Source organism: Trichosurus vulpecula, chromosome 7 (genome assembly GCF_011100635.1).
Source record: "Trichosurus vulpecula isolate mTriVul1 chromosome 7, mTriVul1.pri, whole genome shotgun sequence".
NCBI lineage: Eukaryota > Metazoa > Chordata > Mammalia > Diprotodontia > Phalangeridae > Trichosurus > Trichosurus vulpecula.
The window spans coordinates 224,653,612-224,773,913 of NC_050579.1; the positions used below are offsets into that span (position 1 = coordinate 224,653,612).

The 120,302-nt window shown below is 37.9% G+C and overlaps 1 pseudogene; it reads right to left on the minus strand.

The window, feature by feature from the left end:
- Positions 1 to 3,189: 3,189 nt before the first annotated feature.
- On the minus strand, positions 3,190 to 58,340 carry LOC118857824 (annotated as a pseudogene).
- Positions 58,341 to 120,302: the final 61,962 nt, after the last annotated feature.

A 120,302-nucleotide genomic window follows, 5' to 3' on the forward strand; every position in this document is an offset into this window, starting at 1 on the left:
TCTGCTTTGAGAAAAACTAGGAACAACGGATGGATGTCACAGGGAAATACACATAGGTGACACGTTGCATTGCTTTTAGACACGAGACATAGCATCCACTAAAGAATAAAAAATGGGCATACCACAGAAGGTAATGGGTGCAAACAGACTGCAGCATAAAACAAATAAGGATCTTCAAAAACAGGAGTAAAGGAAGTCATAAAACAAAAGTATGACTCAAAAGGAAGTTGAGTAGCAATTTCATGTTGAGGGCATGGGATAACAGAACATGGGATAACAGAAGTGAACAAAACCCCACCATTTTGGGCAAATCCATTATGGGGAGCTAATGAAAAGGCACGTAGAAGAATTACACAGAATGATTAAGAATGGACTGGTTGCAATCTGCTTTCTTAAAGGGAACATTGAAATCTATGAAATCTCATATCTATTGAGTATTTAGGAGGAAAGAAAATCTTCCTAATCCTCAGAAATGTTCAAAAACTGTCTTAGGAAATAGTGAGTTCCTTATCACTGGAGGTCTTCCTGCAGAGGTTAGATGATTACTTAGGGATATTCTGGAGGGGAGACAGAGGTCTTTTCCACCTCTGAAATTCTGTACAGACAGAGAGTTTTATGATTTCACTAATCACACACTAGTTTTCTTTATGTCTCATTCTTGGAGCTCTTTCATTTATCCCCATTTAGCTGAACCCAAATTGGTTCTATCCAAACTCCAAATAATGGATTTGGATGTCCCAATACCATTATCAGTTGAATATTTCAGTACTTCAGTCAATGTGTGATCTCATTAATGTAAGATTGAAGCTATTAATGTCTTCTCATAATCTCATAGTTTTTATATATGTCTGCTACAAACTCTCCTACAAAGGATCTATCTGAGATGATGGATAGATTACTATGTTGTTTAAACTTGTAGTTACAAATTGAGTACTTTGTCTATCCTAAAAATCAATTTCAGCGTAGGACCAGCCCTTCTTTCCTGATCATTTTTTTCTTCGGGTGGGAGAGGTATTACCTAGAAAGGCAGTGTGCCATAATGATGACATAGGTTAATGTAGTGCATAGAGCACAGAGCTTTGAGTCAGGAATACCTGGGGGGGGGGGGGGAATTCTCCCACATTTACTAGTTGCATAATCATGGACAAATCATTTAGTCTCTCTAAAACTCAGTTTCCTCACCTGTAAAATAAAAGTGTTGGACTAGGAAGTGTTTAAGGTTCTTTCCAGCTCTGAATTTCTGAATTGCTGACATTTATTCCATTTCTTTCTTAATAGTCCTTTTGATAATAAGCTACAGCATACTTACACCCACCATTCATTTCTTCATTGCCCTTTAGGTCATCCACAATTTTTGTTCCTATGAAATTCCATGAGTCATACATAGTCATCACAAGAAGAATATTGGTGTTGAAAAGATGGGATGTTAACCTATGTCTAAAACTGAGCTCATGAGTTTCCCAAAGGAGTCCCTTCCATTCCTGACTTCCTGTTCTCTGAAATATATATTTTACTATACATAAACAAGCAATTAATCTTTATCACATTTATATGTCCTACCCATTTTTGCAGCAACAGGAAAACTATTTCATTAAACTTTTTTACACTTTGTAAATAATAGATTACAAACTAAATTTAATCAATGACAGAAGGAATTAAATTTATATTTACAACTAATTATATTTCTAATTTCTACTAAAGTTCTAGTCATTTGTGCTTCAGAGGGTGACCTTGGATTTATAAAGACTTTGTGGGATAAGAACTCAGTATTTGACAAAAACTCCTAGGAAAACTGGAAATAATATGACAGAAACGAGGCATGGACCAACATCTCACACTGTATACTAATATAAGGTCAAAAATGGGTGCATGATTTAGATATAAAGAGTGATACCATTAGCAAATTAGGAAAGCAAGGAATAGTTTCCCTATCAGGTCTATGGAGAAGGGAAGACTTTATGGCCAAACAAGAGGCAGATAACACTATGAAACACAAAATAGACAATTTGGATTACATTGAATTAAAAAGGTTTTGCAAAAGCAAAACCAGTGCAACTAAGATTAGAAGGAAAGCAGAAAACTGGACAATAATTTTTACAGCCAATGTTTCTGATAAAGGTCTCATTTCTCAAATATATAGAGAACTGAGTCAAATTTATAAGAATATAAGTCAATCCCCATTTGATAAATGGCCATGAACAGGCAGTTTTCAGATGAGTTTTCAGATAAAGCTATCTATAATCATGTGAAAAAATGCTCTAAATCACTATTAATTAGAGAAATGAGAATTAAACAGCTCTGAGGTACTAATTCACAACTATCAGATTGCCTAATATGAAAGAAAAGGAAAAAAATTAAATGGAGAAGATATGGGAAAATTGGAACATTTATGCATTGTTGGTAGAGTTGTGAGCCCATCCAGCCATTCTGGAAAGCAATTTGGAACTACCCTTTGATCCAGCAATACCACTACTAGGTCAGTATCCCAAAGAGATCATAAAAAGGGAAAAAGACCCACAGGCACTAAAATATTTATAGCAAATATTGTGGTAGCAAAGAATTTGAAATTGAGGGGATGCCTATTAATTAGGGAATGGCTTAACAAGTTGTGGCATGTGTATGTTATGGAATACTATTGTGCTATAAGAAATGATGAGCAGGTAGATTTCAGAAAAAAACTTGGAAAGATTTACATGAGCTGATGCTCAGTGAAGTGAGCAGGACAACATTGGACAGAGTAACAGCAACATCGTGTGATGATTAACATTGATAGACTTAGCTCTTCTCATCAATACAACAATCCTAGACAATTCCAAAAGACTCATACTGGAAAATGCAATTGACATCCCAAAGAAGAACTGTGAAGTCTGAATGCAGATGGAAGAATACTATTTTTAGTTTTTTGTTGTTTTTTGTTTTTTTTTTTCTCATGGTTTTTCCATTTTCTTTTTTTTTCCTAATTGCCCTGGGACCTGGTCAGGAAAAAACAATAGTTTATTATTTCAGTATTCAGTAATATCTCAGTCATCAAAAATAAAGCTCTAATACTGAAGGATGGAAGGAAGATTTCTCTACAGTACAATTGGCTAGGCTGCATCCAGAGCCCCCCAGGATGCCACAGGCAGGAAGGATGGTGGTTATTCATTCATCCAATAAATTAGGAAGCACAGAATTCAGGGGGCCAACTGCTCATTTCTGGCTGGGCATAAGGTCATAGATGGACTGGCCCTGATCCAAATGCTTCTCCATTTCAATGAGCAACTTCACACTATTCACCACCATCTGTACCAGCTCCACCTCTGAGAAGCACAGCCGATCAGCAATGGAGATGCCAAAGACACCACCCACAGCTGTTGTGTCCACACCCCCTGTCCCCATCTTCTACAGCCTCAGCTTTTTCAACACCTCACCAAACTTCTCATGCTTGCCTAGGTGGGGAAGTTTGATGTGGACACCTGCACGTAGGCCTGTGTGCAGGTTGGAAGGCCCTGTCAGGTTGTAGCCCAGGTGACGATTCCACATGAAGTCATAGTTCTTGGTGTTAAAAAGGTTTCTATTTGGGTGAGCCCCACGCAGAAATGTGTGAATACTTCCTTCATGTTACCTCTCTTCTGTATGGTGATGACCCTCAAGTGATCTTCCTCATTGATCCACACCAGAAAGATTTTGTTGTCATTGTGCAAAATGCCTCTGCCATCTGGCCAGTCTCTAGCCATGACAAATTCCAAGAGGAGTGGGGAGACAGGCTTGTCAAAGAGGAAGTGGTCATTGATCAGCTGCTGCTGTTCCTGCTCAGTCATGTTCCTCAAACCATAGTACTTCCCATTCTGGTCACCTTCCAGGCTGGCCAGAGCTTCCACAGACAGCTTCTCTATGGCACAGTGGTCGCCCCAGCTACAATGTTTGGGGAAGCAGAATCCTTGGAGACTCTGTCCAGTTTGAACACAAGAACTCAGCACATAGTTAGGATCCAGGTCATCACCACCCTGCAGATTATCAGGGTTAAGATCAGTCTTATGTTCACCTGAAGGCTTGTAGCATGTGTGTCAGTCCTCAATGATAGGATCAAACAGTTCCTTGAACACACTGTAGGCCTCTTCATCTCCAGGCACACAGCCCACAGTCATGATGAATGGGTGCCCTGGGTTATCTACACTGGTCTGTATGACATCATCCAGGATAAAGCCACTCCATGCAGCCTTATCCTGGAGTTTTTCATACAGCTCAGGCATCAGCACCTTAGCCACCTGGTTGTTGTGCAAGGAGAGGTCAGGATGTTCCTCCTCAAAGGGGAAGTGAGACTTTAGCATATTGTGGAGAAGGTGCCCTGGTGGTCACAGAAGGCGAGGAGGTTGCGAGGCAGCTGCTGTTGCTGCTGCTGCAGCTGTAATCCCAGGCCACCTTAGCCTGAGCTCAATCACGGAGGGAGGCCGATTTTTCCATTTTCTTCTGATTTTTCTTTCACAACATGACTAGTGTGGGAATACGTTTAACATTATTGTACATATATAACCTTTATCAGATTGCTTGGTTTCTTGGGAGAGGGAGAGGAGGGGAAAAGGGAGAAAATTTCAGGACTCAAAATCTTATGAATTGAAACTAAAAAAATAAAAAAAAAGACTGTGCCAGTGATATTCAAACTCTAGCTAATTCTATCAAGCTGAAAAGGCCTTCAGCATGAGTAATAATACTGTTACTTTAGTTGCTACTTTTTAAAGCTCCCTGTGGCTCAATTTGGGTCATATTTTCCTTCTTAGAAGCTACATTAACTTGCTTCAGAAACCTGCCAGTATGAAAACAGGTGCAAGAACTGAGATTTTTAAATGTGACCCTGGGTCTCCAAGGCCGTCATGGAGTTCAGTCTCTGACAGGCCCCCTAGAGCTGGAAAGGGCTCCCTGATGTACTTTGTTCAATGGACGTACTACACAAATCCCAATAGGATCATAACCAAAACATTGGGCACAGGTAGTGGAAATTTCAGCCACAGACCTTCAGACACCTAGAAGTGAATCGGGTTGTGATTTGAACTGGTGAAAGAAATGCTCACTCCAGTGAAATTCTTGATGTGTAGAAGTGAATTTTAAAATATTTTCAACATGAATATTCATAACAACTTAGCAACTCCTGTTATGCTTCATTACGTTGTAGTTATGCATTTATCCCTAAACCTATATGTACCTATATGTATTTTCCTTTTTTATGTTTCTAGCAAATATGCAACCTAATCTTTTCTTTGCTAAAAGATAACTTCATATTATGTAACCATGTCTTTAGATAGCATGTATGTGTGTATATACACACATATACACATACACACATGTAGCCAGAATGGACTTTGTTTTCTTTGAATGACTCAGCTTGCCTCGTTGAGCTTCCCTGGACGCTGGGGCTTGCTCTTCCGGGGCAGGACCAGAGCTTCCTGTGTGATGAGTCATGGCGCTGGCTGAGGGGAGGTGTGTTAACGTGGTCTACGCTGGGGGAGGGGCCAAGTCAAGAACCAATCGGCCCTGGTCGTTCAGGCGGCGCTTGATGATGTCAAAAACTCTATAAGAGGGGAGAGGACAGCTTGAAGATCCTCCTTTCCTTTTCCGGTTGGAGCCAGAGACGCCTACAGCCGAAGCTGAGCTGCCGGTAGCAGAGCTGACTAGAGGCTAGTGGGTAATCTTCTTACCGTAGAGGGGAAGCATGTATACGATTTTGCCTTATACCATCTCGCTTCTCTGTGGCCTCCTAGTTACTCTTGTGAGGCGGACTTATTGGGCCTGGAAGCTTTTGATGAAAATATCAAAATGGGGACGCTGGTTTGTGGGATTGTTACTGTGGAGTGTAAATACATGCTTTAGTTCTCCTGCCTTCTGCCTAGAGAATTCCTTATATCCTGCGGTTCCAGACCTTTTAGGCACATATGAGATTCTCTTTGAAATCATAAATTCTGCCTTCCTAATATATTTGGCGACGAGGTGGATGGGATCGCTAGATATAAGATCTCTGTTCAGAAGCAGAAGAACTTCAGAGGAAGAGATGAATATCCCAGGGTGGGAGGATCCTTTTTATTCCTCCTTAGCAAAGGAATTGGCTAAAAAAGCCGGACCCTGTGAAAACTGGGAACCAAGGCTACAGAGAGGAGATCCTAAGGATTTGGAAAGGTGTTTACAAGAGGTTGGGATTCAGTCAGGGGCATCACTATCTAGGCAAAGCTGGATAGTGTTATCAGCCTACCGGCTAGTATATGAAAGATTGAGATTAAGTGAAAGAGATGGGGGCACTCCTACCCCACAGCAAGAACGGCAATCTCAGATAGCAGGAGAACAAATTGCTGCTCAAGAACCCACTGACTCGGATGAGAACTTTTCTATTAATGTGGCTAGGAGCAACAGGAGGCCAAATAAGCCAAGAGTGCATCCCAACTCAGTCCAGACCAAGCCTGACTGCCTGCTTTGTCCTTGCCATGGTGGCAGGGGAAGCGAGTGGGGGGAAAATGAGACAGTGTTAGGGGCTGAGACAGAAAACGCGACTAGGGTTCAGGACATCCCTCGCACAGAGAATGGGAGATGGTTAAATACTCAGACAAGCGTTCGTCCCGTAGAGAGGAGGAGGACAGAAACCAGAGGTGGCAATTTAGTTACGAGGGAATTTCAGGAAGATTTCTCACCACAAGAGGTCACAGATATTTTGAGTAGATTCAGCCAAAGAGTAGGAGAACCATTAATATCTTGGATGGTAAGGCTCAGTGATCAAGGGGCCGGTGGAATATTAGTAGATAAGAGGGACTGTATGAGATTCATAAGTATCAGCCACGATCCTCTAGTTCAGCAAGCTTTTAGGGAACATCATCAGCGAGGAGATGATGCTAGCAGGACTACTCTGTTGGCATTAGCTGCTGCGGGATGCAATAAGAGATATACTAATGATTCTATGTGGCCCACTGAGCACAGACTCTGGTATTCACTTAAAGATTGTATGATGAGACTAAAGGAGGAGGTAATGAAGACTGCTATTATGACAGGAACTGCAGACAAATATTACAATGATCCCATAGGAATCCCTCATAGGAATTTAATAATTAGGACAGCTCCCCCTGCTTATAAACAACTAATTTTGAATTTGTTACTTGGGGAAGTAGGGAGCCATCTTACAGAGGTGATAAATAAGATTTTACAGTTACATGACTTAGGAGACTGGGGAAGGGACAGATCTCCTCAAGAGAGAAGGGTGAACAGCCAGCAAACTTGGCGCCAAAATGGAGTGACAAGAAAAGAAATGTTCACTGCTCTATTGAGAGCAGGGGTAGGTTTTGAAATGATAGATGGCATTCCAACCAATGAATTGTACAGGATGTACCGAGATAAAGGACTCGATAACAGGAGAGATAGGGAAATAAGAACTGCTCCTGCAAATGCTACAGATGGTGAACCTTCATACCCAAGTGAATCACATGCCAGGGAATACTAGGAAACAGGCCAGGCCCCAGCCCAAATTAAGGAAATACGTAAGCTGGATTGCAGACCTCACATTAACTTGACCATATATTGGAAAAATGGGTCAAGTACAGTAACTAGGGCATTAATAGATACTGGGGCCGAGGCCACCCTTATCTATGGGAATCCAGACAAATTCAGCCATGGAACTCCTATTACCATCACAGGACTAGGAGGGACTGAAATATCAGCCAGACAAGTTAAATTAATGATGAAAATTGGACAGTTGCCCAAGAAAGAATATAGTGTGGTTATTGTGCCTATTCCTGAATACATCATTGGAATAGACATTTTGAAGGGTATGACCTTAAATTTACCTGAAGGGAAATACCAATTTGCTGTGAGGAAAATAGGCATTAATGCAGTCTTAGTGGGGAAAATCAAGATGGATCCAATCACTTTGCCTGAACCTTCTGAAGTAATTACTTTGAGGCAATATCGTGTGCCAGGTGGGCAAGATGAAATTGCCAACACTATAAGAGAATGTGTTGAGGCAGGAGTGTTAGTCCCTACAACTACTCAATGGAACAACCCTGTCTGGCCAGTCCGAAAGTCAGATGGGACATGGAGGATGACAGTAGATTATAGACAGCTGAACAAAGTGACTCCTCCCTTGTATGCTGCTGTTCCAGACACGGTTACTTTAATAGAGAGAATACAAAAACATGAAGGGACTTGGTATGCAGTTATTGATTTGGGCAATGCCTTCTTTACGATCCCAATAGACCCCAAGCAATGGAACCAGTTTGCTTTTACTTGGCAAGGCCGACAGTATACATTTACACGCCTGCCACAAGGATATATTCATAGCCCAACTATTTGCCACAGGATTGTAGCTGAGCATTTGGATGAATTAAAGCTACCTGGTGTACAGCTTACACATTACATAGATGACATCATGATACAGGGAAAGAATATGAAAGAAGTGGAGGAGAGTTTAGCATTATTAACTGACCATATGAAAAGCAAAGGATGGGAAATCAACCCCGCAAAGGTTCAGGGGCCAGCTCAAACTGTAAAATTCTTGGGGATACAGTGGAATAGAGGACTGCGAGAAATTCTCCCACAAGCTCGACAAAAAATTCAGGATTTTCCCACCCCTACTAATAAGAAAGAGGCCCAAAAGTTCATAGGGCTATTTGGTTATTGGAGACACCACATCCCACATTTGGGACAGATTTTAAAACCCTTGTATAAAGTCACCAGAAAGAAATATGAATTCGACTGGGGCCTTGAACAAAGTAGAGCTTTTGAGGAAGCAAAGGCTGCTATACAATTAGCTCTGGACTTATGGCCTATGCAAAATGGGCCAGTGGAGTTACAAGTGACTGTACAAGATGACTATGCAAATTGGAGTCTGTGACAAAAACAACAGAGCCGAAGTGTACCTTTAGGCTTTTGGTCAAGGAAACTGCCCTCATCTGGAGTGCAGTATACACCTTTTGAGAAGCAGCTGTTAGCTGCATATTGGGCTTTAGTAGAAACTGAGCAGCTAACCCTGGGTCATGAAGTGATATTAAGGCCTGGAATTCCAATTATGACTTGGGTAATGAGTACCCCAGCTTCTCACAGAATTGGACATGCACAAGAGGTGAGCATAATCAAATGGAAGTGGTATATTCAGAATAGGTCCAGAGCAGGCAAAAGTGGAGTTTCTGCTTTACATGAATTGGTGGCGAACATTGGCACTGAGAGAAATGAAAAACCCATTGAATCTAAGCAACGGATGGTGCCATCCTTAGTGAAATGGAATAATGGGTATGATGGACTAAGTGTAGAACAGAAGAAACATGCTTGGTTTACTGACGGGACAGCAAAATATTTAGGACAGAAGAGACATTGGAAAGCAGTAGCCTATAACCCCTGTACTAGGCGAACTCTGGAAAGTTCTGGGATAGGGGGAAGTAGCCAATATGCTGAACTGATGGCAGTACATCAGGCCATCAGAATGGAGAAGGGAGGACAGTGTCATATATTTACTGATTCATGGGCGGTAGCTAATGGATTAGCTACTTGGATGCCTATATAGAGGAATCAGAATTGGGAGATTCATGGCAAACAAGTTTGGGGTAAAGAGTTATGGGAAAATATATGGGACATGTCTTTGGTTACGGATTTGTCAGTTTTTCATGTTGATGCTCATGCGACCCTGACCACACCAGAGCGTGAGTACAACGCACATGCGGATCGACTAGCAAAGATTGCCACTGAATGTATTGTCCCTACTGCAACTCCAACTGATGACTTGGCCTTAGCGAGATGGGTCCACCAGACCTCCAGCCATTTAGGGGTCCAGGCCACCCACCGATGGGCACAGGATCAAGGTATCAGTATCTCTCATGCGTTGTTAAAACAAATAACAGAGGGGTGTTGTATATGCCAATTAGAAAAAGAACGAACTCTTCCTAGGATAGTAACTGGAGAAATAGCAAGGGGAAAAGTTCCAGCCCAAATTTGGCAGATAGATTATATTGGCCCACTACCCCAGGATAAAGGATGTAAATATGTATGTACGTGTGTTGACACCTATTCAGGTGTCCTAGTGGCATGTCCTTATAAGGATGCAACTCAGAAAAAAACCTGTAAAACCCTAGATATTGTAAGTTTATACTATGGAACCCCAATGCAGATTCAAAGTGACAATGGGTCACATTTCAAGGGCAAAGAAGTGAAAAGATATTGTGTGTTGAATAATATAGAATGGATATATCATATTCCATATTACCCACAAGCATCTGGGCTGATTGAAAGAATGAATGGATTGTTGAAAGAACAGCTGAGAAAATTAAGTTCTAATAATTCATATCTACATTGGAAGGATAATTTGTCTATTGCCTTACGTAATTTGAACAATAGGCCCTTAGGGGGGAGTACACCTCTAGCCAGAATGATGACCCCAAATTTGCAGATTAGAGAACAGCAAACACGTGAGATCCAAAATATTGAATTTTGGACTGTGAGGGAAGATGTCCCCCTACCATGTCCAGAAACACCTGGTTCAGCAGGATATGATTTACATTGTATAGAGAATTTTAGGTTGAATAGGAAAGAGATAAGAAAAACCCCTACTGGAGTATGTATGAGAATCCCCAAGAATCATTTTGGATGGATATTACCTAAACCAGGATTAGCAGCTCAAGGAGTACATGTATTGGCTGGAGTGATAGATTCGAATTATCAAAAAGAAATTGTTGTGACACTCCAGAATTTGGGTGAAAAACCTGTACAATTTGGTAGGAATGATAGGATAGTTCAAGTGATTATTATCCCCTGTGAAAAAATACCCTTTGTGAAAACTGACCCTCCTCCCAGAATAACTACTAGAGGGGCAAAAGGGGCTTGCTCCATTGATAGAATAAAGTCGGGAGCTAAGGTATGGGTAAAACGGAAGCCAGATGATATTCCAAAGGCTGCAGAAGTCATAGCCCATGGGAAGAACAACACTGTAACAGTTGTCTATTCAGGGGAAGATAATTACCAAATCGTACCCCTGAACCATATATTTTACCGTGAATAGGGCTATAATATTAGATTCACGGACCCCACAGGTATGGCTGATGCTGGTAATTGACACAAGCCACTCAGAGGGAAGATGACTTTGCGTGATTAACGGATAAAAGCTTGTACATCTGGGGAAAGTCTGGGAGGACAATCCTAGTCTATCTAGGATGGGATCCTCCTGGTTTCCCTTGTACATCTGGGGAAAGGCTGGGAGGACAATCCTAGTCTATCTAGGATGGGATCCTCCTGGTTTCCCTTGTACATCTGGGGAAAGGCTGGGAGGACAATCCTGGTCTCCATCTAGGGTGGGATCTTCTTGGCTTAGTTTCCTCATTGTGTTCCGTTTAAAAAGAAACATTTCCCATCTGAGTTTGGCTCTGATATTGGATCTCTGCATAACTGAAATTTCAACTAAACTGGAGATGATTTTATTTGAAGGATAATAGCCCATACTTGCCTACTCTTTTTGTTTTCTGTTTTAGTTAACCTTGTCGCTAGTTCTGTCTCCTGCAGGTTTAAGCACCCTGCAGTTTCCGGTGACTGCCTAAGCACGTAGCATTCTTGGAATTCCTGCCAGCTCGCTAAAGAACTGAACTCTGGAATGGGACTCTTTGGGGCAGGGACACCTCTACATCCAATTTCAGCAAGAAGAAGCTATGGAAAATGAGACCTTCACCCATTACCCCAAGATTTTGAGCCCCAATTGTTTGAGGGGGGGAATGATGATAGTGTTCTGTGTACTTATTTTGTGTTATCCTTGCTATATTGTTTTATTGTTATGATATTATTGATCCTATGTAACGGATACAAAGATCTAGGGGTGGACATTTGAATTATTAATAATTATTTTGGGATGATTGATTGAAGAGATTATCTGGCTGGGATCTAGGGGTGGATCACATTTGAATCGTAAACCAATATTTGGGAATGTCACTGAATGATATGTTTTGCTTTATTGTGAATGATATGTTTTAGTTTCCTGCATAATTGGATCACAGTGTTCTAGGATATATAATTTAATTTGAATTATGATTGGATTGTGCATCCTAGAACATTGTGAGGGGTGGAGTGTAGCCAGAATGGACTTTGTTTTCTTTGAATGACTCAGTTTGCCTCGTTGAGCTTCCCTGGACGCTGGGGCTTGCTCTTCCGGGGCAGGACCAGAGCTTCCTGTGTGATGAGTCATGGCGCTGGCTGAGGGGAGGTGTGTTAACGTGGTCTACGCTGGGGGAGGGGCCAAGTCAAGAACCAATCGGCCCTGGTCGTTCAGGCGGCGCTTGATGATGTCAAAAACTCTATAAGAGGGGAGAGGACAGCTTGAAGATCCTCCTTTCCTTTTCCGGTTGGAGCCAGAGACGCCTACAGCCGAAGCTGAGCTGCCGGTAGCAGAGCTGACTAGAGGCTAGTGGGTAATCTTCTTACCGTAGAGGGGAAGCATGTATACGATTTTGCCTTATACCATCTCGCTTCTCTGTGGCCTCCTAGTTACTCTTGTGAGGCGGACTTATTGGGCCTGGAAGCTTTTGATGAAAATATCAAAATGGGGACGCTGGTTTGTGGGATTGTTACTGTGGAGTGTAAATACATGCTTTAGTTCTCCTGCCTTCTGCCTAGAGAATTCCTTATATCCTGCGGTTCCAGACCTTTTAGGCACATATGAGATTCTCTTTGAAATCATAAATTCTGCCTTCCTAATATAACACATATGGATTTATCATTAATAATTACTTTTTGTTTTCTATTGATTTAATATACCATTGTTTATTCAGTCATTCCTCATTGGATTTGGAATAATTTTCATATTTTTTGCAATTGCAAATGATCATATTGCACATCTTAGCATATATATGTATATCTACATATCTATAGATGTATCTTCAAATATATATTTATCTCTCATTATAGTGGGTATGCCCAGTTATTGTTCTGGGTTTTAATTTTCTTCAATAACAATAAGGTTGTTCTATTATTTTGATATAAAATTATTCATTGACTGCAATGATCAAGATTTTGTTTTGTTTTGTCACTAATGTCACCGTAATGAGGTTTGAAATTCTTTAACAAGGTTAGGTCCTTAGTAAGACATGAATTCCTTTATTATCCTGATTTCTCCTAACAGTTATGATCTGACCCTACTCACTCAGGGCTTTTTATCTCTTTTCTCTGCTATCAGCTCAATGCCCCATCAACTGGTTCCCACTCCTTGTTAGAGGACCAATGAGTAGCACTATAGTTCTACTATATCATTTAACATCACGCAGCTTTTATAAAAGGATATTTATTTCCAAGATAAAGCAAGAACATAGTAGAAATATTTTCCTGAACATTTTATTGGTATAATCCCACATAACATTGCTCAATGAGAAAGGAGAAGGTGGAATTTAGGCTCAAAACTTACTTCCTTTCCTATGTTGTATTGACTGTATTAATTTCATATCCAAAGATGGCATTTCTTCCAAATTCTCTGGACAGACCCTAGAAGATCACTCTGAATGATTACCATGTGCTCCTCAGAGAGTTGGTTCTGGGCTTTCTGCAATACTCAGACTAAATTCTTCAACTCCTCCATTTCTGTGGCTTTTAAACTCCCAGGATCAGAGACTATACTTCCTATACCCAAAATATAAAAGAATGTGTAAAAAGGCCAAGGAGCATCTGTTTCTCAGGGTCCATATAGCCTTACTATGTCAAAGTACCACAGACTATCCCCATACCACATAGTTTTCTCACTTGGTGATCATGAGAGAAGCAGTCACCTCACTCCCCTATATGCAAATACAGCAAAGACAGCTTTAGCTGACTCTGACCCTTTTGAAGATGCTCAAAGTTCCTGTTACAAAGTCAATGAAAAAACAGGGTCCTCCCAACTATAGAACAGAGCAAGCAGAATCCGTCACAGAATGTCCATGCATACATTTTGTTCATACATCATTATGATTCTCCTGGAAGTAACTCCCTAATAGCCCTAAAATGGGAACTCCATCCCAGCAAGCTTATGGTATCTGCACATGTGTCAGATCATCATTACAATTATTATTCTACTGATACCAAATTTATGTTCTTTGAACCACCAATTCATTCACCTGAGAGATATCTGTGATCTTGCCCTAGAAAATAAGGCAGAAAAGTTACATAAAGACAAATTCATAACTTGGATGTTGAAATGAGAGGAGACAGTTTTATCCACATGGACTAGATTCTCAGAAAGGAAATGAGTATAGACATATAGCTGTGCTCTAGGGAATTATGTATTTTGAGCCCCACTTTCAGATCTCTACACTCCATAACTCACATTATCAGTGAAAAGCAAACCAGAGTTGTCCCTCTAATTTGCATCTCTTTCTCTTGATGGAGACGTTTATATCAAATCAGTAGAAGTACAAGGAACAAAGTTCTACCATTTCCCTCCCCAAACTCTAGGAACATAACCCTCCCCCATCCATTACTTCAGTGGAAGGTAGGAGAGGTGGCTCAAAATTTTGCTCATTTCCTACATTATATTGGTTGCTCCAAGTTCACCTCCATTTTCTTTTTCAAACCAAAGTGGTACAAGAGTCAATGAACATCAAGGGAATGTCTTTGCTAGGTCCATAAATTTCTTCACTTAATTCAAGAGGTTTTATCTAAGAACTTCTGTACTGATTCAGAAACTTTCTCTTTGACTTGGGACATTTATTGTAAAACTCTTGATTTGGAAGAGAAACTCCTCAGTTTCTTCCACCACCACCCCGCAGCTCAGGTATTATGTAATTTAGTATTTTATGTTGATACTTCAATGGTTCTTTATGTGTCTTTTCGCTGATATGTGTTCTCCTTCTGACAGTCAATATTACAACTCAACCACATCTTCTTATTCTGTGTAATTCATTTTGTTGGGTTTTTTTTCATAAAACAGCTCTTAATTTTATTTATTAGTTCAATAGTTTTCCTACTTTCAATATTATTGATATCTCTGATTTTCAAAATTTCTAATTTGGTATTTAGTTGAGGATTTTTAATTTGTTTTTTTCTAGCTTTTTTTAGTTGCATACCCAATTCATTGATCTCTTTCCCTATTTTATTCATGTAAGCATGTAGAGATATAAAACTTCCCCTGAGAACTACTTTCACTAAATCCCATAAATTTTGGTATGTTGTCTCATTATGGTCATTCTCTTGCATGAAATTTCATTTGTTTTTTGATCCACTGATTCTTTAGGATTAGATTTAGTTTCCAATTAATTTTTAGTCTATCTTTCTATGGCCCTTTATTACACATAATTTTATGGCATCATAATCAGAAAATGATGAATTTAATATTTCTGCCTTTCTTCATTGGATTGTGAGGTTTTTATGCCCTAACACATAGTCAATTTTTGCGTAGGTGCCATGTACCACTGGGGAAAAAAAGTATATTCCTTTCTATCCCCATCCAATTTTCTCCAGAACTTTATCCTATCTAACTTTTCTAAAATTCCATTTACCTCTTTACCTTCTTTCTTGTTTATTTTGTGGTTAGATTCATCTAGTTCTGAGAAAGGGAGCTTGAGATCCCCCACTAGTATAGTTTTGCTACCTATTTCTTCCTGTAACTCATTTAACTTCTCTAAGAATTTGGATGCTATGCCACTTGGAGCATATATGTTTAATATTGATATTACTTCATTGTCTATGGTACCTTTTAGCAAGATATAGTTCCCTTCCTTATCTCTTTTAGTTAGGTCTATTCCTGCTTTTGCTTTATCTGAGATCAGAATTGCTGCCCTTGCTTTTTTTTTCCTTCAGCTGAAGCATACTATGTTCTACTCCAGCCTTTTACCTTCACTCTTGTGTATGTCTCTGCTTCAAGTGTGTTTCATGAAAACAACATATTGTAGGATTCTGGTTTTTAATCCACTTTTGCTGTCTGCTTCCATTTTATAGAGAGTTCATCACATTCATATTCGAAGTCATGATTACTAATTGTATTTCCCTTGGTCCTATTTTCCCCCACTTATGCTTTTCTCTCTGTATAACTCTTATTCATGACTTCTTATGCAACTTTCATAGGTGATTGTTCCAAGGTGTTTCTTCAAGTCTCCTTGACATTATGTGGGTATCCATGAAATGCATGAGTTAGTCCATCTATTATCCCTTGTTCTTTCCACATGACTCTCTACTTCTCTTTCTGCTCATTTATCTCTTGGACTATGTCTTTAGTGTCTCTTCTGCTTTACAATTCTTTAATGGAATATGCTGAAGATGGAACATGCATATTGTGGGGAGCCTTATGCTATACAGTTGGACAGATGGTCCACAGAGCTATCCATTAGTACGGATATATTGAATAGACATCGGGAACAAACAATCTGTTGGTCCAGCTTAGTGTTCTACTTAGTTGAAATGCATGTATATGGAAGAAGAATGTGTCTAGTGTGACAGGCTTCTTGATTAAAGTGTCAGGCTGATAATTCTATGGGTGTGGGTTTTATCCTTGTAATGGGACAATCTAACTTGAGGCAGCTGGGTAGTACAGGGGATTCATTTAGGGATTTAGAAGGTCTGAATTGATCTCAGTTCAAATGCTGCTTCAGCCTCTAGCTTTGTGACTTTGGACAAGTCACCCTCTCTATATGTCTGTTTCCTCATCTGTACAATGAGGGTGTTGGACTTTTTGCTTTAAGTTTATTTTCTGTGATTATAAAAACATAAGGTTGTCTGGTAGAGGAGAATTTTTTGGCAGGAGTACCTCCTCTATGGCCTGAATGTTTTCATCTTTCCCGAAAAAATGAAATTATTGATGATAATTCACATTTCTTTTAAGGCTTCATAGAGGCCAAAGAAATTTCAGAGACTAAACCATTCACTTTCAATTTCACAGATGGGTAGATTGAGGCTCATAGAGGTTGTATTTTGCTCATTATCACATAGCATTTAAATATGTGAAGCAAGATTTGAATCTAGGTCTTCATGACACCAAGTCAAGCATTCAACACATAAGACTTTTTCATCATAACAATTCTGAAGGCAGGTAGTGTTAATATTGCTGTCCCTACTTTCCTGAGAGAACTTAGGCTCAGAGAGACTGTGGATTTTGTCTATGGTCATATAATTAGTGTCATATCAGAGATCTAAAGCCCTCTTTCTAGTGTATGTTTATACTATCTCACTAAAAGAACTCACAGGCTGAACCCCCATAACTGGGATTCTCTCCACCCTTATCTCTACCTACAGACATCTCTTGCTTCTTTCAAGTCTCAGTTAAAATCCCAGCTTCTACAGGAAGCTTTTTTTGATTCTCCTTAATGCCAGTGCCTCCCCTCTGTTGATTATCTGCAGCTAATCCTGCACATTATCATGCTTGTACATAGTTGTTTATGTGCTGTCTCCCCCATTAGACTGAGAGCTCCTTAACTGTCTTTTGCCTTTCTTTGTGTCTTTATCCTTAGCGCAGTACCTGACACATATTTAAGGGTTTAGTAAATGCTCACTGACTGACTAACAATTTGTTTTATTTCTACTAAGTATAGGAACAGAATTAGAATCTTCAAAAGCTAAATCATATGGTATAAATAGATGATAACTATGGGGGGGGGGGTTAGAACTATGATATCATCAGTATAGCAGATTCCTAGTGAGAAATCCCCCCTTTACAAATGGCTGTAACTTTTTAGTGATGTACAGTCTTAGAGTGTTACTTGGGAATGGGGGCTGGGGACTGGAAGGTTAAATGCATTGCCTAAGTGTATATAGTCAGTAGTGTCAGAGACAGGATTTAAACTCAGCTCTTTCTGCCTCCAAGCCCAGCCCGCTAAGCCATGCTGTCTCTAAGAAAAGCTAATTATTGTGTTCATTTGGGCACAAAGTGATAATACTATTAACTTTCAGCCTTATGTTTTCAAGACATCTCAGGGATGAATTGTTATAGTTTTTTTCTTAAAAATCCTTTCTTAAAGCTTCACATATTTGCTACAAAAGCTTGCCAGATTTAAGATTTATATAGAGAACTTCTGGTGATCAATAGGCAACAAGATGGTACAATCGATAAAACACTTGGCCCTGGCATCAGGAAGACCTGAGTTCAATTCCAACTTCAGATACTAATAAGCTGTGTGACTTTGGGTAAGTCACTTGACCTGTGTTTACTTTGGTTTCCCTAACTGTAAAATAATAATAATGATAGCCCCTACCTCTCAGGCTTGTTGTTAAGATCAAAGGAGATTTTTGTAAAGTACTTGACCCAAAGTAAGCACAATATAAATGCTAGTTATTATTATTAATGAAACCTTCTTTCCAAAACTATATCAGCTACCCTTTTACAACTTAGAATCTTACGGAGTTTCAATAAGCATTTTAATTGAAAACTAAAAACAAAAATATGTGCTAACGTCAGAGTCACATTCTTTAATATGATACTGGGTCTTGAAGGCTCTGTCACCGGAATGCAGTACAAGCTAAAAATAATTCTTCAATACTCTCTGGCTACTTGTGACACTGCTCTCTATTTGCTCTTTTCCTGCCTATCTAATGGTGCCTTCTTGGCCCCCTTTGCTATAATAATCAGCCATATCACACCTCCAATCCACAGGTATGCCCTAGAATTCTGTCCTATTGCTTTTTATCTTCTAATTGTACCATCTTATTTGGTGTTATTATCAGCTTCTTTGGGCTTTGTTACCATGCCCATGCAAAAGATCCCAAGATTGTTATTTCCAACCCCACATCATGACTTGTACATTGGACATTCTAATCTGGATGTCCCATAGGCATCTCAAACTCAACATAACTGAGAGAGAATTCATCATCTTTTCCCTAAAATCTATCCCTCTTCCAAAAAGCTCTATTTCTATTAAGCATGCCACCATCTTTCCAATCACCTTGGTATCATTCTCTATACTTCACTCTTCCTCAACCCAAATATACAATTATTGGCCAAATCTTGTTATTTCTACCACCACACCAGCTCTTATGAGTCATCTTCCCTGTACTTGCTCACAAACAGCACTAGCCCCCATCATCCCTTGTCCAGACTACCACAACAGCTTTCTAATTTATCTCCTTGCTTAAAGTCTCTCACCATTTCACTCCATCTTCAATAGTTCTGTCAAAGTGCAGGTCAGACCATGTCACCTCTGTACTCAAACTCTATTGCCTCTAGAAGCAAATATAAACTCATCTCTTTGACAGTAAAAGGCTTTCAGAACCTTTCTATTCTTATTAAACATTTCATTCTTTTATACACTCTTTGGCATGGTTAAACTGGCCTTCATATTTTTCTTCATACAAGGCATTTAGTTTCTCACCTTTATGCTCTATCAGTGCAGATTATCTTTCAGGTTGGGGAAGTATTTCTTGGTCACATCTACCTATTTTCCTTCAATATTCAACTCAAATATCACTTCTATCAGTCATTCAGACAACAAGCATTTATTAAGGACCTGCTATATTTCAGGCACAAAAGAAAAATGTAATCTCTGACTCTGAGGATGTTAAAATCCAGTGAGGGAAGAAAATGTGTAAATATATAGGTATATGGTGCTGTTCGATAATCTAAGCAACAAACTTATGTTTGTCATCTGAAGGATAGATAGATGAGTTTGGAAGAGAGCAGTGGAAGGATGGCCACCAGCTGATGAATACTTTGCCCATAGCAAAGTGCTGTGAAGACTGAGTATTAGGGCACATCCACATAGAGAGTACTCACAGTGATACAGGGCTCCAAATAGACTTGATATTTTTACTCTGATGTCACTTCTAACTTTATGCACACTCTTGCTATATTTATAAGACCCATTGCAATATGTATACATACATATATATGGAAAGAAAGCAAGTGGGAGGACTCTGTCATCTTCAATTATGCATGCATAAAATTGGAGCAGAGAAGGGACTGAAAAATATATACGCAAAAAGACAGAAGATGTCAACCTTGATATGATATGCAGAGAAAAAAAACACATACTCTAAAAATAAATCCTACCATTTAACCCACTGTTGCTTAATTTAATTCTAGCTTCAACAGAAATGTATTTTGTCTATCAAGATATTAAATCTAGGCTGTTATCCCACCCAGCAGAGACTAAACCTTGCTCTGCAATACTGAGACAAGATACAAATTCATAATGTTCATTTAAGCCAAAAAAAAATGACTGACTGTACAATGATATATGGTTTGTTGGTGTGTATCTCATATTGCCTTGTCTACCCCCGAAAACAAATAAACAAACAAACAAAACCTAATAGACAGAACAGCTGCCCCAAGAAACTGGATGGCAATTTCTAGGAACAGGAAGCATATTACAATGGAAAGAGTTTTAAATATGGAATCAGAGGAACTGAGTTCAAATGTTGACTCTTCTTTACAGTACTGATGTGACCTTGAACAAAAGAGTTTATGACACTTTATAGCTTACAATCATAGAATCATAGACTTACAGATGGAAGGGTTCATTGTGATTCCTTTTCCAGATAACATTTTCCAGATGAGAACATTGAGGATCAGAGAAATTAAGTGATTTGCCCAATATAGTATTAATCTGATCAAAGATCTTCCCCACCCATTCAATAGGGCTCTGGTGGGCTAGGTGGGAAAATCTAATTATATCTTCATTCATAAGTAGGCCTACAGCCCCAACTTACTAGGTGCTAAGCCCATGTGGGCGTGAAGCCCACAGGGCCCCAAGGGGAATTGCTAAGACCAGAGTCATGGTATGTGCACTGAGTTCTAGTCAATCAGATGATGGCTAGGACTGTATAAAAAGAGAGCCCAGGACTGGGAGCAGCAGAACTGAGAGCGGCAGGATTCAGAAGCAGAGAATCAGCATCAAGAGAGAGTGCAGAGTGGAGAGTGCTAAACAAGAGAGAGTTGTAGAGATCAAGGAACTCTGAGTCAGCAGCGCTGCAGGAGAGAGTGCTGAGCAGAGAGTTAGAATTCATGAGTGATCTTTTATAGGAAGGCCCTAGCAGGGAAAGTTACAAGTATGGCTTGGTTCCTTGCTGCAATATTTTGTTCTAATTTCCTTGTTAATACAGTAAGGTGGGCTTAACAGTTTTGGAATGTTATTGCTACAATATCAAATTGGGGGCATTGGTCCTTGAATCTGATCATCTGAAGTCTAAATAAATGCTACACTTCCTCTGCCTACTACCTAGAGAATTCCTTATACTTCTCACTTCCAAACCACTCAGGCATGTCTATGGCCCTCTCTGAGGTCATGAATTTTGCCTTACTGCTCTACCCAGTCACATAGCTATTGAGTTTCTCAGGTAGGATTTTAACTTGGATCTGCCTAATTCTAAATCTTATATCCACTAAACCAGGGGTAGGAAAATTACAGCCCAAAGCTGGACCTAATAATGGTTTTAGCTAACAGCTGTATAGAAACAGGACAGATTTGGCTTGTAAGCCATAATTTTCCAAACTTGCATGACTTTCTAACTGATAAGCTTCCATGACTGACTCCATCCTGCCTCTCCATGAGTGGCATGGTGCAGTAGAAAAGAGCAGGTTCTAGAATGATAGAGGATGTATTCAAATCCAAGTCACTTAATCTCTCTGGGCTGCTGTTTCTTTTTCTGTAAAATGAGTAAATTGAACTAGTAGAACTATAAGATCCCCTTCAACTCTTTGAACCTATGAACTAAAGAGCTTTCACCCCTAAACATGAATCACTTTCTTACAAATTAAAAATCACCCTACCTAATGAGCCCGGGGTCCCCTTTTGTAGTTTTCTCATGGTTTATTTAAAATCCAGGGCTATTCATAAATAAAAAATGTGAGGTAGATGATTTGTCTTCATCTCACTTCTTGTTGCTTTCTCATGTCTGTCACTTATTGCCCAAAATGAGGTACCAATATTGCTCCCAGTTGTTTGGGGTTTCCCTCTCATTGTATTACCCTACTGAATAAAGTTCCATAAGGGGACATTATTTATTCCCTCTCCCACCTACTCCTATCTGCCTTTGATTTCCTTCAGATCCAAGTGGCCTAGAAAACTGCTAATATAAAATAAGCTGAGTTGTTAGTTCCTCTCAGTAAAAATAAATAATCAAAACTGATTTAAGGCATTCTTCCTGAAGATACAACCTTCTAACCTAAGGGTCTAAGTGTGATGGTGGAATTTTCATATACCATGATAGACCATCAATAAAAAAAAAATATTTTTGCAACTGGCCTTTGGGGCAGCTCTGGAATCACAGATTTCACTTTGTGTTTTGCTTGTAGTGAAAATTTTTTATTTTTGTTGTCCAAAGGGAGGGCTAAATAAATGTTATGTTGACCAAATCACTTAAATGACTTGGTTAGTTTTAATGAAATGTCATTTTCTCTCTTTGAAATACTGAAGGCTAGTATCACCTTTATGACATAAGTTCTTTTCTCAAGATTTAGAATATCCTTTTAAATTCTGAAGTTCATTTTTATAACTGTGGCCACAAACAATAGATAGTTACTATTAAAATAATAGAATTTCCTTGTCCAATGGGAATGCTCATAAGTGAGTAAGTGTTAAGTTTTGACTGTAAAACATAGCAGCTTTTGGGTTTTTGTTTTTGTTTTGTTTTGTTTTTTTGCAAAATACAGTTGAAATTTTTTCAAATATTCTTTTAATTGAAAAGTTGTAGATTTAGGTTGGAGAAGGCCTAGTTATGGTAGAGTAAAAAGTTTAGATTTTACTGTTTCATCCAACGCAAGTTTGGGGGCAGAGGACTGACAAAACCATAAGTATGTCCAGTACCATAGGAACTGCACTTGAGGTCAATATAATTTTAAAAATGCCATGAACAACCAAATCAGTTAGAAGGTACTTTAGATGATATTACCATTTTCAGTTGCCTCGGTTTCATAGATAAGCCCACAACAGAAAAAATGTATGTATGCATGTATGTATGTGTACATATGTGTATTTATGTGTATATGTATTTACATATTATATGTGTTGTATATATCTATATATGCATGTTATGTGTATATGTGTTATATATCTCTATCTGTCTAACATCTATCTCATGTTGAAAAGCCCTAATCCCGTGGAAGAGTAATATAACTGCCAATGCTTTGAGCTATCTCCTAAGAGTGTTGTTTGCTTGTCATACTTCAAAAGTAGGCAGTCAATTTCGGAAAATGGTGACACACTGGTTGCTATATTTAAGCTGTCTCAGCTGAGTCTTTTTGATAAAAGACAGATGCACCTAATATCAATTTTCTGTACTCTCTTCCTCACTTTGACCTAATCTTTAGCTTTAACTGGATTTTGAGGTTTTCTTCTGGCTAGTCCCCCAATATTTTCTTCAATAGCCTGGTCCTTTTCTAGTTACAGTCCCAGTTCTTTTTAATAGAAATGCTTGATTCTGATGGCAGAGAAAATTACATGAATGAAGTCTTGTGTACTTCTTTCCAATTAAGTAAGCTGGATGGGCCCCTCTATTAGACATGATGCAATATAGATGCTCTTTTATAGTAGAACCTATTGCAAGCTGGTTGTTGATTGAGGGCAGATGGACCAGCTTCAATGGATAATAAAATCTCCATCTTTGATTTCCTTTTGGCCTGCACAGGTATAATGGCCCACTATTACAATAAGGTGCTAAAAGAACATGAGTCTGCTCTTGTTAAGGGAAAATTTTCTATTACCTTAGTAAGTGAACAAGGAAAGCATAAAATGGTGTTGAGGAGCCAAAGCTTCACAAATGATAGTAGAAAGCAGTTTTGAAAACCAAGACAAAGTAGAAGCAATGTGATGGACAATAGAAGTATAACAACTAAAAGGGATGCCATCCTACTCAGTGGAAAGTGAGATATGAAGCTGAGCTGAAAATAAAGTGATAGCATCACCAGAGGACATTACAACTTTGGAGCATTGGACATGTGAGTTACCATGGCCATTTCTTCACAATCTGGTCACATCTGCCAGGTCTGCCCCATGTACATGCCTGGGTTCCTGACACATGACCACGCATGGGCATGTTTATTGGCCACACATATTTCCTATATGTCTGTCTTATCTGTGTGTTCCCTGATCATATATGTTCTTTGAGTCTATATCCTTTCTTACTCTTTGGATGGTAATCTGTTGGAGAATGAATTCCAATGCATATATTGGGCATGGGAGGGAGATCTTTTCATTGTGTATCCTATGCTGTATAAGTAAATGTCTTTTATTTTGAATTGATGCATTCTATGGCTACCTGGTAAATTTAAAGTCTTCAGTGGGAACCCACAAGTTATTATTTTGAATGGGTACTGACCCAAATTGTACCTTGAACCTAGAGTATGTTTTCAGGGGACCCACACATGAGGGAAATCTTAGGCACTAACTCAGAATTAGAATTTCACAGTTAGAAGTAACATCAGAGTTTATCTATGCCAAATTGTGCCCAAATAGCAATCTTTCCTAATAGGATATCCAACAAATTGTATCCAAGACTCTGTTTAACTTAGGGAATCCACTACCTCTCAAAACAGCCTATTTCAATTTGAGACTTTTTAATTATCAGGAAGTTGTCTTAGTGATAATAAGTTTAAATTCACTCTGACCCTTCTATCCATTGCTCTTGATTCCATCTTAAATGGATAAACAGAACATACCTAATCCCTTTTCCACCTAGAAGCATTAAAAAGTATTTTATTGATCTTTTGTTTATATCACCTTTATTTCCCAATATATCAGTCCCTTTCTTCCACTCAGAAAGTGTCCCTTATAATAAAGAGTAAAGTAGAAAGGAGAAAAATAAGCAATTTAGCATAACTAATCAACATAATAATTCCCAAAGTATATGCACAGTACAATATTCATAGTTACCTACATCTACAAAAAAGAGACACCAGTGAACTTTTAACATTTCTTCTTTGGGATCAAGCCTGGTCATTATAATTGCCCAGTGTTCAGTTTTGTTTGTTGGATCTTCATCCAAGGCATACCCCCTTAATGTGAGTGTCTCCCAAGGCTATAATTTGCACTCTCTTCTCTACCTATGTTATCTCATGTGTAGATCTCTTTGCATTTCTTTGAAAGTAATTCCAAGTTCTAAATATTGAACCCTGGTATCTCTCCCACACTACAATTCTATATCACCAACTTCCTTTTAAACATCTTAACCTGGATGCCCCATAGGTATCTCAAATTTTATATACATATATACAAAAAAAGAATTTGTTATTATTTCTATTTCTCCACTCACGCAGACAACTATCTTAGTTCAGGCTTTCCTTATCCCTTGCTTGGACTAATAGCTTCCTAATTTTTCTCCATGCCTCAAGACTCTTTTCCTTTTAATCTGTCTTCCACTCAATTATCAGTTACCTTCCTGAAGCACGGTTCTGTCCATCTCATCTCCCTATTAAGGTGACTGCCTATTACCTCCAAGACTAAAAATAAACTCCTCTTCTTGGAATCCAAAACTTTTCAAAACCTAGCCCTTTCATATGTTTCCAGTTATCTCACATTTTACTCCCCTTCACACATTCTAGATCAGTTACACTGATTTCCTTGTTCTTGTCTCTGTGCCTTTGTTCTTGCTGCACTTCATGTTTTCAGTGCTCTTCCTCACTTCTGTCTCTTTGTTTCCCATGATTCTTTCAAGTTTCAGTCCAAATCATACCTTCTTCAAGAGACCTTTCACAGTCAGTGCCATTTTCTCTAAGATTATTATACAACTACTCTATATATCCTTTACATACCTAGTTATTTATATGTTGTCTCTCCCACAGAAGTGAAAATTCACTGAGGGGAAAGACTGTTTTAACTTTTCTTTGTATTCCTAGAGCATAGCTCAATGACAGATCAATATTAAGCACTTAAGAAATGACTTTTATTGGTTGATTGATGTCACAGAGTTTCAAGTACTTGAAGATAGCCATCATATTTGCACTATAGCTTTTCTGAAGGTGAAATATCACTAGTTCCTTCAGAAGATTCTCAAATGGGACAAAATCCTTTAAAATCTGTCCCTCCTACCTTTCTAGTAGTATTATTCCCACCCACCCTCACTGCTAGTCATTTATTATCTGATCCAGTGACACTGACTTTCATGCTATTCCTAAAACAAAGCATTCAAATTCCTGACTGGGGATTTTCACTAGTGGTCCACAATGCCTGGAAGGATCTCCCTTCTCATCTCTGCTTCCTGGCTTCCATACATTTTACAGGAAGCCTTGACCTGTTCTCCTTACTTCTAGCACCTTCTCTTCATGGATTATTTCCAATTTATCCTTCAGATAGCTTGCTTACGTGTTTTCCCGCATTAGGCTATAAGCTCCTTGAGAGCAGAAACTGGCATTTATCTTTCATTACATCCCTATCTCTTGGTACTGTGCCAGGTACATAATAGGTGCTTAATAAATGTTTATTGTTTGACTTTGTTGGCCATTTTCAGTCATGTCTAACTCTTCATGACCCCATTTGGGGTTTCCTTGACAAAGATACTGGAGTGGTTTTGTCATTTCCTTCTCCAGCTCATTTTCAGATGAGGAAACTGAGACAAAAAGGGTTAAGTGACTTGCCCAGCTAGTAAGTGTCTGAGGCCAGATTTGAACTCAGGAAGATGAGTCTTCCTGACTCCAGGCCCAGCACTCTCTCCACTGTGCGATTGACTATATTGACATCCCCATTTATACTTACTCCTTTTGCTTCCCTATTTTCATCTTTCTTAGCCCTATTTCAATGTCTTCATTATGAGAACCCCCTCTTGCTCCATTCCCCATTCCTGGAATAAAATTCCCCCTTTTTTGAAGACCCAACTCAAACATCATCTTCCAGAAGTCTTTCCTGATCACTCCAGGTGAAATATATCTTTCCCTCCTCCATGTCTTCATAGCACTCTGCTTGGATCTTTTGATTTATCTTACTCTCTTTTATATGTGGCTCTCTGAAAAGGTGGCAGATCTAATCCCTTCTCATTTCCACATTTTAGGATCCCTAGCTTTCTCCAAAGCTCATTTTAAACCAACCTCCTACATGAAGCTTTTCCTAATATCCCCACCAGCTGGTACGAACCACTCTCTGAATCAATCTTGTATTATTTGATATATATTTTATATATACTTCATACACTCACAAGTTGTTTTCCTCAATCAAATTAAGCTCCTTGAAGGTAGAAACTGGTTTCCTTTTGGCTCTCTGTCCCTAGTGACTAGGCCTGTACCAACACATCATAGGAGCTTAATAAATAATTGTTGATGGATTATTCGGTAGTGAACTGATACTGGGGTAAAATACTGATGTGCCCAAAACACTTTAAAGCTCAGAATTTTCTACAAAAAAAAAGATATTGTGCCTTTGAAAGACTGATTGAACTTCTAGGCATCATAGATTCTGTCTGTTGTTTAGAAATTGTTTGTATAAATGCCAACAGATCTTATTCATAATGATAATGATGTGCATTTGTATAGGACTTTTAAGACTTAGAAAGCACTTTGAATAGTTTGTTTGTTGGCATGAGGGTTGTTTAATCCCTGGGATCCCCAAGGGAACAAAGCAAAAAGAATAGCCCATCAAGTCATCTTTGTGTTCCATAGTGTAAGAAAAAATTAATATTTAAACTCTCATCCGTTGTTTCAAAAATACATAAGAAAAGTACCTGAGATGAAATGAAAGATGACATGAGGCTCCTAGCAGTGTTAATGGTAGAACTGGCTGCATTGACCTTTGTGAGTATTCTGACACAGTTCTTTTCCTCAGACAGTTTTAGTCCTCACTATGATAAATGGAATGATTTGGCTGCTCAGGATCAAGTCCCAGTTCTCCTACATGCCACAGAACTGTCTGTAGAGTTGGCAATTGGAAAGGATATGCTTCTCCCACCAGGTCTCATCCCTCTCTGTAATTCCCATTTTCACAGTTATTTTAACCCTCCAACTATTCAGCTCCCTAATCTGTTTTCTGTGCTTGTCCCTCATCCATTTTCCTCTCATTGGAAATCAGTAGATGTGTACTGTGGTAGATTAGTTAACAATAATCAACAAGCATTTATTAGGTATCTACTATGAGAAAAGAATTGTGCAAGGCACTTACTACACAGAAATGATACAAATCATTTAAATGTATTTTATCAAAAAGGTTTGTAAGTCAGATGTCAAGAAAGGATTTTTTTCTTTTTATTACTTATTTATTTTTAGCATCCTTTTTAAAATTGAGTTCTATATTCTCTCCCTCCCTCCTACCCCTACCCTACGCTTTAAGAAGGCAAACAATTTGATATCAATTATGGGGGTGAAATCTTGCAAAATATATTTCCATGTTAGCCATGTTGTTTAAAAAAGCAATAAAAATTAAGTGAAAAATTATGTTTCAATTTGCACTCTGAATTAATCAGTTTTCTCTCTGGAGAAGGATAGAATTTTTCATCATAAGACCTTTGGAATTGTCTTGGATCATTGTATTGATCAGAACAGCTAAATCTTTCACAGCTGATCACCATTACAATATTGCTGTTACTGTGTATAATGATCTCTTGGTTATGCTCACCCTTTTCATTAGTTCATATAGACCTTCCCATGTTTTGTTTTTCTTTCTGAAACCGTATCCTTCATCATTTCTTATAGAACAATAGTATTCCATCTCAATCATATACCACAACTTGTTCAGACATTTCCCAATTGATGGGCATAATCTCAATTTCCAATTATTTGTCACCACAAAAAGGAGCTGCTATAAATATTTTTTATTGTAGAGATCATTTTCCTTTGTCTTTGAATCTTTTGGATTCAGACCTAGTAGAGATATTGCTAGGTCAAAGGGTATACACAGCTTTATAGGCCTTTGGATGTGATTTGAAATTGTTCTCAAGAATGGTTGGACCAGTTCACAACTCCAACAACAGTGCATCAGTATACGCATTTTTATTTATTTACTCCACCCTTTGTCATTTCTGTGATAACCTGAGAGTTGTTTTAATTTGTCTTATTCTAATTAATAGTGATATAGAATATTTTAATATCATTATAGACAGTTGTGATTTCTTCTGAAACTTTGTGTTCATATCCCTTGACCATTTATTAATTTGGGAATGGCTTTTAATTTTTAAATTTTATTCAGTTCTTATATTTTAGAAATAGGACCTTTATCAGAGAAATGTGCTATATTTTTTTATATTGCTCTATTATCTGTAATAGCTTTTGGTAAAATGTTCCTTCCTTGATTATGTCTTTTAATCAGGTCTGTTTTTGCTTTTACTTCAAATGATATCATGATTGCTATCCTTGTCTTTTTAATTTCAGTTAAAGCATAATAGATTCTGCTCCAACCTCTTATTTTAAATCTGTGTGTACGTTTCAAGGGTGTGTCTTTTAATCAATATATTTAATCAATATCCTACTATCTGCTTCTGCTTTATGGGTGAGTTCATCCCATTCATGTTCAGAGTTATGATTTCTAACTGTGTGTTTCCTCATGCTATTTTTATCTGTATCATCCTTTTTTTTTACTGTTCTTCCTCGAAAGTCCATTTTTCTTCTGACCACTACCTCCCTACACCCTCTCCTCTTTCTTTTATTCTCTTCCCTTCCTACCTCCCTGGCACTGGGTGCAGGGCCTAAAACTGTTTCACAATTTTATTGCTATATACAGATCTGGGTCACAGCTCTAGGGTAGAAAGTAATACTTGTGGTCTATGACAAAAAGCAGGGGTTTCTATATACAACTGAATTGTGTACATACATACCTATATGTATTTGTGTGTATGTGTGTGTTGTGTGTACACACACACAACACACACACATACACACACACACATATCCTTCATTGAATCAAATCTGATGAGAGTGAGATTTAAGTATTTCCCAGAACCATCCCATTTTCCCCTCCACTGGAAAATCTCTTCCTTATGTGCCTCTTTTGTGTGAGATAATTTTTCCCATTTTCCTCTGCCTTTCCTCTTCTCCCAGTGAATCCCTCTTTCTCACCTCATTATTTTTTGAGATCATCCCAACATAATTAGCACCCATGTCCTCTTTTTATGTGGACTTTTTCTAACTGCCCTAATAATGATAAAATTCTGAGGATTTCCATGTATCACACAGGAAATGTAAATTCCCACATAAAAAAGTGAATACCCTTATTGAGTCACTTATGGTTTCTATTTCATGTTTATCTGTTCATGCTTCTCTTGAGCCTTGTGTTTGAATGTCAAATTTTCTATTCATCTCTGGTCTTGTCATCTGAAATACTTTAAAGTCCATTTTGTCAAATAGCCATTTTTCCCTTTTGAAGGATTATATACCCACTTTTATTACACAGATTATTTTTGTTTCTAATCCTAGCTCCTTTACATTCCATAATGTCATATTTCAAGTTCTCTTTTCCTTTATATGGAAGCTTTTAAGTCTTGTGTGATTTTGACTGTGACTCACGAAATTTTATTGGTTTCTCACTGTTTTAACTTTTAAAGAATTTTCTTCAGTGAGATTTTGTAGCTCTTTGTCCGTTTGTCAAATTTTGCTTTTTTAAGTATTTCTTTTCTTCAGTATTTTTGTGCTTCTTTTTACCAAACTATTAATTCTCTTTTCATATTTTTTTGCGTTATTCTCAGTTATTCTCCTAATTTTCACCCATCTCTTTCTTTATCTCAGGAATTCTTCTTGGGTTTGTGTCCATTTAGCGTTTTTTTTCCTCTGAAGCTGTTTTTCTTGTTGTCTCATTTTTTTCTAGTCTATTTCTCCTATTTGAACTTTATATTAAAGTTGGGCTGTGCTGACCTAGGGGTAGGGAGGCACTGTCTCAAACATCAGGCTTTTTCATGCTGCTATTTTCAGAGCTAGTTTTAAGGGCCTGCTAGTTTTTGGTGCTTCTAAAGATGGTCTGATCTGGAGAGAGATGTAGTTACTGCTCTCCTGGTCTGCACTCTGATCTTTACCCAGGAAAATCTCCTGGTACCCTAAGTGTTAGTGCTAATCCTCTTGATTTTGGAACTGTGACCTGGTCGCCTGCTCTCCTGCAGCAGCAACACTAGCTCTCCTCTCTACCTTGGAACTGTGACTTTTACCCCTGCTTTTTGTGATAGACCACAGGTATTACTTTCTACCCTAAAACCGTGACCCAGAACTGTATATAGCAATAGAATTGTGAAACAGTTTTAGGCCCTGCACCCAGTGCCAGGAAATGGTCCCTCGTAATCTCTTTCTGACCAATTGTCTGATCCTATTACCATCTCTGGGCTAAAAGTTCAGGATGTTGCTGTTCCTGCCATTACTGTCACTGTTACACTGATTTGCAAGGGTAACAATAGCTACATGTACCCCAGGCTGGCACCCACCCCGTGTCACAGGCCTTCCTTCCATCCTTCCAAATTTTCTTAGGCTGGAAAAAATATCTCACCTGGCTTTTTGTTGTCCCTACCACCTGAAAACTGGATTTGAGGCATTATTTTAAAGTTATTTTGGGGAAAATATTAGAAGAGTTTGGCTGGGTTGCTGCCTGTAATCTGCCATTTTGGCTATGCCTCTGGGATTATTTCTTTGACGTTATATGAACGTTGGTCATTCTAGGATATACATGGATTGATTATGTCATCTTTCTCAGCAGTGTCACAGCCTGCTACTGGTCTATACTCTTACTGAAATGTGAATGGCAAATATATCTTTGTAGTATTGGCCTCAGGAGGGTTACAAAGCAAAAGCAATTCATCGCTCAAATGATAACAATGAAAAAGACAGTGTGATATAGTAGAAAGTATGCTGAATTTGAAGTCAGGAAGTTTGGTTCAAATCCCAGTATTGCCAGTTGCTATATATGTAACTTTGGCATATCTGTGGGCCTCAGTTTCTTCATCTTTAAAATGAAGGAATTGGACTAAATGGCTTTCCACCTCTTTTGATCCTGTAAGTCCCGTCCCATAGTTCCTGTGACCTACTGCCACCACTTACTTTTCAGCTCTTAACACATGGTCCCTGATTAACAAAATGTAAGTGTCTGTGTTGGACCAGACTCTGAATGTCTCTTCTTCCTCTGCCAAAGAGGACCAAGAGTTTCTACTTCAGTTTCCCATTCTTGCCTACCATCTCCCAGCTAGGGTGGAAAAAATTGCTTCCTCTTATTTATATGACAACTTTGGAACATATTACCTGGGCTTTGGTTATTCATTGAGTTTCTCTTTTGTCAACTGACTCAGGAAGCAGGAGGAATCTCCTGCATGCATAAATCCATTAACATAATTAATAAGCACTCGATCCATTTCTATTCTACCTGTTTCATGATTTTATGATGTGTTGTAGTGGAACCATCTTAAAGAATTCAGAGTCAGGTCACCTCTAATCCAAGCACAAGCATTTATTGAGATTGATGCCTCTCATGAAATGGGCTAAGTTCCAGGAGGAACCAGCAACTTCAGAGAAAGCAAGATGGATTTTTATAGGATAAAGATGCAATTACATAACAGAAATAATGAATATTAAAAAGGCAAGAGGGGTTTGTTAAGAGATAAGGTAAAATGGGAGGGGTCCCAGCCACAGTGGAATTGCACATGCAATTACCCACAATGCATACAGAAACCCCATTTTGGGGGGTATTTATGTACAATAATGATATTATAATAAGTCTCTCTATGTCACAAGTTCACCTAAAGGACAGCTTTTGCTATTACTGCACAGGTGCTTACTTATGGAAAGTCCCTTCCGTTGTTTTGGGGTTCACATCCTGCATGGGCATCCTGGTGGTGCTGCTTTCTGATTGGCTGAGTATTGTGGTCCTTAGACAAGATGGATGTGGCTGTGGTTGACTGCATGGACACATCTGCTGTTACTGTGGGAAATATGGGTGTGGGGGCAATGGATAACTGGAGGCAGTGGCTGGGATCTCATCACATGGACAGGCCTGCTGTTTCTATGAGAAATATGAGTTCATGGACACATCTGTTGCTCTAGTGAGCAGTGAGACATATATGAAGTTAGGATATTGAGCCAGGAGGAGGGGTAGTAGCTAGATAGCGGCGGTGGGCCTTCTGTTTGGTGAAGCCTATAAGAAAGCTAGAATATTGGGGCTGGGAGCAGCTTTATTAGGATCCCATCACACCTAAATAGGAATAATGGTGTCCACTGAGCAGGTAGAATGGTACATACTTTTCTTAGGGTGGGAAAAAAACAAAACAAAACATGTGGATTAAATGAACCTCAGATATATTGATTTACCAAAGAATATATGGTCACTCCTGAAAACTATGTGTAATGTGTATTCATTAGACATGTGAGCATATATTGATAGGTGTGTATGTGTGTGTATTTGTATGTGGTTTGTGTATTGTGTATGTGCAAATCCTGGTTTAAATTTTAGTCTAAAAGTTTGGTTCTATTGACACTAATTTTCATTATCGGTACATGTTTTCAGATTCCCTTTAATTTAACCATAGTCTTGTTCCTAATGTGTCAATCTGGTCATATCCTTCTCTTGCTTAAGAACCACAAAATGTTCCCTATTGCCTGGAGGAAGACACTGAAACTCTAGTCTAAAATTCCTTGAATTTTATAAGTTGGCTCTAACATACCCTTCCAGATTCATTCAAAACCAATCCTACTCTTGATTCTTGTGCTGCAGTATAATTGGAACACTCATGGCCCCTTTGCTTTCCCTACTCAGTGAATCAAGATTCAAGCTATTTCTTGTCATCAGATTGCTTTTTTTTTCTTTTCTCTTACACCATCCCATCCTTTCCTTCATGTACTCTGCAATCTAGTGACACTGATTTTTTTTTCTGGTCCTCAAATAAATCTCTAAGATTGGGGTATTTTCACTGGCTACCCCCCATGGCCTGATTGATCTTCCTCCTCATTTCCATTGATGGCCTTCCCTGGATTATTTCAGGTGTTAGCTAAAAGCCCACTTTCTTCAGAAAGGCTTTTCTGACCCTCATTTGCGCTAGCGCTTTCCCTCTGAGATTATCTCCAAATTATTCCATACATTTCTTATTTGTACAGTAGTCTTCATGTTGACTATCCTATAAGACTGTAAGATCATTGAGAATAGGGACTTTTTTGTCTTCTTTGCATTCCCATCATTTATCACAGTACTGATCATGGAGTAGGCGATTAATAATTGTTTTTTGACATGACTTTATAATCCACCCTTCAAGATCCAGCTTAAATGCCCATCAAAATTGTTGTATTCCCATGAACAGGAGTGATCTGTCATACCTCTAAAATCTCTTAGCCTTTTTACATACATCTTAATCAGTCAGTTAACAGATATTTTTATATGTTTACTCTATGCCAGGCACTGTTCTAAGCACTGGGGATACAAATAGAAGCAAAAAAGCAAGACAATCCTTGCTCTCAAGGAGCTCACATTTCAATGAGGAAAAGGCAAAACATAAAAGGGGAGCTAAAATGTAGGAGAGAAAGAGTTACCCACTTAGGGGAGGGACATGTTTACTAAGTCCAGAGAACCAGGACTGGTTGGAATGGACAGTTACCCAAAATGGAAGTTCAGAGAAGAACTCACTAATAGGAGAAGAGCCTGAAGGATCAGAGCAGCTGAGATGTGGTGGTTAAATTCAGAATATCATGGATGGCTGGTCTGGGACTGTTCGCCTAAATGGATGTTTGGGGAAGAACTCCCCAGGAGTTCTTCAAGAGAAAAGGTTCTGGAGTCAAGAGACAGCTCAGATGAACTTAATGGATTCTATTTACTTTGATCATTGGTGCATGTGTCCTCTCTAGATTGTATATTCCATATGTGTAAAGATAATGAATATCTATCTTTGTATCTTCCCTAGAGTGACAGCTATAACAATAACTATTGACTCATATACCTGCTCTCCCATCTTTATAAATTTTCATGAGGATAGCCTACGCAAAAACAGTCTATGCATGCATCCTTGATTAAGTTATGAGAAAGGAACTGCCATACTTTCACACATAATATTTCACAATAAACCACATCTTTACCATCACATTTGAAATAGCCTCAAAAGCCACTTCTTAACACGAAATTTTTCATTAGCCAATCCTCAGCTATGAGTGCTCCCCACCCAACATGCAGAAAGTATCTATTTATTTCATATATACTGATTTTGTATCTACATATATATGTATATTCTGCCTGGCCTGAAAGAATGCAAACTTATTGAGAGAAGAGATTGCTTCACATTTGTCTTCATATCTCTGGAATGTAGCACAGTGCCTGGGGCATAATAGACAGTTGATTGATTTCAAACTAAAAGATAGAGTGATTATAAGATACCATTATTGGTATTGTTTGTTTATTATATTACTTAAAAATGATTCTATAAAGTGACACCTTAGAAGTTCATGAACATAGTGATTAACATGTGTATATCAAAATCATTCAAGATTTCTTGGAAAATGTGACAACAGAGATGACTCTATTCAACTAATTATTAGCATAAAATAAGGTATAAATCATGGAGATGTATGTTTATCAAAAGCGTTTGCTGCTGCCATGGAGGGTGGATTGTGCAGAGTTCAAATTGAAGATAAATTCCCTTGAGACAGTGAAGTATTATTGATTCTCTCATTTTCAGATTACAATGTAATAATTGCATAAAGAACCAGAGTACTGCAGAGCCTCCTGGTTAAGGGTCAAAATTATTTTTGAGATAATCCTGGCTATCTACACAGGAAAAGTCAAGTGGATGAAAGAGATCTATTGACCCAAGTGATATTTAGTTGAACATATAGCTTCAACAAACACTGTAAATGGACAATGAGTTGTGCTCAGGATTGAATGAGAGGAAAAGGAAATCAGATGGAACTGATTTGGGGGACAGTTCTGTTCTTCTAGTGATCATAAGCTTTACTTTTTAAAACAAAAGATCATCATCTTAATACAAATATTCTTTTTGTGATGCTGTATGACTGGTAATCATTCTTACCACTGTCTGAAAATTGTAATTGAAGGTCACCAAAAAAATAATGGAGACTGTATGATGGACACTAACAGTCTACAATTCATCACAAATGATGACTTATGCAGGGAAAGCAGCCACAAATGTGTTATTGGGGAAATGTATGACCAGCCATCAATACTGGCCAGTCACATAGTGAGACTGAGCAATGACAAATAGGCAGTGCTTCATTGATAGCTATAAAATGTCAAGAGTACTAGAGGAAGGCACCAAATAGGTTTAGTGGACCCTCCATTGTAAGTTTACAGTAGGAAAAGGATAAAGGTCATGGCAGGATGAACAGACATAGTTAGGTTTTGATCTTCATGATTGCAGGGAAATATATTGGTAAGTTCATAGACTCAGTAAATTATCCAAGTATTTCTATCAACCAGGCTGGCAGATGCTTAACAAATAGGTGTGGAAAGAAAGAAAGAAAGAAAGAAAGAAAGAAAGAAAGAAAGAAAGAAAGAAAGAAAGAAAGAAAGAAAGAAAGAAAGAAAGAAGGAAGGAAGGAAGGAGGGAAGGAAGGAAGAAAGGGAAAGAGGGAAAGAGAGGGAGAAATGGATGAAGGAACCACACTAGTATAACTTAGTTCAATTTCATTCAAAATGCATAATGTAGCTTATATGCACATATTATAAGGAAGCAATTCTTACTAGGATCAATCTTAAATAAATATCTAGGGAAAGACTTATTTTATCTAAGTAAATAATAACCCACTTACTTTGGCCTTTCTATATTTTCTCATGTAAGTACAATGAAGACATTTCAGTTCAGCTAAAGCAGATATACATCTGCATACAGTGAAGAAAGAAACCCACCCACTCCCTGTATATCGTAAGTGGTTTGTTACACAGCTACCATTTAAAATTTCACTGGCATCAATCCCACGCTATCCCTTATGAGTAATCTTAGGTAAACGATTGCGATATTAGACCAAATCCTGTCTCCATGAAGAGGTGGGAAGGGTGACATTTTAGTGGCAGTAATGAGAGCTTAAAAGGACAAATCATTACCTATCTAGTTTTCAAAGTTCCTAAGGGATAAAATTGCAAATATCCTCAATAGTGGGCAGAAATATGACCACCTGCTCCCCACCACCTACATTCAAATAACAAATATCATTTCTCTCTATCATGTCTTCCTGAGCACAATCATGGGATCATAGATTTTAAGCCCAAAGAAACTTTTGAGTAAGTCCAACCACTGATTTAGCAAATAAAAAGATTGAGGGCAAGAAATGTAAATGACTTCCCTAGGTTTACACAGCTAATGAATGACCAAGATGGGATTTGAACTCAGGTCTTTCTGACTTTCAAGTGTGGCAGTCAGTTTGCTGCAGCATGTTCCCTCTCCTAAGGAAGAAGTATAGTATGATAAGAGCACTAGATTTAAAATCATAAGTTCTGGGTACATATCCTGGCATTGTTAATACCAACTATCAGTCAATCTACAGTTATTCAAGTGAGCACTGCCAGACACAGTGTTAGGCACTGAGCATACAAGTATAAGGGATGAAAAAATCCCTATGCATGAGTTTATATTTTAATAGGGGAAATAAGTATATATGAAATACATAGAAAGCATAAGTATAAAGTGACTAAACACACACACACACACACACACGTGTGTGTGTGTGTGTGTGTGTATTCTTAAAGTATTGAAGTAAAGAATAGTTTCAGAGTGAAGATACCAACAGTTAGGGATATCAAGAAAGGCTTCATGTAGAGGAGAGTACAAGAGATACATCTTTTTCTCCCCTTTTAATAGTACTTTATTTTTTTCCAATTACATGTAAAGATAGTTTTCAACATTCACTTTTGTAAGATTTTAAGTTCCAGTTGTTTTTCTCCTCATTCCTTCCCCTCCCACAACCCCCAAACATCCAGCAATTTGATATGGACTATACATCTACAATCATATTAAACATAATTCCACATTAGTCATGTTGTCATCAAAGAATCAGAACAAATGAGGAAAACCTTGAGAAAGAAAAAAAAAGAGAGAGCATATAGTATACTTCGGTCTGCCTTCAGATGCCATAGTTCTTTCTCTGGATGTGGATAACCCTTTCCACTATGAGTCTTTTGGAATTATTTTGGATCATTGTATTGTTGAGAAGAGCTAAGTCTATCAAAGTTGATCATCATACAATGCTTCTGTCACTGTGTACAATGTTCTTCTAGTTCTCTGTTCACTTCACTCAGCATCAGTTCATGTAAGTCTTTCCATACTTCTCTGAAATCTGCCTGCTCATCATTTCTTATGGAACAAAAGTATTCCATTACATTCATATACCACAACTTGTTCAGTCATTCCCCAATTGATGAGCATCCCCTTAATTTCCAATTCTTGGTCACCACAAAAAGAGTTGCTATAAATATTTTTGTACATGTCGGTCTTTTCCCCATTTTTATGATCTCTTTGGGATACAGACCTACTATTAGTATTGCTAAATCAAGAGTATGCAATTTAATCGCCCTTTGGTCATAGTTCCAAATTGCTCTCCAAAATGGTTGTCACAACTCCAGCAACAATGCATTAGTATTCCAATTTTCCCATATCTTCTCCAACATTTATCATTTTTCTGTTTTGTCATATTAGACAATTTGATGAGTGTGAGATGGTATCTCAGAGTTTTTTTTAATTTGCATTTCTCTAATCAATAGTGATAGAGAGCATTTTTTCATATGACTATATAGATAGCTTTGATTTCCTTGTCTGAAAACTGCCTGTGCATATCCTTTGACTATTTATCAATTAGAAAATGACTTGTATTCTTACAAATTTGACTCAATTCCCTGGTGGTGGTTAATGTTCAATGAGGCCAGAAAGAAAGGATATGAAGGTATTTACAAACTAGCAAAGTTTATATGTGAACCTAGAGGCAATAGGAAATGACTAGAATTGATTAAGTAGAAGAGTCACATAGTCAGATATATGCTTAAGAAAAATTACTTGGGTAGCTGTAAGTGGGGTGGATGAGAGTGATAAGAGACTTGAGGCAAGGACAGCAATTAGGAGGCTGTTGTAATAATCTAGGTGAAAGGTGATCAGGCCTGAGCTAAAGTGGTAGCAATGTGAGAGGAGAGATTAAATTGGATGTCAGAAATGTAAAAACAAAAACTGAAAGAATTGGTGACTAATTGCATAGATGTTATGAGAGCAATAGTGTAGTCCAGGATTATGCTGAGGTTAGAAACCTGGGAGAATAGAAAAATAATGGTGTGTTCAACATAAAGGGGGGAAATTGCAAGAAAAAAGTTTTTTGGAGAAAAGATGAGTTCAATTTTGGACATGTTGGACTTAAGATGTCTCTAATACACCACACCTATGTCTTCTAGTCCACTAGACAATTGCTGATATAGAACTGAAGCTCAGAGGGAAGGTTGAGGATATGTACATACATTTATACAGTACATGTATTTATGTGTGTATGTATATACACATATATGTACATATATGGGTGAATGTTATATATATATATGCACATATGGATATATAGATATATATTTCTATTTGTCTCCATCCTTATATCCATCCTGTGTGTATGCAGATACATAAATGCAAATACATATATGTGTGCATATGCATGTATGTGTATGTAGTTGTAAATGTATTATGCACATGTATTTATTTGTATGTGTATATATTTATGTGTCTATATTCATCATTGGCATATGGATGATAGTTAAATGCGTGAAAGATTATGAGTTTACCAAGAGATATCGTAAATTTAGAAGGAGAAGAGAATAGGGCCCTTGACAGAGCCTCGAGTTAGGGAGTACGGCACAGGTGATGAACCACAAGGGAGATTAAGCAAGAGGAGAATTTGGAGAGAATAGTGTCATGAAAATCAAAGGAAGGGAGGATGTCTAGAATAAGTGGGTGTCCAGCAAAGTCAAATGCAGCAGATAGATCAAGAAGGAAAAGAAAAAATGGATTTAGTGATTAAAAGAGTAATGGTAACTTTGGAGAGAGCAAAATGATGCAAAGTTACTTGAGGGATGAGGTTTGAAGACAAAACTGCAAACTCTCAATGAGAGACTGAAAGGAGATGAAGCTGAATGGTGAGTTTAAACTTCTTTTCAAGCACTTTGGCTGAAAAAGGGAAGAATGATATCACTTAATAATTTAAGGGAGAGGTAACATTCAAGGAAGGTTTTTAAGGATGTGAGTGAAATGTTTGTTTAAGGATAAGTATGTTTGAAGGTAGGGGAGGAATCAGTAGAAGGGGGTGGTTGAAAATTGAGAAAGGGGCTGATTAGTGATACATCTGCCATAGAAGAAGGAAGGGGATAAATAAAATATGGGATGTAGAAGGCTGACCTCTTTATCAGAGGATAAGGGAAAGGAGGACAGAATAGGAGATGTTGCTATCTTTTCTTTGAAATGAAGAGAATATGAGAAGAGGAAACTGAAAATAAATTGCTTCAATTTTCTCAGTAAAATAAAAAAGTAAGTTCCTTAGCTGAAAAGAGGGAAGGAGAAGGTGTGGAGGTTTGAAAAAGGAAGAAAAGGTTTGAAATGGTTTCTGTGGTAAGCGAGTTAGGGAATCAAAGAGAACAAAAGCATTTCCTTGCTGCAGTGAGGATCCGGTTTCAATTGAATAACATTGACTGCAATGTAGTCAATCAGCATGGTTGTGACATTTCCTCCAGCTATGTTCAGTGGCTTGAGAATAAAAGCAGAGGAAAATGATGGAATGAATGTAGGGTTGAGATATGGCCAATGAAAAGCAGAAATTGGACAAAAGACCAAATGATTTAAGAGAAGATAGTGGAGAGTTAAAATGGATAACTATTTCACTAAAATTGGAGGGGTCAAAAGCTATGTGATCTTGGGCATGTCCTTTCTCTGGGTCTCAATATCCAAACTCTTTGAGAAATGAAGGGGCTGAACTAGCTCAGTTTTAATGTCCTTTCTATATTTCAATCCTATTGCAGAGAATTGTGCTAAAAGGGAATGTCCTCCTCATGAGAATATTCTCTTCTCCTGTGAGAAGAGGAAATGATTGAACAGGAAATGAAATTAATAAGCAGAATTTATAATCCTTGAAAGCAAAAAAAAACCTGAAAAACCCAAACTATTTTGTTTTTCATATTTGTGTTCCTAGAGTCTAGTAGCATGCTTTGCAAATAGTTGGTGCTTGATAAATGTTCACTAAATTGAATTGAATTGTATTTACTAAAAAAAATTCCAAGCTACTTTTGGAGACACATTTTCCCCAAGTTCCATGATGCTTTCTATATCTTTGATTTCATAGAATTAGAATGTTGTTATCTTCAAATATACAGATACATCAAAAGCTTTTTTAAAACCTTTTTTGATGCTATAAGTCATTATTAACGGGAACACAATGCTTCTTTCAGAAGAGCTATAGTTCTGCATATAATCAATGTTGTGGCTTCATTAGCAAAAATGAGTTGACTTTACTAGATTATTTCTAAGATCTTTGCCAGCACTAGATCTGTGATGTGTAGTTATGTATCTCTATTTCCAGATCCAGAGAAAAGGGAGAACAGAATCTCTATTTAATTGAGTAGGAATGATATGTCAGAGCACTGATAAAGTAATACCAAGGTTTCTTGGAGTCCTGGGAAGAAAGAAAACACCTTTCTCCAGAAAGTGTTCATGGGGAAGAGGTATCAGACTTTATCTGACTGACTCTCAGAGGGCAGAACTAGGAACAATAGAGGGAATTGGAAGAAAAGATAATTTAAGTTTGATAAAAGAAAGTACTTGTTAATAATCAGAGGTGTACAGAAATGGGAGGAGCCATCTTTGGAGGTAGTGGGTTCTCCTTTGGTTAAGCACTGGATGTAAATGTTGTATGATTACATTTGGGGGATACTGTAGAAGGGGATACTAGAGTACATATTGAAACTATGATTAATCAATCCCAAAGAAGTTGGGGACCCCAAAGGCCATCTACACCCACCAAAAAATACCTAGACAAGAACCACATCTACCATTTATATTAGTAGGCAAACACTTATCCTTTGCTAGGCTATCTTTAGGAGAACGCAGTACCTAGGAGGTCCTACAACATAGCTTCTAGCTCAGAGGTTCTGTTATGACCATTTTTTTAAGTGGACACATATAGGAATATGCACTTTCCCTCTGATTTCATTGGTTTAGGGAACTCCTGGAGGAGAAAATCCCATTTATTAATGTAGAATGGCATATTCTCTGAAGTTACAATCTTAGAGAGTTTCCTAGAACAGTGGTGTGTATTAGGAGGGCAGAGTTTATAATCTCAAAGAGGATCATAAACATGTCTGAAACGTTCGGAACCGCCGGATATAAGAAACTCTCAAAGTAGAAGGCAGAAGAATCAAAACATTTATTTAGGCTCCACAGTAACCAACCCATGAACCAGCAACCCCATTTTGATATATTGATCAAAAGCTTCCAGGCCCAATAAGTACGCCTTGAAAGAGTAACCAGGAGGCTACAGAGAAGCATGATTGCGTAAAGCAAAATCATGTTTCCCCCTCTATGGTAATAAGATTACCCACTGGCCTGAAGTCTTTGTTCAGCTTTCTCCCGTAGGTCAGCTCTGCTACTGGCAGCTCCTGCTTCAGCTGTGGCTGTGGCTGTAACTGTAGCTGTAACTGTCGCTGTAACTGTCGCTGTAACTGTCGCTGTAACTGTCGCTGTAACTGTCTCTGGCTCCAACCGGAAAAGGAAAAGAGGATCTTCAAGCTGTCCTCTCCCCTCTTATAGAGTTTTTGACATCATCAAGCACCGCCTGAACGACCAGGGCCGATTGGTTCTTGACTTGGCCCCTCCCCCTAGCATAGCCATTAACACCTCCCCTCAGCCAGCCCCATGACTCATCACACAGGAAGTTGTCTGCTTCCTGGAATGCTCTTTGGGCTTCCTGCCCCGGAAGAGCAAGCCACAGTGTCCAGAGGCTCAATGAGGTAAGCTGAGTCATTCAAAGAAAACAAAGGCCATTCTGGCTACATGGTGTCAAACAAATAGAAATGGGGGTCACTAATCCATACAAAAAGATCCCTGTGGAGGCATATTGACTTAGGCAACCACATATTTACATAACTGATGTTTCTATGTATTTTATTTATTTTGTTAAACATACATTTTAATATGGTTCAACTGTACTCCCCAGTATTCCTGGCCACATGCCTTTCATAGGTCCTGTGTTTGACGCTGCTGCCCTAGAAGACTGAGTTTTGAACTGCCATAGGGCTAAAGTCTAGTTGGAATCTGCACCAGGTATGGCACTAATAGAGTGGAGGGGTCACCAGGATAATTAAGGCGGGGCAAACTGACCCAGAACAGAAAGAAGGAGCCAGTTTCTTTACCAATGTATATTTGGATTGGGCTCATAAGTGTCTGCTAGAATTCTTATTTGGGAAAAAATAAGCAAGTTGTTTTTCTCTCTCAGCAAACACACATATGCATACAAATATATTTGTGTGTATGTATATGTGAATATTTCTTTCTTTATATGTGAGACACACATATATGTGTATATATATATGTACTTGCATATGTGTTCATATTGTATGTGTATATTTATACATGTACATGCACATACATACACATATATACACTTTGGGTATTTTAATTCCATAATGTACAGTTTATTTTTAGAGGTATCTAAGCATCCTAAAAAACCCAATAATGATTATGTCATCCAGATTTATTTTAGGCCATTTAGTACAATAAATATTTGAGGAGATTACATCATATAGGTCTGCTATTTTTTCCTGATTCAATCTTTCCCATTTATCAGCTTGGAACCTAACTCTAGTAGACGGATTGTACCAGATTCCTTCTTTCAGTTTTATACTATACTCCCAGGTCTAACATCTAATGAGTAAAGAAAAAAAAAGAACAGAAAAGAAATATTTTTTGTATGATCAAGATCCACTGTCTGTGGACTGTATGAGTTATCTGCATTTCCCTTTATTCTATAATTATAGCTCTGAGAGGTTCTGAACCAACTTAATCATCAGAGACTTGTGTCATTTAGATTGTTAGGACCTTTCAAAATTATAACCTTTGATCAAGAGTTTCTAAAGTACTGCCACTAGAATAATAGCTAGATGCTTCCTTTTTACAAGGCTATTTGAATAATGACTGTTTTTGATATAATAATTTGGGAGCAGTTGTTAATGACTAATTGAATGGATCACTGAGAATTCCTTTTGGGCCAATTGTATTTGTATCACTTGTATCATTTAAAATAGAATCATTTCATCGGGCCCACTAAAAAGATCTTGATATGGTACATATCAATCTCTTATACTTAGGAGGGCCAAAGGCAAAGGAATACCAACCTTCTAAAATATGTCCAGCTCGCAAAGGTATCCTGTAGACTAAGTGGACTGATAGGGCTGATAACAAAGGAATATTAAGAAAAATACTTGAAGAAAATTTTAATTTCCACAATAGTGCTGAATAATGTTTTTTATACTGCCATTCCACCAAAATTTTCCAAGAAATCTGGCAGCTTAAAAATTGTCCTTTAAGTCTAGGAAACTTGTGCTCAAGTCTAGCTTCTGACATATACAAGCTATTGACTCTGATCTGTCATTTAGATTCTCAGGGTCTCCGGCATATCTCTGATGTGATGTATTGCAGATGAGTTTATAAATTGCATTGCTGGAGGAGTTCTGTGAAAACCTAAATCTAGGGGGGGAAAAAGAATTCAAATAAGCAGAACTGCAATGGCAAGCAAAATGGGATTTTTGCTGGATTGAATGTGCATTGAGTTTTAGCCAATCAGAGACTCGTATGTGTGTTGAGTTCTAGCCAATCAGATGTACATAATTTCAGCAAATCAGAGACCTGAGTTCTAGCTAATCCGATGCTGACTAGAACTAACTGTATATAAGAAGAGCCCAGAGTGTGAGAGAAGCAGACATCGAGAGGGCATTGAAAAGAAGACACTGAAAGAGCTGCCAGCGTTGAGAAGAGAAGAATGAAGAGAAGAGATGAAGAAGAATGAGCTGTGAGCATTGAGCTGATAGGAAACCTAAAAGATCTGGCAAGAGGCTGAAAAGAGCTGGAAGGAGACCTCTAGAGCAGAGAAGAGACCTCTAGAGCAGAAAGGAGACCTCTGAGAGTGCAGAAGAGACCTTTGATGGCAGACTTGCTGAAGAAGCCTCCGAACTTTGAAGCTGAGTGGAACTCTAGGGCAGAGATCTACCCAGCAGAAGGAGGCTTAGCTTGAGCCCCTTTTGAGAGCTGTTAAAGTGAACTGAGCTGTTAACACAGAGCATTTGGACTTTGGAGGTGAATTGAGATGGTGGTGTTGGTGGTGTGTGTTGCTGCCCTGTTAAGCTTCATTTTTCCAGAAACAGAAGCTGTGTGCAGGACCCCCTGGAACCTGCTCTCAGACAGGAGCTTGGAGTGGAGCAGTCCTCATGCACTTGGGCCTGGTGAAGGAGTGGAGAGCTGCCTATGTGAGAATCCAGGTAAAAGTCAGGAGTGGTCAGCCTGCAGAAGAAGAGCCATGGGGCTTGGAAGTCAACCTCAAGTTAAGATGAAAGAGGACTTTACTTGGATGCTTGGTAATGATTAAGAAGGTTGTTCTTATGGTGACCTAGGGGTGGATGATGTGGTATTTTCTGCTACCCCTTAAAGATGCATTGTGCTGGAGAAGACCCTAGCCTGGGACTTCCTGATTTGGGAATGCAATGACATATATTGTGTAGTGTGATGCTCTTGCTGTGACCTAGGGGTGGATAGTGTGGTATTTTCTGCTACCTCTTAAGGATGTGTTGTGTTAAGGAAGACCTTAGCCCAGGACCCTCTGCTGTGTATAAGTATTTTGGGGAATGCTACTGAATGCAATGATATATGCCATGCACTATATGACATATTGAGTGATATGAGATATATGAATATTGAATGATATACTCTGCTTAAGGATGTTATGTTGTGAGATATATGAATAAATAGAGTTCATTATACTGTGCAATTGGACCCCCTGAAATTGATCACAGCAGCAGTCCTTGGATGTGCTGCTTGATTGGCGTTACATCAACTTACCTGTGAAAGTCATTAGAGTAGTCTCTGAAATACAGCTAGAAAAGACATTCAAACCAAAAAAAGCTAAATTACAACTTATGCATTTGAATTGGAAATTGAAGGAAAAATTTGATTACTTCTTTGTATTACTGTTACGTTGGTAGGGGACCTTTAAATTGGCAAACCAATCTGAAAATCAATTTATAACTATGCCCCAAAGTTTATAAATTCTGGGTATACTTTGAGCCAACTATAATGCTACCTCTGGACCTTAGACTCCAAGGACTGTAAAGAAAGAGGAAAAGGATCTTTTTTCTTATTATTGTTGCTATTCAGTCATTTCAGTCATGTCCAATTCTTCCTGATCTCATTTGGAGTTTTCTTAGCAAAGACAGTGAGTGGTGTGCTTTGCCATAAATGTACAGATATATTTATAACAACTCTTTTCATAGCAGCCTAAATTGGAAATTAAGGAGTGGTATTGTCATATTGGAGAATATAAAAACAAGTTATAGTGTATGAAGGTAAATTAACATTATTGTGCCATTAAAATGATAGAATTGGCTGTTTGAGAGGAAACTGGGAAGACCTTAATGAACTGAAGCAGAAGGAAGTAAAACAATTAATTACCAGCAAAATATATACAACAAAAACTTTATAAAGAAAAACAACATTGAAAGGCTTTAGAACTCTGATCAATGTAATAATAAACCTCATGTCCAGAAGACTGATAATGAGACACGCAACTCATCTCTTGCCATACAGGTGATATGTCTCCCATTGGACTGTGAGCTCCCTAAGAATAGGCTGTCTTTTATCTTTCTTTGTATGCCTAGAGTTTAGCATGGTATTCAACGCATGGTAGACACTTAATAAATGTTTATTGATTGACTAATGGATGAAATTGAAATGCAGATAGAGTCATGTATTTTCAGGTATGGTCAATGTGGAAATTTGTTTTTTTCTACTATGCATGTTATTTTTATTTTGTTTTGTGGTTGCTCAGTTGGTGGTGCTGGGAGATGGTCATCAGAGAAACAGACCTTATATGTGAACATTTATATGTAACAATATAATAAAATATTAATTGATATTATAATATTGCATATTATAATAATATAAAAATACTAATTGATATTGTAATTGGTGCTAATAATTATATAGTTTATTATATATTGTATATATATATATATATCACATTTCCTCATAAATAAATGTATACACACATTATATACATATATTGTGTATGTATGTGTACATGTATTTAAAAATTTGGATGAATTAAATTCTTGAATTTTACCTAATGCTACCTTTACACTCATGTATATATGCATATACATATATACATACAATTAAAAATACATACTCATAAATTAAGCCTACTTGCAAATAGATTTACATATGTTTGTACCACCTATTAATACATACTTTTTGCTAGAATACATACACAAAAATAAGCCCATTTAAAAATAAATATGACTGTATGTTAAGGGGCCAATCAGTCTAGATGCTGGAGGTGGGGAAGGGAGATTAAAATTTTAAATAAGACAGGGTCACTGCTATAACGGAGTCTGCTGTTTAATTCAATAGAGTGATGTAGCAGACACATGTATAATTCAATTTGAAATGTATGGATGCATGTTTTGCATCTCCAATTTTTGGTACAGTCAGTACCTCATGCAATGTAGACTCTTGATAGGTGAGTGTTTTGTTGTTGTTGCCATAGTGTTTTGAAATAAATCTGTAATTTCATTGGCATAAGGTATTCCCAATGAAGAAAATAGTTCTAATAATGCAGATCAGCATATGTTCTCTGTAACTTATGATCATAGAGTGAGATACTTAACTTTTTTGTGTGTCATAGACCCTTTTGGTGGTCTGCTGAAACCTATGGACCCCTTCTCAGATTAATATTTTAAAATGCATTATATGTAAAATTATATATTATATATGCATCATATATATTTGTAAACATTATGTAACATATATATACATACACAAACATATGAAGGGAGAGAATTACAAAGGAAATCAATTATATGACTATAGAATTATCAAAGTGTTTTTTAAATCAAATTCACAGACTCCAGACAAAGAATGCCTATCTTAAAGTGCTGTCTATGGCACCAAGAGATTAAACAACTTGCCCAGATGTTAAAATGTGTCACAGGCAGGACTTTTAACTCATTTCTTCTTGACTTCAAGGTTGATTTTCCATCCATTACACAGCCCTGGCTCTCAATAAACGTTTATTGGTTTCAATTCAATAAACAATATGGTGCAGACACCTTTCTAGGGACTAAAGAAACTGCAAAATTTTGATTTTTAAAAGATTCCTGCCTTTATCATGGAACTTACTGTCTAAAATGAGAAAAATAAAGTGTGATACCTATCATTTTTACAGTACTTTCTTACATATAGTAACTCATTTGGCTCTTAGAATAAGCCTGTGAGCTGATGAGGGCAGGTACCCTACCTGATACCTACCAAATCATATCTTCATAATTTTAAATGACCCTAATTTTTTTTCCTCTATTGTGGCAGGACCCATTAGCCCATTTGAAGATGGGCTTGTGCATTACTCCTCTTTCAATATCCCACAAAGGAGAGAGAGAGAGAGAGAGAGAGAGAGAGAGAGAGAGAGAGAGAGATTTATAGTTTCTTCTTAGACTGGTAGAATATTTTCCTTATACTAACCTTGTAATGTGTGTAGCACAAGTATCATAGCCTTTTTACAAATAGGTTAATCAACGTTCATCAAGATTAAGAACCTTTCCCAAAATTACATAGTTGGGATTCAGACACAGGTATTCTCTCTCCACGTCCAGTCCTGTTTTCTACACCTTATTGCAAATGCTTGTACTATGTTTCAGAAACAATCTATGACCCTGCAATTTAAAGATGTTTGACCAAATTTTCTTTTTGTGTGCATTTTTTTTCTAAAGCTCCTTTGATGTCATCAGTCTAAGGTTCTTCTGGCAAGGAGCTTCTTTCTATGGAGATTGGGACCTTCTCTGAAACTTAGGGATTTGAAAAGTTGTCTGTGGAGCTGTGAATTTATGTGACTTGACAAGGGTCATATAGCCACTCTCCATCATAAGGGAGCCTCGAATCCAGGTCTTCCTGACTCTAAGAGAAGCCTTTTGTCCACTAAGCCTCTTTTCTGCTCAATAATATTTTTGTTTATATACCTTGTGAACTCTTTAAAAGTGGAGAATTCTCTTTCACATCTAGCTAGGACATTTCAATGATAGCTTTTTCTGGGTACATGAAAAGGCCTTAGCCTAAAAGGGTCAGGGTCTCCCACTGCATCCTGGGTCATCTCCAGTCATCCTGATGAATATCTGGCCACTGGACCCAGATAGGTCTGGAGGAGAAAGTGAGCCTGGTGACCTTGCACAGCCCTCCCTCACTCAAATCAAAGTCAACTGCAAGTCATGTCATCATTTCCCTGATGTCATGGTCCTCTTTGAAAACAAAGGACAAACACGTCAATCCTGAAGAAGAGTCTATCTATATATGGATACTGTGCAGAGGGACCCAGCGACTATTGCCCAACATCAATGCTTGACTGTGGCTGCATCATAAGAAGGGAGGCCCTCGGTTTGTAGACTGTGAGCTTTTGTAGCCATGCTATCTCCTAGGATTGTTGTGAGGATCAAATGAGATGTTTGCTGGCCAGATGAGTTCAATAACTCATCTGTGAACTGGCACATTACTGTTAAGTACAACCAAAGTATGACTGTGGAACATTATCTATAGTTCTCCTTGGTTTCTTCTCTGATGTGATCTTCAGTACTTTGGGGCTCTATGCATGCTAGAGAATCATAGAAATATATGCATTACTACTTCTTATGCTGCCTCTCTCCCTCTCCCGCCACATACACACTTTTCTAAACAAGGAACATAGAACATCCGACATTCTGTAGGAACTGATGTTATAGCAATGTTATTATGATGTTATGGCACTATTATGACCAGCTTGAAAATGAACAAAAAAAATGCAAAATAAAGAGATGATAATTGTTGAAAATAGTGCTCTTAAAATTAAGTAATCTTTAATACTTTTTAAATTTTTTCCCCCAACTTGCTTCCCTGAATGACAAAAAAGTAATCTCCTTCTACATTTGGGATACCCACTTGATAATGCTTCTTGCTATTCAGAAGAAATGTAGGCCTACTGAAATCCTTTTCAATGGATATGCAATATGTTGAGATAAATAAATTCATCCTTTTGTACATTAGGAGCCTTTGATTTTTAATAGCAAGACAGAGCATTGAATTCACAGGGAAATCTACAATCAAAGACAACATTAAAGCTTTTCTATAAATTCTTCTTGGAAATTATGAAATAAAGCCCTATGAATTTATAAATATCCATGTTTTAACTTTACATATTTTATTAGCTTGAGCTATCATGCAGTTGCTAGAAGGATTTTAGGAATAGGGTAAAGACTTGTTGTTTTATTTGTATAGGGAACTTTTGGTGAAGATCTCCTTTCATTTGCAGGCCAGTAAATTCTCTGCAAATTATAGTCTGAGTGAGTTGTCTAAGTCAATGGCTTCCCACACAGTAGCAGTATGCTTCAGAAGTCACACCTGAAACTAGTTGTTTCTGGGTATAAGGCCAGCCTTCTATTCATTAAACCATGACTAACTCTTTGATCTTGTGATCTAAATAAATGAGATAGAATCTTCAAAAAGAAACTAACTTACCCACTAGGGAGAGAAGAAATTGACAAATATTGTTATTCAGCCATGTGGATTTGAAAACAAAGTTTAACCATGAGGGCAACCTTATAGGTTAATTTGAGGACTGTGGTAAGCAAGTAGGAGGAACTATAGATCATAGTAAAAGAGATTTTAAATTGGAAGAGAGCTTATATGCCATCAAGTCCCACTCTTTCATGTACTATATGAGGAAAATGAGTCTCAGAAAAGTGAAATGAATTGGCCAAAGTCATATAGGCAGTGAAGTGGCAGAACCAGTGCCTGAACCTGGGTCCTCTAATTCCAAATCTATCACTTTTTCCACTGAATAATATAAAATTCTTGAGCTTATTTGCCATTAGGATAAATGAGTCAGTGGAATAATTTCCTCCTGGGTTCCTCAAAGGATAAATTACTATCATGATTCTCTTGCTACTTGGTTTGACCATTGCAAAGACATGAAGGAGTAGAGTTGAGTCGTTGTTTTCAGTCCTAAATTGCAAAGCCAAAAATATCGACCTTTTGCCTGGCTTCACTAGTGAAGGCTGCAACAAATCTCTGGGACATTTTAACTTCAACCATAGCTTTGTGTTGAGTCTTTCTGTGTTTACATAAGCAAATCCTTATGCAGGGAAGGACATATACTAAAAGAGCACAATGTTAGCCTAACCACACAAACTGATCAGTTCTACCAGTGTTTGGACTACAAAGTGCAGACTGGCCAAATGAGAAAGACTTTGCTTTACTAGACTAGAGATTAAATAATTCACAGAATCAGGAAAAAATCAGTAGCATTTTAGCCTATTCACACTAGCTGGAATTTTTCAATCTCACTCAATCACTGGCCTGAGCCTTGACTTCCTGCATATTGAGGTATGGAATAAGCCAAATTGATATAAAATATTCATGGCAAAAAGGAAAACAGTGAGGTAGAAATAAGGATTAGACCAACAATTCATGACAGCTCCCCACCCAGGGCCCTCCAAACACCTATAAAAAATGGCTGTGAACAAATTCTAGAACTGCAGAACCCACAAAATAGCAGAGGGAAGCAGGACTCCAGCCCAGGACAGCCTGGATGGTTGGTGGTAAGGTCTATCACACGCAACTGGGACTGGACCAGAGCAGAGCCCAATGTGGGCCACATGGAAGAACCAGACCGGGAGCTGGGCAGAACAGGCCCTAGCACCCTGAATCAGGGAGCTGTGGCAGTTAACAGACTTCACAACCCAAAAAAACCAAAGACAACAGAGAAGGTTAGTAGGAAAAGGTGCAAGGCCAGAGTGAAAAGAGTTCACAGTTTGGCCACCACCCCAGGAGCAGCAGAGGTGGTGCAGCTACAGAACTATAGCTGCAGTTGCTTCTGGCCCCAAGCCCACCTGGTGGGAGGAATTAAGTGGCACATCCGAGTGCAGAGCCTGCTTAAGATCTGAGTTGCACTCTGGGTTGGCAGTTCTTGGGGGAGAAGTAGCGTTGCTGTGGCAGACATTGCTGTTTAGAAATAGCTCTGAAAACAACAGCACAGCCCCTCAAGCTTGGGACAAAGTACTCTCTACTCTATAAGCAGTCATACCCTGACAAAAAGCCCAAGGGTCAAGTAGTAGTTGGCTAGGAACATGAATAGGCAGTGAAAATGCTATCAGATTCAGACTCAGACTTTGGAATCTTTCTTTAGTGACAAAGAAGAACAAAACATACAGCCAGAAGTCAACAAAGTCAAAGAGCCTACATCAAAAGCCTCCAAAAAAACCATGAACTGGTCTCAGGCCATGGAAAAGCTCAAAAAGGAATTGGAAAAGCAAATTAGAGAGGTAGAAGAAAAATTGGGAAGAGAAATGAGAGTGATGGGAGAAAACCATGAAAAACAAGTCAATGACTTGCTAAAGGAGACCCCAAAAAATAATGACAAAAATAACACCTCAAAAAAAAGACTAACTCAAATGGCAAAAGAGCTCCAAGAAGCCAATGAGGAGAAGAATGCCTTGAAAGGCAGAATTAGCCAAATGGAAAAGGAGGTCTAAAAGACCACTGAAGAAAATACTACCTTAAAAATTAGATTGGAGCAAGTGGAAGCTAGTGACTTTATGAGAAATCAAGATATTATAAAACAGAACCAAAGGAATGAAAAAAATGGAAGACAATGTGAATGTCTCATAGGAAAAACCACTGACCTGGAAAATAGATCCAGGAGAGATAATTTAAAAATTATTGGACTCCTGAAAGCCATGATCACAAAAAGAGCCTAGATATCATTTTTCAAGAAATTATCAAGGAGAACAGCCCTGATATTCTAAAGCCAGAGGGTAAAATAGAAATTGAAAGAATCCACTGATCACCTCCTCAAATAGATCTCAAAAAGAAAACTCCTAGTAATATTGTCACCAAATTCCAGAGCTCCTAAATCAAGGAGAAAATACTGCAAGCAGCCAGAAAGAAACAATTTGAGTATTGTCAAAACACAATCAGAATAACACAAGATCTAGCGGCTTCTACATTAGAGGATCAAAGGGCTTGGAATATGATATTCTAGAGGTCAATGGAGCTAGGATTAAAACCAAGAATCACTTACCCAGCAAAACTGAGTATCATGCTCCAAGACAAAATATGGATTTTCAATCAAATAGAGGACTTTCAAGCTTTCTTAGTGAAAAGACCAGGGCTGAACAGAAAATTTGATTTTCAAGCACAAGAATCAAGGGAAGCATGAAAAGGTAAACAAGAAAGAGAAATCATAAGGGACTTACTAAACTTGAACTGTTTTGTTTACATTCCTACATGGAAGGATGATATGTATAATTCATGAGACATTATATATATTAGACAGAGGGCACAGGGTGAGTTGAATATGAAGGGATGATATCTAAAAAAATAAAATCAAATTAAGGGATGAGAGAGGAATATATTGAGAGAGTAAGAAAAGGAGAGATAGAATGGGGTAAATTGTCTCCCATGAAAGTGGCAAGAAAAATCAGTTCTGTTGGGAGGGAAGAGGGGGCAGGTGAAGGGGAATGAGTGAATCTTGCTCTCAATGGATTTGACCTGAGGAGGGAATAATATACACACTCAATTGGGTATCTTACCTCACAGGAAAGAAGGAGGAATGAGATAAAAAGGGGGGATGATAAAAGGGAGGGCAGATGGGGGAGGAGGTAATCAAAAGCAAACACTTTTGAAAAGGGACAGGGTCAAGGGAGAAAACTGGATAAAGGGGGATAGGATAGGAAGAAGCAAAATATAGTTAGTCTTTGACAACATGAGTAGGTGGAAGGATTTTGCATAATGACACACATGTGGCCTATGTTGAATTGCTTGCTTTCTTAGGTGGGGTGGGTGAGGAGGGAAGAGGGTAGAGAATTTGGAACTCAAAGTTTTAAAAGCAGAGGTTCAAAAAAAAAAGTTTTTCATGCAGCTGGCAAATAAGATATACAGGCAATGGGGCATAGAAATTTATCTTGCCCTACAAGAAAGTAAGGGAAAAGGGGATGGGGGAGAGTCGGGTGACAGAAGGGAGGGCTGACTGGGGAACAGTCAGAATATCAGAATATATGCTATCTTGGAGTGGGGGAAGGGTACAAATGGGGAGAAAATTTGTAATTCAAATTCTTGTGAAAATCAATGCTGAAAACTAAAAATATTAAGTAAATAAATAATGATAAAAAATATTGCTATAAATTTCTCTGATAAAGGTGTGATATTCAGGATCATAAAGGAATTGATACAAATATATAAGAACAAGAGACATACCCCAATAGATTAGTGGTCTAAAAATATGAACAGATAAACTATCAACAATGATATGAAAAAAAAATTTCAAATTATAAAACATAAACACAAATGGTAACAACTCTGTGCTTCCAATTCACATCCATTAGATTGGCAAATATGGCAAAATATAAAATTTGAAATTGTTGGAGGTGTTATGTAAGACAGGAACACTTATAACGCAATTAGGAAATTTGACCCAGTCATACAACTACTAGATATATTTCTCAAAGAGGTCAAAATTGAAACAAAGAAGCTATACATATGAAAATATGTATATCAACTTTTTGTTGAGACAAAGTACCCGAGACAAAGTGGGTTCCAATTATTTAGTAAATGACTAAACAAATTTTGGTATACAGATATAACATAATATGGTCATATAAGAAGTGGTGAATGTGGTGAATTCCAAAAAAAAAAAAACCTAGGAAAGCTTGCAGAATGAAATGAGCCAAAGCATTAGAAGAATTTTCACAATAACTATCATAATATAAAGAAAAATATCTTTCAAGACTTCAGAACACTGATCATTATGGATATTCATCATGATTTCAGAAGATTGATGGTAATAATAGTGAGCTTTTATATGTCACTTTGAAGCTTACAAAGTGCTTTACATATGTTATTTCATTTGCTTCTTCCAACAGTCTCTTAAGTCAGGTTCTATTATTATCCCAATTTTACACGTGAAGCACTGAGGTTTAGAGATGTCAACTAACTTGTTCAGGGAAAATAGAGTTTCTGAAGCAAGATTTCATCTCTTGTCTCAATGACTCTAAGTCCAAGACTCTATCCAATGTGCGATCTTGTTGTTTATAACAACATGAGGGCCACCTCTTGACAGAGAGATTTATACATACCTACACACATATATACATACATACACACATATTTAGAGAGAGATGGATCAATAGATATAGATAAATAGATATAGTTATAGACATAGATACATAAATATACACACATATGTGTGTATGTATATATGTATTGTGTGTGCATATAGCAGTAAGGCAAAATTCATGACCTCAGAGAGGGTCATGGACATGCCTGAGTGGTTTGGAATTAAGAAGTATAAGGAATTCTCTAGGTAGAAAGATGAGGAAGTATAACATTTATTTAGACTCCAGAGGATCAGATTCAGGGACCAACGCACCCAATTTGATATTGTGGCAATACAAAACCAATAAGTCCACCTCACTGTAGTAACAAGGAAATTATAACAAAATATTATAGCATGCCATACTTGTAACTTCCCCTGCTTAAGGCCTTCCTATAAAAGATCACTCATGAATCCTAACTCTGTGCACTCTCTTGATGCTGGCTCTCTGCTCCTGAATCCTGCCACTCTCTGCTCTGCTGCTCCCAGTTCTGTTCTGCTCCCAGTCCTCCACTCTCTTTTTATGTAGTCCTAGTCATCATTTGATTGACTAGAAATCAGCTCACATACCGTTGGCTCTGGTCTTGGCAGCTCCCCTTAGGGCCCTGAGGGCTTCATGGCTAGATAGCTTAGCACATAGTAAGTAGAGGCTTGTGGCTTACTTACAAAGGAAGATATAATCAGGCCTTCCCATCTAGGCCCACTTGAGCCCTATTGAATGGGTGGGGAAGATCTTTGATCGGATCAATACTACAGTGCATGCACTTGTGTGTGTGTGTGTGTGTGTGTGGGTGTGGGTGTGTGTGGGTGTGTTGTGTGTATGTATCCAATATTTTGGTTTATATTGTTTGGTCACACTTACTGACCTACTGCCATCTCACAGTCAGCCTCTTCAGGTGGGAAAACTTCAGACTAGGCATTCACTAGGGCCCTGAGCTTTTCATAATCTTCTGGGGGCAGTGTGTTCCCTGAGAAAAGACTGCTAGAAGCACTTCTACTGGCATTAAGACAAAGTTTGCTGTGGGAAATATCTTTTGGATACGTGTGCACAAGATGGATTGCACAAAGGTACTTGAGAATTAAACCATAACAATGTAAATGGAAAGGACATTAAAACAAAATTTAAGATTGTTCAATTACAATGACCAACATTTCCCCAGGGAAAAATGAAAAATGTCTCTCTCTGTTCATCAAAGAGGGTGGGGTACCATGGGTATTGAAGTTCGCATATACTGTCAGACATGGTCAGTGTGCTTGTTGGTTTTGCTGAACTGTTTTTTTTTATTTAAATTACATTTTACTTTTTAATTAACAGAATGTTTTCCCTCTGGAGTGGGGAAAAAAAAGAAAAATAAAATTCCTGTAACAAACATACATAGTCAAGCAAAACAAAATCCCTTATCAACTGTGTCTAAAAAATAAATGTCTTGTTCTGCTCCATGAGTCCATCATCTCTCTGTCAGGAGGTGAATGTGATGCTTCGTCATCAGTTCTCTTGAATCATGAATAGACATTACATTGATCAGAGTTCTTATCGCTTCCAAAATTGGATCTTATAGTATTGTAGTTACTGTATAATTGTTCTTCTCTTACTTTTCATTCATTTTGCAAGGGGAGGTTGTCCAGGTATGGTAGTGGGGAGAAAATATTTGGAAATAAATGTGATATAAAGGGAATCAACAGAACATACTTTTAAAAATAATCTAAGAATAATGAACTGAATTTTAACTCTCTTAAGTGACAGAGTTACCAATTAATCTTTCCATACTGACGGATCAGCATAGATGTCAAGTTCAGTGGAAATAGCACTGAACTTGGAGTCACAGGAGCTGAATACAAATCCAGGCTCTGCCACTTACTACCTTTTTGACCTTAGGCAAGTTACAATTTCTCAGCCTCAATTCCCACATTGGCAAAACACAAGGTTTTGATGAATGAAGTCTAATATCCTTTTCAACTCTTAACTTATAATCCTATGACTCTCTGACCTCTAAGGTCCTGATATAGGCTAGAATTGCTGTTCTATGATTCTGTGTGGCCAATGTTAAGCTGTTTTTTAGGTAACATTTTATGAAGGGCCAACCATATGACTTAGTTCTGATATTCATGTCCATAAAAGACTGACTTACCTAGTTTCCAAGTATAGACAAGGACCATGGTGGGAGTTCTGCTTCTTCAAAAATGCTTTTGTCACAACCCCACTAGAACCCAGTAGCTTAACTACACTTCCTTTTCCTGCCCCTATCAATTCAGCCCTGTATGGAATCCAGAGCTAGAAATGTAAACTGGTATGAGCCACCAGATGATAATACAAGATATCTACTTCTACAGAAAGTAGAAAAGAAGGCAAGTAATGCCTACCAAGATAATCTGAATTCAATGCAGCATACTTAAGAATAGCACATACACACAAGAAATAAGAAACAGGACCATCTGTTGAGAGATAATACTCGGTTAAATGCATGGAAGTGCCTTGCATTGTGCCATGAACATCTCCTGGCTGATCTCTAACCTCCAATGGGAAGAAGAGTGATGGGTACCTTATTATTGTACTTCATGAAGAACCTACCTGGTCTCTACCCTCCTGTGGCAAGAAGGGAAGCACCTTTCTATCAATCAGTATCCCACTACTGAGGTGTGAGAAGCAATCAATTAGTAAACATTTATTAAGCACCTACTGTGTGATAGGTATTATACTAAGTGCTGAAGATATAAAAAGAGGAAAAATCAGTCCCTCATTTCAAGGAGCTTAAAATCTAATGGGCACAATTCCATCAAGTTTCCACCCTAGTCTCTTGTCTTAAGGAAGGAGAACATCACCACTACTTCTGCTCCAAGGTCTTGTTCCCTTGCCTGAACTGCCTAAGGCTCTGAAAGCACTCTACCACTGGGTCATAATATTATTTATTAACTTTGAGAATCTCTACATATTTTAGCTTAATGATTAACAAACTTCTATGTAGTCATACCCTCCATAGTGATTCTGAACCACTATAGGTGATCATACAAACCCCATTCCCCACTCCCTACTACTCAGTTCCATATCCCCATTCCCCACTCACCTCCCTCCAAAACCCAAACAAACACAACAGTCCTCTTGTCCTGTGCTTCTTGCATTTTCTGTTGCATAGGCACCAATCTTCCCTTTGTTGTAGATCTTTTCCTTTCCAAATCCTTCCATTTTCTGGCTCTCACTGAGACCTGACACAGCCATCTGGTTGCACTTTCACTCATTCCTCTCAACTCACTGATTGAGGTAGTAGGGGACTTAGAATACTTTTTGCTCACCATTTCCACTTAAAGGTTCCCCCTCTAACACCATCACTCAATTACTTCTCCTCCTTTAAGGTTAGTGCAATACATATCTATCATCAAAAAAAAAATCCTGGTAGCTGTTGTCTACCAATATCCAGAAACTACGTATTACTTCCTCAATGAGTTAGTCTTTGGACCACAGGCTTTCTTTCCTCCCCAACTAATACCCTCATATTAAAGAACTTCAACATAAATATTGATTCTCCCTCAAATACCCTAATCTCCCAATTCCTCAATCTATTAAATTCTCATGACCCACTCTTCTATACTACTTCAACCAAACACAAATATGATGATAATTTTAATCTTGCCATGACTCATAAATGTACTACCTCTGTGTCTTGAATTCTGAAATTACCTTATTTGATATCAGTATACTAGCTTTCTACTCCTCTCTACACCTTCCAAAATCAAATCCTACTCTTTGCTCTTTGTTCACACTTTAACATCTAATTCTTTGGTTGAGCGATCCATCGGTTCTCTCCCAGACCATTATACCTACACCAGCCATGCTCTTTTCCTTTCCTCATCATAACTCCTTGATAAACCAATTCAATTATACATTGTTGTTCTCTTTATATTGTCTTTTGTCCTTGTATTATTAATTATTGCCCTGTCAAGACTTGGATCCCATTATCTGCTACCTTTAATCCTACATGTGTCCTGCTGGATAAAAGTAGAGAAAATCATGCAACAGTTATGTCTAGGTCCACTATAAATTTATTTTACATAACTTTAAGTAGATCCTCATTCTTGCTAGGCAATCCTACATATCCCTAACTAACTCAGTACCCTAGTTGCCACAGTGGCTATTCCAAAGCTTTGTATCCTTCTTCAAACCTCCCATGGTTCCCCCTCTCCCCACATTCTCACCTAAGAATTTTGTCTCATATTTAACTGAAAAAAAATTGAAGCCATTATCTAAGTGCTCCTTCTTCTCTTTTCTTTCTTACCTCATATCATTCAGGTGTCTTGTGTCACTATCTCTTCCTTCACCCCTATCCCAATGAAGAGGTTGTCCTCCTTGCCAAGGCAAATCCCTCTACATTCACATGTGATCCCATTCTATTTCATCTCCTCCAGAAGATTGTCCCTTCTATCATCCTCTATCACTTAACTTCCATCTCTTCCACAATCTCTTCCAGGCTGCTTCACTACTGCAAACAAACATGCCCATTTCTTTTCTCAAAATGCTTACTTGATCCTCCCATTCATGCTATCATACCCTATTTCTCTTGCTTTTTTTGTCTAAACTTTTTGAGAAAGCAATCAATAAGTGCTTACACTTGCTTTTCTCTTCTTAATTCTGCAATGTTTTCTGATCTCATCATTCAATTTTTCTCTTCATAGTTGCAAATGATCTTTTTTTTTAAAAAAAGTATGGAATAAAACAAATATTTCCACAACATAGTACAATAAAAAGGTGATTGCACATGAAACTGTAAATCTACTGGGCACAAAATGCTATTCCTTTCAAATAGACAACAAAATTATCATGTAAATTTATTTTTTTCTTCCCCTCCAAGAGATGGCTACCATTAGACAAATAGGTGGGCATGTATGTATGTATGTATGCATGCATGCATATATACATATGTACATATGTATATACACATATATTTATGTATATACATATGTAAAACTATTCTATATGTGATTTTATTTATCAGTTCTTTCTCTGGATTCAGATAGCATCTTTCTTCATATGTCCTTTATAGTTAATATAGGTATTTATAATAGTCAAAATAACTTATTTTCTCAAAGTCACTCTTAAAACAATATTGCTGTTACTGTATACAATGTATTCTTGGTTCTGAACATTTTGCTCTTCATTATTTAATACATGTCTTTCCATATTTTTCTAAGACCACTGAGCTCATCATTTCTTATAGCATAGTAGTATTTCATCACAATCATATACCACAACTGGTTCAACCATTCCCCAGTTGATGGGCATCCCAGCAATTTTCAATTCTTTGCCACCACAAAGAGAACTTGTATAAACATTTTAGAATATGTAAGTTCTTTTCCTTTTTCCATAATTTTTTTCATGAATAGACCAAGTACTGGTATTACTTGGTCAAAGAGTACAGGTAGTTTAACAACTCTTCGGGCATAATTCCAGACTGACTTCCAAAATGGCACAATCAGTTCCCAATTCCACCAACAATGAATTAGTGTCCCAATTTTTTCACATCCTTTCCAACATTTGTTACTATCCCTTTCTATCATTTTAACCAATCTGGTAGGTGTAAAATGATGTCTCGAAGTTGTTTAATTTGCCTTTCTCTAATCAATAATGATTTAGAGCATTTTTATGACAACAAGTAGTTTTAATTTCTTCATCAGAAAGCTGCTTGTTTATATCCTTTAAACACTGATCAATTGGGTGATGACCCATATTCTTATAAATCTGACAGAATTCTTTATATATTTTAGATATGACACTTTTATCTGATGAACTGTCTATAAAATTGTTTCCAAACTTTCTTCTTTCCTTCTGATTTTGGCTGTCAAAGCCTGCCAAAGCCCATCAAATTACTAATTCTCTTAATAAGGCTTCACATGGAATAAAGAAGTAGGTCCTGATATTTCCTAATCCATCATGAATAATGCAAAATATTTCATTAATTAATTAGCTTTGAGCATTCATTGTGGTTTATTAAAACTTGTGAAATGAATTTTTCTTTAAGAATACAATATTCTTGAAGTTTCAAAGTATGGAATTTTAGGTTTAGACAAGCATTAATGTCTATATATTGTATAATGTATATAATTTATTAAAAATAAAAACAATGCAAATATATTAATAAATTTTTAAAGAATGCATCAGCTACGAAAAAGCATAGTCAGAGTACCTTCTATATAAAATTGCAATTTCTGAATCCTCCTCAGAACACAGGAACAATATTCAAACAATTTGATTTCCTCAGGACAACACTTAAAATCTGTCAAAGGTTCTCCTCAGGATGTGTTCTCCACAGAAGAAGAATTAAACTGACTTCTTAAAAATTCTATCTACAGACACTAATGCATTATTGGTGGAGTTGTGAGCTGATCCAACCATTCTGGAGAATGATTTGGAACTATCCCCAAAGGGCTATAAAATCATCTACACCCTTTTATCCAGCAACACCACTACTAGGTCTATATCCCCAAAAGATCATAAAATAGGGGGAAAGTATCCACATTTACAAAAAATATTTATTGCAGCTCTTTTTGTGGGGTCAGAAAATTGGAAATTGAGGAGATGCCCATCATTTGGGTAATGGCTGAACAAGTTGTGGTCTGTGAATGTAATGGGATGCTATGGTACTATAAGAGATGATGAGCAGGCAGATTTCAGAAAACTAAAACCTGGAAAGACTTCCATGAACTGTTGCTGAATGAAGTGAGCATAACCAGAACACTAAACACAGTAACAGCAACATTGCATGATGATCCACTTTGATAGACTTTTCTCTTCTTAGCAGTAGAATGATCTAAGATAATTCCAAAAGACTCATGGTGGAAAATGCTATTCACATCCAGAAAAAGAACTATGGAGTCTGAATACAGATTGAAGCATATTATTTTCTCTTTTTTTCTTTCTAATGGTTTCCCCTTTTGTTCTGATTTTTCTTTCACAGCATGACCAATGTGAAAATATGTTTAATTTGACTGTGCATGTATAGCCTATATCAGATTGTTTGCTCTCTTGGGGAGAGGTGAGGGGAGGGAGGGAGAAAAATGGAACTCAAAATCTTATTAAAGTGAATATTGAAAATTAAAAATAAATTTAAAAAATAAACTAAATTTAAAAGGAAAAGAAAAAACTCTGTCTCTAGGATCTTTCAAAGATAATCATTAATTCATAATTTCTTACGGATTCATTTTCTCTGGCAGTTAACTAGTTGTTCAAGACTTCTCAGGAAAGAATCTCCTTAATCCTTTCTCATATCTCACATATCCCAGGAATGATAGTTAATTGTTCATTTTCAAAATTCTATTCATTCTTTCTCTAAGCACAGGCTCATGTTATCTAAAAATGATCTATGAGCTCCAGATAGTGTTTTCATTAGACTTGCATAGTCTCTAGTTTTATCAAGGGAAAAAAATACAATTGGCATTACAGCTGCCAAAAAGAGAAAAGCAAAGATTTACATTTCAAAGATAAACTTATAAAAATTTTAGCAGCCTAATGGAAAAGAAGGAAACTTACATGTCAAAGACAGCAGAAGGGGAAAAATTACATCAGGTCAAGTTGTAAATTGATCAATAAATACTGAGAGGAGTTACTCTGGAATTTACAGGTAGTGATGCTTATCATAAAGCTGAGCCAGAAATTCTTTTATCCCTAACCAGTTAATCATCTGGGTAAAATTTTTGGAGGTCTCAACTAAATTCCACACTATATAAGAAAAGTCTTAGTCAGTTACATAATTTTCCTTACAAATAAAATGTTATACTAAAGGATGTTTTAAAACTGTGCTCTGGCATAAGAGAGTCCCTCCTGTGAGGACATAGAGTTCCCCTGTTGACCCTTGCTTTCTACAACTGGGCACTCAGTATTGCATTCACATAGTGGCTGTCAACAGGTTAAATTATTGTCCAGATGCCCAGTTTATGTCTAAGGAAAGGCCATTTGGCCAGCCAAAGATGTCAGGAAAATACCTTAATAAGCTCAGGTTCTGAGAATGACATGTGAAACAATAGGAAATTTCACTGCAAAGCTTTATTGAAAGCAATGGGAAAGAAAGGCAAGAGGAGAGAGGAAAAAGGGCCCCAACATACAAGTGAGACATATACACTAACACAGAGTTTCACTCACATAAGGGCAGTGTTGTGTTGAAGATCACTGAGAAATAGGTCCATTCTGTAGGAAGGCGATGCTCCAGCAGTAAAGTGTGCTTCTGCTAGAGAGAAGGGTGTGTTCCTACTGGAGGGAAGGGTATGCTATGTTTATTAGAAAAGTATTACTTTTTTTTCTTCAACTATAGATTATAGATATTGAAGGAAACTTTGGAAGTCAGTTAGAACAGAGGTTTCAAACACTCAATGTTTAAGAAAATAAAAATACAATACAAAATAGATCATGCTAATTTATGGTTTTCTAAGTCAATGTGCTGCCTGGAGGCATTCATTTCTACTAGAGTTTGGCACCATTGACCTTGTCCAACCACCTCATTTTCCAGATGAGAATACCAAGGTCTAGAACAAAATGTACCTACAGGGTAAGATCCAGAGATAGTATTCAAACTTAGCTCTTCTTGATTCAGATGGTGCACTATTTTTATGGGACCATTTTGGGTCACTAGGACTATTTTTCAAACATGAATGCTGATAAACTGTAAAAATAAAATAAACATCTCTCTATATACATATATATATGTATACATATACATATATATATGTATACATACATATATAGGCAAAAAATGTATTTTCTTAAAACAATTTTCCCCCAAACCCTGTAGTTAAAAATCACAAGGAACATTTGGAAAAAATATCTTAGGTTTAAAAATTTGTAACTTGCTTTATTAATTCAGAGAAAATAAGGTGAACATAATCACTGCCTTGTCATGGTAGAAGGGCTTGCATAGCACAATGAAAATGTGAGCTATGCTGTACAGGATTACCCAAGATGTACAGGTCATAGTAGAGAGCTCTGACAAAAGGTAATCCACTAGAGAGGGAAATATCAAATCACTCCAGTATCTTTGCCAAGAAAACCTCATAAACAATATGAAATTGATAAAAGATATGACACCAGAAGATGAGCCCGTCAGGTTAGAAGGTGTCCAACACCTACTGGGGAAGAGCAGAAAACAACTGTAAGTAGCTCCAGTACTAATGAAGCATCTAGGCCAAAGCTGAAAGAAAGCTCAGCTGCAGATGTGTCTGGTGACAAGCCTGATGCTACAAAGAGCAATGTTGTACAGGAATCTGGAATGTAAGATCCATGAACCAAGGTAAGCTGGATATGGTGAAACAAGAGACGGAAAGATTAAACATCAACATCTTGGGTATGAGTGAATTTAAATGAATGTAAATGGTTGAATTTAATTCAGGTGATCACCACATATAATACTGTGGGCAACAATTCCTTAGAAAAAAATGGAGCAGCCCTCATGGTCAAAAAGGGGTAAGAAAAGCAGTACTGGAATATAATCTCAAAAATTACAGAATGATATCTGTTCGAATCCAAGGCAAACCATTCAACATCACCATAACTGAAGTATATGTTCCAACCACTCATGCCAAGGAGGCCAGAGCTGATCAATACTATGAAGACATAGCACATGTCACTAGACATATCTTCTAAAAATAATACCCTCCCAAAAGTCATGTTTATTATGGGGAATTGGAATGATAAAGTCGAAAATCAAAAGATAATTGGAATAATAAACAAGTTTAACTTTGGAGTACAAAATGAAGCAGGGCAAAGACTGATAGAGTTTTGTCAAGATAATTCACTGGTCGTAGGAAACACTCTTTTTCAACAGTTCAAAATTCACCTCTGTACATGGAAATCACCAGATGGTCAATATTAATTATATGCTGTCAACCTGAAAGTTTGGTTAAAGGAGGCAAAAAAGCTAGGTGATATGTAAATTCATATTGTTTATTTCTTTAGAGCTAACAGTATACATACATGTATGGATCCAGACAAAATCTGACTGTCTGAACAAAAGAATAAAAAGGCTTAAATGCATTTCAGGACAGTCCCAAATCAACATGTCTGTGTCATCAAAATTTATGATCTCCATGTATGTTTAATCACAGTATAAGAAAAGAATTTCTTAATTGGATAGGTTGTAAATACAATAAGATAAGAGAGTTGACACAATTTCCATTGAAATTATGATCTAGGATGTCTGTATTTTCTTTACCATTAACATATCATAACATAGTTTATGTCCATAAAATATTAAGATAAGAAAAAGTCCCATTATTTCAAGATAGTGTTTTGGGTTAAGGGTCTCATCCTTAATGCCCATGAACAGAGGAAAGAATGTTCTTAAGTCAACACCATCTGGGCTTGTTGATGTAGGAAGAGGTATTCTCTGAGTCTACTCAGAGAACAAAAAGTTGTTAGGTCCAAACTTTTCCTCTGGTTGATTAGTTCAGGCTCTGGACCTTATTGGAGTTACTAAATTGATATTAAATGATTATCAATACTTTGCAGACAAATGTGGAAAGCTCTATAAAGTCAGTTAAAACAAGACCTAGAACTGACTGTGGCTCAGATCATGAGGTTCTTATTGTAAAATTAATACAAATTGGAGAAAGAAGGGAAAATCATTGAACCATATAGGTATCACCTAAATACCATCCCTTATTAATATGAAGTAGAAGTGATGAATAGATTTCAGGGATTAGATATGGTAGATAAAATACCTGAGGAACTGTGGACAGAGGTTCACAATAACATACAAAAGGCAACAACAAAAAAACTTTCCAAAGAAAAAGAAGAGCAAAAAAGCAAAACAGCTGTTTGATGAGGCTTTACAAATAGCTTAAGAAAGAAAATGAAAGGTATATGAGAAAGGGAAAGATATACCTAACTGAATGTAGATTTCCAGATAAAAGCAAGGAGAGAAAAAAAGGTTTTCTTGAATGAGCCATGCAAAGAAATAGAAGAAAATAACAGAATGGGAAAGATAATTTTCTCTTCAAGAAAATTAGAGATGTCAAGGGAACCTTTCATGTAAAAATGGATGTGATAAATGACAAGAATTGTAGAGATTTAACAGAAGTAGAAGAGATTAAGAAGAATATTAAGATTACTGCTAACAATAAGGCTAAAGGAGGTAATGGAAGTTCAGTTAAACTATTTAAAATTCTAAAAGATGATGCTGTTAAAGTTTTACACTCAATATGACAGCAAATTTGAAAAACTCAGCATTGGCCACTGAATTGGAAAACATCAGTTTATGTCCAAATCCTAAAGAAGGTAAATGACAAGAAATGTTCAAATTACCGAACAATTGCATTCATTTCACATGCCAGCAAGGTTACGCTTAAAATTCTTCAGCAATACATGAATCAAAAATTACCAGAATAGCAGGCTGATGTTCAAAGAGGAAGGGGAACTAGAGACCAAATTGCCAACATTCACCAAATTATGGAGAAGACAAAGGAGTTCCAGGAAAAAAAATCTACTTCTGTTTCATTGACTACACTAAGGCCTTCGACTCTGTTGTGACAATTCCTCCAAGAAATGGGAGTATCCCATCATGTTATTTATTTTCTGAGGAACTTGTACAGTCCAAGAAGCAACATTTAGAACTAACCATGGAACAACTGATTGACTTAAGATTGGAAAAGGACTATAACAAAGCCATATATTGTCAACTAATTTATTTAAATTATATGCAGAGTACATCATACAAAATATCAGTCTGGAGAAATCAAAAGTCTGAATTAAGGTTGCTGAGAGAAATATCAATAATCTCAGATATATAGGTGATACCATTCTGATAGCAGAAAGTGAAGAATTTAAGAAGCCTCTTGATAAGGGTGAAAGAGGAGAGTGTAAAAGGTGACTTGAAGCCTAACATTAAAACAAACAAAAAACCCTAAGATCTTGGCAACTGGTCCCATTATTTCCTGGTAAAATAATGGGAGAAGAAATGAAGCCATTTCAGAATTTTTATTCTTGGGCTCAAAGATCAATGCAGACAGTGATTGCAGAGATGATATTAAAAGATGCTTGCTCCTTGGAAGGAGAGCTATGACAAATACAGACAGCATAATAGAAAGCAGAGACATCACCTTGCTGACAGAGGTCTATATAGTCAAAATTGTGGTTTTTCTAGTAGCAATGCATGACTGTGAGAGCATTCTATAAGGAAGCTGAGCACTGCAGAATAGATGCTTTGGCAATTGTGGTTCTGGTGAAGATTTTTGAGAGTTTCTTGAACAGAAAGTAGATCAAATCAGTTGATACTTAAAGAAATTAATTCAACTACTCACTGAAATGTCAAATACTGAATCTGAAGCTTAGGTGACATAATGAGAAGATGACTCATTGGAAAAGACCTTGGTGTTGGGAAAGTTTGATGGTAAAAGGAAAAGGAGATGGCAGAGATTAAGATGGATAGACAGTGTCATGGAAGCTGTGAACATTAGCTTGGACAGACTTCAGGAGAAAGTGGAGGATAGGAAGGCCCGGTGTGCTATAGTTATACTTACAGGGTTATGAAGAGTCAGATATGACTGAATGGCTCAACAACAACAACAACATGACCTTATGGCTGCCACAAACATGTGAAATGTTATTTTAACAAAAAAATGTTCCCCAACTGTTTTCCTTTGAGGTAGAACAAATTGAAAGAGCTTTGCTGATACGGGATAATTCGCTGACATGAAGAGCTGTTTTTTTACTCCCATGGATCTCTAATATAGGCTTTGGAATCTCCTATATTAAAAATTTAGTTGGGTAGAAGCCACTATATTTCATTCAGTAAAGGAGAATATATGGGCTGGTCATGAGGGATCAGTCTGCTAATGCAGTGTTACTGCCTGAGTGTTTTTAATAAACTCCTTTTAATTTTATCTTCCTGAGTTTTGTCTCTTTTATCAGAGCAAAAAGCCCAAGCATAGAATTTTCCCTTTAGCATTTTTGGTGAGGACCAGTCTGGAGACTTTCCAGGGTGCTTTTCCTGTTAACTATTATTATTCAGAGGAAACAATATGGATTTTTAAAGATGCAATTACATAACAGAAATAATGAATATTAAAAAGGCAGGAGGGTTTTGTTAAGGGATTAGGTAATGGGGAGGGGTCCCAGTAACAGTGGAATTGCTCATGTGGTAACCCATAGTGCGTAAAGAAAAAACCATTGGGGGGGGGTATGTATGTATAATAAGCCTCTCTACATCATAGGTTTACTCTAGGTCAGTTATTTACTACTACTGCACAGGTGCTTACTTAGGGAAAGTCCCTTCTATTGTTTTATGGTCCACACCCTGCTTGGACATCCTGGTGGTGCTGCTTTCTGGTTGACTGAGTATTGTGGTTCTGTCTGAGATTAGATAGATGTGGTTATGGTTGAGTGCATGCACATACCTGCTGTTTCTGTGGGAAATATGGGAATAGTTCTGGGGGCAGTGGCTAGCTAGAGGCAGTGCCTGGGATCCCATCACATGGACATGCTTACTGTTTCTGCGAGAAATACGAGTTCATGGACACACTTCTTGTTCTAGTGAGCAATGAGGCATATATGAAGTTAGGATATTGATTGTGTGTGGGGGTGAGTGGCTAGGTAGGGGCAGTGGGCCTGCTGTTCAGTGGGGCCTATAAGGAAGTTAGAATATTGGGGCTGGGGACAGTTTTATTAGGATTCCATCAGGCATAGAGTGAGCCTCCTACAAATTCCTTATTAGGGAAGCTGTTAGAAAGCCCAGAGAAAGGGGGAAAAACTACCAGTTCAATTAAAAAAAAAAACAAGCAAAACAAATCTAGCCAGATGAATAACGGGATTTTTGAAGTATTAAGTTTTTTATTCATTTAACATCAAGAATGTTGTAAGCAATGTCTGTGTTTTGTGTCTTGTTAAATCCAAATTGACTTTTTCCTGTGACCTAATAAGCCAAAAGGAAGAGAGTAGGAAAAGTGAAAACTTTTCTACGGAACTTTCAAAACCTTTAGAAAGATAGTGTTTCACAAATAACATATGGGAGGCACAGGAGGCTTCAGACTCTAGCCTCTAACAGGTTCACCTTTGATCTGATCAGAGAGGCAAACACCTTGAGAGGGCTTAATAATCAGCTTTATTCTAGTCTAGTCTTCTCACAAGGGTTGCTGATAATGGGAGCATAAATCCTACAACATTCCCTAATGACCCTTCTTGCAGGGGCCTGCAAGAAGGGGGCCAACTACTCCTATGTCTCAATGGGGTCAAGGGAGACAGGCACAGCTCATGCACTTCCCTAAATCCCCTCAAGCCATGATGGGAGCCAGTCAAGACATACACTGATTCCCCTATGGATTCTCTGAGGTTTCCCCCATGGGTTACCCACTCATTGACCAGTGTTCACTTGCTTTATAGGGCAAGAGACAAAGAAGGCATCTTGCCAACATTAAGCTCACAGGTTAACTTTAGCAATATTGTGATTCTTCACAAGTATATTAAATATCAATTACATCACCCAAAATCTCACTTCACAACCTCAGTAGGACTGTCTGTCACTGTGATTGTAGGAATTACTATCTAGGATCCCTGGAGCTATCCTGGGAGTTATTATCTAACACCTGGAAAGTACACATTGTCATGGCCATGGATCCTGAGAAACTGAACTCTAAAAATGATAACAAAATCCTCCTTACTTACAGATAGTCTCTCTCTGTGTGTGTCTCTGTCTCTATCTCTATCTCTGTCTCTCTCTTTCTCTCCACTTCTAACTCTAGGTAAGTTTGAGGAAGCAGACAAGAGACTCAGATATGAAGAAAGGTAATCTTTCTTACCAATTTGCAGAAATGTATAGCACTGTCTGAGCCAAGATGGCGACTGGAAAGCAGGAACTTGCATGAGCTCCCCACAGGTCCCTCGAAGCACCTATAAAAATGGCTCTGAACAAATTCTAGAACTGCAGAACCCATGAAATAGCAGAGGGAAGCAGGGCTCTAGCCCAGGACAGCCTAGATGGTCGCTGGGAAGGGTCTATCACATGGAACTGGGAGCAGAGAAGAGCCCAGCAAGAGCCACACATGGACCAACCAGACTGGGAGTTAGCAAAACACACCCTACTGCCCTGAATCAGTGAGCTGTGGTAGTTACCAGACTTCTCAACCCACAAACACCAAAGACAACAGAGAAAGTTAGTGGGAAAAGCTGCTGGGACAGAGTCAAAGGAGTTCATGGTTCGGGCCACAGCCCCAGAGGCAGTGGAGGTGATGTAGCTCGGATGCTGCTTACAGAGCTACAGCTGCAGTTGCTTCTGGCCACAGGACCACCTGGTGGGAGGAATTCCACCTGGTGGGAGGAATTAAGCAGCAGATCTGAGCAGGAGTGCAGAGCCAGCTTAGATCTGAGTCCAGTCTGGGTTTGTGGTTCTTGGGGGAGGAGTAGCACTGGTGTGGCAGAGTTTTCTGTGTAGAAATAGTTCTGAAAACAACAGCACAGCCCCTCAATCTTGGGACAAAGTACTCTGTACTCTACAAGCAGTCATACCCTGACAAAAAACTCAAGGGTCAAGTAAGTTGTCTGGGAACATGGCCAGGGAGTGAAAACAGACTCAGATTCAGACGCAGACTTTGGAATCTTTCTTTAGTGACCAAGAAAGCCAAAACATACAGCCAGAAGAAGTCAACAAAGTCAAAGAGCCTACATCAAAAGCCTCCAAGAAAAACATGAATTGGTCTCAGGCCATGGAAGAGCTCAAAAAGGATTTGGAAAAGCAAGTTAGAGAAGTAGAGGAAAAATTGGGAAGAGAAATGAGAGTGGTGCGAGAAAACCATGAAAAACAAGCCAATGACTTGCTAAAGGACACTGAAAAAATACTGAAGAAAATAACACCTTAAAAAAATAGACTAACTCAAATTGTAAAAGAGCTCCAAAAAGCCAATGAGGAGAAGAATGCCTTGAAAGGGAGAATTAGCCAAGTGGAAAAGGAGGTCCAAAAGACCACTGAAGAAATACTACCTTGAAAATTAGATTGGAGCAAGTGGAAGCTAGTGACTTTATGAGAAATCAAGATGTTATAAAACAGAACCAAAGGAATGAAAAAATGGAAGACAATGTCAAATATTCCTTTGGAAAAACCAATGACCTGGAGAATACATGCAGGAGAGAGAATTTAAAAATTATTGGACTACCTTAAAGCCATGATCAAGAAAAGAGCCTAGATATCATCTTTCAAGAAGTTATCAAGGAGAACTGCCCTGATATTCTAGAACCAGAGAGTAAAATAGAAATTGAAAGAATCCACAGATTGCCTCCTGAAAAAGATCCCAAAAAGAAAACTCCTAGGAATATTGTCACCAAATTCCAGAGCTCCCAGATGAAGGAGAAAATATTGCAAGCAGCCAGAAAGAAACGATTTGAGTATTGTGGAAACACAATCAGGATGACACAAGATCTAGCAGCTTCTACATTAAAGGTCAATGGAGCTAAGATTAAAACCAAGAATTACCTACCCAGCAAAAATGAGTATCATGCTCCAAGGCAAAATATGGATTTTCAATCAAATAGAGGACTTTCAAGCTTTCTCAGTGAAAAGACCAGAGCAGAATAGAAAATTTGACTTTCAAACACAAGAATCAAGAGAAGCATGAAAAGGTAAACAAGAGAAATCATAAGGGACTTACTAAAGCTGAACTGCTTTGTTTACATTCCTACATGGAAAGATGATGTGTGTAGTTCATGAGACCTTTCTCACTCAGTATTAGGGTAGCTGAAGGGAATATACATACATACATACATACATACATACATACATACATACATACATATACATATATATATATATATATATATATATATATGGACAGAGGGCACAGGGTGAGTTGAATATGAAGGGATGATATCTAAAAAAATTAAATCAAATTAAGGGATGAGAGAGGAATATATTGAGAGAGGGAGAAAGGGAGGGATAGAGTGGCGTAAATTATCTCGCATAAAAGTGGCAAGAAAAAGCTGTTCTGTAGGAAGAGAAGAGGGGGCAGGTGAGGAGGAATGAGTGAATCTTGCTCTCATTGGATTTGACCTGAGGAGGGAATAACGTACACACTCAATTGGGTATCTTACCCCACAGGAGATAGGAAAGAAGGAGATAAAAAAGGGGGACAATAGAAGGGAGGGCAGAGAGGGGGAGGAGGTAATCAAAAACAAACACTTTTGAAAAGGGACAGGCTCAAGGGAGATAATTGAATAAAGGCGGATAAGATAGGAAGGAGCAAAATATAGTTAGTCTTTCACAACATGAGTGTTGTGGAAGGGTTTTACATAATGATACACATGTGGCCTATGTGGAAATGCTTGCCTTCTTAGGGAGGGTGAGTGGGAAGGGAAGAAGGGAGAGAATTTGGAACTCAAAGTTTTAAAAACAGATGTTCAAAAAAAAAGTTTTTGCATGCAACCAGGAAATAAGATATACAGGCAATGGGGCATAGAAATCTATCTTGCCCTACAAGAAAGTAAGGGAAAAGGGGATGGGGGGAGTGGGGTGACAGAAGGGAGGGCTGACTGGGGAACAGGGCAACCAGAATATATGCCATCTTGGAGTGGGGGGGAGGGTAGAAATGGGGAGAAAATTTGTAATTCAAACTCTTGTGAAAATCAGTGCTGAATACTAAACATATTAAATAAATTAAATAAATAAATTTTTAAAAATAAAATTAAAAAAGGATAGAAGAAAACCACATTACCAGTATAAAAATGAAAAAAGTGAATGAAACACCAGTGAAGATGAAAACATTCCTAAGCATTAAAGATATCTCAAAGTGGAATGGACTATTTTGGGGGGGGGGTACTATGTTACCCCCTATTAGAGGTCTTCATGTGAAAGCTGGATGATTACTTGTCAGCTATGTTGTAGGGGAATTCTTGGTCAGGTTTTGATGGTTTCTGAGGTCTCTTTCAAATCTCAGCTTCTATACAAAGAAATAGTACTTAAATGGTACTTTAAAACTGTGCAAAGAAACACAGTAAAGTAGTACATTCTTTTTTGATTCTTTTCTTTCTTCCTTCCCTTTTTTTAAACTAATTCCATTGTTGCTTTTAAATGAGGTTCCAGTTAATTAGTTATCTATATAGTGTTCTTTCAGTGCCTAAACTAGGTGGCCCAATGTCATATTTCCACATAGCATTTATTTTAAATATTTTTATGCTTGCTATTCAGGCTTCTAGGAACATGGGAGGAATTTCCTGTGTTCTAATAGCACATAATTATCCACTGTTGTGAAAGTATTAATCACTTTAGCTGGTAAATGATGATTAATAATATTTCCTCAGTTCATTCCTTATTTTTTTTATTGGCTTCAGTTTTTATTATGATAAGCAATGAACAATAATTAACACATGGTAATTCACCCTGGTGGAGTAGGAAGAATACTGGGCTAGGAGCCAGAAAACTTTAGGTCTAGTCCTGGCTTTGTCAGTAGCCTTTCTCTCTGTATTTCAGTTTCCCTATCTATAGAGATAATAATATTAGTCTTATCTGTCTTTTATTGTGGTGGAGAGGTTCGAATGAGTCTTTTGATTGTTATAAAGTAGTATAAAAATTAACTTACTGCTGTCCAATAGGTGATTACTTAGTAGCTGGTTATCCAGGTTCTTTGTTTCTCTTCATCTTCTTTTCAGAATTTGACCAGACATTAGCACCTCTATATAAGGGAAATGAAAGATGAAACTCAAATTAGTTCTTTTTTTCTTTTTAGTAGATTGGCTAAAAATTATAATGCAATGACTATACATGTATAACCTATGTTGAAATGCTTGCCTTCTTAATGGGGATGGGGTGGGGAGGGGAGGGAGGAAGAGAGAGAATTTGGAACTCAAAGTGTTAAAAAACAAATGTTAAAATTGTTTTTTACATGAAACTGGGGGAAAATGAAATACTAAATAAAAGCTAAAAAAAAAGAAATGTATAGCACTATGAACTAGAGACTAAAATCTGTGACTGAAATGTAATATATTTATATGTATGTATATATATATATATATACATATATATGTACATATATATATATATATGTATACTATAATTTTACAAATTCAGTTTGCAAAATTTGCAGATTAAGGTTAAGTGCAAACAATTTCTGTCCCCTTCCTGAAGGATAATAGATGTACTAGAAAATAAACAGACTTGAAACTAGTTTGAAATGAACCAACAGGATTTAATTATTTAGATCTAAGATACCTAAATTGAAATAGACAATGAAAATCCAGAAGTAAAAAGTAGTATTGTATAAGGAAATATGTGCAGGAGAGATTCAGTGGAATGTTAAACTAGAATATGATTGTGAAATAAACTGAGATAAACTTAAGAGGGCAATGAAGGTAATATTCAAGTAAGTAGAGATAAGAAGAGAATGGGTAGCAAGCAAAAAGAAAAAGTGGAATCACTTTCCTCTGATCATATGAATGGAAGTTAACATGAAAGGTGTGGGGAGGATGATCCAAGATGGCTGCTTGAAAGCAGGGACTCTCTTAAGCTCTCACCAAATCCCTCCAAACGCCTGTAAGAAATGACTCTAAACAAATTCTAGAGCTGCAGGACCCACAAAAAACAAAGGGAAACAAGTCTCCAGCACAAAATGGCCTGGATGGTCAATGGGAAGGGTCTATTGCACCATGCTGGGAGCAAAGCATAGCCCAATGTGGACCTTGCCAGGACAGACAAGGCTAGGGTAGATCAGGCAGAGCAGGCCTCAGGGCTCTGAATCACTGAACTGTGGCAGATATCTGTCTTCCCAACCCATAAACACCAAAGACAACAGAGCAGGTCAGTGGGAAAACTTCTCCATCTGGGTGAGAGAAGTGTGCGGTATGGCCACAGCTCCAGGGTAGCAAAAGTGTCTTTAGTGGCAGTGGTGGCAGTGGCAGCAGCAGCAACAACAGGTGCGGAGGTGGCTACTGCTGGCCCTAGGTCCATACAGTGCGGGGGGTGGGGGGAGCACAGCACAGGAATCAAGTGGGATTCAGAGCAGGAGTGCAGAGATGGCTTTGCTAGTGGTGAGGCAAGGTTCTCTTGCTTTGCTCTGCTTGGATCTGGGTCGCAGTTCTGGTTGGTAGTTCTTGGAGGAGTAGGAATGCTGGTGTGGCAGAGCTTTGTGGTAGCTGTGGAGAGGGAGTCCTCCTGGTGGTTACATGGCAGATAGGAGGGCCTGCACTCACAGACCAGAGCACAGGCCAGAAGAGGAGCACGATAGCACCTCAGACTAGAAGTGGCTCTGAAAACCACAGCAAAAAACCCCTGAAGTTTGGGACAAAGCACTCTCCACTCTACAAGCAGTCATACCCTGACAAAAAGCTCAAAAGTCAAGTAATTGGCTGGGAAAATGAGCAAGCAGTGTAAAAGGACTCATACCATAGAATCTTTCTTTGGTGACAAAGAAGATCAAACCATATAGTCAGAAGAAGTCAACAAAGTCAAATGATCTACATCAAAAGCTTCCAAGAAAAATATGAATTGGTCTCAGGCCATGGAAGAGCTCAAAAGGGATTTAGAAAATCAAGTTAGAGAAGTAGAGGAAAAATTGGGAAGAAAAATGAGAGTGATGCAAGAAAATCATGAAAAACAAGTCAGCAACTTCCTAAAGGAGACCCAAAAAAATACTGAAGAAAATAACACCTTAAAAAATAGACTAACCCAAAGGACAAAAGAGCTCCAAAAAGCCAATGAGGAGAAGAATGCCTTGAAAGGCAGAATTAGCCAAATGGAAAAGGCGGTCCAAAAGACCACTGAAGAAAATACTACCTTAAAAATTAGAATGGAGCAAGTGGAAGCTAGTGACTTTATGAGAAATCAAGATATTACAAAACAGGACCAAAAGAATGAAAAAAAATGGAAGACGATGTGAAATATCTCATTGGAAAAACCACTGACCTGGAAAATACATCCAGGAGAAATAATTTAAGAATTATTGGACTACCTAAAAGCCATGTTCAAAAAAAGAGCCTAGGCATCATCTTTCAAGAAATTATCAAGGAAAATCTGTCCTGCTAGAACCAGAGGGTAAAATAGAAATTGAAAGAATCTACCAATCACCTCCTGAAAGATATCCCAAAAGGAAAATTCCTAGGAATATTGTCACCAAATTCCAGAGTTCCTAGATCAAGGAGCCAGAAAGAAACAATTTGGGTATTGTGGAAACACAATAAGTATAACACAAGATCTAGCAGCTTCTACATTAAGGGACTGAAGGACTTGGAATATGATATTCCGGAGGCCAATGGAGCTAGGTTTAAAACCAAGAATTACCTACCCAGCAAAACTGAGTATAGAACTCCAGGGCAAAATATGGACTTTCAATAAAATAGAGGACTTTCAAGATTTCTCAATGAAAAGACCAGAGCTGAATAGAAAATTTGACTTTCAAACACAAGAATCAAGAGAAGCGTGAAAAGGTAAACAAGAAAGAAAAATCATAACGGACTTACTAAAGTTGAACTGTTTGTTTACATTACTACATGGAAAGATAATGTGTATATTTCATGAGACCTTTCTCACTCAGTATTAGGGTAGCTGAAGGGAATATACATACATACATACATATATACATACATACATATATACATACATACATATATATATATATATATATATAGACAGAGGGCACAGGGTGAGTTGAACATGAAGGGACGATATCTAAAAAAATAAAATAAAATTAAGGGGTGAGAGTGAAATATATTGGGAGAAGACAAAAAGCGGAGATAGAATGGGGTAAATTATTTCAAATAAAAGTGGCAAGAAAAAGCAGTTCATTGGAAGTGAAGAGAGGGCAGGGGAGGGGGAATGAGTGAATCTTGCTCTCATCAGATTTGACCTGAGCAAGGAATAACATACACACTCAATTGGGTATCTTACCCTACGGGGGGGAAGGGGATAAGAGGAGGGTAATGATAGAAGGGAGGGCAGATTGGGGGAGGATGTAATCAAAAGCAAACACTTTTGAAAAGGGACAGGGTCAAAGGAGAAAAGTGAATAAAGGGGGACAGGATAGGATGGAGGGAAATATAATTAGTCTTTCACAAAATTATGGAAGTGTTTGGCATAATGATACATGTATAACATATATTGAATTGCTTGCCTTCTTAGGGAGGGTGGGTGGGGAGGGAAAATGGGAGAGAATTTGGAACTCAAAGCTATAAAAACAAATGTTTAAAAAAAAGTTATTTTTACATGCAACTAGGAAATAAGATATACAGGCAATGAGGTATAGAAATCTATCTTGCCCTACAAGAAAGTAAGGGGAAAGCAGATAAGGTGGGGGGTGGGGGGGAGTAGGGTGACAAAAGGGAGAGCAGACTGGGGAAAGGGGAAATCAGAATTTATGCCATCTTAGGGTGGGGGGGAGGGTAGAAATGGGGAGAAAATTTGTACTAAATCTTGTGGAAATTGATGTCGAAAACAAAAAATATTAAATAAAAAATAAAGAAATCAAAAAAATATGAAGGGTGTGATTTGGAGCTGGAAAATAGGTTTGCAAAGGACTTATTCCACTGAGATAAGAAAGATCTGAGCAGTTCTTAGAGAAATGCCTCTTTGACGAGTATTGAGCCTCTTCTGTATCTCACTTTTCCTCAGTCAATTTAAGATTACAAAAGAAAATTTCTGGGACTTTGAATAGTCCCTTAGGAATACACCCTCTTCTCTTTATCCTATCTAATAAGACATTTAGGAACTTAACGAATGCTAATTAATTAGCTGACTGGTAAATAAGACATTTTTTTGGTCTAATGCAAATAATTATGTCAAAGATTTTTGTAACAAAATTAAGCATCTTTTTTTTTCTTAAAAATAATGTAGCTTTTCCTTTGTCCCTTATTGTCTTTGGATTACTACTGAAAAGTCTCAGTTAAGGTGAAGTATCCATCTTCTTTAAGTATTAGGTGAGATTGGGTTAAGAAAACAAAGAGAATTGATTTCTCTCTTCAGGTGATTTAAAAAAGAAATGAAGAAAAGGTTATAATTTTTTTTTGAACACGAGCTAGCTAAAAACCCTTGGGAAAATTGACATTTTAAATGTTACATTAGTGATTATAAATCCAGATTTGATTTTTGTCAAACTTTGTTCTGAAACTAAATCATAATGTGGTCCCATTTACAATTCATTTACAGTGAGATATGTTCTTCTATTATGATAAATGTGATAAATCAGAACTTAATGCAAAATACATTTACTATTTTGCATTGTCAGATGCTGAGAAATGCATGGATCAGGGAGATGTGAGTTTAAAATTGGTCTCAGAAATTTATTAGTTGTTTGATCTTAAACAAGTTACTTCACACCTGGTTACCTCAGTTTTCTAAACTGAGACAACACGTGATAACAATAATAGAACCTGCCTTGCTGGATTGTTGTGAGAATCACATGATTGAAAAATGCTTAGCACAGTGCCTGGCACATGGCAAGCACTATATAAATGTTAGTAAATGTAAGTACTCTATATTGGCCTTGAATTCAATCAGTATAATGTGCTCATGCTCTATCCTCTCTATTACATTGTAAGTACATTGAGTATTTGCCAACTGACAAACAATTTGTTTGTTTGATTTCATTAGTTTATTTGCTTATGTAGTCATTTATTTGCTTCCAAATACCAAACTCCTCCCCCTTCTCTTCTACCTTCCCCTACCTACGGAGGATAAAAAAGAAACATACAATCATTGTATCATATACATAAGCAGAACCAAGCAGAACAAGTATCCACACTAGCGACATCCAGAAATATATTTTGTGGTCTGTATAATTTTCCATAATTTCTCTGTAAAGAGGTGAGCAGCATCGTGATGTATCATGTCATTGATCAGAGTTCTTAGGTTTTTCAAAATTATTTACTGGTACAATATTGATGTTATGGTATAAATTGTTCATGGTTATGTATCAGTTCAAGGAATTCTTTCCAATTCTTTCTAAAACATTCCCTCTTCATCTTTTACAGCACAATAATATCCAAAATAGTATTCCATTCTTTTATCATATCTTATTCATCCATTCCCCAATTGATGGGTGCTCCCTTCCTTAGTTGATCTTTGTAGAAAAATAGTTGCTATAAATTAATGGGGTATTTATTAAGAACCTACTGTGTGCCAGGCCTTGTGCTAAGTGGTAGGGATACAAAGATGAAAAAATGTATTCTTAGCTATCTAGTACTTTACCCAATATAGCTCTTTAATACAGTTGTCAAATTGAATGAAATCTAAGAGTAATTGCATATATTTTCAAGTTAAATATTTTAATTAAAATCTTCATCCTATATTTCTTCTTTCTTAATCTTTTATTATACAGTAAATATCTTTATTGTTGAAATAATTCATTTAAAATTTATTTAATTACGATGTTTTGTATTAGTTTGCTTTAATAATTTTTTTTTTATTAAGCATGTATTGTGTGCCAAACACTTAACTAGCCAGTAGGGACACATTTTTTCAAATTTGTTTCCGTAACAGCTAGTACAGTGCCTGCCACATAATAGAAGCTTAATAAATGCCTTTAATTGATAAACACAGCCTTGATTTCAAAGCACTTGGAATCTAACACAGTGAATAAAGCTACACAAATAATGTGTAGGGAGAGGTTACTTCTAGGGAGTAAGGAGATACTGAATAAAGAGATCCAATTGTTAATAACAATTAATGGAACAAAAATAGCTTATCATCATTCACAGTTTTCCTTAGATTTAGTCCTTGTTATTAGTTAGATGACTACAAAATATTTAGCTTTACCCATATAAAAATAAAAGTTTAAGCCTTAGAAAATTTAGAAAAGCCTATAATTCCAAAATATTTTCTAACTATATTTTCTCTCAGGAGTGGGGAATCTGCAGCCTGAAGGCCACATATGGCCCTCTAGGTCCTCAAGTTCTGACTGAATCCAATCTTCACAGAAGTGGCCTCAAAGCTGTTCTAGATCTTTATAAAACATTGAGTCATTTAATTTTTGCTGTGGATGGTACCTCACTGTTACAATTTTAGAGCTAAAATACATCTTAGTTGCCATCTAGCCAGACTTCTTCATTTTCCCTGCAACCTGAGGCTCAAAACCCATTTGATAGAGATTATTTGATGCCCCCATGTTAGGGGTAGTTTTGGTGAGAGCTTGGGACAAGAGAAATGCTAATATTTTGGCTTCTAATTTTGAGAGAGAAGACATATGGTACCAGATTCTCTTCAGATTTCTGAAGGGAGAGAAGGACTCTGGGGAAAAAACAAACAAACTGACTTATCGAGAAACCAGCACCTTAATCATGACCCTAGCCTCAGTGTACTACACTAGGTAATTAGAAATTTTCCCCTTGGGTAAGAGTGTCTCTCTCTCTCTCTCTCTCTCTCTCTCTCTCTCTCTCTCTCTCTCTCTCTCTCTCTTTCTCTCTCTTTCTCTCTCTCTCTTCTGCCCCCAATGGGAGAGATTGTTCACTCTGTACATTGTCTGGCATATGTTCTTATCTATATATTTTCTGTTTGCTATTTTCTTGGATAAATGGGGTTCATCCTATTCAGTATATGTGGTATTTAAATAACTGGCATTTGGTAGAAATGAAGTCAAGCCTTGGATACACAGCTTGGAACACTCCTTCCACTTATAAAAGCATAGCAATTAGGAGTTCAACTTGAACCTAAAAATTAATTCCCCTGGACTAACTATACTTAAGAGGGAAAATAGATATCATTCTATAACAGCAATCTTTCTCTAATGAGACCGGTTTGACTAATCTCTGGTTCCAACCTTCTGTACCCTTTCTAGTAGGAATCAAAGTCTCCCACAGAGAAAGATCAGTGGAAGAGATGCTAAAAATATCTGTTCACACCTCTTAGAGCCACCTTTAGAAAGACCCATGTTCTGGACACACATGACCTATATGGGCTAAACATAGTATGTTACTTCCTTATATACACATAAGGAAATTTAGATACAGAGAGTTTAAGTGACTTAGGACCATAAATTCAGACCTGGAATGAACCCAAGGATCTATCTAGTTCACTTCTTTTATTTTACAGATAAGTGAACTGAGATCCAGGGAATTTAAGTGACTTGGCCAAGAACACGCAAGTAGCAATTGTCTGATGTCAGATTGGAACTCAGGTCCTATTTCTCCAAATCCAGATCATTTTACTCTTATCGAAGTGTGTTTTTATAAATGAAATAATGAGATGGTAGTAGTCTTCTCTGGCACTGCCTAGTAGGAATCTGCATAGATCTAGAAGTCTATAGGAATCCTCACTTTGGTCTATGTACAGTCTCACCCCTGTTTCCTGCCATCACAACTCTGTTTATGAATAATTCATCCCATGCCCACCTGCTTTCCCACATTATTCCTCCCATAAGAAACCCTGAAACTCAGTTCTTGATCAATCTCTCCCTTCCCCCACATCCACTCTTACAGTAGGGAAAAGGGGTTGCTTCCATGGAAATACAACTGGCTTTGTAATCAGAGGACTTGGGTTCAAATGCAATTTTGAATATGGACCATCTGTACATCCTATGTATCCTAATCAATTAACTTCCCTGGGTCTCCATTTCCTACTCTCTAAAGCAAAGATATTGAACTAGATGGACTGTTCTGCTTGTAGGAATATTAGTCACTATATTAGTAACTATACATTTATATACATATTTGTTAAGAGTCTCCTTTTACCATGTGAAGATGGGTCATTATGGGTGACTTAATATACCTTAATCTAATTATAATTTACTCTCTGTAAGGAAGCTCTTAGCAGGTAACCAAAAAATGGACAATTTTAGGCCAAAGTTCAAAGAAATCTGAATTAAAAAGAGTTCTCTGTGCTGTCCACATAATAACATTTTAATGGTCACTTATGTGAGTGAAGCCAGCCCTACTGACAGACCTTCCCACACACGTAAGTATAAATACAACAGTGACTCCCCAGACTACAAGAGAGAGCAAAGGCTAATATACTGAAAGAGAAGTGCTTGAGATCCTGCTTCAAGAACAGTCTAGACTTGAAAAATCACCCTTTTTTGAATTTAAGGATTTGGGGAGAAGTGGTGAAAGGCCAAAAGGAAATAAAACACTGCTCACCAAAAATAATATAGTTTAGAATATTTTATTCAGAAATGGGAATATTTTAATTGGATCTCAATTAATTGTGCAACCATATTTGCAATTCACTTGGAGAGAATATTTTGAGAATAGGGACTTTAACTAAAAAGTATTTTACTTTGGATTTTCCAATTATTTTGTTAATATGCAATTATAATTCCTTCATCACTATTTTCATATATTCTGTGTAATATTTTGATGCTATAGTCTTTGGGGATAGAAATGTAAATAGGATTTATAACCACTGCCTTCATTTATTAGTCTCAGGACAATTCCATAACGTCTATTTTCTCATTCATATTTTCCTATTGGATTTGAAATAATGATATTGTGAGATTTGAATTCCAAAGAGAAATAAAGTTAGTGTGCTATATGGTTCACTGAAAATGCAGATTGCTTATTAACATAATTCTGTTTAAATTTAATCATTTATGTCTCTTCCTCACAGTTTCATCTCATTCTCCGTGTACAAAGTCATCATAGCATCTCTGTCACAGGTTTGATAAGGATTAGGAATCACTTTTAGGCCTCTTAGCTCCTTCTGGATTGAAGCCTCAGGCTCTAAGTTGTCTCATATCTAGCAGGAAGTACAAAACAGAGTGGAGAATAAATATCCTGGGCCAGGAATTTTCACAAAAAGGGCAAGCAACAGATCCCTCAAAAAAGGAGAAATAGCACTTCACTAGGAAAGGAAGCAACTGCCAAGATGCCATGAAGTCAATGATGAGGTCAGGGAACCATATGTTGAGGTTTAGGGGTGCTCAAGGCCCCAAAATACCGACATGCTGGGTCCTGCTGGAATGAATTCAACTCAAATCTTCTTATAGCCAAAGAGAAAAACAAAGTTTATTAAAAATTTTCCATATTGGGTAGAGTCTTAAGAAATCTCACCATTTGTGACACTCATTTTCACAAGCGGCCAGTCTCAATCTGTTGAGCTAGATTGAATCTGAGTGCCTTCATGGAGACAAGAAGGAGCTTATATACAGAAAGACTGTGGGAGGGATCTAGGGGTTATTCTGGGGTGATGGGAGGAAAGGTTTAGGGAGGATCTTGAGGAGGAGTCTAAGGATAGGACTGGGGTGATTGGGGTGGTGTCAGACTCCAAGAATGGGATTAAGTGTGGGAAGTTGACAGAGGCAATCAGGAGAAAACAGACAATGTAGGGCTAGGCTATTTTAAGGGTATATGATCAAGGGTAGGAAGTAGCTGGACAGTAGAGGGCTAGGCTAGGTAGAGATTTGGGCCTAGGGTTAATGAAAAGTTTATGGCCTCAGGTAAACACCTCATCAAGTGGGAAGATTCAAAGATTAAGGTGAGTTCTAGGGGGTTCCCAGGGCCTGTACCCCATCAGTCAATGCTGAAGAAACTTTTCTTCTGCTACTTCCACCTCTGGCCCATTTGATAACTTCCTATTTTAACAAGTCATTAAGAATAAGCCCAGGCTGGGGCAGCTAGGTGGTGCAGCGAGTAGAGCACCAGCCCTGGAGTCAGGACCTGAGTTCAAATCCACTCTCAGATACTTGACACACTTACTAGCTGTGTGACCTTGGGCAAGTCACTTAACCCCAATTGCCCTGCCTTCCTACCTGCAAAAAAAAAAATGTAAGAAAAAGAATAAGGCCAGGTAGCATCCAAGAAGCCTCGTTACTCATGGATGAGAGTCCTTTTGTTGTAGTTGTTAATTCTTTTTTCAGTTGTATCCTACTCTTAGTGACCCCACTTGGGGTTTTATTGGAAAAGATACTGCAGTGGTTTGCCATTGCCTTCTCTAGCTCATTTTAGAAATGAGGAACCAAGGCAAACAGGGTTAAGTGACTTGCCTAGGATCACACAGCTAGTAAGTGTCTGAGGACAGATTTGAACCCATGAAATTGAATTTTCCTGGCTCCAGGCCAGACACACTATCCACTCTGCCACTGTTTCAACAATCTGGCTAGCAGCTGTTGTGGGTGTGAAAGACCAACATAAGCCCAACAACAAGCATACTACCAGGATGCTGTGAAAGCCCAGGTTCTTTTAATCTGCTTTACTAAGGAAAGCAACATTAAGGGGTTAACAAGCTTACTTTAATTCAGCATACAAATACCATTCACTTAGTTCAGGGGAAAAAGCCAGCACCCTGAACTTCATAGCAAAATACAAACAAATTACAGATATTGACAGACAGACCAAATACAATTCATAGTTACCCAACATCTAAGTTCAGCCCCGGAGCTCATAACAAGGACTGGCCCAGAGTCATGCGTGCCACCACTGTTGTGGGTAAGGGCTCCGAAAAAGAGAAAGCCAACCCCTGGTTTTATATCTTTTTCAGGGTCAAGGGTGAGTCGCACATGCGACTCACCCACGTGACCTAAAATCGTCACAAAGAGCTGACTTAGACCCATGTGGTCTAAAAGCCTCTGATGTCCCAAATGTGTAACTCAAACTCATGTGTAAACTAGGCCCTCCCCTGAGGCAAGGAGGTCACCAAGGACTATCAATCTAATCAAGGAAACAAAGGCCAAACTCTTCAAGGGCACTTGGTTGAACTGAGTGCTAAGAGTCCATTTTGTTTACCAACACAGTCACCTAGATGCTGAGTCCTGTTGTAACAACCCCCGTGATGACATTGGTTCTCTTTGAGAATAAAGTATGAACAACAACAACACCATAGCAAAAAAGATAGATCCTTTTGGGTACATAGCTAAAAGAGTGCTTGAAAGTCACTACACCACCAATTAAATATCCTTTCAAAGTAGCATGTGATGTCCTCTAGAATCATATAGAACCATTCAGAGGAGGAAACTTCAGCCATTCCCTTCAAGAGAAGAGAAATGACTTGCCTAAAGTTACAAAGGAAGGCTCATTCAATGTTTACTGAAAATGAAGCTCAGTTGAAATAGAATCAAATGAAGCCCAAATGGGGGAGTGGGTCAGTCAAACACTGTTAAGATCAATTGTTGCAAAAATATTACAGACCTGAGGCTAGAAGGAACTTCAGAGGATAGCTAGTCTAAACTCCACATTTTACAGTTGAGGAAACTGATTTTCAAAGAGGTAAAGTGAGTTGCCTAAGATTACATAGATATTGACAAAACTAGGATTTGAAATTCATTGCTTGTGTCTAAAAATTTCCACTGTACCAAATCTGGCCTCCTTTAAGGGCACAGAGTTTCTGACCCTTCTAGAATAATTAACCCAGGTCTCATGACTCATGACAAAGCAGATGAATATTGGGGACTTGTAGGGGAAGAGGCGAAGAGGGGTCCATTGGTCCCTCCATGTGCACCTTGATCTACAGCTTACTCCCCCTCAACCCTCTGCTTTGAGAGAAAATTTGAACAACTTGGGAAAGCAAAGCTTCAAGATGTGACAAAAATTGTCTAAAGACCTCTTGATAGCTACTGCTGTCAATCATAACCACCAAAAGATGTAGAGATATAATAAAATCAGTTTATTATATGCTTAGAGTATAGATGTACTGTATCTAGTAGGGGAAGGGAAGGCTCCTGGGGAGTTGGCAGCTACTTGATATTCAGATTTCACAGCAACAGTGGGAAAGGAGCTTGGGTTTTACTGCTGATAGTCTTTCTCTGACGGGGTGGTTCTGGGGTTTCTAATCTTCTCTCATCCAAGGCTTTATTTAGCACATGGGGAAGCTACTGGTGTCATTATAGAGTATTAGGTCTTTGGGTCATTTTAAATTGCCTGCCCAAGGTACATTTCCAACCCCTGTCCCAGAACACAGGTGTTCCCAATTCTGTACTCTGGATGCTGTCTGTCTATACCTACAGTCAGAGATAATACTTAAGCCTTGGCTTTCTAAACTCTATCCACTATGCTGCTACACTACTTCTCTTTGCCTTATTAGACTTCCAATAATTTTCAGATCTTCCTTGTTAAGTTAAACGAGTTGTTGCAAAAGTTGGGGGCATGGCATGACCCCAATGTGTATATGATCAACAGTCAGGAAGTAAGAAGATTGGTTGAATCCTACTGTCCCAGGGAAAGCCTTTTGACTCTATCACAACTATTCTCCTCTTTCCCCATTGATTCTCATCAGTCCTCCATTCTGACCCCTTACACCCTTATCCTTCAGTACCCTGATGCTAACCCCTCAATGGTATTAGAACCTGACAATCATGATCTAGGTATGTGTGGTGCATGTGCTCAGGCAGAAGTCTTCTTCTCCTACACTCCCCCAGAATGTCTCCAAGATCACTGTGTGACAAATACAGGCACTGGCCTCAATATTCTTAGGCAAAGACCAACGAAAAACATCCCAGCACCCTTTCATTTGGGCTAGAACAGAGGCTAGGTATAGGTTGAGCAGAGATTAATGGGCTGCAATCTGCATTGCAGATCTCATTACATTATTTCACCCCCTAAATCCACCCTTCCTCTAAACTTCCCAATCACTGTCAAAGGCACTACTATCCTCTCTGTTACCCAGATTCTTAACCTCACTTTCATTCTCACTTCTGAATATCCTTTACCCACATATTCAATCAGCTGCAAAATCTTGTTGGTTCCTATCTCTAGAAAATTCCTACTATCTGTCTGTTTCTGTCTACTTACACAACTATTAAATTAATTCAGTCCCTTATTACCATTCACGGGACAATTACAATATTCTTCTAACTGTTCTCCCTGCTTCATTTTCCCTTTCTCCTATCCACCTCTCATATGATTGCCAAAGTGACTTTAACAAAGCATTGATTTGACCAATATGAGTGCCTCCTCAAGTGACTTTCTATTAATATTATAATTGAGTATTATTTCTCCTTCATCTAAGATTTTTTAAATCTTGATTTATGGACAAGTTTAATGATATTATTAGTATAATAATTATATGAAAACATGTGTGAAATAAATTGGCACATGTAATAATCTAAACTGTAGTGAACATGAAATTGGGGTGGCCCAAATTATAGGAATATAGTTATTAAATAATATAACTTGAGGTCTGCCCCACTGCATCTTCAGAGAGCTTAAAATTTTCACCTTTTGGAAAAGTAGCAGGAGGGCTGAGATGCATCGAGAAAAGTTTAATGGGGGGAGAGGCAAACAGGAACAAAGACAGCTGTGCCTGGGGGATCATTCCTTCATTTGATTTCTAAGAAGGGTATTGGGCTAGAATTATATCTATCTATTATACTTCACATATTTGTACTGTAGGGATATGAGCCTCTTTATGAGGATAAGAATAAAAGATACTTTTCCTATTCATTTCCACTTAGAGGTTAATAGCTTATTCATAACAATTTAGGTCCCCCCAGCCTACCATTCATTACACAAAAAACAACCTCATTGTAGAGTGAATGCATGTTTCCAAGCAAATAGAAAACGGGAATTGGGAACATTACACAGATTAGAGAAGACAATAGAACATAGAAGAGTAGAAGAGCTTTTTGACTTGAAAGCAAGATAAAATCTCAACTCAAGCAGGGAGAAAAAACTCACTGTGGGAGTCAATTCTTAGTAGTTTCGGATTGTTCAGGCTCTTGGAATCAAGGGACATATTGGGAGCATGGCCTCCTCACAGCTCAAGTAGCAGGGACATATGCCATTTTAATGTTCTCAGTTCTCTCTCTCTCTCTTTCAGTCTCTCTATCTCTACCTCCCATTAACAGCTTGGTAAAAGAGACAAAAAAAAAAACCCATAGCAAATAAAATAATTCCTTAAAAACTGGAACTGGCCAAATAGAAAAAAGAGGTGCAAAACTTCACTGATGAAGAGAAACTTGAGGGGTTGCACTGCTCTTTTCAGAGCTACTTCTACACCGCAAGCTCTGCCACAGCAGGGCTCCTCCTCCCCCAAGAACCGCCAACCCAGACAGACGAGACCCAGATCCAAGCAGGCTCTGCATTCCCGCTGTGTTCCACCACTTAATTCCTCCTACTGGGTGGGCCAGAAGCAACCCTAGCTGGAGATCTGGAAGCAGCTCCAGAGCTGTACCACTTCTTTGCCCCCATGGCTGGGGCTGACCACACAATCCTTTCATTCTGTCCCACCAGCTTTTCCCAATAACCTTCTCTGTTGTCTTTAGTGGTTGAGCCACAGCTCAATGATTCAGGGCCCCACTGCCTATTCCACCTGGATCCTGGTCTGGTTGGTCCTGGCGCGGCCCACGCTGGGCTGTGCTCTGCTCTGCTCCCAGCTCCATGTGGTAGACCCTTCCCAGTGACCATCCAGGCTTTCCTGGGCTGGAGCACTGCTTCCCTCTGCTATTTCATGGGTTCTGCAGCCCTAGGATTTGTTCAGAGCCATTTTTTACAGATGTTTGGAGGGAGCTGGGGGAGAGCTTAAGCAAGTCCGTGCTTTCCAGCAGCCTTCTTCATATAAGTATCTTCTTAGAACTCTTTAAGGGCAGTTAGAAGGATTCCATATAGAGGACATGAAGTGAGATGATTATGTTGGGAGGTAAAAAAAAATCAAGGGAAAAAAAGAGAGATATACTGGGAGAAGAAAGAAGGGAGAGGAAGAATGGGGAAAATTATCTCATAAAAAAAGCACAAGGAAGGGCTTTTACAGTGGAAAATGGTGGGGTGGAGGTGGGCAACACTTGAACTTATTCTCATATAAATTGGTTCAAAGACAAAAAATTATATACACACATAAATGGGCATAGAAATATATCTTAACAAACAAAGAAGTAGTAGCAAAAGGGGATGAGAGGGAGGACATGATAAAAGGGAGAATGGACAAATGAAGATAATGGTGAGAAGCAAAGCAGACTTTAAAGGAGGGAAAAGGTAAAGATAGAGAGATAAAGATTAACAGAAGAAAATAGGATGGAGGGAAATGCACACCATAATAATAATAATTGTGAGTGTGAATGGGATAAACTCACCCATAAAACAGAAGCAGATAGCAAAATGGATTAGAAACCAGAATCCAACAATATGTTGTTTACAAGAAACACATTTGAAATAGGGAAACATACAGAGTTAAAATAAGGGTCTGAAACAGAATCTCTTATGCTTCAACTGAAGCAAAAAAGGCAAGGGTAGCAATTATGATCTCAAAGGAAAAGCAAAAATAGAACTAATTAAAAGGAATGCAAGGGAGCTACATCTTGCTAAAAGGCACTATAGACAATGAACTAATATCAATACTAAATGTATCTTCACCAAATAGCATATCATTGAAATTTTTAAAGGAAAAGTTAAATGAATTATAGGAGGAAATAGATGGTAATACTAAGCTCATGGAGGACTTCAACTGTCCTTCTCAGAGCTAGATAAATATAACCTTAAAAATAAATAAGAAAGAAATTAATGGGGTGAATAAAATCTTAGAAAAGTTAGATAAAATAGAAGTCTAGAGAAAAGCCAACGGGAAAAAAGGAGGATACCCTTTTCTTGCTGTAAATGGCACCTTCACAAAAATTGACGATGTATCTGGACATAAAAATCTCACAACAAAATTCAGAAAGCAATATAAAAATACACCCTTTTCACACCATAATGCAATAAAAATGACACTCACTAAAAGGCCATGGAAACAGATTAAAATTAATTGTAAACTAAATAATCAAACTAAATAATCTAATCCTAATTAGTGAATTGATCAAAGAACAAGCCATAGAAACAATTAAGAATTTCATTGAAGAGAATGACAACAATAAGACAACATACTAAAATTTATGGGATGAAGCCAATGTATCATTTAAGTGAAAATTTATATCTCAAAATCTGTATGACAATAAAAGACAAAGAACAGATAAATGAATTGGGCACATAACTAAAAAAAAAGGACAAATTAAAAATCCCCAATTAAAAACCAAAACAGAAATCTTGAAAATCAAAGGAGAAACAAATAAAACTGAAGGTGAAAAAAAAATCAAACTAATAAAAACAACTAGGAATTGATTTTATGAAAAAAACCAACAAAGTAGATAAATCATTGGTTAATTTGATTTGAGAAAATAAAAAAGAAAACCAAAGTACCAGTATTAAAAATGAATTGGGTGAATGTACCACCAACAAAGATAAAAAAAGCAATTATTAGTAGATATTTTGCTCAATTATATGCCAGTAAAACTGACAATCTAAGTGAAATGAATACTTACAAAAATTATTTAAAAACATAAATTGCCAGATTAACAGAAGAAGAAATGAGGAAATACCATTGTACTATAAAAAAATAAGTGGAATGGTTTCAGGGAAAAACAAAACAAAACAAAACTTGGGAAGATATATAAACTCATGTAAAATGAAGTGGGCAGAACCAGGAGAACACTGTAGTTAGTAAAAGCAATATTGTAAGGATGATCATCTATCAAAGCTTTAGCTACCCTGATCAAGATACTTAAAAAGACTCAATAATGAAAAACATGATATCTACCTCTAGAGAGAGAATTGATGAACTTTTAGCCTAGACAGAAGCATACTTTTTTTTAAACCTAACTTTTTCTTGTTAGTGTGTGTGTGTATGTGTGTGTGTATGCATGCACACTCTCCCACAACATGGCTAAAATTGAAGAAATAAAAAAGAACCAATATAAATCAAGAAATTGGAATGTTAAACTTCTTCCAACTACCCATAACACATACAAGTATATAGCATACATTTAAATAAATTTTTTTAGACCAGACCTATAGTTTTCATTGCCGCCAGTGGGGCAGGCCAGACAGTCTAACTGAACTACCAAAACAACAAGGCACCTAGAGGGAGAAAAAGGAGGTTATATGTGCGAGGCTTGTCAAACCAACTCCACCACCACCCCTCCTGTTGTAGCCCGAGACCCTAAGCCCAAAAGCTCTAGAAATAGTAATCCCTCTCAATACTAATAGCTCTGCTTCTAACTTGGCTCTTTCAGAAATCATTGAGACAAGCAATCCTTTTTTGAGAAGTGGCCAGCTATCCATCTCACCACCAATATCAACTTCTGATCAACTGTCACCATTGACTGTGTAGGTAAGCCCAAGACAGAAAGGAATATCTATACCTTACACTGAGACCACTAACCTTGCTGCCAGTCTTTCAAATGGATCAATATTTGAAACTGATTTTTTATTACTATAAATGACATTAGTAAATATATGTTACCAAACACTGTGTCTTTGTTACCCTAGGGACCATAGAGCCTTTTCACGAAGTTGAAACCTTTAATATGTATATTCTCCATATTAGAACTTCAGTTCCTTGAAACAAGGGATTATCTTGCATTTCTTTGAATATAACAAAACTTAATACAATGCTTTGTACATAGTAAATGCTATCTAGCCATCCATCCCTTCCTCTATCCCTCCATCCCTCCCTCCATCCATCCCTCCATCCATCCATCTATTCATCTATCTATATATAGAACTCTGTTGACCAATGCAGATTTCTAGATTAGCACCCATTCTTTAACTGATAGGCAGCTAGTTGTACACAGTCCTGAGAGGGGAAGGGACTTGCCTAGGACCATGTGGCCAATATTTCCTAGAGGAAAGAGTTCAACTCAATCTTTTCGTATTCCAAGGATAAGAGTTCTCTATCTAATATATCTCTGTTTCCACAGGTGTTCATATATGTGCATATATAAACATGTACCTGTATATGTGTATAGACACCTGTATATACATACGCATACCTATATATATATATATATATACACACATTATATGTGTTATATATCCTTTCTTCATATTTGTAGTCTATATTTACAATTCTGTTTAATTTAATCTCATTTTTTGCACCACGGCAAGTAGATCTTTCCATATATTCATATGTACCCTATGTTAAGGCATCATTTTTTTTAATTCTGAGTAATCATTACAAAACAAGAAACTGCAATGTTAAGCCTGTCTCCACTGCCCAATTTCAATGTCACCTTTCAGGCAGCTTTTCAGTCTGCAAGATTTCCACCACCTGGCCTCTTACCTGTTGCCAATTGTAAGATACTGGGTACTGCTGCTTTCTGTCAAAACTTTCCTTTTGTCTGGCTATGAAGATTAAAAACAGAAGCAACTACAACTGCTACTACTAGAACAATAATTTGCTGTACTCATCCAGGAGTCCATGACTTTACCCTTCCTTGCTGAGATTTTTATTCATGTAGGCTCAACTACAAAGCCAATGGAGGACCTGAAATACCAGTGATGGTCAAATTAAGGGATTACCTTACTTCTTGTTGATGACTAGCTCTGACCACAAGTATAACTATTGCCCAAGAGAGTCCTCTCTCCTCCCTTTTCTTCCCCTCCCCATTCTGTTAATCCAAAGCAAAGGAACCTGTTCTGAATCCTTTGCTTCAGTCTTATGTTTAAACTCATAACACAATCTGTGGTTTCTGTTTTCAGGTCTAAGACTTTTTCTACACTATTTTTTTTTTTTACCTCAGGGACAACAATAGGAACATTACTCAGATTTAGCCCTTTTTCTTCTGACTCCCTCTTGGTGACAATGATCTCTTTGTTGTCATTTCTGTGCAATTTGGTGGCAATCTACTGCATTAAGCTGAGTGTTGCTGGGTTCACATATTATCTCCTCTGCCCACTTTCTTTGCTGCCCGAGCCAACTGAGCTCATCCTACAGCAGTTGATTCAGGTGTTTTGTTATCATTCTCCTTCCTCCCACAAGCAGCACTGAGAGCTCAGAGTTCTAAAGAGGCTGACTTGGAAGCCAGCCAGCATATTGACAGCTCTGAGACCTCATTACCTGATATTTTGTCTGGTCATTTGATGTTAAGCAGAGCATGCAAGTGTCACTGACAAAACTTGTTTGGGAGATTAATGTGATGCCTTGCATCCATATGGTATATTGAACAGAGCCACAGGGTTTTGTGAAACAAAAATTGGAAGGGCTTACAAAGTAATCCGTTTCAGAGAACTTGCTCAAATTGCAAACCGATTTTGTCTCAAACAGGTAACCTTCTGGTTTGGCCAACAGATGACAGCTCTATGTGAAAGGGGTACTAGGAGGGTTTCAATGACAAACTTTTCTTACTTCCTGGCAGGAAATCATAGTGTAGAGAAGGTTAGCATCTATTTTTGGTGATATTCAAATAATTTGAAAGATTCAGATTGGCAGAAGAGGATGAAGCCCCTCCAGGAACAGATGTAGAGAGAACTCAAAGCTGCTAGCCAGGTTAGTGAGTATTCTTGTAATTATATGCAAATAATATTCAAGCTAGCAAGTGGTTTCAAAAAGTAATTGACTTAGCTAGCTGCAGTTGCTAGGAGAACAGAAGAAAATTTTATTGATAGGTGAAGAAATCATCAGAATGATTTCAGATGCATACACCAACTTCTTTGGTGGCTTTTGGGGCAGCTGGAACTTTAAGGATAGAGAGCAGTCACATCTTTTGCTCTTGTATCTGAAAAGAAAAAAGGGAAAATGGTTGATTCCGGAGCTCATTAACAGCAAGAGGCAAAAGTCTTCCTTTGCTGTGATAAGACAAACAGTCAGATAAAAGCCTGCCTGCAGGGGCTTTTTGACTCAGCAAAGCCACTCTGTTCTGGAGCAAAATAGCCAGAGTGAGAAGGGAACATTGAATCAAGGTGACTGGGTTTCGTACCATTTCTGTCCTGTACCTCCGAAGAACTGCGTCCAAAGAAAGCTCATTCCAGGAAGGCTTTTGATTTGCAGACATGACTCAAATTTAATTTACAACTCCAAATTTAGAACAAACTGGTCCAATGTGAAATTGGGGGGTGGGGGGGGTGGGGATGCAGGGGACTGATTTAGTTTAGAGTGGTACAAGTAGTATATCTTTTTTTTTTTAATGAATGAAGAAATTGGGCTTAGACAAATGAAGATTTGTCCAGTCAAACCTAGTTAGAAAATTTAATAATTGAAGTTACTGAGAAAGGCCAAATTTGCTCACTTGTTATATTTCTTGAGGTCTTACTTTAAGTGGTATTTCAAGTTTAATGTCAGCTGACTATTCTCAGGCCAATTCTTTTTTTTTTTTCTTTCTAGTCAGCTAGGTGGTTCGGTGGATACAGCACTGGGCCCAGAGTCATGAATACCTGAATTCACATCTAGCCTCATACATGAACTAACTGTGTGACCCTGGGCAAGTCATTTAACAACTGCTTTCCTCAGTTTCCTAATCTGTAAAGAGGGGATAATAATAATACCTACCTCCCAGGGTTGCTGTGAGTATCAAATGATATCACTTTATAGCATGTAGCATAGTACCTGGCACATAGTCAGTGATATATAAATGTTAGCTATTATTATTAGCTATTATTTCATTTGAGTTCAAATTATCCCCAAAACAATGACCAGTCAGAAAACCTTATGGGGTTATAAAAAGAGTGGGGACAGCCCTTGCAAATTTCATCCATTTCATTGATAGCAAATACTTATCTTTCAATGAACAAATATTTATCAAATACTCACTATATACAAGGTACTGTGCTAAGCCATGGGGATATAAACAGAAGCTAAAGACAATCCTTGTCCTCATGGAGCTCACATTCGAATGGGAGAAACAACATGCAAACAAATGCATCTAGACAAGCTATATACCAAAGAAATACAAAGTGATAAACAGAAGGAAGGCTCTAGCATTAAGAAGAGTTGGAAAAGGGCTTCCTATAAAAGATGGAATTTTAGCTGGAACTTAAAGAAAGCCAGGGAAGTCAGTAGGCAGGGTGGAGGAGAAAAAAAACATTCCAGGATGGAGGACAGTCAGAGAAAATGCCTGGAACTGAGATGTTTGTAGAACAGCAAGGAGGCCAGTATCACTGGAGTAAGGTTCAAAAAGATTAGAAAGGTGAAGGGAAGGGATGGATTATGAAGGGCTTTGATTGCCAAGCAGAGGGTTTTGTATTTGATCCTGGAGGCAATAGGGAGCCACTGACGTTTATTGAGTAGGGTATGCGACCTCATCAGATCTGATCCTTAGGAATATTACTTTGATGACTTAATGGAGGATGCCTTAGAGTAGGAAGAAATTTGAGGCAGGCAGACCCTCAGTAGGTGATCATAATAGTTCAAACATGAGGTGATAAGGGTCTGCCATCAAGTGGTCACAGTGATGAGTTTAAAGAAAAACAATGATGGTAGGAACCATAGGTTTTTAGGGGTGCTCAAGACCCCAAAGTACCAACGCACTGGGTCCTGCCAAATGAATTCAACTCAAGCCTTCTCAGTCAAGGAAAAAGACAAAGATTATCAAGGATTCACCATAATGGCTCATGTTAAGAAATGTTACATTTGTGATGCTTGTTTCCACAAGTGGGCCAGATTCAATCTACTGAGCTAGATTGAATCTGAGCACCTTCATGGAGGCAAGATGGATCTTATATACAGAAATATTGTGAGAGGGATTGAGGGGTGGTCTGGGGTGACTAGAGGAAGGGTTTAGGGAGGGTCATAAGAAGGAGTCTAAGGAAGATCTTGATGGGACTGGGGTGACTAGAGGTCAAGACTCCAGGAAAGAAGAGAATGGGATTTTGATAGGATTAAGGGTGGGAAGCAACGGGGCTAGGCTAGGTAGAGATTTGGGCCTAGTGATAAGGAAAGGTTTTGGGTGAGGCCAGGTCTAGTGGGAAGATTCAAGGAGAGTTCAAGGGGGTTCCCAGAGACCATACTCTCATCATTAGTATCAGAGGAGAGGAAGGGGCATGTTTGAGAGATACAGCAAAGGTGGAATCAACAAACCTTGGCAGGAGATTAGATATGGGGGTGGCAGGGTGGTGGTGGTGAGAGACAGTGAGGAATTCAGGGTAACTCCAAGGTTGGGATTTTGAGGAAATGCAAGCATAGTGTTGCCCTGTACAGTAATAAGAAAGGGGGAATGTAAGAGAGTTTGGAGAAAAGAATGAGTTCTCTTTTGAACATGTCCACTTTAAAATATTTACCGGACATTCAGTTTGAGATATCTGAAGGGGACTTGAAGTTGAGAGAATGGAGGTCAGCAGAAAGGTTGGGGCAGGATAGGTAGATGTGAGAGTTGTCAGCAGCACTGAGATAGCAATTAGATCACTAAATAAAGTAGTAGAGGGAAAGAGAGAGGAGAAGGGGACTCAGGACAGAACCCTGAGGGTCATTTTCAGATAGAGAGTGTGATCTGTTTGGGGATCTACCAAAAGAGACAGAGAAAGAGTACTCAGATAGGTGGGAGAAGAACCAGAAAACAGTGGTGTCCCAAAAACCTACAGAGAAGAGAATGTAAAGGGCAAGAGGGTGATCAATGGTGTCAAAAGCTGCAGAGTTGAGTCTAGGCCAAAAAAGACGAGCAAAAAAACAAGAAAAAAGAATCTGACCATAGAAAGTTATTATGGTGACAGGGAAGACTAAGACACAAACTCAGAAGAGAAAAACAATGTCAAAATACCTGTGGCAACCTCCCCCCACCAAAAAAAACAAAAACAAACAAACAAACAAACAAAAAAAACCAAGAACAGGGAAGTGGTCTCAAGCCCAGAAAGAACTCATGGAAGAGCTCAAAAGGGAGTTTAAATGTCAAAAGAGAGGTAAAAGAAAAATTGGGAAAAGAAATGAGACTGTGTCATGGCAATCAGACTTTTCCCAGTTCTTCCCTTTTGGGATGCTAACACTATCAAATCTCTCCTTTGTTTGAATTGGTGGGAAATTTTTTGCTGTCTTTGTCTTGGAATATTTCTTAGATATTTCTCAGCATTAAGAAAATCAGCAGTCATTGACTTGTATATGATATGATACTGGGAATGGGGAACTTTCACACACCCAGCCTGGGTAAGGTCAGAGCCCTCAGGGCTCCAAACAGGATATAATTGAGGGGATCCTGGTGTTTGACTTTTGCAGCTCACTCATGGAAGGAGTGTTGAGACTCTGGGCATCCATAACTGCCCCTTGGCTTTGTAACTCAGACAGATAAGATGTTGGTGTTTCTCTGGTAACTGTGAATTGTGATTTGAATCAGACAAGGTCTGTCTGTTGATGTTTGTAATTTCTGTTTGTATTTGCCTTGAAGTTCAGAGGGCTGATCTTTTCCCCCTGAACTAAGTGAATGATATAAGTATATGTATGTTTGATTAAACTGCAGTCATTAACCCCTCAAAGTTGCTTTGCTTAGAAAACCAGATCAAAGAATCTATGTTGGCAGCTTTCTGTGTGCTGATTGTTGGTGGGTCTTACACCATTATAGCAGCTGCTAACAGATTGTTGCTACAGAGTGATGCAAAAGAATCTTGAAAAAAAAAGAGTCAAAAGCTTGGAAAAAGAAAACAACTGCTTAAAAAGTGGAATTGGTCAAATGTGAAAGGAAGTACAAAAGCTAGTTGAGGAAAACAACATCTTAAAAGTTAGAATTGGGCAAGTAGGAGCTAATGACTGAGACATCAAGGATCAATCGAGCAAATTCAAAAGGAATAATAAAAAAAGATGAAAATGTAAAATATCTCTTGGGAAAAACAACTGAGCTGGAAAATGGATCCAGGAGAGACAGCATCAGAATCATTGGACTACCTGAAAGCTATAACCAAAAAGTGGACCTGGACAGCATTTTTCAAGAAATTATCAAGGAAAACTTCCCTGATATCCTGGACCCAGGGGGTAAAATAAGCATTGAAAGAATCCACTGATCACCTCAGGAAAAAGATCCAAAAATAAAAACTCCAATGAACATTATAGCCAAATTACAGAACTATCAGGTTAAGGAAAAAAAAAATAATGCAAGTGGTCAGAAAGAAACAGTTCAGATATTGGAGTGGTACAATCAGGATTACACAGGACTTAGCAGCTGCAACATTAAAGGACTGGAGGTCATGGAACATGATATTCTGAAAGGAAAAGGAGCTAGGACTACAACCAAAAATCACTTAGCTGGCAAAATTAAGCATAACATTCCAAGGGAAAAATAGTCATTCACTGAAATAGAAGGATTTCATTCTTCCATGAAGAGAAGACAAAAATTGAAGCAAAGATTTGGTCTCCAATATCGAGACTCAAGAGAAGTCTTAAAAAAGTAAAAGAAAAGACAAGGGATTTAATGGAGCCGAATTGCTTACATTCCTAAATGAGGAGATGACACTTATAATTCTTGAAAATTGTACCACCAATAGTATAGCTAGAAGAAATATGCATAGAAAGAGGGTATAGGTATAAGGTGAATCTGAGATAATGACAGAAAAAAATATAATTAAAGGATGAGAAAGAGGAGAACATTGAGTGCAGGAAGAAGAGAGAGGTAAATGAGGTAAATTATTTCACATGAAGAAGCACAAAAACTTTATTAGAGTGGAGGGAAAGAAGGGAAGGTGGGCGATGGGCATGATGAGGGCACAGTCTCTGGGAACCCCCTTGAATCTGGAATACAGTCTCTGGGAGCCCCCTTGAACTGTCCTTGAATCTTCCAGCTAGATCTGGCCTTTCCCTAAGGCCATAGGCCTTGCATTATCGTTGGGCCCAAATCTCTACCTAGCCTCACCCTTTATTGTTCTGCTACTTCCCAACCTTGATACTATTGATATCCATGCCTTCAGTTACTTCCCATCCTTAATCCCATTCTCTTGGTTCCTGGACTCTGACCTCACCTGGTCCTCCTTAGACTCCTCCTCATGACCCTCCCTGAACCCCTCCTCTAGTCACCCCAGACCACCCCCAATCCCTCCTACAATCTTTGTGTATATAATCTCCATGTTGCCTCCATGAAGGTGCTCAGATTCAATCTAATTCAGTAGGTTGAATCTGGCCCGCTTGTGGAAACAGGTGTCACAAAGGGTAGGATTTCTTAAGACAGCCCATTATGGTGAATCCCTAATAAACTTTGTCTTTTCCCTTGGCTGAGAAGGCTTGAGTGGAATTCTTTCGGCAGGACCCGGCGGGTTGGTATTTCGGGGTCACGAGCACCCCTAGAAACTATAGCTCCCTTACAATCATCATTTTTACTTTAAACTCTTCAGGCATAGCTTGAACATTACTCTCATCAATATTGTCTGAAAGAGAGAATAACATTCACAATTAGTTGAATATAGAAATCTATCTTAACCTGACAGAAAAGTAGGATGGGTGGAGATTAAGTAAAGGTGGGGGTATGACTGTTAAGGAGGGAAAAGATAAAAGGAGAGAGAACAAAGAGGAAAAAAAATAGGACAGAGGGAAATAATCAGTTAGTAATCATGACTGTGAATGTGAATGAGATGAAATCTCCCATAAAAGGGAAGTGGATAGCACTGTGGTTCAAAAACTGGAATCCTATACTATGTTGTTTAAAAGAAACATACTTGAAGCTGAGAGACACACACAGAGTAAAGGTAAGTAGCCAGAGCAGAATCTATTATGCTTCAGCTGAAGTAAAAAAAAGCAAAACAAGAACAATAACAACAAACAAACAAAGAGGGGTAGCAATCCTGATTGCAGACAAAGCAAAAGAAAAAGAGATCCAATTAAAAGAGATAAGGAAGGAAACTACATCTTCCTGAAAGGTACCATAGACAATTAAGTAATGTCAATACAAACATATATGCACCAAGTGGTATAGTATCCAAATTCTTAAAAGAGAATTAAGTGAGTTATAGGTTCATGACCAAACAATAGACAGGGAGCATTACAACATATAAAACAGATAATGTTGATTATATTAAATTTAAAAGTTTTTGCACAAACAAAACTGATGCAGTCAAGATTGGAAGGAAAGCAGAAAACTGAAAAGCAATCTTTATAGCAAGTACCTCTAATAAAGGCTTCATTTCTCAAATACATGGAGAACTGAGTCAAATTTATAAGAATACAAGCTATTCCCCAGTTGATAAATAGTCACAGGATATGAACAGGCAGTTTTCAGATGAAGAAATCAGAGCTATCTATAGGCATATGAAGAAGTGTTCTAGTTCACTTTTTATTAGAGAAATGCAAATTAAAACAACTCTGAGGTACCTGTTCACACCTATATGAGTGGTTAATATGAAAAAAAAAAGGAAAATGATGGATGTTGGAGATGATGTGGGCAAATTGGGACATTCATGCATTGTTAGTGGAGTTGCGAACTGATCCAAACATTCTGGAGAGCAATTTAGAACTATGCCCAAAGGGCAACCAAACCGTGCATGCCCTTGATGAGGGCACAGTCTCTGGGAACCCCTTGAACCCTTTAACTCTCCTTGAATCTTCCCACTCTACCTGGCCTTGGCCTGAGGCTACAACCATTAAGCCCAAATGCCTACCTTGTCTAGTCCTCTATTGTCCAGCTGTTTCCTACCCTTAATCTTGTCTTCCCAACGACCTCCCACCCTTAATCCTGTTTCCCATCCTTAAACCTGATCAAAATATCTATACCCTAGCTCCGCTACCCCAGCCCTTTATGGGTTGTCATTTCCATATAGCCTTCAGCTATTTCCCCCACCCGGGAGTCTGACTTCATCCTAGTCCTTTCAGGCTCCTCCTTAGACTCCTCCTTAAGTCCTTCCCTAGACCCCTCCTCTGGCCACCCCAGACCACCCCTCAATCCCTCCCACAACCTTTGTGTATATAATCTCCATCTTGCCTCCATGAAGGTGGTCAGATCCAATCTAGCTCAGATTGGTGTGGCCCGCTTTCCTTACAGGCGTCGCAAGGGGTGGGATGTCTTGGGGGCAGGCCTATGTGGCTAACTCTTAATAAACTTTATCTTTTCCCTTGGCTGAGAAAGCTTGAGTCGAATTCTTTCGGCAGGACCTGGTGTTTCGGTACTTTGGGGTGTCGAGCACCTCTCACCCCAAACCCTCATCACCCTTTGATCCAAAAATACCACTTCTAGGTCTGTATCCCAAAGAGATCCTAAAAAAATGGAAAATGAACTATATGTGCAAAAATATTGATAGCAATCCTTTTCATCGTGGCAAAATATTGGAAATTGTGGGGATGCCTATCAATTTGGAAATGGCTGAACAAGGTGTGGTATATGAATGTAATGAAGTACTATTGTGAAAGAAGAAATGATCAACAGGCAGATTTTAGGAAGAAAAAAACTGGAAAGATTTGTATTAACTGATGCAAAGTGAAATGAGCAGAACTGGCAAAACATTGTACACAGAATCAGCAAAATTGTGTGATGATCAGCCATGAATGACTCAGCTCTTCTCAGCAGCACCATGATCCAGGACAAATACAAAGGACTCAGAAAGGAAAATGCTATCCACACCCAGATAAAGAACTAATAGATTCTGAATGGAGACTGAAGCATACTTTTTTTCACTTACTTTATACTTTTTCATTTTCTTTTTTTTTCCTTTTGATCTGTTTCTTCTGTCACAAGTGTGTCTAATATGGAAATATATTTTACATGATAGCACATGCATAACCTATATCAAATTGACTTCCATTTTAGGAGGAGTAGGGGAGGGTGGGAGGAAGAAAAAAAATGGAACTCAAAAGCTTGTAAAAATGAATGCTAAAAATTGTCTTACATGTAATTGGGGAAATAAAAAGTAAAATATTATTTAAGATGGAAAAAATAATAAAAAGCCTCCCCCACTCCCCCCAAAAAAAGCTTCAGCATTGAGGAGAAGGAGGATTGAGAAGTTGGATTTGTCACCTAGTAGATGATTGTTAACTTTGGAGAGAGCAGCTTTGGTAAAATGATAATGTTGGAATCCAGAGTGTAGGGGTAAAGAAGAGAGTGAGAGGAGAGAAAATTGTGTCAGATTAGGTCTGCACAACTTGTGGCTGCAGGCACTTATGGCCCTCTGGCAACTTGCAGCTTGCCAAAAATTTTTGCCAGCCTGCAAAAAATGTGGAGGAAAACATCCTTTGTATGTAAAGGAAATCCTTTGGCATGTTCCTTGGCTGTAAATGCCTTAGGGCTGCAGGTTGTGCAGGCCTGTATTAGATAAAACTCCTTTCCAAGGAGTTTATCTACAAAGAGAAGAAGAAATATAGGATGATAGTCAGCAGGGGTGGAAGGATCAAGTTAGGGTTTTTTTTTCTCAGAATGGGGGAGAAATGGGCATGTTTAGAGATTGAAAATAAGTGATAAAGTAGAGATAACAGAATGGGCAATCTATTGGAGAAGATGGGATGGAATGTGATTGCTGGAGACAGTAGAGGAATTAGTCTTGGTAATGAGTAAAGCCACCTCATCATGTCTGAGAGGGGTGAAGAAGATAACGGCAGAAGGCATCTGAGTGATAGGAGCTGAGAAAGAGGGAGTTCATTATGAATGACCTCATTTTTTTTCTGCAAAATATGAGACAAAGTTCTTAGCTGAGACACTAGAATAAGGAGGAGCATGGGAGGTTTGAGGGTAGTGAAAAGGTTTGGAAGAGCCACTGTGAAGAGTGGGATAGTGAATTGATTAGAGAGATACAGGAGGATTGCCTAGTTGCAGTGAAATCCCACCTAAGATTGTAAAGCATAGATTTGTAGCGGACCCAATCAGAACCATCACATGATTTTCTCCACCTCCGTTCAGCCACAAGTAGCAACAAAGTGGGTAAAAGATATTCTGGTAAATATCATATCCCTGTAGGTCTAGGCCTAGCCCTTCTACTATTGGCTCTTAATATATAGCAAAGAATAGTCTATAGAAAAAGAATTTAAAATCATAGTATGTAAAGTGGTAAGGAACCTTAAAAATCATCTAACCACCGCCTCCCCATTTTACAGATAAGGATTTCTTATTTTACTGCACACTTTATACAACCTAAGATAAGAATTAAAATACTCTCTAAAAATAGAATTTAAATGTTTCTGGTAGTTGGGAAAGAATTTTTATGAAATTTCATGTGCCATCCAGTTATCCACCATAGTCCTCATGCTAATTGCCTACCCAAGTTTGCTTCTCTTTATCTGCCAGCTCTCAGTTAGCAAATCACTACTACTGTACTTCCATAGTCCCGTTAAAAGGAAAATTTTTTGTTTGGGCTTTCACCCTGATTAATGAGGCAAAACTCAAGACAGAGAACTAAAAGATTTTATTAAAATATGTCAAAGTAGCAACACATTTATAGGTTGATCACTACAGATCAGCAAGTGTTTCAATATGGAGCCAGATTTTATTGATAGCTTTTGTAATGAGATAAAAATAATTGGGATAGGTCCACATCAGTAAAAGGGGATGGTCCATTGCATCTCAATTCCTGACCAATTGTATGTGAGGCTTAATAGATAGGGGTACAAATATCACTGGTAGGAGTTTGCTAAATAGTAGATATACAAAAGCTGCAGACTAGGTGATGCCTCCCCCAAGGCTGATTGACAAGCAGGTCTGAGAGCAATGGGTCACTGAGTCAGCAGACAATTCCTGGAAAGTGCATGCCAATTAATGGCCCTGTGCATCAACTCACCATTAGTGAATGCCCAGACATAGCATTCCTTGACTACCACTCTCATGTAATTATATATGCCATCCATACGTGGAACCATCAGTTAAAGCAAATGGAGAAGGTTTGAATGCTATGGTTAAGTTCACTTACTTTGGTAGTGTACTTTCCAGGGAAGTACACATTGATAACGAGGTTGATGCACACATTGCCAGAGCTAGCTCAGTGTTTGGGAGGCTCTGAAGGAAAGTATGGGAGAGAAGAGGTATTAAACTGATTACCAAACTGAAAGTCTGCAGAGCCATGGTGATGACTTCATTGTTGTATGCCTGTGGAACCTGGACAGTCTACCAGCACCATGCCAGAAAAATGAATCACTTCCATTTGAGTTATCTTAGGAAGATTCTGAAGATCACCTGGCAGGATAAGGTACTAGACACTGAGGTCCTTATTCAAACTAAACTGCCAAGCATTCAAACTCTTCTTCAGAGAGCACAACTCCGATGGGCTGGCCACATTGTTTGAATGCGAAACGTACTCTTGCCAAAAAGACTATTTTATGGAGATCTCACACAGGGCAAGTATTCACAGGGTGTTCAGAAGAAACAATACAAGGACACTCTCAAGGTTTCTCTAAAGAAGTTTGGAATTGATTGTGTGAAATGGGACACATTGGCACAGGACCACTCAGCATGGCGTTCCCACATCAGAGAAGGTACTGTGCTCTATGATGTAAGCAGAATTGAAACAGCTCAAAGGAAATGCAGGATGGGCAAATTTGGAGTATCCACCGCAAATATTCACATGGACTATTTATGTCCAACCTGTGGTAGAGCTTTCTGAGCTCATATGGGCCTGATCAGCCACAGTCAGACACATTGAAACTTGTCTCTAGCATAGTGATGTTATTTTGGTCCTCTTCAAAAATGGACAACAACCAGACAACCAACCAACCATATATGCCCCTGGAGGGCAAGGGCAATCTCACTTTCATTTTTATATCTCCAAATACTTAGCACAATTCGTAAAACATACTAAGTGCTTAATAATGCTTTTTCATTTTTTTATTCAATGATTTGCCTACTCCTATGATATTAAAGAATAAGAGCATGAATGCTTTGATTTGCCCATTGAAAAAGAGATAAAGATTAAGATAGATTCCAAATTTATAAATATATAATCCCACATTGATGATCTAATGATGATGAAAAATGTTAGATTTTATCTCTTGCTGTACAGAAAATAAGCAAAGAATATGCTTTATCTGCTTCTAGATTTTTCCATTCATTGGATTAGGTGTCCTTTCCCAACCACTGGTTAGATAAATGTTAACAAAATGTTCATTTTATTGCTTTGTTCCATGATGACAAGATAATAACTCAAACTCAAATTTTTGTTTGTTTTTGGATCAGTGCTGTGATTTCATCAGTGCAAAGAGTTCACAGTACAGAACTCCATCTTCCAATTTAGATCAGCAACTTATAGTCTTAGAGATTTACCTGGGGACACCGAAAAAAAAAATGACTTGTCATGGTTCATGTTGATAATACATGCCAGAGATAGAACTTGAACCCAAAGTCTTCTTGACTGAGGCCATATTTATATGCAGGCTGCCACAATTTAGCTCTAAGTTTCATAGAAAAATAATACTTCATATAATGTCTTTGTCAATGAGGTGGGCATCTCACCCAGTGTTCCTTTCCACTCATTCTTGCTCTTATACTTAGAGACTCTAGTATACACATGGATAATGCTTCTAATACTCTGTCCTCTCCATTCATCAATCTCAGCTTCCATTTTGTACATCTTCACTCTATTGCAACAAACACCTAAGGGTAGTTATGCTGTACGTCAGGACAATAAAAAGGTACTCCTTAAGTCAAATTGAAGAGATATGAATTCCCTGTCTTCTCTCTATACTGCCAGGTTCCTCATGATCAAAGTCTAAGCCAATGACCTACATGCATCGAGATGAATAATATTTTTTTCTATTAAAATCATGTACCACAAATGAGGGAGTAGCACAGACAATGTATTATTGCTTATACTGTGGACTTATAGAGTTATCTAAATGTTTATGTGTCCCCAACTAAATTATAGCTGGAAACAGTGATCGTGTTCTCAAATATATTGGTCTCTTCTCTACTCTAACTATCCCCCATTCCTTTATTTGATATTTATATGATTTATTGTTGCATTTGTGGACAGGGACTATGTGCTGTGCATATGGGTATTCCCTCTCACTTCCTAAAACACCTTAGCACCAAGTTATGCATAGTTTTGGTTAAACAAATATTGATTGAATAGATGCATAAAAGCAATCTCTTTCATACTGGAATCTGTTCAATACCATTAAGAAGTGTGTTTCTGTCTCAAAATGGTGACCAGATAGTTCTTCAGTTCTTCCGAAGTATTCAGTATACATTTCAGAGATCCAGTTCAGTCCAAATTCCAATTTTCTTTAAGCCATTGACAGGAAGTCCCCAAACACAGCAAGTCTTTAAGGTCTTGGAGTAAAAAGATGAGCTACAGTTGATACAGATCCCCCAGAGAAAGATAGAGCTAGATTATGTTCAAAACAATGTCAAGGGCACAGCTTCTTGAATCACCCAAACAGCTGAGGTCTCACCAACATTTTTTTAAACCTAAGCCTAGACAAATCTGATAAGATTTATTTTGCAGAAGTCACTCTCTATTTCTAGGCACATTTCCAAGAAGAAAAATATTCTTAGAGGGGTTGTTCTCTTCCATTATTATCAAAATAGCAAAAGGGTGCTTTAGAGACTAACATTTGTAGTGGATTACTTATTTCACAGTGTCAAAGAAAAGAGTTTGAAACTAAATTAAGAGCTCTCTTTAGGACACATTTCCTAGAATATAATGTTTTCATCAATGTTTAACTCATCAATTTTGTAACCTTGGCTAAGTTACTTGAACACAATTTTAGCACTACCTCCCTATTATCCTTCAGCAAAGTATTTATGTTCTTCATTGATAAAGTTTTCTTCAGAATAATAACTCGTAGGATAACTGAGGGTTTTCCCCCAGGACATTGGCATCCCAAAGAATGTTGGACATTGAGAACAGGGAGGAATGGAACTGATCATTAATGTGACATCTTCCATGAATTTGTCAGCTTCATGATTTTGAACTTCTAAATCCCCTTGAGTATATCATAATTTTCTTGCTTTCCATGTCTCCTACTGTTTCAACAATCCAGCTAGCAGCTGCTGTGAGGGTGTAAAGCCAACAACAACTGGCTCACAGAAGGCTGCAAGCCCAGGTCCTTTTCATCTGCTTTACTAAGGAAAGCAACGTTAAGGCGTTAACAATCTTACTTTAATCCAGAATACAAATATCATGTACTTGGTTCAGGGGGAAAAACCAGCACCCTGAATTACAGACCAAATACAATTCATAGACATAAACATCTGAGTATTCAGCCGGGGAGCTCATTATAACAGCTGACCCAGAGTCACACGTCACTCCTGCTGTGGCTCAGAGCTCTGAGTGAGAACGCTAACCTCTGTGCTTATATATCCTGTTCAGGGCCCCCAAAAGACCCCAACCTCACCCAGGCTGGGTGTGGAGAAGTTCCCCACCCCCAATATCATATAAGATACAAATCAATGGCTCCGAATCATCTTAGTGCTGAGAAATACAAAAACATCCCACTTTATCTGCCATATTCAAACAAAGGCCAGAATCATTAAAAATCAACAGCAAAAAGTCCCACCTTAATTACTATTATACTCACTCTCCCTTGTCTCCTAAATTTATCCTTCATCTCAGTTTCTTCATTTGTAAAATGGGATTGTTGGACTTTTGAATTTACAATTCAGTCTCTGTTGAGGGGCACACTTTTCCCACTGATTGAGTTTAACTAGTGTCTCAGATAGTCATAGATATAGATCGCTACTGCTTTTTGCCAAGATTCTCAATCCCACAAGAATGTCTGAATTATCTCTCCACACAAACTATTGTAGACACAAGGAGAAAATATTTCTTGTAGGAGGTATAGATCATCATGGCCATAGCCCTTTACTACTCCTACAAATTAGGAGATAGATAGAATGAGTCAGAAAATCAAACTAAATTCCCCCACTATAAATGTACTTAGCTAGGATCACGTTGAATTCCACCACTGGAAGGCAGGGGCTATTTCAGCTTTTGTTTTGGCATCTCCAGTTCTATACTTAGTGATTAGAAATATATTATTCTTTTTCTCCAACATGAAGGAAGGAGGAAAGGACTGGTGAAAACTCCACTTAACAAATGTTTCTTGAATTGAATCATGTTCTATGTGAGACCAAGCAATGGAATGAATCTAATAAGGTTAATTCAGTAATGTCAAGTTTTATATGTATTTAAAATAATCAAATAGACAAGTAAAGGAGACATAGCAAGAGAAAAATGAATATAAAAAATACCTGACAATTTAATTAACTGTAATTTAATCATCAAGATGCAGTATGGATTGGTGGACAGAAAACTGGCCTTGGAGTCATGAAGGTGTGGCTTCAAGTCCTACATCTGACACAAAAGGCTATGTGACCTCTGACAAAAAAAAAATAACCTTAATGAAGTTGCCCAGGCAAATCTCTTAAGACTATACAATGTGGAGCTCATACCTATCAATGCATCTGCACTAGCAAAGAAAATTCAACACCATGAGATTCCTATGCTAACAAAATTGCAAAACTAAGAACAAGAACAAAAAAAGTCAAGATGCTACAACAATCAAAAAAGGTACTTGGATTTAGTCTATTCTTAGAAACACCTCTAGAAGTCAGGAGAATCCCATTCTGCTCTGGTAGGACCACAACTAATCATAGGATTGAAGGGCTTTGTTCACTTTAGGGTACCACATTTATTTTAATTTCAAGGACATTAAAAAGCTGGGGCAAATCCAGAGGAGGGCGACCAAGATGATGATGGGACTAGAAGCAATGCTATTTTAGAATTTGGCTGAAAGAATTAAATCCCCAGATTACTTATCTGAATAAAGTACAGAGGAAAGAAATTCAAGCATTGAGTGAAAGTTGTTGAGTTGCACATTCCATGTGTAGAATTTCCCTTAGTAATTGTAATTGACCTCTAGTGGAATGGTGTGACTTGCCCACCAATACATGTTTTAATGCAGAGGCTGAATGACTGCTTGCAGGGTTTTTAAAGTGAGCCTTCCTGTTTAGGCACCAATTGAATAACTGTTACTGCAGGACTACAGACATCCAGATTTTATTTGTCTATAACCTCAACTGGGTCTTTATTATTGCTCAGCAATCTAACATCTAGTTATTTATTCATTTCACTTTCCACAGTGATTATTTCAAACTTTTTCCTCTTCTTTAATCCCTTAATTCCTTCTTCATCCTCCATGCCTCCAGCAAATCAAGTCCTACTTTTATTGTGATTAAGGTGATCCATCATGTGGAAGCCCCTTCCATGGAAGCATTTCTCAGTGTTCATTCCTATCTCTTCCTCTTTCCATCATTTCTGAGTAAAAAAAAAAAAGAATGCCTCTAATTCTTACTGAGCCTAATTCTTTTCCCTATCTTCTTGGTGCAATCCTGTCTTACTTCTTCCAGGACGTTGCTATAACAATCACTTTTCTCCCTCTGTTATATATTTTCATCTTCTTCCCCTTCACTGGCTCTTTCTCTTCTTCCTTCCTTTACTCCTCATACACCACTGTACTTGTTTCTATCAATAATCCTCAACATCCTATAAATTACTAAATCTAATAATACTTTCTTTGAGGCCTCATATCTCCTGGCCTCTCTCCTCAGTCATCCACTATACCTAGTCAAGTGCTCCAATCATACTTCTGCTCACTCTCTACCCATCTCTCACCAATCCTCATGTCACCTATATGAGAAACCAAGAGTTCTAGGTCAGGAGTCGGGAAGACATGAGTTCAAATCTGATCTCAGACATTTACTAACTGTGTGCCCTGGGCAAGACGTTTAATCTTCAATCTCCTCAACTGTAAAATGGGGATCATAATAGCATCTACCTCACAGGGTGGTTGTGGGAATCAAATGAGATACAATTTGTACAGCACTTAGCACAGTGCCCAAGATATAACAGATAGTAAAATGAATACTTATTCTTTCTCTTTCATTCCTGTTGGGTCTTTGCCTCAGTCACCCAATATACCTAGGCTTATGCTCCAGCCATGTTTCAATTTTCACCTCCCAACCATCTTCTCCGCAGTTACCATGCCACCTTAAATCAGCTCTCCTCTTGCACCTAGAAAGGGTAAGTCAATCTACCCCCACTCAGCTCTATGGAGCGTCCATGTAACTTTCCAAACTCAAATATCGCTGGCCGGACACCATTGCCTTCCCTGCCTTGTTTTGCAATATTAGAATAGAAGGTCCTTGAAAGTAAACACTGTCTTTATGTTTTTGTTGTATTAGTGCTTAGCACAAAACTTTTTTTCTTAAATTATGCCTTTCACCATCAAATTTCATTAAAATATATCATATTTTATGTTTTTACTTCCTTACTATCCACAGAATCCTAACTTTTACAATATAAGCCCGTCCTCATTTTCCTACTAAAATCATTCTTTCAGAGGTTATTAATGACCTTTCAATCACCAAATGGAATGATTCTTTCAGTACTCATCTCTCTGTCTCTCAGTCCTCATCTTGCCTTCTTTCCTCAGTTTCCTCTGCTAGAGCTTCATAGATCTTCTGCCCATTAAGCATAAGTCTTACACAGTTTTGTCCTGGACCCTCTCGTCTTCTCTCTGTACACCATCCTTTTTGTCTCATGGGCTCCCATAGATTCATTGATCACTATCTATCTAGATGCCTCCGAAATAAGTAATTATTAAGTCCTCTTCTCTCTCATGTACACTTATCACCTATTTTTAACTCTTTATTGGATAGTAGATGTCAGACAATGCCAACTCATTATTCCTAAAACCGAATTCATTATATTTCCTTGTAATCCCATCCTTCTTCTGAATGTCCCTATTTCTGTTGAGGGCACTATCTTCCCTCTCTTTTTCCTTATCTGTCAAATTAGAGGATCATCAAACAGCCTCTAACATCCCTTCCAGATCTAAATCTATAATCCCTTGATCCTTTCAGTCAGTATATAGCCAGATTTCAAAGGCATCCTGGAATCTGATGTCAAGCGTGACTCTCCCTTATTCCTTCCCTCCCCAAATCCAAACAGGTACCAAGTGTTATTCATTCAAACTCCATAACATCTTTCATCCAGGTGGCATAGTTGATAGAATACCAGATATGGATACAGGAAGATGTCAGTTGAAATGTGACCTCAGACACTTACTAGCTGTGAGTGGGTGACCTTGGGCAAGTTACTTAGCCTCTGTTAGCCTCAGTTTCCTCACCTGTGAAATGGGGATAATAATAACTTACTTCTCAGGGTTGTTTTGAGGGTTTAAAAAGATAATATTTGTAAAGTGATGAATACAATGCTTATCACACATTAGGTACTTACTAAATGCTTGTTCCTTTGCTCAATAATCTGAATCCAACATATACTTTCAGGCAATACAATTAATCCATTTCACAAACTATATCTCAGCCAAACTGGCCTAGCATTCATTCCCTCAATTTATATGGCATCTCTTGCCTCTATGCTTTTTAATAATCTTTTCCCCAGGCCTAGAATGCTTCCCCTTTTCTCCTCTTCCTCTTAGAAATCTTAATTCCTTTCAGGGCTCTGTTTAGGTACCTTCTCTTTCAGAAAACTTTTTTCAGATATTCTAAGTTTTCCATGTTTTCTCTCCTGAAATTTTACTTACTTATCTTTGTATATCTTGTATCCTCCATCTCCCCCACCCACCCACCCCACGAACAACATAAGCTTCTTAAGGACAGAGACATTTTGTTTTTCTCTTTGTATACCCCATGTGTACTACAGAACCTTGCATGCAGCAGGCATAAAACACTGGTTGAGTTGTGTCCTTGGTCACCGCATCTTTCTAATGACTGTTTCTTCTCTAGGACTCTGTGACTCCAAAATCTCCTGGTTGTCCTTCTAACTCCCTCACTATTCTTTCTCTGTCTCTCATAATTGTGCACATTACTGATTCTTCAGTATTGGCATTCCCCAGTGTTTTGTTAGACCAGTGGGTTAACTAACACAGCTGATATTCAGTGGTGGGAAGGGCAGGGATTTAGGGTCACTTCAGGAGGTAAATATTTACTTTGGCATTCCTATAGCACCATGTCTCTATCCAGTTTGTCTATTTGAAGTTAAAAAGGAATAATCATTTCACTGTTTTATTGAAAGTCACCTCTTCTCCTGCCCCATCCTGCAGTCATATGGAATTACAGAGTGAAGTAACAAGGAAAAGGTTTCTGGTTACAATGAGGCAGTATGTATGGTTGCTGGGTTGAGGAGGTTTTAGTTGTCTAGACTTTTCTCTTTGCCTTGTCATTGTACCAACAGCCATGGGACGTCAGCCAAGGAAAGCAGGTGGTGTGTGTGTTTCCCAACACTGTGGCACACTCTTCAAGGACCCACGTTCCCTTCCAACCTCCATATCATGGGAGTGTCATATCACCCATCTCTTATTGTGACAAAACTCAGAGTCAGACTATCCTGTATACCAACCCTCATCCCCTCCCCCAGTGTGTTTTAATCCCACAAGCAAATAAATCTCTTGTTACAGTTTGACCTGTAACAATAACTTCATATTACCCTAGGGTCCTCATCCATCAAATTGATAATTAGAGTATATTGGTATAGGCAGGTCTTGCTGATACTTTCAAAACTTCCATATCAAAAAAAGAACTAGTTACCATCCCTCCTTCCCAAGTGTTCCTTCACAAATTCCTTTCTCTATAACTTGCATATCATTTAATCAATGAACTCAGTTGCAACCTTGGTATGATTTCTTTTTTTCCTTTTCTTAACTTTTAATATCTCAACACAGGTTCTATAGGTCCAGTCATCATAATATGTCTAGTATTAATATCCTCCTCTTCAATCTCACTGATACCAATCTAGTTTTTGCCTCAATTTCTACCCACAATAATGCTACCCACAAACTATTACAATAGTGTCTTTACTGCCTATTCTGCTTTCATTCTTTGAAATACTGTATAGTGGATAGAGTTCTAGAGCCAGGAAGATCTAGGTTCAAATTTCTCCTAGGACTCTGTGACTCTGTGTATGTTAATTAACTTCTCTGAGACTCAACTTCCTCATCTGTAAAATGAGGGGGCTAAATTTGATGATCTCAAGATCTATGTTCTTTTAACTTTTTGACTTGCCAATATCTACCCATGCCCCCATACCCACCCACCCAAATCCAGCCTCTATATCAATTGTGGAGAACAATCGTATACCAACCTATGTTGTCAGTATCATCTTACACTACTCTATTTCAGGTACTCTATGGTCCAGCAGTCCCCTGTACATGGCTCTATGTATTTGCCTTTCCTTTACCCTACTGCCTCCATTTTCACTTCTTGTTTCTCCTTTAAGCCCTGGTTTCAATTCCATCTTCTCTATGAAGCCTATTTTAATGTCCCCAATTATTAATGATATTTCTTTCCTTGAAATCACTAGCATTTTGTGTTTCTCTAATGTACTTATATATTATCTTATGTTATTTATAATTGTACCTATGCCATATCCCCCTTCTAGACTGTTAGCTGAATGAGGAAAAATGCCATGCCTTACTTATCCTTTTTATACTCCTCAGCTTCCAGCACAGTACAATCAGCCCTCTTACCTATCTCCTCTCTCTCTCTGTCTCTCTGTCTGTCCCATGTCTTCTTTGAAACACTGCTTAACTTCAGCCCTGGGAAGACAATGAGATGCAGGTTTAAGGAAGATGCTGAGACTAATACAAATTCATCCCAATATTTCAAGCTTGCTATTCAAGGTCTTAGGAAAGGGCACTAAATCATCCAGAGCAGAACAGAGAGCTGTTGCCAAGAATACTGGCCCGACAACAGATAGGAAAGGAGACTAGGAGAGAGAGGTTGTAGAGGAGAGGTGTATTGTGTGTGTGTGTGTGTGTGTGTGTGTGTGTGTGTGTGTGCATGTGTGTGTGTGTTTAATAAGGAATTAGAACCACTAAGAGGTGAAGCAGATTTTTCTACTTGATGTGCTATAATTCCAGGGGCTTTGTTGGTGTAGAAAACATATAACAAAATTATATGGAAAGGCTATTTTTGGTTGTTGCTATTTTTTTTTAAATTATGCTCCCATATTTGGACTGCACCAAGAATTTAACACTGATCTGAGAAAACAATCCAGTCCTCAAGCTTTCTTTCATCAGGCATTTTATAAAAATAGATCTATCAAATTATGTAATCACACTAACTTTCTAGACTTCCATAAAGTAATTTGTAGTCCCACGGATTCTAATCTATAACCTGGTATTATTTCGAAAACATGATAATGCCAAGTAAGAAGAAGCTAAAACAGTGAAAAAGCATTGTTTTCCCCATCATTTCTGGTGATTATTTAAATGTATTAAATGCAGGCAGGGTGCTAGATATTATAATGAATTAATTTAAAAATAGTCACTTGGAGAGATAGCATGATGAAGAATGAACCCTGGATCTGGAGTCACAAGGCCCAGGTTTAAATCCTATTCTGTTATTTCCTACCTCTGTGATCTTAGACAGTCACTTGACCTATCTAGAGAGCTCAATTTTTTTTAACCTGTAAAATGAGGGGTTTGAACTAGAGTAGATACTCTTTAAGATCTCTTCTATCTCTAAAGCCCAGCATCCCCTTTTTCTTCATGTCATCCTTGAAATCAGGTAGGAAGTCCCACCATTTCTTTCCCTTCCTTCCTTCCTTTTGGCTAACCACATTGTTCGAATGCAAAACATAGGCTTGCCAAAAATATTGTTTTATGGAGAACTCACATAGGGTAAGCATTTACACGATCTTCCCTACCCATTCGATAGGCCTCAGGTGGGCCTAGGTGGGAAATCTTGATTATATCTTTGTTTGTAAGCAGGCTTAAAGCCCCTATGTACTAGGAGCTAAGCCAATGAGGGTGGGAAATCCTCAGGACCCTAAGGGGAGTTGCTAAGACTGAATTCTAGTCAATCATGAATTCAGCCAATCAGAGACCTGAGTTCTAGCCAATCAGATGCTGGCTAGGACTGTATAAAAGGAGAGCCCAGAATTGAAAAAGGAGCAGAATTGAAGAAGAAAAGAGAATTGAAGAGGAATAGAACTGAGAGCAGCAGAACTAAAAGCAGCAGGACTGAGAACAGCAGAACTGAGAGGAAGACATTGACGCAGAAGACATCAAGAGGGCACTGAAGAACAGACATTGAGAGAACCAGCATTGGCAGAGCTGCAGAAGAGAGTGCTAAGCAGAGAATTAGGATTCATGAGTGATTGTTTAAAGCAAGGCCCTTGGAAGGGTGGGGGGGGGGGAGCGGGGAAGGAGGGGAGGTTACAGGATGACTTGGTTTCTTGCTATAATACTGTGTTATAATTTCTTTGTTACTACATTGAGGTGGACTTACTGGTTTTGGAATATAATTGCTACTAGATTGTATTGGGGGTATTGGATCTCAGATTGGATCCTCTGAAGTCTAAATAAATGTTATACTTCCTCTGCCTTCTACATAGAGAGTTTTTCATACTTTGCGAATCCCAACCATTCAGGCATGTTCATGGTCATTCTCGAGGTTATGAATCTTGCTTTACTGATATAACATGGTGGCCAGAAGAAGTGATACGAGGACACCCTCAAGACCTCTCTAAGAACTTTGGAATTAATTTGTGTTACATGGGACATATTGGCACAGGACTGCTCAGCATGGCATGCCCACATTGGAGAAGGTGCTGTGCTCTATGAGCAAAGCAGAATTGAAAAAGCTCAAAGGAAATGCAGGATGCACAAATTTAGAGTATCCACCCCAAATGTTCACACAAACTATTTGGGCCCAACATGTGGTAGAGTATTCTGAGCTCATATTGATCTGGTCAACCACAATCGGACACATTGAAATCACTCTAGCATAGTAATGTCATTTTGGTCCTCTTCGAAAAAGGACAACAACCAACCAACCTTCCTTTCTTCTTTTCTTTCTCCCTTCCTCCCATCCTCCCTTTCTTTCTTTCTTTTTCTTTCTTTCTTTCCATATATCTATTCCAATGCAGTTTTCCATGTACACACATTAATCATTTAATGTGGAGTTGGTTTTTCATTTCTCCTCCCTCTCTCAAGTCAAATATTGCTTCTATGACTCATTGGTAGATAGTGAATCCACTGGAAAAGAGAAATAAGAATTTTTTATGTGACAACTGCTTTTTCCAAGAAATCTAGAGGAATAAATAATTAATTTGATCATAGAATCTAGAATTGGAATGGTCTCAAGGTCCAACTCCTTCATTTTACCTATAAAGAAACTGAGATCCAGATAAAGAAAGTCGCTTGCGAAAGATCAATGATCTCAAACTTACGTATAAAGACATCTCCAGAGGCTGCATTTTAACCCAGAAAACCTCAAATTAACATGACCCATGTGGTATTATATTTTTATTTATTATTTAAAACATTTCCTAATTACATTTTACTCTTCACTTGTGAGTTCTGCTAGCTCAAGTTTGACACCTCTGCTCAAGATCACACGTGTCCTCAATTGATAAATTGTCAGTGGACATGAACAGGGACTTTTCAGATGAAGAAATGAAAGCTATCTATAGTCACATAAAAATGGTTTAAATCAGTTTTGATTAGAAAAACAACTTTGAGGTACCACTTCACACCTATATGATTGACTAGTATGACAAAAAAGTAAAACAATAAATGTTGGAGAAGATGTGGGAATATTGGAATACTAATGCATGGTTGGTGGAGTTGTAAACTCATCTAACCATTCTGGAGAGCAATTTGGAACTATATCTGAAGGGCTATACAACTGTGCATATCCTTTCACACAGCAATACCACTCTAAGTCTATATCCCAAAGAGACCATAAAAAAGAAAGGACTTACAAGTACCAAAATATTTATAGCAGCTCTTTTTGGGATGGCAAAGAATTGGAAATTGGAGGATATGCCCATCATTTGGGAAATGGCTGAACAAGTTGTGGTATATGAATGTAATGGAATATTATTGTGCTATAAGAAATGATGAGCAGGCAGATTTCAGAAATACCTGGAAAGACTTATATGAACTGATGCTGAGTGAAGTGAGTAGAATCAGGAGAACATCGTACACAGTAACAGCAATGTTATGTGATGAGCAACTTTGATAGCCTTAGCTCTTCTCAGCAATGCAAGTATTTAAGACAATTCCAAACCTCTCATGATGGAAAATGTTATTCACCTCCAGAGAAAGAAAAAGGAAGTAGAATGCAGATCGAAGCATACTATTTTTCTCTTTTTTTCTCTCCTAATTTTTCCCTTTTGTTCTGATTCTTCTTTCACAACATGACCACTGTGGAAATTTGTTTAATATGATTGTGCATGTATAGCCTACATTGGATCACTTGGGAAGGGAGAGGTATGGGAATGAGGGAGAAAAAACTTTGGAACACAAAATCCTTAAAAAAGTGGACATTGAAAACTATTTTTGCATATAATTGAAAAAAATACTATTTAGTGGGGAAAAACAGATCACACATGTGATAAGCACCTAGATCTAGAATTCAAAAGAAGGTCCTCTACCTCAATTCTGGTGTTCTTTCTGCTCTGCCATGCAAATTTATTCTTAAAAACAAAGAATACCTAAATGTACCCAAAAGGAAACCTCATTGCTCTAGAAGCAAGGGATTGGGCTTTCTGCTTTTTTTTTCCCACTTAGTTCAGTGTGTTATGCCATGAAGTTTATGTACTCATATCTAAGAGAAAGGACAATTTAACCATTTCTGCAGAGTTCTCCAAAATTTATCACTCATCTGAAAGGGCTGTGAGCATCCTAGACAGTGTTTTGTCTCATCTTGGAGACTTGAATTAATGAAGAGCAGCTAGATGTTTTCTTATTGTTTTATCTATTTTAGATCTCCATTTATTCTTAATATCTTTGTTTCATCCTTAAATCTGAGAGGTATTTACCTTATCCAAGAAGATGGAAGTATAGTAGTTAAATAGTTCTCCACTTGCCTTCTTCAAACCTTTTGAAGTCTTCTTGTAGCAATTGGTCTATCCCTTACTTGTTGTTATCTTTATTTTAAAGAGGAATTTTGATGGAGACTAGATTTGTGAGTTCATTAGCATAAAGAAGTCTTGGATGAGGAAACTTCCTTCACCAATTTAGCCTGACACCTCCTCTGAAATTTACATTCTTAGAGAATTGCCTATGGCACTAAGAGGTTTAGTGACTTCCTAAAGCCAGTAAAATTGGAGGATGGCTTTGAACCTAATTCCTCCTGGCTCCTAAGCCAGATCTTGACCCATTGTTCCACACTGCCTTTCTTTAATATATACATACATACGTGTGTGTGCACGTTATAAAATTTTTTTCAAGTATCTGTTCATTTAAAAAAATATGTTGTAGATATTTATCTTATAGCTTTTATAGCCTTTATTGGTTATATGTTCTTGCTTCCATAATTTTTTGCTTTTCTTTAAAAAAAATTAAAAGAATGAGATTATACAGGGCACTCTTTAATGAATTCATTAGAGAGTTCTCTGTGTAGTTCCATCCTTTTAAATAAATAGTCTCTTCCTTCTTAGTCAAGATAATTTTCCATTTATTCATCAATTTTGCTTTTAAGCATTTTCTATATTTCTGAGCCAATGCCCTCTTAGAGTGTGTATTGGCAACCAAAAATGGGCTCCTTAGCACTTAGTCAACAAGTGCCCTTGATTAGTTTGGCTTTTTCCCCTGAACTGAATGCTGTTTGTATGTTGGACTGGAGTAAGCTTGTTGGCCCCTTCACCTTGCTTCCCTTGCTTAAGCTGATGGAAAGAACCTGTGCTTTCCCGGTCAACCCCTTCACCTTGCTTAAGCAGACTGAAAGAACCTGTGCTTTCCCCGGCGTACCTTACACCCCCGCAGAAGCTGGATGGTTAAAAGCAGCTCCCGTTGGAGCCAGAGGCTGCTACAGCCACAGCCACAGCTGAAGCAGGAGCTGCCAGTAGCAGAGCTGACCTACGGGAGGAAGCTGAACAAAGACTTCAGGCCAGTGGGTAATCTTTTTACCATAGAGGGGGAAGCATGATTTTGCTTTACGCAATCATGCTTCTCTGTAGCCTCCTGGTTACTCTTTCAAGGCGTACTTATTGGGCCTGGAAGCTTTTGATCAATATATCAAAATGGGGTTTCTGGTTCATGGGTTGGTTACTGTGGAGCCTAAATATATGTTTTGATTCTTCTGCCTTCTACTTTGAGAGTTTCTTATATCCGGCGGTTCCGAACCTTTCAGACATGTTTATGATCCTCTTTGAGATTATAAACTCTGCCCTCCTATTACAGAGTGTTATGGGATCATAATACTATGTCCTCTGAAACTTTAAAATCTTAGGTCATCTACCAGTTCAAAGTTAGGGGTCTTTCTGGATTAAGGTAGATAGGATGAGCATTATTATCACATTTTATAGGTCAATAAACTGAGATTTAGATCTTAACTAATTTATTCAGGATCACTCAACCAGAAAATATCCGAGCTGAAACTCTAATCAAGGTTCTTCTGATTCTAAGTTTATTATGCTTTCTACTCCACTATAATGACTAGAATTTGACAATCCACATTCACCTCGTGCTTCTTGAAAAGAGATATTTCATAAGCAAATCATCTTCCCTGGGTGGAAGAGATAGTGACAGACAGACATGACCTTTATGCTTTGTGTTCCTTTAATATGGAGCTATACTAAATCTTCCTTGGAACTTGTGGCTGAACTTATATCTAAACCGAATTTTAATTTAAGGACTCATTTCTAATGACTTGTGATTCTTAACATCTAGTCAAGAAGAGAGAAACAGAATGGAGAGATCATAAAACTGAATTTTTAAAGCAATTTTAGTTTAGTTTTACATTTCATTTCTCTACAATAATAAATACTAATTATCCGCTCCTCACCAATTTATCAACCAATAAATAAGCATTTATTAAATATTTTCTATGTGTCAGGAATTATATTAAACATTGGGGATTCAAAGAAAGGCAACAAACAAGCCAAACCAAAAACAAACAAACAATCCCTGTCTTCAAGGAACTTCCTTACTAATGAGGGATAATTCCTTGTTAACTAACAAATTAAATGGTCGCATATGCAGCACCTATTCTGGAACTATTTCCCTAATTATGATTCACATTGGCATGCTTTGTCCCCAGAGCTGATTTGCTACCACTCACCTCAAAGTCTAGAGAGAGCCCTAAGGGGATGTGGGTACTATAGTTTATAAGCTCCCACCAATGTGTTTACTTAATCATTAGATAATGTCAATGTAATCAGGCAGATTGAATTAGCTTTTAGAAAGGGGTTTCTATAGTTGATAAAAAGCAACCCTTCAAAAGTATATCACACTATCATAATAGTACATACAGAGTTTAGGGGAAAGTTGACTCAAACTTAGAGAAGAAAAGTGGCAATGGGGTCATTCACAGGTCCTAGTATCTCAAAGTCTTTTAAATCCTCTTTGTTGAGTGTTCAAGAAGTTTCCATTAGGCATGATATAGATTCTTTATCTTGATTCTGTATGCTTAGTATACACTATGCTTGGAATACATGTATTATGTCAGTTGTTCTGGGGATGCTACATGGAATATCATACAAATTTAAAAAATCTAAATCCTCTAAAAAAAAGCACTTTGAAGCTCACAAGGTACTTTTATATTCCAGGTAGAAATAGAGAGGAAAGGGAAAGCCAAGGTGTTCTTTTCCACCTCAGATGACTCTCTTTCAAGGGGTCAAAAAAAATGATATATACTATAATCAAGAACTTTTTTCCACTTAGACTAAAAGCTATGTTTTCCAGGCATTGTAAATACCTAGTAAACAACTGAAATCTATTCTCATTTGTTTCAGTATCAAAGCATAGAATTTTGTCATTCTTTAATCTTCAAATTCTTTAAGCTC